The sequence below is a fragment of the Balaenoptera borealis genome (genome assembly GCF_965194805.1).
Source record: "Balaenoptera borealis genome assembly, chromosome: 10".
Taxonomy (NCBI): Eukaryota; Metazoa; Chordata; class Mammalia; order Artiodactyla; family Balaenopteridae; genus Balaenoptera; species Balaenoptera borealis.
The window spans coordinates 71,704,176-71,838,710 of record NC_138874.1 but is presented as its reverse complement, the minus strand read 5'-3'; the positions used below and the strand labels follow the sequence as shown (position 1 = coordinate 71,838,710).

Genomic DNA, 134,535 nt, shown 5'->3' with positions numbered 1-134,535 from the left:
ATCTCTGTGCCAGAGGTGTTGTGTGTGCTGCTTTATTTAATTCTCACTCAATCCTGGTTCAGTGTAGGTGCTACTTCCCCTGTCTTATTGATGAGGAAGTTGGGCATGGAGAAGCTGGGTCACTTGCCTGAGATTTCAGCAGTAGAGCCTAAATTTAAACCCAGGCCATGGGGACCAGTCTTGTCCTCATGCTGCTTCCCTATTCCTTGTGCCTCATCATGCCCCTGCTGCTCTTTGTGCAAGGTGACCACACCCTCCCTGGCAGTGCCAAGGAGAGGGGCAGATGAAGATCCATGGAAGGAAAAGAGACCAGGATGGACTGATGCCTCCCTCCAAAGCAGCAGCCCTCCACACAAAACTCCCCCAGGACATCCCCCCCAACACACACACACACACACACACACACACACACACACACACACACACACACCAGACTTCACCCAGGCAAGGCAGGCAGGCAGGCAAGAAGGAAGGAAGGAAGGAAGGAAGGAAGGAAGATGGTCCAGGACCAGCTCCTTAAGGAAGCTCCAGGGACACTAAACTCTTTCACCCTCCAACTTCCAGCTTAGAAGGCAACCTCCTACCCGTGCATCAGCAGCCCCAAGGACTAGGGTGGAGGAGTTGGCAGCAGGCCAGGACGCCTCGCCTCAGCAAAAAGCTGAGCCTTGGCAGGAGGGGAACAACCTCTATTCTGGCCCTGGCCTGCGGGGAGCTGTCCAGGGTGCTGGTACCGGCTTTGCAACTTGCCAACCAGCCTCCCTCAAGGGCCCGGACCCTCCATCTTCCTGCACCTGTGGCTTCCTCTTCAACAGAACTCTTGGTAAATTCCTTCCCAGAGACTCCTCTATTTGAGCATAACTTGCAGGCAAAAGGGAACTTCCCATCCAATTCTGTTGGAGAAAATGAAAGCAATTTTTTCCCTCTTTTCTCAACCAGATGTAGTAACTATTACTAGAGAGTACATATCTAGTAAGTGGAATGAGTAAAGCAAGGAACTTATTTATAAGGCACATAGATGTGTTTATAAAGTGTCAGGCACTGTTCTAAGCACTTTATAAACATTAATTCATTTAATCTTTTATCAACCTTCATACTACCTTTTTGCAGGTAAGGACACCAAGGTATAGTAATTCATCCACAGTCAGAGAGCTCACAAGTGGTGGGGACAGACTTCATATGCAGGCTAGCTCCACCCTCCGGCTCTCAGCCACCATGCTGTCCTGCTCCAGGATGAATGAAGATTATGAGATGACTTACTTGAAACTATCTAACTCAATGCCTGACACTTAGTGGGAGCTTAATTATTATTGCTTTGTATGGATAGAGACAGGTTGATGATTTCTGGCTGACAATCTTCCTTCTCATTTTATCCATTGCCTACAGTTGTGACCTCAGTCTGCTAGGAAAAGAAATTTTTTTCTACACCAGACTAGTGCCATAGTGGAGCTTGCTGGGGACTCGGGGAGTCCTGGTATGTTGCAGCTTGGGGAGGGGGTGGAAGGATAGCCATCTTGCACCTGTGCCTGGGTGAGGTCTGGTGTGTGTGTGTGTGTGTGTGTATTTAGGGGGGTCCTGGAGGAGTTGTGTATGGAGGGGTGCTGTTTTGGAGGGAGGCCTCAGTCCATCGTGGCCTCTTTTCTGAGAAGGTCATGGACCGGGTCAATTCCAGGGCCTTGCCATTTGTTGCTTCACTGAGGCATCTGGTCCCAGAGACGGAAAATGGCCATGTTTCTGTGGAGAAGCAGGTTGATGTTGGTGGTGGCAGCGTGTGGGCAGGGCACCTGCTCTTGATTTATTATTTCTTTGTCTCCCAGAAAGCACGTGAGTGCCGGCTTCATTCCAATGAGGCTCATGAGCCTCTCTGGATTCCAATACTGGGGGTGGGGGCGGTGCAGTTTACCCTGCCCTCGTCACCCCCTCCCTTGTGTGCTTCCTCCGGGGGGACCTCAGGGCCTCAGCATCACTTAATTAATTTAGGTTTCCCCAGCCACATATTTTCAGATTCAAAGGAACAGAGAGGCCCTGTCAGCCTTTCCCGGAAGCCTGTGAGCCTGGTGGCTGGAAGCCAGAAGGACTACGTGCCTGCCTGCCTGCCCTTGGCCAGCCTGTCCTTAGGGGCCAGACTTGCCTTATGCACAGCATAGCTGGGCTCCAATGGGAAAAGAAGGGGACTGCAGCTCCTGCACTGTGTGTGGGACTTGTAGCTCCTCTGTATAGCTCCCAGAGAAGGGGCTGCCTCTGCCCGCTTTCCTGTAAATCACTGAGTGGAAGCAGAGCCTCAAAATCCCCTTTGTCTCTGCTCCCTCCACTGACTTCCCACCCCAATCGAATGAGTGTCTCAGGTTCATCTCCCTCCTCCATCAAGACCACCCCTGCCCCTGGCACAGACTGCACATCTTCCTTTGCACTGGGGCAGTCAATTACCTTCCAACTTGTCCCTTGCCTCCTGACCTGGCCAACCCACTCCTGCACAGATGCCAAACTTCTTTTCTCTGTAAAGTTTCAGGCACGTTCTCAGGGACCAACATACCTTGCAGGGACCCCTGACGCCTGGGACTAGGGTCCGTCTTCTTCTCCCAGCCTCGTGGCTTTCCACAACCTGCCCCCCACCTCCCGTTCTCCCTGTCTTCCCTAATGGCCACAGGAACTCCCACCTCTGCACTTTTTTAAAAAAATTAATTTGATTTTTTATACAGCAGGTTCTTATTAGTTATCTATTTTATACATATTAGTGTATGTATGTCAATCCCAATCTCCCAATTCATCCCACCACCACCCCCCCCACCCCGCTTCCCCCCTTGGTGTCCATACATTTGTTCTCTACATCTGTGTCTCTATTTCTGCCTTGCAAACTGGTTCATCTGTACCATTTTTCTAGATTCCACATATATGTGATAATATACAATATTTGTTTTTCTCTTTCTGACTTACTGCACTCTGTATGACAGTCTCCAGGTCCATCCACGTCTCTACAAATGACCCAATTTCATTCCTTTTTAAGGCTAATATTCCATTGTACATATGTACCACATCTTCCTTATCCATTCGTCTGTTGATGAGCATTTAGGTTGCTTCCATGACCTGGCTATTGTAAATAGTGCTGCAATGAACATTGGGGTGCATGTGTCTTTTTGAATTGTGGTTTTCTCTGGGTATATGCCCAGTAGTGGGATTGCTGGGTCCCACTTTGAACGGGAAGTTCTCTTGGCCCATGCCCAGCTTTGCCTCTCCTTGGTTGCCATACTTTCCTGATTCCTGAAATAATGTGAATAACCTCCCTTTCCTCCCAGCATGAATCCCCTTGCATTATCTACTCCTCATCAGGAATTAATCCCACATGGTGGTGGACCCGTTCCCCCACACCAGCCTGAGAGCTCCTTGAAGGCAGGATCTGCGTCTGGGTGTCTAATAACAAGATTTTGCTTGTTATGCATTCTGCAGATCACTGGCCATAAAACTGCATAGGAACTGATGTGTCAGTGGTTTTTAAATCCATCTCTACATTTATTAAAATGAAAATTAATCACATAAGTAGTACAGAAATAGAAATTGCTCACAGAGATTGCTCATAGAAATTAGGGCATTATAAATGCTTCTTTCTGGGGGCTTCCCTGGTGGCACAGTGGTTGAGAATCTGCCTGCTAATGCAGGGGACACGGGTTCGAGCCCTGGTCTGGGAGGATCCCACATGCCGCGGAGCAACTAGACCCGTGAGCCACAACTACTGAGCCTGCGCGTCTGGAGCCTGTGCTCCGCAACAAGAGAGGCCACGATAGTGAGAGGCCCGCGCACCGCGATGAAGAGTGGCCCCCGCTTGTCGCAACTAGAGGAAGCCCTCGCACAGAAATGAAGACCCAACGTAGCAATCAATCAATCAATCAATCTTTTAAAAAAAAAAAGTCATTAAAAAAAATAAATGTTTCTTTCTGGCCCCCAACCCTGGTCCCTTCTGTTACCTCTCAGACTACCACTGTTACTGTTTTTAACATGTATTTTCCAAGCCCTTTCTAAACCCTCTCCATACATATCTATGAACCCATATAAAATGTAACATAAGCAGCCTCTGTGTTTAAATAAGTATATTTCTACATAAATGTTGTTATATATGTATCATTGCGCAGTTCTCTCCTTTTCCACTCAACAATGTATCCACTTTAGTCTATACAGAAACAGCATGATTTTCTTAGCTGTTGCACATTATTTTTTGTTATGAGCATACCCCAGTGTTTACAGCTATTTCCTTAGGTGGACTTTTGGGTTATGTTTAATTTTTAGGTGTGACAATGTTGCAATGAATCTCCTTGTGCTTGTATGGAGGTGCTTCACCCAGAGATACACCAACAACTTGGTAGATCCCAGCAATCTGTGTGCTTTTTAAATTTGAAAAGAAATTTCTAAATTGCCCTCCAAAGTGGCTGCATAAGTGTATACCCTCACAAAGCAGAGGACACAGTCCTAAATACCCTTGCTAACACTTGCTCTTTTCTTTTTCCCTTTTGTCAATCTGATGGGAGAAAAATGGTATTCATTATTGTTTTAATTACATTATTGTTTTAATTGGCTGACTACCTTTTCATATGTGTATTAGCCATTTGCATTTTCTTTTTTGTAAATTGCTGTTACTTTCTTTCCCCATTTTTCTATTAGAGTCTTTGTCGTTTTTCTTCCTGAGTTGTAGTAATTCTCATTAAATAGAATATCATCATTTAATAGAATAACATCATTAAATAAAATATCTTTGCCCTGGACATGTCCATTGTGGCTAAAACTGGTGTTCCTTCTTCACTGCTAGAATTTATCAGTTATACTTATTGGGCAGGATAAATTAGAGTGGATGTGGTGAAGTTGCCACACCAATTAAAACCCTTCAGAGCCTCTTCATCAGCAATGGGAAAGAGTCCAAATTCTTTAGCTTGACATAAAAGGTCCTCTATAATTCATCTACCTCTATGGTCTCAATATGATGACTGGGTTTGATTCCTATTCCATCACCTGTCTAACCTTAAGCAAATTTTCTTAAATTCTCTGGATCTAGTTTCCATCATTTAAAAAACTGTACAGAGTTGTCTCTCCTCTGCAAGTTTCTAACTCTCTGACCTTGTGAAAAATTACTTAACCTCTCCAAACCTTACTTACACATTTGTAAAATGGGTGCATTGACAATGCCTCACAGGGTTTGGTACTGTTGGAATGAGATTCCTTGCGAAGTAAGTTGATGCTGTTGTTAATTATACCTCTCCCTAGCCACCTAGGTGACTCCTACTCATCTTTTACGATAAAATCAAGCCTCTTTGTCCCACCTTCCAAATAAAACTGATTTCTCTTTCCCTTGGGTCAGTTCCATGTGTCTATCACTGTACTTGTCATACTGTATCATGAGGATGTGTTCATGTGTCTGTTTCCTCTACCAGGGTGTGTGTCCTTGCAGGAAGGGTCTGAGGTGGCTGGACTGCGCTCAGCACCTGGTACACAACACACCCAATAGATGACTGTGCAATGGAAGAACAGAACTGTTTATCACTTTTGAAAAGGGTAGACTTTCTCACTGTGCCAAAATTCTGTTGAGCCTGGAATGGATAGAGGGACACTTAGAGAAAAGCTTAAGTGTTCCTGAAAAATACCCCAGATATACCCTGGGGATAGCCAGGAAACAGGTTTGCTTTAAGGCAAATTGACAATGCAGCCTCGCTGGAAAGCTTCCCTGGTTGGCCAGTCCAGTAGGCAAAAGATAGTTAAGGGAAACTCTTTATTTTACATTCGGAGTTGGTTCTGTTGGGAAAACCAAGAAGATCGATGAAGGCTGCCAGCCAGCTCTCCTGGTTTTGGAGGCTTGTCTTGAACCAAAAAGTCAGCACTGATCAGTCAGAGTCACTTCCATTGTCAGACCCGAAAAGTGTAGGTTTGAGGCAGGGAAATCTTGGGGGCCAGCAGGAGGGAGGGCAGAGGATTACCCCGGAAGGATGTTCCTTGCAGATGCGTGCTGCACAGGGCTGCTTCCCCAGCACCCAGCACACTCTCTGCACACAGAAGGGCTCAGTGAAAAATCCAAGGGAGATGCTTGCTTTGGAGTGAATTGTTCTGAATGTGTATGTAGTGACCATCTTCACTGAGGATCAGGGAAACCCTCTGTGCTTGGGTAACGTCACACGTTCAAGATCATCTGTCTTGAAGCCTTTGAAAACCGATTGCCTCTCAGGGGGGCCCAGGTGTGGGTGATGAAGATGCAAGGAGCCCTCATGGGGTGAGAGGGCTGGCCCTGCAGGGCCTGCATACTACATACGCCCCCTGCCCCACCCCGAGGCTCCAAGTCTTTGGGGAGGGATGGGTCTGAGTTGTGAACGTGGGTCTGGAGAGGGCAGCGGTGCTGCAAACTCAGCCCCATTTCCCTGACTTGTGTGTAAGTGGCTAGAAGTTGGTCCTTTCTCAGGCTGCCTGCCAACACCTTCTCTAGGCATGTCTGTGATGTAAGAGAGGTCAGCAAGGAGTCCTAGTGTGACCCCTGGCCCTGTGCCAGACACAGTGAAAGGCTTTTACCATTATTAGCTTTCAATCATAACACCCCTGTGAGCTAAGTGTTCTTCTGGGCTGGCCCCATTTTATAAATTGGCAATGCAGGGGCTTGAGTAATGTGCCATGGTCACAGGGCTGTCTGACTCATGCCCATGGGTTTATCCATTTGGCCATGTGACTTCTGTGCATTTGGGGGCTGTGGAATTCCTCTGTGACCTCCAAAGCCCTGCTCTTTCCCCCTGACCTGTGTGCAGGGTCATAGTTGCCATCCTCCCCTGGATGTTGGGGACCTCACAGACCCAGATACAGAGGCTGTACCTGACTCCTCCTTCTCCAGACATTCTGACCTCTGTCCTTATTATCTCATGCTAGGACTATTGCAGTAGCCTCGTGGCAGATCCCCCGCCTTCAGTATTGCCACTAGCTCCTGACCCCCCAAGCTGCTCTCACAGTCAACTTTTTACAACATAAATCTTCCCCATAGTAGGCACTCAATAGATATTTGTTAAATCGGTCATCCTGCTTTAAATTCCCATTGCCTAGGGTCAAATTCAAAAGGTAACCTTGGCTTTCAAGGCCCTCGGTATGTGACTCCAGCTCCTCCCCGTGCTGCTTCTCTTGGCATTGCTTGCCACACATGCACAGCTACCTGTCCAGGACACCAGAGTCCTGCCATGCCGTGTCGCACTGTCATCCGTGTTTTCTTTCCCAGCAGAATAAGTTACTCACCACTGTGAGCTTCCTGGCCCACGTGCACACACCTCAAACCTAGCACTTGCAGGATGGCTTCCAGGCTTGGACTGCATGTCTTCCCCCCACCTTGACTTGTATTTAATCCATCTAACATCTCCAAAGCCCACAATGGTGCCTCACAGGCAGAAAAACATCTGGGGATGGTTTGTGCCATATGCACATACAGATGTGTGTATCGATACCTCCGAAGTGAGACATGCTCTTGTTTCCACTATATTTATGTTAAATGCTGGTCATAACCCACTAACCTGGATTTATAACCAGAAAATTGTTGGTGACTTGCAACTTGTAAAGCTTGGCTGGCTCACTTCTTCCTGACAACAGCCTTATCATGTTGATACTATGATTCTCTCCCATGTATATCTGATGACTCTGAGATACAGAGAGATGAAATAACTCACTCGCGGTCACACAGCCAGGGAGAAACTGAGCCAGGGTTTGAACCCAGGTAGGCGGCCCCAGAGCCCATGCTCCCAACGCCCACAAATGTGGCTTTGATGACTGATCGGGGCTCGAGGTTCTGGTAGGACAAGAGGCCACAGTGAGCCTGCTGCAGAGGTGGCTTCCAGCTCCCTACACACCCTTCGGAAGTGGCCAGAAGGAAAAAAAGAGCTGGAGTGCTCCCCTTCCCTCCGAGGTCAAGCTATGGCTGTACCTCCAGGGGTGAGGGGGCAGTTAGCTTGTGCTGAAGTGCGGGTATCGGGATCTGGGACCAGGGAGAGCAGGGTGTGAGGGAGGGCTGGTGCACATGTGAACAGGGCTGCGAAGCATACAGCCAACTGCAGGACAGCGACGCCCCCGGTCCTGCCCGTGACGGTGCACCGACAACAGCCAATGCTTCTCATGCACGAGCCGTGACACTCTCAGATCTGTCACCACTGTGTCCCCAGCACCTGGCACTGTGGTTGTGGAGCAAACAAATAAAAAGTGGCTTTTTTTGGGAGGCATTTGCGGCGAGGAAAGTGAGCGGAGCTCTGACTCTTTCTTGTTGAGGCACAAAGATATTAAAGTACAACTGAAGAACTTTGGGGGCCTGCGCTGTGGACATGTGACAAGATGGGGCCCTGAGACGAAGAAAGTCTAGGTTACTAAGCTGGGGATTCCAACCCCCAAACTTCTGGTGATGTCGTGGGAGGTTCTGGAGAAAAACCTTATATCTTGATGAAAAGAACTGGCCCCCTGGGGCACAGGAAGGTGGCCCCCTGGGGCACAGGAAGGTGGCCCAGAACACCTCTGACTGACACTAACTCTGGCCATCCCGACCACCTGAGTCAAGTTCCATAGTGAGTCCTGACTCAGGGTTGTCCGAGTGCGGGAGGGGAATCCCCTGCGTAGCCCTGGAGCTCCAGATGGTGACACGGACAGGGACACAGAGACTTCATAGCCAGAGACATGAATGCAGGTGTGTGGGGACCTCTCCCCATGTGGGTGTGGAGACCGGGCCCCCGACTGTGGGGAAGATCGTCTGACTCAGTTGAAAGCATGATCAGCTTTGTATCAAGAAACTAACCAGAGCACTGTTTTCCCAGGTAATTAAGATGCTATTAATTGAACTCCATTTAAAGCTAGTTTCAAAACGAATTCTTGATGACACATGTGTGCACCCCTCATAAGGAATGTGCCTGTCTCCTCTGGGCTGTGAGGCCTCAGCCGGGGGCTGGACCATTGGCAGGCTCCATGACTGTCCAGGCTGGTACAGGATGGACTGTCCGTGGGTTTGTAAATGAATAAGTGACAGGTGGACGGGCACCATTTCTTCCCGTGAACTTCTCAGATGCCATCTGGTAGCAGACAGCATGACCTGGAACGTTCGTCTCGTCTGACTCCAGATATTGAGAAAATTCCAGCCTCCCTTGTGGAGTGTTTAGTCTGCACAGTTGATGGGCTCAGAAAGCCCCTGTCCTTCCTCTAGTGACGGAAAGGAGGGGGTGGGGTAGGCACACCCTGACCCATGCGGTGCGGGGGAAGGAGACCAACGTCACACTCTGAGGCAAGGGTTCCAGGTGGGAAGCCAGGTCAGGGCGCCGTGGGTAGGGGTGGGGTGTGCTGGGGTGCAGAGCCCTGGGACTGGGTGGGGCAGTGTGCCAGGGCCCCAGGGAGCCAACTGGCTTTTCATGGCTAATTGAAGGGAGCAATATAAAGATCCCCATGTTTGGGATTTTTCTCAAGGATACAGTCGCGGATGTGGAATGACTGGTCCAAATGGTAGGACCATTTTTATGTCTCAACTCATACAGCCAAATGGCTTTCTAAAAGCATGATGTGGCCTCCATTCCCACTGTGAGGGTGCCTCTTTTCACCCTGACAACACCCAGGTTTATTACCTTAAACAACTAACAAGCTAACCTGGGAACTATGTCATCTTGTTTAATTACTGTCCTTTGATGATTAGATGTTGGCCTCCTGCCCTCCTGGTGGCCTCCAGGCACTCTGGTCTAGACCCCCCTCTCGCCAAAGCTGGCAGGTCCTCTGTGTGCCTGCTCTACCCACCTCAGGTCCTTTGCACCTGCTCTCCCCTCTGCCTGGCAAGTAATTCATCTGCAGGTCTCATTCCCTCCTCTTTCTCCCATCCGCACCTATTAATGAAGCCTTCCCAGGCCACCTTGCTCAAAATCGCACCCCAATACTTCTTATCCCTCCCTAGCTGCTTTATTTTTTCCGATGTACCTGTCCCCATATGCACAGTTTATAGATTATGTTTACTGTCTGTCTCCCTTCCTTGGAATGGATGCCCAGGAGGGCACACGGAAAGGGAAACAAGGCCAGGGTGCAGAGTTGAATGTTAACTAGAAAGAGAGAAGCCAGCCACACTTTCCCCTACCAGCACCTAACCGCCCCCGCTGCCCCCGCCTGGGGCCCAGCCCTGGCTGCTCAGCTGGAGTGGAGGGAGGAGCTGAGGATGGGGAAGCATGGGGGTGCGTCCTGGTGTCTGACCCCTCTGCTGCTCTTTGGGGAGGGCTGGGAGTGGAGGGAGAATCTTTCCACTGCCCCCCCGCAGGGTGTTAACGCATGGGAGACCTCCCGGCCATTCTCTGCCTCAGCTGCAGTTCGGGTGACAATGCACAGCCCGTAGCAAGGGCTGAGTACATGGTCCCTCTGATAAGGAGCCCTGAAGTGTCCTGGGAGGTGAGGGTGGGGGCGATGGAGGTGGCAGGCACTGGCACTCCAAGGCTCTTGAGTGGCTGTTGAATTAATCCAGAGGGAGGGTGGGAAAGAGATGGTGTCCCTGGAGAAAAGCCAGGCTTCAGGAAAGCCCAGAGGTGGAGGGCGTGTTTGAGGAAAGTGTAACTTGGAGGAGTCGTCCGTAGAGCCAGGTGGTGAAGGAAGGGCTACGGTGAGCTGATGACGTGTGACTTTGAGAAGAGAAGCAGGAGGGGAGAGGGTTAATGGCATCCACCCGCTGCTGGGACTCTTAATGTGCCGAGACACAGCCCAAGTGTCCTGAGCCGTGAGCTTAGCCCAGGGAAACTGCCCTCTGTCCCCATAGTCACTGGTGGTCCAGACTTCCCTTCAGCTTATCCAGGGACAAGTCTTCATTGAGATTGTCCCCAGGGTCTCTCGGCCTGGGAGATCTGTGTCCTTCTGTCTTAGAGCCTGTGGCTCTCACTCCTTGATTCCTGAGCACCTCCTGCCCTGCTCAAGACCACTGGAGCTGGAAGCCTGCATCAGCAGAGAGCTGGCCGCCGGCCCTTAGAAGGGAGCTGGTCAGGACCAGGCCCGAGCAGAACTGAAAGCTGCCAGGGTGAAGCCTGGGTGGGCTCTGTCTTGGTGAAAATCAGAGATCGCACCTCATGGGTGGAGACTACCACCCACGGCAGCCAGCCCCAGGAGATGTGCATCCCAGCTTCACTCACTGGGCGAGGCTGTGTCCTCCAGCTGCCAGATCAGAGTGGAGGAGCCCAGCGGGTCTATGAATGGCTCATTCAGGAGGCCTGGAAACCCCAGGAGACACAGGAGCTGCTGAGAAGTCTCCATGCCTCCCAGGGTTCTGAGTAACGCAGGCATCAGGTCCTGCGGAACTGGACAAGCAGGTTCTGCCCTTGACTGATGGAGTGACACAGTGAATCCTTTGGGAGGCCTTCCCTTTTAATCGGTTCTTCAGCAAGAGAAGTGGAGTGCGGCAATCAGCTGGGAGTGGGGGGGAGGGGAGAAAGCTGCTGAGCAGGGTTGCTTTGGCCTTGCTCTGAATCTGGAAGGCCTGGCTGAAGGCTTGAGGTGAGATGAAGGATGGGCTCTGGGGGCATCTTGGTGGACAGGAGGGCCATACCTCGTCTGTCCTGGGAAGGGGGGCTCACCCCATGAGGACAGCCTCAGAATTGGCAATGCCTAGAGGAGGTATCGAGGCTGGGGAGAGGGCAAAGTGCCCAGGGGCCCTGAGGAAGGAGGTGAGACCTGGGGAAGGGAAGTGGAGGGGCGGGGGAGGAGGGTGTCACCAGCATGCAGCCGCAATCCTCATGGCTGCATCACCGAGTACTTGCCGTGTGCTCTACACAGAGCAACTTTCCACCCGGCTCCACATTTACTCCCCCAGCCGCCCTGTGAGCTGGCTACTAAAGATCTGCAAATCCTTTTCTGAAACCCTGAGGCCTTAGGGTTTTTGGAATTGAAAATCTTTCCTCTTTTAGCAAAAGAAGATAATGCATATACTGTATCTTTTCTAACTTTCCAGCAGGGTCTGGGGGAGCACCCTATAATCCAATGTATCAGTATTTTCTGCAGAGATGTGTATGAATATTCACATGTTGCAGCATCAATAGAGACCATAAGAAACAGAAAAAGGCTCATGTCAGTTCAGACAGGTTTTGCCACCCAAAGAGTTAGGTAAGGACAGATTTTGCAGCCACATGAGTTCTAAACCATGTTTTGGCATTTAGTGCTTTTTAGATTTTGAAATGGCAGATTAGGGATTATGGGTCTGTATTTGTCCCCAAACTGAGGTTCTGATGAATGTAGTGGTGGCAGAACTAAGAAGTGGCAAAGCTGGGGCTCAAGGGCAGGCTCTCTGGTTCCAGTAACAGGCTCTGAACTTGCGCAGCGCTGGAGGGGCACCTACTATTGTTATTACACCACGTCAGGGACGTCGGGGATGTGGTGCTGAGAAACCAGCTCTCTCAAATTGCAGATGGCCACACACTTGGCTGTTTGGAATCATGAGCAAGAATGGGACATCCTAGTCCTCACAGAAGGACCCACGCCAGGGGGTTGCTGTGGCTCAGAGAACCAGTCTGCATCTCCAACCCAGGTGCAGAGCCCCAGGTGAGGGTTATCAGACACATCATCCCATATGATCTTATCTTTGTAGTTTCTAAGGAAACAGGACCCCAGGTCCACCTCTTGGAGAAGACCCCTTTACACACAGCCTTGCTCTGTCTTAGCTGTGTCTAAAACACTGCTTCATCTAGATGTGTTCCTATGCTCTGCCCTTCCCCCAAACTCTCCAGTAGCCCTGCCACTCCTCTGATTGGACACCCACAGTTCCCTACCCATGGCAGGCAGTCTCCTTATTTGCAGCAAGTTAACTAAGAATTTTGTTGGGCTATGGTGGTGCATCCCTAGCAGTCTTTATCACATGGGCTTTTTTTGTTTTAAGCTTTTTATGTGGACCATTTTTAAAGTCTTTATTGAATTTGTTACAATATTACTTCTGTTTTATGTTTTGGTTTTTTGGCCTGGAGGCATGTGGGATCTTAGCTCTCGACCAGGGATCGAACCTGCACCCCCTGCATTGGAAGGCGAAGTCTTAACCACTGGACCTCCAGGGAAGTCCCCACATGGGCTTTGTTATCACTGATTAACAGTGAGGTCTCAAAGCCCTTTCCCACATGCAGTTTCACTCAACCCCCACTAAAGACTGGCAGGGTAGATGTTATTACCTGCCCCATTTAACAGATGGAGAAGAAGAGGCTCATGTTGGTTACCATAGGGTGCAAGATCTCATGGTGCCAAGATGCAAAGCCAGGTCTGCTGACTAGGGACCAGGCCCTCCCTCCGGGAAGGCCTCCGAGGGTGATGGTTTCAGCTTGGCACAGCTGTGAGTGCCCCAGGGCATGAAGCCCCTTTGCTGTAGCCCTCAAGTGTGAAGGCCATAGCCTGGGCTTCATGTATACATCTGTATTTCCAATTTCTCTCAAAAAACCAGAAAGTCTGATGACTCAGCGCCCTCTTTTCCACGGGCAGCAGCCCACTGAGCCAAGTAGCAGCGTTCCCGTACAGACAGGCCATGCGGTCCCCAGCCTCTCACAGGCCCCATCTGGCTACTCTACAAACTTCTATTAGTCTCCGGCATCCTGTAAGCATTTGAGCTTGTCGTCTTTGCTCCTAACAAATGTCTCTGACAAAATGGGCATCGATCTTTGTTTACATACCTCCCGGCACAGGAAGCTCATTACTTCCTGTGGGAAAGGAAGACTATCTCCATATGCAGAGAGCCTAGTAGGTATTACATACCATACTAGGCACTGCTTGATAGTACAGTGAACCTGTGAGGAATGCAATTTTAGCTCCATTTCACAGATTAGAAATTGAGGCTCGGCAAGACTTGGTGATCTGTGCAGACCCTGCAGAAAGCGGGGGTGCCGAGCCTGGAACGGGTCTGTCTTCTTCCGGAGTCCCTGCTCTTTCAGCTGCTGCACCCAGACCTTGTTCCAAGGCTCTGTGGGCAATATCATCTCCATCTCATCACCTCCCTCCACTCATTGCTCGTGCAATACCCTCATGGGGTGTGACTGTGAGTGCTGCCCAGGCTTTCATAGGAGAAACCAGGGCTGACCTGGTGAAAGAAGAGGGCCAGGTCTGGGTGTTCCCTCTAATTTACCGACTGGGAAACTACGGAAAGAGGGAGTTCCAGGAGGTACAACATCTGAACTCCAGCACTTGGGCCGGGGGTGGGGGGGAGGGTGGGACCCAGGAATGCAGATCCTGCTTCCTGGGGTTGATCACAGGGTTCTTTTCCAAGAGAAGAACCAAGACAAACGGGGAAGATGCTACCTGCAGGTAATCAGTGTGAGAAGCATTGAGGCAGGAGACGGAGGTTAAGCTGGGCAGCCGCAGTGCCCAGGCCAGGAGGACAAGGGGATGAGAGTGGCCGGCCTGGGAGCTATTCTTGTAGACACAGGGCTGTGACCCACCCATCCGTGTGCCAGAGCTGGAGACAAGGTTTAAAGCGGCAGGCTTCCAAGTCTGACATAGAGTCAGACACATTTTATTTCTTTCAAAAATAAGCCGTTTATTGGCTAGGCAGAAGCTGTTTGGTGAAATAAAGAAACATGTAATCAATTCCTACAGTAGTGCCTGCTAATTTCAGAGAAAACTGACCGGGGCTTGGCTGCGGGGTGTCCTGAGCAGGTACAAGAATCATCTGGAAGGCTTGGTAAAATGCAGAGTCCTGGACCCCATCACCAGCAATTTCTGATTCAGTGGGTTTGGGATTTGTATTTCTAACAAGATCTCAGCAGGGCTTTGCTCTGGCCTGAAATTATCTTATATGTTTGCTAAACAGGTTGCTGGTCGAGAGACTGCACTGGCCTGGATGATTCCATTACTGGTCTTTGCTGCCACTGTCTGGTCACTTTTGAGAATGACATGTTCTCCCTCTGACGGCATCAACATTCAGTTTTGGGCAACAAAAGGTTTCAACAGAAGATGGGAACGTTCTGACCTCTATCACCTTCTCTGGGGCAACATTGTGTGTCTACTGTGACAGGTATAAAACACTTCCTTAGTCCTATTTGGGGTATAAAGAGACAAATTCCACCCCTCCCCCCAATTTATTTATTAAGGCATATATCAAAAGATTAAGCAGGCAGGATTTTAAAAAATGACTTATGCGTGTCTTTATTATATATAATTGACTCAACCTGGTCCATAAACAAAACAAGCAGGATTTTTTAAAGAAAAAGGATTTCATTATATGTGGAATCTTAAAAACATGATACAAATGAATTTATATACAAAACAGAAATAGACCCACAGACATAGAAAACGAACTTATGGTTACCAAAGGGGAAAGCGGGGGATAAATTAGGAGTTTTATATATATATATAGGTAACCAACAAGGACATACTGTATAGCAGAGGGAACTATATTCAATATTTTGTAATAACCTATAAGGAAAAAGAATATATATATTATATATATGTATGTATGCATAACTGAATCATTTTGCTGTACATCTGAAATATACACAACATTGTAAATCAACTATACTTCAATTAAAAAAAGAAAGAGGCTTTCAAACACCTGCTTGAGACAGAAGATAGATGTCCTCCTCTCTCAGAGCAGATTCCTAGACCACTTTTCTTTTGGAAGACACATAGAGGTCTCGGTGTACTTGCTGAGGGACAAGGAGACAGTTCCTCTGTCCCCAGGAGAGGGATAATAACTTCCCAACTATGTTCAGCAGTACCGGCCACATCCAAGGCATTTCCCTGGGATCTCTCATAGCAAGAAGGATCGTTCTTTCATTCGGGCTTGGGGAAATGCTGACGTCCAATACCAAACTATTTAGTGATTGAAATTTGACCTTGGTTTGCCTAACTTCTAATTCCCCCAAGCTCTTTGATTTCTGGCAGTGGGCACATCATTTTCTGCAGGTATTTCAGATTGAGGACAAAGGGCAGCATCCTGGGCTACATTAAACAAAGTAAAACAGGTTTGGCTTTGGGGGGTTTTGTTATTATTACTGTAATAATAGTTTTGTATTTTACTGCAGAACTTCTTGGAAATTTTCATGAGCTTATCCAATGTCTTCCAAACTTTTATCACTCAGCCTTTTTACTCCTCCTGAGGATCATTTTAAGGGATTAAAGTTGAAGAAGTGCTGGTGTGTTTAAAAAATGGCTTGGGATCAAAGCAGCCAGCAAGCCAACCATCTCAGTGAGGATTTGGTCTGGGACACTTCTGTGCTCCGAGGTTTCTGGAACCTGACCTTTTCCTCTTTGACCCATGACCATGTATAGATCATTCCCTGCCCAGGCTTCAGGTCCCTGGGAAAATTGTGACCCTGTGGGAGGTCAGAGGTTGGGCCTCAATGGACAAATTACTTGATGGATGTATTAGTCAGGGTTCTTCAGAAAGATAGAACCAGTAGGATGTGTATATATACAGAGAGGGAACGAGAGATTAATTTTAAGGAATTGGCTCATGTGATTGTGGTGGTGTGGCTTAGAGTCTCCTGCCCCTGCCTTCTGCCTTGAGAAGGTCAACTGGCATGTCCAAAATCTACAGGGCAGGCTGGCAGACTGGAGACCAAGTGGAGAGTTGATGTTGCAGCTTGAGTCCAAAGACTGGAGGCAGAATTCCTTCTTCCCTGGGGGACCTTGATCTTTTTCTCTGAAGACCTTCAATCCGCTGATGAGACCCACCCACGGAATGGAGGGTAATCTTCTTTACTCAAAAGTCTACTGATCTGGATGCTAAGCTCATCTGAAAAATACCTTCAAAGCAACATCTAGACAGTGGTTTGACCACACATCTGGGCACCACAGTGTAGCCAAGTTGACACATAAAATTAACCATCACAAGGGGCCGTGGGGAAGTGAGTCTCCCAAATGTGGCGGTCAGATTGGGGCAAGGAAACAGGGCTTTTTTGTCTTTGCCTGAAAGTATCTTTTACCTTCACTAACACACTGTGAGCCAGGCACTGAGCCACGTGCTTGTATCAACACAAGTGTGATACACTGTCTCGTCACACAGTCCTGCCAGTTAGTGGGATCGACAAGATGGATGGTACTGTTGACGCACCATCTTCCCTCCGTCTGTTCTTGCCATGGTTCGCCATGGGCAGAGTGAACCTCTCTGCCCCGCTGGAGTGGGGTTTGGCCGTGTGACTTGCTTTGGCCGGTGGAACTGTGATCAGAGGCTCTGGTGTACTTGTGTGATGCGATTTAGAATCTTGTGCTTCTGCCCTATGCCTCGAGAAAGTCGTGCCCCAGTCGTGCTGGTCCCAGCCTGGAGCCACCCTCCGCCAATCCCAGCTGAGTTGCTCACCGTGCAGAGAGAGAAATAAATACTTTTTGCTGTAAGCTACTGAGCTGGGGTTGTTCGTATGCAGAAGGGCTGTGATGGGAGGTGATAGTGCAAACCCTACTCTCCACTGGTCCTTGGAGATATGACAGGAAGCACTGTCATTACTGACCGACAGCCTGTCCCTCTAGGACTACCCCTGCTGCTTCTCCCAGGTCTCACCCAGGAGGCAGGCATAGCTTGCTTCTTCTCGTAGATCCCACAGACTCATCTGGATTCGGATGCGTACTTCAGGATCAGCCTGGGGACAACCTGCATGACCAGTCTCTTTGAGACCCACCCAAATTTACACTCTCATTGTCCCTCCAACCCCCCACCCCCAAATCCCCTCTCCTGATAGCCTAGGGAATGGTTTTCCAGTTGGTGGGAGACAGGTGGCAGAGCAAGGTGGGTGGTATCCCTATTCTCATTCATCATGTTTTTCTCCCAAATCCATGGTCTATGCCACCGAAGGGCCTTCTTAGCTTTGAAATTCAAAGCCAGGAGAGGGTCCCTTTTTATAATCTGTCTGTGGCCGTCCCTCCTTCTGTGAGGCTACAGCACACAGTGAGAAAGGGCTGGGCAAGGGGAGGCAGGAATAGTCAGGGAAGAATGTAATCCTCCTTACGGCCTCACAACACCTGACTTCCTAGGCCCCAGGGGCTCCCACCTACACCAGCTGGTGGTGCTCAAACTCACGGCTGTTGCTATGAGCTCTCTCGAACTGGTGCTATCCCACTATAACCCCCGCTCCCACTCTCTGACCAGGAACTCCAGTTACTTGGGCTCACCTTTTCCCTTCTTGTTTCATCTGCTTTTCATTCACTTAGACCGGTACCCTTCCCTTTTCTTCCAATTGCTCCCTTAGTTTGAAGCCCTTCCCATGGTGGCTGAGGTGGGTCAGATAGGCTGAACTACAAGGGTGCTGGAAAGTGTGAGGGAGCACACAGATAATCTGTGAATACTCAATATTTACGCCATTAGGATAAATGGTAGGGGCTGAGCGAGAGTGTAGGCAGGGATTTTAATTAGGGGGCTACTGCAGAAGTCCAGAGAAGATATGGTGACTTGTACCAGGGCAGTAGTGGTGGAGACAGAGAGGAGATTAGATTCAATATATGTTTTGAAAGTAGAGAGTACTTGTTGTTGGATTGGAATTAAAGATGATTCCTTGGGTTTTAGCCCAAGACATTGGAAGAAGTGTCGTTGCATTTGTTTTGAACTTTTAAATTTGAAATGCAGATAGGATATTATCGTGGTGCTGTTGAGTAGAAAGTGAATATACATGTTTGGGGCTCAGGGGACAGGTCAGCCTGGAGGAAAAAATCAGGGAGTCATCAGCATTTAGATGGTGTTTAAAGAGACAGGATTAGATGAGATCATATTGAATATGAAAGTAGACTGAAAAGAGAAGATTGCCAAGATGGGACTCTTGTGCGCTCCAACATTTAGAAGTCAAAAGAGGGTAGGAGACAGCAAAAATGCAACCAAAATTTGTCTAGAATTTGTCAATTTCACCTAAGTTGTGAATTTATTGGCATAAAGTTGTTCATAATATTCTCTTATTGTCCTTTTAATATGTGTAGAATTTTTAGTGGTATCACCTGTCTAATTTCTGACATTGGCAATTTGTGTCTTTATTTTTTTTCTGATCAGTTTGGCTAGAAGATTATCAAGTTTGTTGGTCTTCTCAGGGAACCAGATTTTGATTTCATTGATTTTCTTTTTTTTTTTTTCAGTCATTGATTTCTTCATTGATCTTATTTCCTTTTTTCTGCTTTGGCTTTAATATGATCTTCTTTTTCTAGTTTCTTAAGGTGGAAACTGAGGTCATTGATTTGAGACCTTTGTTCTTTTCTAATGTTTAGTGCTATAATGTTCCCCCCTCAGTACTGCTTTAGTGGCATCCCACAAATCTGGATATGTATATATATTTAAATAATGATTCCTTCATTTTTATTTTATTTTTAAAATTTATTTAATTAATTTATTTATTTTTGGCTGCGTTGGGTCTTCATTGTTGCACATGGGCTTTCTCTAGCTGCGCCGAGCGGGGGCTACTCTTGGTTGCAGTGCGCGGGCTTCTCATTGCGGTGGCTTCTCTTGTTGCAGAACGCGGGCTCTAGGCACGTGGGCTTCAGTAGTTGTGGTGTGTGGGCTCAGTAGTTGTGGCTCACGGGCTCTAGAGCGCAGGCTCAGTAGCTGTGGCGCAGAGGTTTAGTTGCTCCGCAGCATGTGGGATCTTCCCGGACCAGGGCTCGAACCCATGTCCCCTGCATTGGCAGGCGGATTCTTAACCACTGTGCCACCAGGGAAGCCCTATATTGTGTTTTAATTTTTATTCAAGTCAAGATAATTTGACTTCTTTTTGGATTTGTTCTTTGACCCATGGATCATTTAGAAGTATATTATTTAATTTCCAAATATTTGGGTATTTTCCAGATATCTTTCTGTTATTGACTCCTAATTTAATTCCATTGTGTCACAGAACATACTTTGTATGACTGGAATATTTTTTAATTTATTGAGACTTATTTTATAGCCTGGAGTATCTTGGTAAATGTTCTATGTGCACTTGGGAAGAATGAGTACTTTTCTGTGGAGCATTCTATAGATGGCAAACAGGTCAAGTTGGTTGAGAATGTTCATATCTGCTATATCTTTGCTGATTTTCTGTGCTCTTGTTTTATCAATTATCGAGAGAGGAGTATTGAAATTTCTGCATATGGTGGATTTGTCTATTTTTCATTACAGTTATGTCAGTTTTACTTCATATATTATTAAGTTCTCTTATTGAGGGTCACAAATGTTTATGACTGTTATGTCCTCTTGATAGATTGACCCCTTTATCTTTATGAAATGACCTTTTTCATCCCTGATATTACTTTTTGCTCTGAAATCTTCTTTGTCTGATGTTGATATAGCCACTGCAGCTTTCTTTTGACTAGTGTTAGCGTGGCATATGTTTTTTTTCCACTCTGATGTTTAATCTATTTCTGTCTTTATATGTAAGGTGGATTTCTTTTAGGCAGCATGTAGTTTTGGTATTGCTTTTTAAATCCAGTCTGACAATCCCTGCCTTTTATTGGATGTTTAAATCATGTACATTTAATATGATTTTTTGATATGGTTAAGTTCAAGTCTATCATCCTATTTGTTTTCTACGTATCCCGTCTGTTCTTTGTTCCCTTTTAACTCTTTTCATGCCTTCTTTGGATTGAATGTTTTCTAATATTCAATTTTATCCCCTCTGTTGGCCTATTAGCTCTTTGTTTTGTTATTTTAGTAGTTGCTCTAGGGTTTAAGGTATATATGTTTAACTTATCACAGTCTACCTTCAAGTGATATTAAAACCTTTTCACATACAGAAGTGGTTTTCAACTGGGGGCAATTTTGTCCTTCAGAAGACAGTTGGCATGATCTAGAGACTAGGGGCTTCTAATCAATAAAGGACAGGGAGGCTGCTAAAAATCCTACAATGCACAGAATAGTCCCTCACAATGAAAAATTATCCAGTCCAAAATGGTAATAGTGGTTGAGAAACACTGACATATGGTATAAGAACCTTATAATAGTATACTTTCTCTCCTAACCTTTATGCGACTGTTGCCAAACATTTTATCTTTACATATGTTATAAATATTATAACATATTATCATCATTCTTGTTTAAACTGTTATCTTTTAAATTAACTTAAATAATAAAAAATCTTATACACTTACCCATAGAGTTACCATTTCTGGTAGTCTTTGTTTCTTTGGATAGATCCAGATTTCTATATGGTATTATTTTACTTCTCGATGAAGGATTTCCTGTAACATTTCTTGTATTGCTGGTCTGCTCATGATAAATTGTTTCAGCTTTCATATGTCAGAAAAAGTATTTATTTCACCTTTGTTTTTGAAAGATGTTTTTGTTGGGTATAGAAATCTAGATAGATTTTTTTCTATCTGTACTTTAAAGATGTGGCTCCACTGTGTTCCTTGTTGCACTGTTTCCAAAGAGAAATCTACAGTCATCCTTATCTTTGTTTCTCTGTATATAACATGCCTTTTTCCTCTGGCTGCTTTTTAGATCTTCTCTTTATCACTGGTTTTGAGCAATTTGATAATGATATGCTTTGGTGTACTTTTCTTCATGTTTCTTGTGCTTTGGGTTTACTAAGTTTCATAGATCTGTGGGTTCATAGCTTCCATCAAGTTGGGAAAAATTTTAGCCATTATTTCTCAAATATTCTCTCCTGCTCCTTCAGGGACTCCAATCACACATATATTAGGCTGCTTAAAGTTGTTCTGCACCTCACTGATGCTCTTTTCTTTTTAAAATTTATTTTTCTCTCTGTGTTTCATTTTGTATAATTTTTATTACAATGTTTACAAATTCATTAATCTTTTACACAATGTCTATTCCTCCATTAATCCCATCCAGGGTAGATTTCATTTCATATGTGGTAGTTTTCACCTCAGAAATTTAACTTGGGTCTTTTTAAAAATAACTGCCTTATCCTCATTGTAGACCATGTTTTCCTGCCTCTTTGAATGCCTGGTAAACTTTGATTGGATGTCAGACATTGTGAGTTTACCTTGTTAGATGCTAAATATTTTTTATTATTATAAATCTTGAGTTTTGTTCTGGGATGAAGTTAATTTACTAGGAGACAGTTTGATCCTTTAAGTTTTGATTTATGATTTGTATGGTGAGTTTGGAGCAGTGCCCAGTCTCGGGTTAATTATTTTGCATTATTGAGACAAGATTTTCCTGAGTATTTCTATTGTGAATTATGAGGTATTCCAGTCTGCCTGGTAGGAGCAGGCACTATTCCAATCACTGTGTGAGCACTGGGCATTGTTCCCCCTAATAGTCTTGGATGGCTCCTTTCCCAGACCTGGGTAATCTCCTTACACAAACGTGCTGGTCAGTACTCTGCTAAATACTCAAGAGGGACTTGCTGTAAGTCTCTGTAGTTCTCTCTCCTCTCTGGTACTCTGTCCTTAGAACTCTAGCTGTCTGGTTGCCCCAGACTCTCAGCTCCATGTTCTCAAATCAGAGAGTCTTCTGGTTCAGTTTGGGTTCTCTGTGTACTGTGTACTGAGCAATTGTAGGCCTCATCCCATTTTTTTTTTTTTTTTTTCTATTTCTCAGGAATCCCTGTATTTCCTTGCCTGGTATCCAATGTGTTGAAATTCATTATTTCATATATTTTGACTGCATTTTTGATTGTTCCATGTGGGAGGGTATTTATGGTCCTTATTATTCCCTCTCAAAATCTGGTTTTGTTTTATTCTGAATTTCTCATTATTTCTGACTTATTAGCATCAAGCGCAGAACCTGGAATAGAGCAAGTGATCAATGAATGCTTACTGGATGGGCAGGTGGGTGGATGAATGGCGTATTTTATATAGGCTCGTGAATAATTGGATGACTAAAGGCAGAACATAGTCCAACTGAGGTGCCAGGATCAGCTATCATCAAAAAGAACATAAATAACAAATGTTGGTAAGGATGGGAGAAAATGGAACCCTTGTACATGGTTGGTGCAGCCACTGTGGAAAACAGACAGCATGGGGGTTTCTCAAAACACTAAAAATAGAATTACCGTATAACCCAGCAATTCCACTCCTGGGTGTACATAAAAAAACCAAAATCACTAACTTGAAAAGACACATGCACCCCCAATGTTCAAAGCAGCATTATTTACAATTGCAAAGATATGGAAGCAACTTAAGTGTCTATCAACAGGTTAAGAAGCTGTTGTATATATATACAGTGGAATACTGCTCAGCCATTAAAAAAATTGAAATTTTGCCATTTGCAGCAACATGGATGGACTTGGAGGGCATTATGCTAAATGAAATAAGTCAGACAGAGAAAGACAAATACTGTATGATATCACTTATATGTAGAATCTAAAACATAGAACAAACTAGTAATATAACAAAAAAGAAGCAGACTCACAGATATAGAGAACAAACTAGTGGTTACCAGTGGGGAGAGGGAAGAGGGGAGGGGCAAGATAGGGGTAAGGGATTAAGAAGTACAAATTATTAGGTAAAAAATAAGCTACAAGGATATATTGTACAACACGGGGAGTATAGCCAATATTTTATAATAACTATAAATGATGTATATAACCTTTAAAAATTGTGACTCACTATGTCATACACCTGTAATATATAATATTTTACATCAACTATACTTCAATAAAATTGAAAAAAAACCACAGCAGACTACTCCCTGCTTCTTGAAGTAGTCTCCTCTCTTGGCTTTCATGATGTTCTCTCTTTCCCAATTTTGCTCCCACCTCATTTTCTCAGTCTCCTTCACTGATTTCTCATGCTTGACTTCTAAAGGTTGGGGTCTCCAGAGCTTGGTCCATCTTTCCCACTTACACATTGCCTTGAGGTGCTCTCATCTGATCTCACGACTTCACATTCCATCCAGGTACTACTCCGGACCTCTCTCCTCAACTCGAGGCTCATATAACCAACTGCATACTTGGAATTTCCACTCACATGTCTAAGAGGTCTCTCAAACGTACCCCAGCCAAAACATTCCTCCCCACCTGCATATACTGTATCTGCTTCTCTCCCAGATGTCCCCATCTCAGCAAGTGGCACCACCAGCCAACTAGTGGCTCCAGCAAAAATTCTTAGACTCATCCTGAATTTCCTCAACCCTCATATCAAATCCAGTGGCAAGATCTATCGGGTTTTTTCCAAGGCATATTCCAAATCTGTCCCAGCTCTACTCCACTATTTCCATCCTAATCTTTCTTGGACAGTAATAGTCACCTGCTTCTTTTCCACCCACCCCCACCCCACTACCGCCATCTATTCATCGCATGCAGGCAGACAGTAAAGTTCTGAAAACTGAAATTTTGTATCCTCCTCTTGTGGAAAATCATCCAGTGGTTTTCTGTTACAATTAGAATAAAAATCAAACAGAGAGGACCCTGTAGCTCCCAAGACCCTACATGATCCAGCCACGTCTTGGACTCACATCACCCGTGCTCCCCTTCACTCTCTCCATTCACTGCCCTTCTGCTCCTTGAATATGTGGAATTCACTCTGACCTCAGCCACCTTTCTTCTCTCCTTTCACCTTGCTCTAGATCTTCCCACAGCTGGCTTCCACTGGGTCATCAGGCCTCATCTCAAAGATCATCTCCTCAGAGTGGTCCTCGCTGACCGCACTATCCAAGTCCCTTCCCATCTGTCCAGCCACAGTCCCTCTGTCACATGGATTTCCTGCATGGCATTTACCACTGGCTGATGTTACTGCATTTATTTATTTGGTTACTCATTTATTGTTTGTCTTTCTTTTTCCACTGAAGTGTCAGCTCCAGGACAGCAGAGATTATATCTTTGCTATTTGCTGCTGTATCCTCAGTGCCTAGAACAGTGCAGGCACAGAGCAGGCACAGTAAATAATCATTGAGTGAGTGATAGATGAGGAAACCGAGGCTCCAAGACATTAACTCACGTGCCAGGATGCACATCAGTGACTGAGCCAGGACACCAGGCCAGGCAGGTTGCCACATTGCTCCAAAGCTTGTGCCCTCTTGTGCACTCAATGGCTACCATGAGCAAGAGTCCCAGAAACCTTTCCTCTAGTTGCATGCATAGACAGGGAGCGTGCCCATGGCTCAAGAAAGAGGGCCAGGTCTGATGCCCTTGCTGAGGACTTCCGGGATCAGCTGCTCAGGGGAGGAGGGGGGTTGTGTGCCCAGGATGCCGGATGCTGCAGCTGAGCCTTGTGGAATAAGCCAGGTAGCAGGGCTGGTGGTGCATGCAATGGGCTAGGGTGGGTCGGGTGCCAGCACCAGTGTGCTGTGCTGCTGTCTCTGCAGGGAGGACGCTGCTCCCACAGAACCTGGCTGTGGGCGTGTGGAGGGGCCTGGCTATTCGTTCAGGAGGCTCTAAGCACAGAGGAACTCTCTAGGGCCCTTTGGGGCATGCTGTCCACCATCTAAATGGAATTGGTCAACAGAAGGAAGGTGGGGTTCAACTTTTCGGGTGTTTAAAGAAATCCCTCAAAGCTGGGGCGTATCTGGGGAGTGGCAGGGTCTGGCTTGCCAGGTGACCATGCTTCCCTGAGGAAGAGGTTTGGCATTTTGACAGCTAAGGGTAACAAGGGTGGGGACATCTGAGACACGGATGTCCCCACTTTCTAAAAGGGACTGTGACTTATGAGGACAGCAGGTCCTCAGCCTGTCCTTGATTGAGTCTGAGGATAATCAGGGCTGGGAAGAGAGGGACATGAAGAAGTTTTCAGGCTCGAAGAAAGTAAAGGCTGTGTGTGAGCAGGTGTTGATGTATAGCAGAAAGAGGGGCTAATTCTAGGTGAGGGCTGGACCGCAGGAGCTGGTGACAAATGGGGGCAGAGAATTGGCAGCACGGGTGGACACAAGCCCACTCCAAACTCTGTTCACCAGGCCTGGAAACTTCTGGAGGTTCTGCCCCATGGACGTCCTGACCTGGCCATTCTCTGTGCCCCCCATTTCCCAATCTCTCAGAAGCTTTTGCTGCACCTCAGGAAATCCTGGTGGATTGTTTGTTTGGCTGGAAACACAGCCTCCCTGGGAGCTTCATTTGACAAGAAGGATGGGGGTTCCTGAGGGGAGAAGGTGCACGAGCCCCCCAAACCTTCATTTTTCTCCACCCCAGCATCCCACCCCAAGTCTCTACAGAACCAGTCCCATGGTAGGTCAATAAACCCCACTGCAGCCATTTTTCTATCACTTTCTCTCTGCTGGGCCTAACGTGCAGAAGAGCCGCTCACACTGTGCACTTGGGCAGCCCCGTTTCACTTCTTGTGAGAATGCACAGATCTGACAGGACACAACCTTGTAGTTCTCAAGTTTTATGCTGTCAAAGATGACTCATTAGGTTGACGCTAGCTTCACTGATTAATCTTACTTATGCACATGTCTTATTTCTCCCTGAAGGCTTGCTGGGAGCATTTATTTCTGTTACACTAGGAACAAAATCGCAGGCAGGTCTCCGGAGCATTGCATAATGCAGACTCCATCTCTTTGGCCCTCCACATTAATTTCCTTCAAATGACACCAGGGGGCCAATATGTTGCGCACACACACCTTTGCTTTGATGAAATTTTTCTTTCTAATCATTTGTGTAAAAAGCTCTGGTTTGGGTTTGTTCAGACCTTTTGGGCAGGGAATTGATCTCCTCCAAACCTTTTTTCAAATTGCTTCCACTTTGGAATCTTGCTGAGCCTGACATTTTCTCTCCTGGACCAAAGGCCTCAACTGTTATCAGTCAGAAAACAACACACACCACACTGGCTACGATTCCCAACCCTCATCCCCAATATGGATTTTAAAATTTTTAAATTAAAGCTGTGATCCCAAGCCATTAATTGTTTGAGAGGGTTTTGCATACTTTTCTTGAATATTGTTTTGTTAAATTAGGATTTTTCCTGGGACCTTTGCTGATTTTTTCCCTCAGTCCCTTCCTGTATCACTTCTGTATTGACTTAGGCTAGAACAGCCAACTACAAATAAAGTACCACATTTCTTTTTAAAAAAAATTTATTTTATTGAAGTATAATTGATTTACAGTGTTGTGTTAATTTCTGCTGTACAGCAAAGTGATTCAGTTATACATATATATACACATTCTTTTTCATATTCTTTTCCATTACGGTTTATCACAGAATATTGAATATATTTCCCTGTGCTATACAGTAGGACCTTGTTGTTTATCCATTCTATATATAATAGTTTGCATATGCTAACCCCAAACTCTCAATCCATCCCTTCCCCACCGCCCCTTCCCCTTGGCAAAGGCAAGTCTGTTCTCTATGTCTGTGAGTTTGTTTCTGTTTTGTAGGTAAGCTCATTTGTGTCATATTTTAGATTCCACATATAAGTGATATCATATGATATCTGTCATTCTCTTTCTGACTTACTTTGCTTAGGTGATAATCTCTAGGTCCATCCATGTTGCTGCAAAGGGCATGATTTCATTCTTTTTTATGGCTGAGTAGTATTCCATTGTATAGATGTAACACATCTTCTTTATCCATGCATTTGTCGATGGACATTTAGATTGTTTCCATGTCTTGGCTACTGTGCATAGTGCTGCTATAAACATAGGGGTGCCTGAGATACATTTTTTGAGTGGGAAATATGAAAGTGTAACTTTATGGAAAATATTCCCACTGGACTCCACAAGTTACTCTGGTGTGCAAAATAGGCCAAGCTGACAGAGGGAGATAACAGGAGGTGGAGGTAAATGTAAGGAAAGGAAATGTTGGCTAAACCTGGGGGTGGGGTGGGTGCATGTGGATGAGGACGGAGGAGGAGAGGAGGTCCCCTGAGGGGGAGGAGTCAGAAGTGCCTCCCCTGGTCTGGAAGTCCTGGAGGCCTCTTCTCACCACGTGTCAGGTCCCATGGAGCTGGGGAGACAGTCCTGTTCCCAGCCTACTCCTGGGGATTCCAATTCTGTGGTCTGAAGGGGGCCTGGGAATCTCTGTTTAATAAGCACCTGATGCTGATGTAGGTATGCCTCGGACCATACTTGGAGAAGCACTGTTCCAAGCTAAGAAGAGGGTGCTAGACCCAGGAAGGCAGAAGGAAACTCCCCAGCAGACCATTCCAGGACCTCACGAGCCAGCCTCCCACCCGTTTCATAAACACAAACAGAATCACGTCTGAGGCACCCATTTCTGTAATAAATATTTCTTAACACTCCCTGCACACATGCACACAGTTTTCTGAAATCAGTATAATGCCCTAGCTGACTAAAATAAAAGGGAAGCAATTCATAATAAAGTAATATTCATTTCAACATGTAAATGCTTGGGCAGGCCTCCACTCAGGGACAAAATGAATCATAAGATGCCTGTATCTGTGTGTAGAATCACCTTGAAAGTGACAAGCTACAGTGCAGGCTGATGCAGGTCTTATACCAGAGAGGTGGACACTGGGAGGAGGGCTGCATTGGGGATGTGACTTTTAAAATGCTTCTCTCACTTGCATGGTCGTTGCATATCTGGAAAATGCCTTAGTAAAACTGTGCAAAAAGGATTTTATGATTAAGTGGCATTCAGGCCTAAGCCCAAACGATCATGGGCAGGTTTTTACCTACATGAACTTCTGGGAAAGCATTTGAAAGGCAAGTGGGATATAGAACACTTCTCCCTTTTGTATCCTCCACATTGAGAAAGTCAGAATTCCAGACTCCTGCCCACTAACTGCCTACAGTATGGCCCTACCATTGTGTCCACTGCTCCCTTCCATGAGGACCAGGACATTAAAGCACGCCAAGGCTACACAGAGAATGGACTTCCTGTGTGCTACTCTTTTTTTCTTTTTGGAAGGGCCAGAAAACTGGAACAGTTCCTGTGGAATTAGTTAATAAGATACACCAAAATGGGGATTCCACCTACTTCCAAATTGCATCCCGGTGGAGGAGCTCTCTGTGGCCTTGTTTCTGCTGGCCCTTCACTTCTGCTAAAACACATCACTTGCTGTGTGACATTTTCATTATTTACTGCTCTGAGGCTCAGAGAGCAAAGTGGCCAGGCTGGTCTCCACTCACTCATTCATTAGTTTTAATTAAACCCTCTAATTCTATTTATGCTGCCACAAACTGATTAACAATTTGCCAGCAAAGAGCAGGAAGTCTTAAAAAGCATCTTGAGGAATCTGTGAGTCTCTAAGCACAGCCCTCGCAGAAATGAGGTGGGTTGTGGGTAGATGCTCATGCCAGGCTGGAGGAGGCAAGGTTTTAAAGCTTCACCACTTGGTACAACCTTGGAACTGCTGATGGTTCTGAGATCTGCGGTCCCCAAGGGGCTGATGCTTTGAGAGGCAGTGGCTGGACCTCTTTATCTGAAGTGCTTGACAGTCCTTGTAGCTCTGGGAGAGGGGACAGGGCTAGGGGTGGCATTCTGTGTCTGTGGAGGGAGAGGGTAAGGTGGTGGGGCAGCAGAGGTCCCAGTTCCCCATCAGTGGGGGAAATGGACGCTGACCCAGCCAATTGCAAAATAGTCTGGGGAGTGCTGTGCTGGACTCAGAGAGCAAAGAGGACTTCCTGCAGCCTGAAGGTGGTGGTGGGAAAGCTTTATGAAAGGACTGGAATTTGAGGTAAATAATGGGGGACTCACACAGTATCACTGTATTGACAACCCAGAGAGAAGAAGGACATGAACAAAGACTCAGATATTTATTCCTCCACTTTCCAAGGGTCAGACGCATTGCTAGCTCCAAATATGAGGGAGAGAAAAATGAAGGAGGCTGTTAACAGGCTGAAGTGGGAGGTTAATCTCGCAATGTGTGTGTATGATTTTTCCCCCTCTAAAACCACTACTGTCAACATCGCTGTTTTAGGTCCTTCTTCTGTTCCTTAACATGGGGAGGAAAGAAAACTGGGTCTCTTGCCAGACAATATTACCCAGGTCACATCTGATAAGTTTAGCCAATATTTTTTTGAGAAATGTTTATTCAAGTACTTTGCTTATTTTAATTGTTTTTTTCTTCTTTTTGTTGTTGAGTCAGCAGAGTTCTTTATCCATTCTGGATACTAGACACTTCTCAGATACATGACTCGCAAGTATTTCCTCCCATTCTGTGGGTTGTCTTTTCTCTTTCTAGAGAGTGTCCTTTGATGCACAAAAGTTTCTAATTTTGATAAAGTACAATTGATCTATTTTTTTCTTTTATTCCTGTGCTTTTGGTGTCATATCTAAGAATCCATTGCCAAATCCAAGGTTATGAAGATTTACCTCTAAGTATTCCTCTAAGAGCTTTAGTTTTAGCACTTACATTTAGGTCTACGATCCATTTTGAGTTGATTTTTATATGTGGTAAGAAGTAGATTCCAACTTTATTCTTTTACATGTGAATATCCAGTTTCCCAGCACCATTTGTTGAAGAGACTATTTTTTTCCCCATTGAATGATCTTGGCACTAGTGTTGAAAATCAATTGACCACTGGGATTCCCTGGTGGTCCAGTCGTTAAGAATCCGCCTTCCAATGCAGGGGATGCAGGTTCGACCCCGGTTGGGGAACTAAGATCCCACATGCCGCGGGGCAACTAAGCCCATGTGCCACAACTACTGAGCCACAACTACTGAGCCCATGTGCCACAACTGGAGTCTGCATGTCGCAGTGAAAGATCCTGTGTGCCGCAACTAAGACCCAATGCAGCCAAAGATAAATAAATAAATAAATATTTAAAAAAATAAAAAAGAAAATCAATTGACCATAGATATGTGGGTTTATTTCTGGACTCTCAATTTTATTTCGTTCACCTATGACTATCCTTATGCAAAAATATTTTTAAAATATAAATTTATCATGTAACTTCCTTACTTTAAACCATCTGATGGATTCGATTTGCATTTGGAATAAAATCTAAATTCCATACCTAGTTTACAGAGCTCTAGGTAACTGGCCCCTGCCTACCTTGGCTTTAGCCACAGTGGCCCAATTTCTAGTGTTTAAATTTGCCAAGTTTGCATTGCCTTGCTGTTGGGCTGCACCCTGCAGACCTACAAGGCTTGTACTTGCCCAGCTTCAAGACAAAAGAGCGAGCCTGGAATCAGCAACAGGGACATCAATGGTTTAATGGATAGGGGGAGTGTACAGGTCTGAAGCAAGGTCCTGGAGCAACATCCCACTGTGTAGGACGTGGCAGCAGTTTTCGCTCCGGGAAGGGGAGATTGGCAGTTACAGGGGGAACTGACATCAGGTTGGCTCATTGGTTACCGGGGAAACTAGCATGCCCCTCACTGCCCCTTTGATAAGAACTATCACCAGCTTGGGCCTGGGGCAAGTAGGTAGGAAGGTCAGTCAGTGAGTAGGGTATAGGTGAAGCAGGCACTGGTCAAGCAGGGGATGTAGAGAGACCAAGAGAAGAGCCATCTTGAGTAGCCTGACCATATACTTGTCCTCTCTGCACTACTGTTTCTCATCAAGAATCCTCTTCTGCCTAATCCCCACATGGTGATCTTCTTCCTATCATTCAGATTGCAGCTGAAATGTCTCCTATTCAGATACTACTTCACACTCACTAGAGGGGCGCCCCAGTCAGTTTCTAAGATGTTACCCTATTTTACTTTCCTTAATAGCATCTGTTACTTCACATTTTTGTTTAAAGCGTTTGTGGTTTCTCTCCCTGATATAAGTCCCATGAGAGCAGGGACTCTGCCTTGTTCCCCTCTGTGTCCCCCACATTCAGTGGAGCACCTGACTCCTAGTGAAACGGAGCAGGACCCTATGGTCCTTCCCCTCCCATGTCCTGTGCCTGCCTTTTGCCTGCGGAAAAACTTTAGCCAAAGACTACGCTTAATCAGAGAAGTGAGAAAATGCAGAAGCAAGGAAAAGCAGTCAACCGGGACAAGACAGTAATAGTTTAGTCAGTAAGCAAAGTCAAGGACCTTCAGTTCCTTCTCAAGGGCTACAGATAATATTCTGAGCCGTATCCTGTGAGCTGTCCTGTAGATGCTGAAACCTCCACCAGGTGGAAGAAGTTAACTACATGAGGACCAGACTGTAACCATGACATAAGCTGCCACAATTCTGAGAACTGGCCTCAAAGAAACGGGAACAAACCGACCCTGGAACTGAAGATTAACTGAACTTAAAACAATCAAAATGATGCTGATCAGACCACCGCATGACCAATTTCAAGGTGACTGTCAGAGCTGACTGTGCTGTTTCTGCACGTAGCCCCCTTCCTCTGTCTATAAAAGCTCTTGGCCACTGATTGTCATTGGAGGGGGGAGAGTCGGCCTTTGGCCAGGAGTCCGCCCTTGGCGTGCCTCACCCCCCGGCCCCAGGTTGCCGGCATCCAAAATAAAGCAAACTTTCCTTTCCACCAACCTTGGCTGTTTAATAGCTTTTGAGTAGGGGGCAGCCGCACCTCCACTATTGGTTACAATAGTAGCCACTCAATCAAAGGCATCTGTTGAAATTACTCAAACCCACTGGTTGATGCTCTGCTTCCTCTAGTGGCCATTGGTGTAATAGCATTCTCTGAGAGTTGGCTGCTCAAAGGGAGCTGCACTGACAATGAACAAACAAGTGAAATTGCCCCACAGCGTACAGCACACTAAGATCATGTGAATCTACTTTCTTTCTACGAATTTAAGCTGCAATTAGATATCCTGTAAACACGTCCATGTCCTCAGGTTATTCTTACAATTGCTAAATTCTTCTTTATAGTCATACTCTTAATCAGTTTCCATTGATATGAATAGATCCATGATAACTTTTCTTCTCATGTGTTCAGAATCATCACAAGTCCCTTAGAAGTCTCCTTAATGTATAACTGCAGAGATTAGTTATAATGCTGGTTACTAACAATAAAATTACACTGAAATAGTGGAACCTGCTAAAATCAGGGCACACTGAGATTAACTGGTACCTTCTAAAGTTTGCGTAGGAGATTTGCTTATACATATTTGCTCTCTTCTTTCTATACCAGCTTTGGAGAGCAAGGAGTTTGCTGAAGATTACCAAAATGCCCCTAAAAGATTAGGAAAAAAGCAAGCAACGCCCAAAATTAATCAGGGAGGGATTTGTGAAAAATCAGGGCAACAACAATGTTGGACAGAATATATGAAACAATGAGATTAAGAGAGATAGAGGCACAGAATGCTGTTACAGAGGTGTGCCCAAAAAGTAAGGAGACTGTTCCTCATTCCTACATTATACTCCCCCACTGTACACACCCGTGTACATGCACACATATATACATATAGCTACATTTTTCAGTGGAATCATATGGTTTTATATGGCCATTGCTCTTAAAATTATTTGCTCATTTATTCAACATATATTTAACATTCATTTTTCCAGTGGTTGCCAAGATAGTTCTAAACAATATGCTTTTCCCTTTATTTTTTGATTTATCAAATCTGCACAGTTTTCAATGCACTTCCAATATACATTTCCCCCTCATTTTTACGGGGAATGGAGAACCAAACTGATGCATTGTCGTTACCCAGAAGTTTTTAAAAGTGAGAGTCAACATAGTCCTTCTGCTTTGTAAGGGGGGGGGGAGAGTTTCTTACACTGAACGCTAAATAGAACGTCAAGGTACGAGGACAATTCTGGTCATATTTAAATGAGTTAATATTTGTAAAGCACTTAGGACAAAACCTGGCCCACAGTCAGGGCTATATAAGTGCTTGTTAAGTAAAATGCATTAAAATCGAAAACAGTAAGTGCTTATACTAGGGATTTTTGAAATACTGGTTTTGGGGTGTAGAGGAGATGCAAGGGCCTAATTCTGCTGAGAGGGTCAAGGAAAGCTTCAGAAGACGAAAGTTTAGGCTGAGCTTGGAATAGGTGAGAGAATTCCAGGTGAGAGACCCATGTGCAAAGTCACATGGGCCTGAAAATAAGAAGTGGAGGTATGCTAGGGAAAGATTAACTGCTCCCCTCCCACCAAAAGCCCTGGCTCATAGAGTTTATCCATTTCTGCAGTGTAAATACTCCTACACGACCAATTTCAAGCTACCAATGCGAAGTCACTGAACGCAGAGTGGGTTATGGACTGAATTGTGTCTCCCGTGACCACCCTCACATGTTGAAGTCCTAACCCCTCACTGTGAATGTATGTGAATGTATGTAGGGCCTTTGGGACGTATTGATACTTAAGGTTAAATGAGGCCTTAAGAGTGGTGGGTCCTAATCTGATGGGCCTGATGCCCTTATAAGAAAAGGAAGAGATACCAGAACTCTCTCTCCACTAAGAAGGTGGCTGTCTGCAAACCAGGAAGAGTCCTCATCAGCACTGAATCAGCTGGCACCTTAATCTTGGACTTCCCAGCCTCCAGAACTGTGAGAAAATAAGTATGTTGTTTAAGCCATTCATGTTTTGTTATGGCAGCCCAAGAAGTCTAAAACAATTGAGAATAGATGCACACATTAGACTTGCTAGCCAGTAGGAGCCAACAGCAGCACACTACAAATAGAGTAGTATGTAGTTCCTTAAATTTTGAGCATACCCCGGGAGAGAAGGAGAGAAATGATGCAGAAAAATCTGATTGGGCAGGATAATAAAATGGCTTGGATAACATGTTAAAGAGCTTGGATTTTATCGTACAAGAGTGGGTCTGAGGCAGAGGAGAACATGATCAGAGCAGCGTCTTAAATCCCTCTGGCAAATGCATGCAAATGCATGGGTAGGGAACAAGACTGGAGTGAGAAGACTGGTTCCAACAGAGGGGATGGAGAAGGTTGGGTAGGTGTGTAAGCTACTGAGGCAGAACCAATGGGGACTGAGTGAGTAGGGAGGAAAGGAGAGGTCTTGGCTGATATCTAGATGTCTCAGTTTATAAATGAGCATTACAAATAAGTTACTGAAAATCCCACTATTATATTCTATGTCCACTTAGGCTGCTAACAAAAATATAGACTGGGTGGCTTATAAACAACAGAAATTTCTCACTGTTCTGGAGGCTGGGAAGTTCGAGATTAAGATGCCAGCAGGTTCGGTGTCCGGTGAGAGCCCACTTCCAGGGCCACCATTTTGTTGTTGTGTCCTCACACGGTGGAAGGGCTAAGGGAATCTCCCTTTTATAGTGTATTAGTTTCATTTGTAAGGGCATGGGGGAAAAGAAGGGTCCTGAATATTCAGGTGGGCACAGGAATCTTCAAATTCTGCTGCTAACATGACCTTATTACTACTTTCAGTCTAGAGAGGTCAGAGGAAAGTTGGCTTAGGGAAAGTATATATAGATCCTTTAGTTAAATACAAATTCATGTGAAAAGCTTTCCTGAATTAATAGTGACTCTAAATCATTATGCATTTTCTAAATTAAAGGGATATGAAAAGGATAATTACAATTGTGTGGGGTTTGATGCATATCTTGTTTGATGTTCCAGATCCACTCCCCATCTCTCTCTACCCTTCCCTGTGCTCTAAGATACTGATCTATATAGATGGGCATCAACAGGCTCCCTTGCCCTCTGGCTTCAGTGATTTTGTCCAATGGGATGCACCAGCAGATGAAATAATGGAGGATAGTGAGGTCCGGGTATTTATCTCCTTAGTTCCCTCCTGCTGAGTGACCACAGGTTTATGCATTTCTCTGGTCAAGTGGTCTTCTCCACTCAGCTACTCTCTTCTGAACCTGTATCCTCCCATTATCCCTTCAGGCCCAGGGATGGTGTATTAGCTTGGCAGGGCTGCTATACAAAGTACTACAGACTAGGTGGCTTAAACTACAGAAGTTAATTTTCTCACAGTTCTGGAGGCCAGAAGTCTGAGACCAAGGTGTCTGCAGGGTTTTCTTCTGAGTTCTCTCTTCTTGGCCTGTAGATGGCTATCTTCTCCCTGTGTCTTCACATGGTCTTTCCTCGGTGTCTGTCCTAACTTCCTCTTCTTATAAGGACACCAGTTATATTGGATTAGGGCCCACCCTAATGACCTCATCTTAACTTAAATGTTTTTAGGGTCTTTAAAGACCAGATCTCCAAATACACATTCTGAGGTACTGGGGGTTAGAATTTCAAATGAATTTGGGGGGATGCAATCTAGCCCATAACAGATGGGAACAGAGGCTCCTGGCCTCTTGCTAGCCCCAGGGTTACTTTGCCATCCTGAGTTGTTTTCCTAAACCCTGCCCACACCTCTGTAAACACTGTTATTAATTCTTCTCAACTACCTAGTCTGAGTGTACCATCTGCTTCCTGTCCAAATTCTGAATGATACATAGGGGCTCACCAAAATAATACACATTAAAAAGCGGACCTCATTCTCAGAATGGCTGGTAACCACTATATATCTGGGAGAAACTGCTCTCACATTCAAGCATTAAAACTAATATCTTATCAATATTTTATTCAAGAGATGACTAGAATTCTTTATTCCTTTTTAAAAAAACAAGTTATACTTTGATGTGGGATGGCTCTAGGCATACGTAGATTGGCACTGCCAACAGGAGAGATACAGTGGTATTACTGAGCGTTATCAAGTACACTTCCCACCCCCTTTTCCTACCTTCCAACTTCAGGCTTCAAAATGAGTAAGGCACTTCTCTACCTAGGCCCCAAAGATCCTTCCCACAGTCACTGCCGCTCCCAGAGGGCTTTCTGGCTCTGGCCCCTGGAAAATCCACCCTCTCCCAGAGCAGGAATCCCTGGGCTAAGAAGCTGCTGTATGGTACAGCTGCCACCCATCATGGGCTACTCCTTCCTCAGGTGTAGCTCAATTTCCTTCCTTTGTTCTGAACCCGTGTATGAACATTTCGTTTCTGCAAATGTTCCTAGCTAAATTCTCACCTGGCTCAAAATTCTCCTTACCTCTTTGATCTGAGGACAAATATTAAATGACTGGCTCACTAATGCAATCAAGGCATTGACGTAGGCCCACTATGCACACACACACACCCCTGCTTGGGGGGTGGGGTGTGCGTGTGTGTGTGTGTGTGCGTGTGTGTAGAGCGAAGGGGGGAACAGCGAAGGGGGGAACAGAGATAAATAAGCCCTATTACGTGCTAACAGCCGTGCCGTTTGACCAAGAGAGGTCACTACGCCTACTGCGCGCGGCTACTGAAATGTGCAGTGCTCAAGCCAGCTCCCTTCCCCAAGCTCAATTTCTTTTTGGAGTTCATGGTTAATTGTAAGCACTTACATTCGCACGGCACACTAGTATACGTACCTCTCTCTCTTCTTCTGGAAACATGTCTTTTAATTCTTATAACCGCCTTAACTACAGAGGCATTTTTCACCACGAGTGAAGCGCTGGTCACAAGCCACAGGTCAGCAGCCTACGCCACTTTCGCACCCGGTTCACAGGTAGAAAGGCGGGGCTGCATTCTTCGCTCAAACCACGTGGTCTCGCCCGCAGTTCAAAATAAACTCTAGAGTCGGCGCATGCGCCGTAGGCCCCACACGCGCAAGCCCGTCAGGTCATTGTTGGGGGCGGCGCTTACGGCGGGCAGAGGACGCACGCGCCGCGGCCGGTCCCAGTCACGGTTGCAAGGCTGTTGGTGAAGGCGTCTGCGTCTACGTTTCCGTACGGCTGGCCGCGCGGCCCTGGGGTGAGTGTTATGGCGGCTGGGTTGAACGTCGGGCGGGAGATGTCTGGGGCCCGCTCGGGCTGTCCAGGCGGCCGCGGCCCCGCCTGGACCCCTGGCAGCCGGGAACGAGCCCATCCGCGCGGGCGGCCGGGAGCCGGCCCTCGGGCCAGGCGCTAGCCTAACGCGCCAGCCCACCTGCGGCCGGAAGTGACGCTGCGGGGCGCTCACCTGGGGGGGCCGCGGGGTGTCCCAGCTTCTGGTTGCGCCGCGGGCAGGCGGGCCGTCATGTAAGCATCAACTTTTCGGCTTTGTGTTCGGCCCCCCCGCGCAGGGGCAGCCCGGCCCTGTTTGATCTCGATTAAAACACTGGAGTTGTTATTTGAAAGAGGGAATCGGGGTAAGTACAAGTCAGGCACTTTAGGCATTGATACAGTAAAAGTGGGAGTATGTGAAGGAGGATTGAGCAGTCCGCATATAAGTTCCGTAACAGGAAGATTTCCCACGTAGCATCCATCTTCAGTGCTGTCTCCCTGTTCCAGGCTTCTGTCACTTGTCACCCGTACGTGTCCCAACATGTCCATGTTGCAGTGTTTCCTCCAATCCATTATCCGTACAGTAGTCCAACTGGTCTTTTACAGACATAAATTGGGTCATACCATCGTCACCCTGTTTAAAACTCTTCGAAGTCACTCCATTACACTTGGAGAAAAATCCAAGTTCATGTTTCCTCAGGCCCTTTTTGTTTCCTCAGGGCCCTTGCCTGCCCCTTAGTCTTCACTTATGCCCATTCCCCTCCCCAGCTCTGCATGCATTCAACCAAACCTCCCAACTAGAATCCAGCTCATCCCACAGAAGCCCCAGTGCTTAAAAAAAGACAATGAAGATATTGTTTTCTCAGATGATTAAGCCTTGCAGAGTGTTAGAAGATGTTTTGTAGAATTTACACAATAAATGGAGTCATTATCAGCTCCTTTAACTCTGTTATTCATGTAAAATAAAATAAAGATTTCTCACAACGCTCCAGCCTTCTTCCATTTTTCCAACCGCACCAGCTCTTTCCAGCCTTGGGAATTACACATGCTGTTTCTTTGCAAAATGTTCACTTTTGGCCTGTTAACTCCCATTCATCCTTCAGATGCTGGTTCAAATATCACTTTATCAGAGAGACCTCCCTGACCTCACACCTACCTCTGCAATGTCAATTAGGCTCCTCTGTTGTTTTGTCATAAAGAATCCTGTACTTCTTACAGCAGTTACCACAGTTACATTTGTGTGTGTGTGTGTAATTTATGTATAAATACATACTTATACGTAAATATGTATATGTATATATAAAATTCTTAAAATGTGTGTCATCCGCAAGAGCCTCTAAGCTCTATGGGGACGGAAACTAGTTAACCTAGTACATTGCCTGGTGTAATTGACTTTCAATAATTTTTTTTTTTTTAATTATTAAAAAAATATATATTTATTTATTTGTCTGCTCCAGCACACGGGCTCTTAGTTGCGGCGTGCAGGATCTAGTTCCCTGACCAGGGATCGAACCCCGGCCCGTTGCATTGGGAGCATGGAGTCTTAACCACTGGACCACCAGGGAAGTCCCTCCATAAATATTTATTGAATGTCATATAATTTATTTCACTTTGGAAACTCTTTACCTTCTGAGGAGAGCTTCCTTGTTTTTATCTCTTATTCCCAGGAGACTTGCCCTTTGGTCCATTCTCCAAGTGGCTTCTTGACTGCCTCCTTATTTCTTTTTTCCCTTTTCCCTTTTCCCTTCCCTTCCCTTTCTCCCTCCTTCCCACCCTCTTCCAGTCCCTTCTGGCTTGTTTTTTTAAAAATCTACCCAGCTTGGACCCCAAGGTCAATTACTCAGCATCTTTACCCCATCCTCTGATTACTTTATTATTCCAGTGATCTCCCTGCCATGGCGTATCCTTAAGGGGATAAGGCCTCTGTTTCCTTCTCTACTCACTTCTTATCCCACTGCAGTCTGGCTTTGTCCCCTTTGCTCCACTAAGGTTTCTTTTACTAAGGTAACTAGTGACCTGCTTTCCAAATCCACTGGACCCTTTCTGGTTTCTGGAACTTGACCTATTATCTTCCATTTTTAACCATTCCTCCTTACTTTTTTTTTTTTTTAAATTAATTAATTAATTAATTTTTGGCTGTGTTGGGTCTTCGTTTCTGTGCGAGGGCTTTCTCTAGTTGCGGCAAGCGGGGGCCACTCTTCATCGCGGTGCGCGGGCCTCTCACTATCACGGCCTCTCGTTGCGGAGCACAGGCTCCAGACGCGCACACTCAGTAGTTGTGGCTCACGGGCCTAGTTGCTCCGCGGCACGTGGGATCTTCCCAGACCAGGGCTTGAACCCGTGTCCGCTGTATTAGCAGGCAGATTCTCAACCACTGCGCCACCAGGGAAGCCCACCCCTCTTACTCTTTTTCTGTTATTGGAAGTTTTCTCCAAACATTATTATTTTAACCTTTTCTTTGTATTACAGTGTTATTACTTAATATTTTGATGGATTTAATGTCTTTTTTTTAACCTGAAAAGGAAATCTTTGTATACATACAAATAAGAACAATGAAAACAGAATTGTTAAATTCCAGCTAGTATGAAGACTCTGAGCCAGAATCCTGCTCTCTCTGTTGAAAATGATAGAGTTCCAATCTTATCCTTTCTCCTGAAAATAATCAGAACGGCCCCAAATGGAGGAACTTTCTTACTCTGCTGTTCTCTTTTAACCTTTTCAATGTTAGCCTCTTCTTACCCTCTAAAAGGATCTTTGGTACCTGTCACAGCCTTGGAATCCCTGGGGCTGTTTACTCTGCCAGTGCATCCGCATCTTGTCCAGATTTTCTCTAGCGCCTAGATTTGCATTTCTGCCTGTGTGCCAGCTGGACACGTTACTGCCAGCTCTCCCTGCTTCCCATCTGCTGCTTTTCTGATTCATATTTTTGTGACTGAATTCACGAGTGACTCAGTTGTCCAGACCAGACTTGTTATTTTAGATTCCTCTCTGAACCTTACTTCCTTTCAGCGTGTATGAACACCTCCTGTATATCAGATCCTGGGTCACATGTTCAAATCTCAGTTTGTATGTGTTTTTTGAACTCCAGACCCAGTGCACTGTCCTTTCCTCTATGCCCACCTGGCCTTTTTTTTCTCTCAGAAAGAGAAAAACAAATATCATATATTAATGTGTATATGTGGAACCTAGAAAAATGGTACAGATGAACCGGTTTGCAGGGCAGAAATTAAGACACAGGTGTAGAGAACAAATGTATGGACACCAAGGGGGGAAAATGGCGGGGGGTGGTGGTGGTGTGATGAATTGGGAGATTGGGATTGACATATATACACTAATATGTACAAAAGGGATAACTAATAAGAACCTGCTGTATAAAAAATAAATAAAATTCAAAAATTCAAAAAAAAAAAGAATTTACAGAAAAAAATCATATATGCCCTTGGTCACAGGGAAACAGAAGGAAAAAAGGGAAATAGATTCTGTATCTTTACTGTTAGAAAAATATCTCAGTGTATATTCCAAAGTGACTTGCTCCAAATACTGTAGGTAATGTTAATTTTGAAGACTACGTTGATCAGAGATTTTCATTTGAATTAAAGAATTTATTGAGTTGCTAAGATAACTTTCAAAAATTAATTATTTTTTTGGCTGCGTTGGGTCTTGCTGCGTGTGGGCTTTGTCTAGTTGCGGCGAGCGGGGGCTACTCTTCGTTGCGGTGCGCAGGTTTCTCATTGCTGTGGCTTCTCTTGTTGTGGAGCGTGGGCTCTAGGCACGTGGGCTTCAGTAGTTGTGGCGTGCGGGCTCACTAGTTGTGGCTCGCCGGCTCTAGAGTGCAGGCTCAGTAGTTGTGGCGCATGGGCTTAGTTGCTCCGCAGCATGTGGGATCTTCCCGGACCAGGGCTTGAACCCATGTCCCCAGCATTGGCAGGCGGATTCTTAACCACTGTCACCAGGGAAGTCCCCCACCTGGGCTCTTGCCTGTGTCTCTTTTACAGACCTGCCCCTCTGTGTTGTTACTGGCATGCTTCTCCTCCAGTAGAGAGTGAGCTGCTCAGGGCAAGATGACACTTAAGTTCCTGGCATCTTTGTATCCTAGTGCTTGGCCACTGGGATCATTTTATTTAATGAGGAATGAGTGGGGCTTGTTGGGGAATTTGTCGTCATTTCATAGAAATAAAGTTTCAGTGCTTAAAGAAACCTTAGTTTATTCACAGTTAAATAAAAAGAAAAGCTGTCACTTTTTTTTTAATGTATATAAAAGTATTTATTCGATGGAGTTATACAGGCAATATAGCGAACACATTTTCATTCAAGGAGTTCTTGATTTCTTGGAGTAAAATGTGAGAGTTCCCCTTTATTCCTACCTGTTCTTTCTGCTTCCCCCTCCCAATTGTCGCAGGTTTAGTTTGTATCTCCAGATCATTTTGAATGCATTCCATACACACAGATGTGGATACACATTGTTTTCCAATATAAATGTCTTCATACGATGTGACTTTTTTCGTCTTACTTGGCTTTTATATCACTACCATTGAAAATACTTAATGCCTTTTAAAAACTATTTAAAAACATGCTACAATAAATATCCTTATATATATATGAGTATTTATCTGGAATAAGTGCCTAGTAATGTGAATTTTAAACCTTGATAGATATTGCTAAATTGCCTTCCAAAAGAATTTTACTAACTTATGTTCCCACCAGCATTATGTGAAAGTGGATTTTTCTTGCCTATCCTGGATTATCAGTCATCATGTTTTTGCCAGCCTGATGGTGAGAAATTATATCATGCATTGAAATGGAGTTATTTTTGAGAATATTTTAATTAATCTTCCTCAGATTCTGATTTGAGTGGTGCTATTTATTACCTCTTGTTCAGAGTTTCTGTTTTTTGGAGTTCAACCTAAAAGTTTTTAGTGTTAGATTTGTAGAGAATCTCTCTCAAGTCACTAAATCTGTACTTTACAGTTGATCTTGCCACTATGATGTAGGTCACTTGTGCCATAATGCAGTGAAGAGGCTAACTTGGAAAGCAGCAGTGAAATGACTTCAGTTGATTTGGAGAAGACTCTGTGGGCATCATTCAGGATTCTGGTTGCCAGCTTTCTTAGCTGGCTACCCCAGTGTCGTTTGTTGGTGATACTGCATTTTTTCTGCTTTTTTCTGCTTTTTTTTTTTTTTTGGTTAATTTTTCTCAATTATCAGAACTCAAGAAGATCCATAGCTTGTGCCCTTTTAAGAAAAATACTTGGGAACTTAAATTTATGTATAATTGGAGGATTATTTCTTGATTTTTTGAGAAATTGATCTGCTTTAATTATAAGATATTTAAGAAACTATATAAATATCAATTCTATATAACTGAAGGGCTTACTGAAAAATTGTTTTCCTTTTAGATAGTCTGTAGAGGATGCCAAATGAGAGAATCCCCCACTCAAGTCAAACTCAGGAGCAAGACTGTTCACAGAGTCAGGATATCAGTGAGAGTGCAGAGGGGACAATCAAGCAGGAAAACGATGGCTACGTGGAGCTGGGGGAGAGCCTCCCCTCTTGTTTCCCTGCTAATGGACCCTCCACTTCCGCCAAGGGGTATCCCTCGGAACTTCCGAGGAGAGGGCCAGCCCTGCTGCACATCGACAGACATCAGATCCAGGCGGTGGAGCCCAGTGCACAGGCCCTGGAGCTGCAGGGTTTGGGTGTGGACGTCTATGACCAGGACGTGCTGGAGCAGGGGGTGCTTCAGCAGGTGGACAGCGCCATCCACGAGGCCAGCTGCGTGGCCCAGCTTGCCGACGTGGAGAAGGAGTATCGGTCAGTGCTGGACGACCTCACGTGAGTGGACCACTTTCTCTCTGATTATAGAGTTTGTATTTACATATGACGGAGAAATTAAGACAATAGCTGTGATAGTCCAGAAATTTAGGAGATTTATAGAACCTTTAATTGGAGGATGGGGTCAGTAAAGGTGGTCCTTGACCTTGTGTCTAAACCCCAGCCCTTTCGCTCAGAAGCGTTGTACACAGTAGTTAGGGGCTCAGTTCAGTTCACAGCAGATTGTTTACGCATGATGTCCTGGAGAGAAGCACTGTTCAAAGTGCCCCATATTTTGCAAGCTTGTGCACAGAATGGTTCTCAGGAGAAGTGTTCCTAAAGTTCTGATATGTCCTACTCCAGATACAAGGAACATATCCGCCCCCACCCCCAAAACTGGAAATTTCTTTCCAGTTTCCTGTCCCTAAACTTAGGGCCAGTCTTTTGGTACCTTTTCAGATTTGCATTTCTAGAAACAGTGAGAAACAACTCCCTGCTTTTCCTTTCTTCTGTTGTACTTTTGACTCTATAAAGAAAGGTGAAGTCCCATGGAGACCTCACTTGTGCTTTAGAGGAGAAACAGACCTGGGCCGTGTTGAGCACAGCACACTGGTGGGGAAGGGGGTGCCCTGGACCTGGGTTGGAAGACGGGGAGGAGGATTGAGTTGAGCTCGCTCTCCGTTGCCAGTCTGCCCTTCCTTGGCCAGTGTTCTCGGCTGTGTCAGGGAAACAGGAAGGGGAAGGGGAGGACTGGGTGGAGGGATGGTGTGGTCTCAGGTGGGAGCGGCTGGGGGAGGGCGAGGGAGGCATGTAGAGCTTTTGGCTACCCCGGGGGGGCGCTGTGGTACAGGCAGCTGTTGGCACTTTAAGGGCATGTTTTCTGCTAACAGTTTTCTGGTGTGTTCTTTGGGCCTCTTGAGCAGCAGGTATTCTCCAGTAGTTGTAGTCTGACCTTCAGGTGTGAGGACCTCGATGCCATGTAATGAACACACCTTTTACATTTGACCTGGGAAATGTGTCCACTGCTTGCAGAGGTGACAGAGCAGGGTGCTGCAGAGTCACCTAACACTAGAGGCCGCCTAACACTAGACAGATGGTGACACATACTGAGACTGCCAGTAACTTGCATTGATAACATCTTTTCTCCTGAAATCCACAAAGGGTACAAACAGCAAATTACACAAGTGTCAAGATTGAATTTGTGTTTTGAAAATTGGGAGTTACAATTCTATGATGTCTGTTTTAGGAGGAATGTATTATAAATTGATTTTTTTTCTTTGCACTACAAAGTGTAAAACGACAGCAAATAAGTCTTCTAGTCATGCAAAAGAAAAATATTGTCACAGTTGTCTGACCTATATAAGAAGATGTTTAAATATTTTTAGTACTTTTCCAAGCTTTGGGAGACTTCCATAATGGCCTTTAAACACCCATGTATGAGTTGTTGGTAATGGGGTAGGCTGTGTGTATTTGAGGCAGGGAGTATATGCGAAATCTTTACCTTCCTCTCAGTTTTGCCGTGAACCTAAAACTGCTCTAAAAAATTAACTCTCAAAAAAAAAGTGTATGCAGTTTTTCATATAAAGGGACTACTTATTGCCTATTATTTTTGCACAGTCTCTTGAATAGAGTGGACCCTTAAAATGCTTGTAGAATGAATGAATCTGCTTGCAAATGGGAATGAACTGATTAAAATTGGCCAGATTAAAGAAAAACATGAGCAGTCATCTTAGACTTCTAATAACCCTTCAAGTTCTATTAGTGGCCAAAAAGAATATGTATTCTGGTTTAGTTTCTTTTGTCTTTTAGTTAATAAGAGGTAACAGGGATATGTTTTTAGCATTTCTCTCTTCATGTTATTCTATAAAAGATGTTACCAGAGTGGAAAATGGACATTTTATCTTCTTTTTCAGGTCATGTACGACATCCCTAAGGCAAATCAATAAAATTATTGAACAACTTAGCCCTCAAGCTGCCACCAACAAAGACATCAACAGGAAACTAGATTCTGTAAAACGACAGAAGTACAACAAGGTGACTCCAAATAACACACCAAGTCTTGCATTTTTGCAAAAGTCATTATTTAGGCTTATTTAATATTTAGGAAATAGCTATTCTGAAAAGTACTGGTAAGATGTGAAGCAAATTTATAACAGAAACTTTTGAGTTCCTTTTATACATTTAATTTTTTGGCTGTTTCCCTTTAACATCCTCTGCTTAAAGGGTGTTTCTAAAAATACACATATGTACGCATACATACGTAACTGAGAAAAAGTTCCTCTTGGCTTTGCGTGCCTCCTCACTCGGGTACTTTCATAGTCTCCCTGCGGCACCACTTTCTGTCCCCAGCTTAGGTTCTTGTTTGGCATGCTGGCTTCTCATGCAGTCTCCTTGTCTTCTTGTGTGGACTTGCTCTTTTTCCTGCTCAGCTCCTGCTTGCACTGATTGTCTGCAGATGTTTCCCATCGACCCAGCCCTTGCCCCTCACACACTCGTGATCACTGTTCTGAGAGGCTGGCCTTCGGTGTTCAGTCATCACCCAGCCACACTGACCGGGTCTGCACTTAGGGTTGGAGGACTTAAGGGTAGGGAATGTCTGTTACTTATGACATTGTTTTTATGAGGTTTGAAACATTTTTTAGAATTTATGTACACTTCATGACAATATATTGCAGGAGGTAGAAGTGACTAGTTTTGATCACTTCATTGCTGCCATCCGAAGTGACTAGCAGATGGCCTTGTACTTGCAGTTGATTCAGTGCACTGAGTAGAGTCCTCACAGCTCTTATTCAGGCTCTACTTGTGGGGTGTGGCTAACCTTGGTTCCTCCTTTTGCTCTCCACTCAGCGGTTCTTGATCTTCCCCACACTGTCTCTCTCACTTAACTCTACAGCAGCAGCCCAAAGGTCAGAGCTCACAGTGGCTTGAGGCACCCGGGGTCTCCCCAAAGCAGAGAGGAGACCGCCTGGCTTCTCGTGGAGCATGTGAATAGTGGGCTTCTGGTGGGCTGGCATTTCGAAGAGCAGAGAGGACCAGTCTTAGGCCCCTTTAGGTACTGGTCTAACTTGGTTATACGTTCCTATCTTTCTTTAGCAGCTTTTTGCTGTTTAGAGAGAGACTATTCAGAGAGAGAGGCTGTTTTGCATGAGAGTTTGCTGAGAGAAAAACGGTGAGATACAGTAAAAGGAATTACAAGTTATTACAACATGGTGTTATAATCAGGATGTCCCCTTGCCCCACACTCATGTCTGGCGTTCAAGCATTCTTGACCTTGGGAAGAAGAACCACCTACCACAGGCCTAGTTAATTAGGGAGTCCCTAGGAATGGCCGCATATCCAAGCTCTGGTGATGTAGAGGGAGACAAGACAAAGAGGGGCCCGGGGAGGACAGAATAAAAGGGTATATCAAAATAGATTTTCCCTTTAAAATTTTGCGATTGGGTAGGATACTATAAAGGACAGTCATAAATATGGTAGATTATCAGAGGCGACTGACTTTTTCAACTGTTTGAACATTTGTGTTTGTTTCTTATCCCTACAGCCTATTGACCTCATAGCCCATTGGCTGCTAAGGTCAGAAACAGAGAAATTCAGTGATTTACCCAGTGTGTAATGGGGAAACCATGTAGAGCAGTTGCACCTCCCAAGTCAGTGGAGAGTCAGTGCACGTGAACTTAGCTGCTCAGGCAGGTAGAGAGCTGTGCCACCCAGTCAGGAGGGTGGGTGGGGTCAGGGATGCTGCCCGACGGACGTGCTTTGAGGGCTCCTTCCTGCTAGGAAAGTGGCAGTTACTCAAGTAAGGTTTCCTGTAGTAATAGTAATATGTGATAGTTCTGTTTTATTTTTATTTTGCTCTTGATTAAAGTTTTTAAAATTTTGTAATGCTGTCTTCTGTATTTAACATTTAATCACTTCATTGCTGTTTTTTGTATTCAATATCTACCAATTAAGGAACAACAGCTGAAGAAGATCACAGCAAAACAAAAACGTCTCCAGGCTATCCTTGGGGGAACAGAGGTGAAAGTTGAACTAGATCATGCCAGTCTGGAGGAGGAGGATGCAGGTGAGGATACTGGGGACAGTGTCTCTGTTCTCGGATTGATGCCTGATGCCTCTCGTCAGTGGAGGGTGTCTCTTCAGTTCTGGCCTGGGTGTTGGGAAAAATACATTTGTTTACTTAGTGACAAAAGAGATACAGGAAAATTTTATTCTCCACACCTGTAGAACTAAATCTATTTTAAGTCTTATGGGGTTTCAGAGAAAGAAAGTAAATTTTTAACTCAGTCTAATGAGGCTCCCGGTGCGCATTTAGTATTACGTCTAATAAATTAGAGATCTTAACATGCTTGTATAATTGATTTCATAGACACCTAACATCTTGGTTGAGTTACGTTTTGTTGACCAAGCATCACCCATCAACATTCATAGAATTGCTTTTAAATATCTTTTGGGGACGTATTTGGCAGGCTTTCCAAGCATCAGTTCTGTTGTTCAAGAAAGGGCATCTTAATTCAGGTTATTTAATCCATGGCCATGATTTTGTTTGTATCACTGACCTGGATGGGCATCTTTTGGAAAACGTTTCGGGAAGATGCATAAGCTCTGAAACGAAATATCTTTGTAGTCAGTGTGTGTGAATGTGTGTTTAGAAATTGTTGGTAGCTGTTCAGTTATTTACTAGTTGAAATATAGATTTAAACCCTTCAGGCAAATACTTTCTACTAATTCCAGAAGTCTATTCAGTAAAACAAGAGAATTGTGAGAATTAATTGAGGCATTGGAAAAAAATAAATATTAGATGTGCTATTAACGTCTCGCAGAATCCATTGGGCCTATGAGGAGTGCTTTCTGCTGCCGAAATGCCATATTTCTCATTGGTAAAAAAAACTATTGTCCTGGTCTGGCTGACTAGAACTTGCTGCTGTCTTTTGCTACCTATTATTTGGTTGGTAAAACTTGGCCCAGGGTTAATTGTTACTTTCCCCATCCAGAAACTCCACTTGGCCTGTCTGTAGCAGCTGATACTTCCCTGCCTTCCAGGATCCATGTCTCTCTTCTGGTTTTCCTTTTAGCCTTCTGACCATTTCTGTTTAGTTTTTTTTGACCAGCTTTTCTAGGCTTATCTTAAATGTTGATTATTCTCAGAATTTCTTGCTGAGCCCTCTTCTTCATCTTTTTTATAAATTTATTTATTTATTTATTTATTTTTGGCTGCGTCGAGTCTTCGTTGTGGTACGTGGGCTTCTCATTGTGGTGGCTTCTCTTGTTGCAGAGCACGGGCTGTAGGGCGTGCGGGCTTCAGTAGTTGTGGAGCACAGGCTTAGTTGCTCCGCAGCATGTGGGATCTTCCTGGACCACAGACTGAACCCGTGTCCCTTGCATTGGCAGGCAGATTCTTAACCACTGCGCCACCAGGGAAGCCCTGAGCCGCTGCCTTCTCATACTACCTCTCCCCAAATAATCTCATCCATTCCCTATGGCTTTTGTGGCCACCTAGGTTCTAGTATCTTATAAATCTGTAGACCTATGGCCTCTCCCTTTTTCTGAACTCCTGGTCCCTATTATCCCTCTCCAGTGGGGCTCCAGCTAACACTTCAGACTCCTGGTCTCTCTTATAACCATTCCTCCTCCATCCCTTCTGGGATACCTTCCTTCTCCCTGGTGCTCTATGCCCTGTTTGGCGGGGCAGGAGAACAGAGCGTCTAGGCTTTGTATACCCCAGCTCTGTATTGCCCAGGTATAGACCTTGGCTACACTCTTTACCCTTTCCAAGTTTGCTTTGAGATGGGCATAAGCATAGTAGACCTTCATTTCTTTGCTCACATGCTTCCCTGAGGTTTCCTTTCCCCTAGTCTCCACATAGTGATCCGTTTCCTAATTGTTGTGAGGATTATCTGATTAAAGAATCCTTTCCTGGAATTAGGTGGGATAAACTTTGCAACAGTTGGCTTTGCTCCTCTGATTGGGATGAGATGAGGTGCTTGCTATCACCTTTCCTGTTCAGCATTGTACTGGATAGTGTAGTAATGTAAGAAGAGAAATAAAACCATCATTATTTACAGCATATGTGATTGGTCATATCAAAAATCTGAAAGAATCAATGGGCAGTCTATTGGAATTACTATGTGAATTTAGCAGTGTCATTGGATACAAGGTCAATATATAAAAATCAGTCATATTTCTACATACGAGCAAAAGCAAAAAATAAAATTTAATAAAGATGGCAATTACAATCAAAATCAAATACCTGGAAATAACTCTTAGTAAAAAAGGTAGTTTTCTTCAGTGCTCTCTACGTTAAAAACTACAAAATGTCATTGAAAAATTAAAGAAGGCAAATAAATGGGGAGATACACCATGGTCATAGATTGGAAGATACAGTATTGTAATGATGTCAGTTCTATCCACTTACAGTTTCAGTGTAACCCCCATATAAACTTCAGGGAGTTTTTTGAGGGAGAGGGTGTAGAGTAGGAAGAGTAGGCTGAGGGTGGGTGGCACTGACAAACTGATTCTAAAATTTATATAAACTCGCATTGGGTCAAGAATGGCCAAGGCAATCTTGAAGAAGAACAAAATATCCAGACCTATTACTAACCTATAGTAATTAAGACACTGTAGTGGCATAAGGATAGACAAATACACCAATGGGACAGAGTAGAGGGTCCAGCAAACAGACCCACCCATATGTGGTTACTTGATTTATGACAGATGTGGCAGTACAGTGCTGTGGAGAAGAATCGTCTTTTCACTAAGTGTGCTGGGTTAATCCACATGAAGATAAAGTGAATATTGGCCCATTATACAGTGTACAAAAATAAATTCCAAATGGATTGTAGATTTCAACGTTAAGGATAAAACAAAGCTTTTAGAATATAACATAGGAAAACATTTTCATGATCTTGGGGCAAAGATTTAACAAGGCACAAAAATGCTCACTGTAAAGGAAAAGATTTTATAAATGAACTATTTTACAACTAAGGTCTTATGTTTGCTGAAAGATAGCATTTAGGAGAGTGAAAAGGCAAGCTGAGGAATGGGAAAAGATGTTTGCAATATCTGTATCAATCCAGGGACTTGAGTCCAGAACGTATGAAGAACTCCTAGAAATCTTTTTTTTTTTTCTTTTAAAGACAGACCACATATGAGAAAAATGGGCAAAAGATTTGAACATTTTCTTCACAATAGGCTACCCAAAAGATCAACAGATCTTACGTAAAGATTCCCTAGTTCACTAGTCACTAGGGAAATACAAATTACAGCCACAAAGTGGTACTACTACATGCCTACCAGCATAGCTAAAGTGGAATGGCAAGAATGTGGACCAGTTGTAACTCTCAAACACTGTTGGTGGAACTTAAAATTGATAGGACCACTTTGGAAATCTGTTTGGTGGTGCCTGCTAAAGCTTAATATACCCAAAGAATTATATACATACATTACCAAAGAATGTGTACTGGAATACCCATAGCAACATTATTCCTAGTAGCCCAAACCTGGAAACTACCCAAATGTCCAGTAACACTAGAATGGAAAAATTGTAGTAGAGTTATATAATAGAATACTAACAGCAATGAGAATCAACAGACTGCAATTATATTCAGTAGTAAGTGTGACTCACACAAGCATAATGTTGAACAAAAGAAACCAGATACAAGTACAGACATTCCCATTTCCATTAAGTTGAAAGCCAGGTACAACTTGTCTACAGTGTTAATAGGTCAGTCAGTATCTTGTGGGGTAGAAACTGGGAGGCACCATGAAGGGCATATCTGGGGGTCCTAGTAATTTATGCTTCCTGATCTGGATGCTGGTGTTATGGGTTTGTTTTTTTTCTGAAAATTCACTGAGCTGTACGCTTAGGATTTGTGCACTTTCTGATGTATGTTTTTCTTCAGTGCACATTTAATGAAAAACTGCACTGTGCTATTATGGCCTACAAGAAATACAGATTTTAGAATATGGATTCCTTCCTATTAAGCCTTTGCTTCTTTTGGTATTTTGGCTATGGGTCAAGTAATTTTGCTGGAGATTAATTTCAACTAATGAAAGAGGGATGATTTCTGGGTGGCTTTCTATTATTATGGCATAACTTCCAACTTTAGTTCATCCCTTCAGTCAGTTAACTTCACACATCTAACAGTGCTGTTTAGTGGACCTTTTTGCAGTAGCGGAAATACTGTCTGTGTTGTCCATTATGGTAGCCTTTAGCCACATGTGGCTACTGAGCGCTTGAAATGTGGCCAGTACCACTGAGAGAATGAATTTTCAATGTAAATTTAAGTAGCCATATGGTGACTCTCCTATTGGACAGTGCGGAGGCAGCATTTATGTTTTACCTATTTAGGTACATGCTGATTCTTTAGATGTCTATTTTCAGTTCTGCTGTCTCTTGTATTTAAGTCCATCTGAATGCTGGTATTAGCAGTGACGTGGAAACTTGGGAGATTGCTTCCTCAAGGGCAGTTGATAAGGAAACATGGTAAAATTTCTCCCTCTGTATGTTACATACGACTGGGTCTGTCTTTGGATGCACAGAAAGTATATTGATAATGCAGTGTTTTGGGAAAAGTTATTGAGAAGTTACCTTTTTGAACAGGAGTATACTAAATGCGGCATGAATGCTATAGTAAATTTCACTCTGTTCTTCATACACACTATACTTTAGTGCGTCATCTACTTTAGTACGTCAGTGATTTTTTTTTTTTTTTTTAATTTATGTATTGAGTAGTGCACATATCCACTGTTCTCCTGGAAAGTTTTGTGCTAGTGCCCAACGTGTTGTCATCCCTCTTTCAGAAGCAGGGCCGTCCTGCCTCGGCAGCATGCTCATGCCTGCTCAGGAGACTGCTTGGGAAGAGCTCGTCCGCACTGGTCAGATGACACCTTTTGGTACCCAGATCCCTCAGAAGCAGGAGAAAAAGCCCAGAAAACTAATGCTCAACGAAACATCAGATTTTGAAAAGTATTTGGCAGATCAAGCAAAACTGTCCTTTGAAAGAAAGAAGCAAGCTTGTAATAAAAGAGCAACTAAAAAAGCCCCGGCCTCGGTCACTTCTGAGCTGAGCTCAACACTCAATGAAAACAAACCAGACAAGAGAGGCAGAGTTCTCTCGAAAACAGATAAGCGCTTGAAAAAACACATCAAGAAACTCCAGAAGAGGGCTCTTCAGTTCCAGGGGCAGGTGGGATTGCTAAAGGGAAAGAAACCCTTGGAGTGTGATGTGAGGCCAAAGGCAGAGGGAGACTCTGAGGGTGAAGAGTCCGAGTACCTGCCCACGGAGGAGGAGCTGGAGGAGGCGGCAGGGGCTGACCTGTCTGGGGAAGGCACCGACTGTGATCGGAGACTGGTGCTCCGTCGCCAGAAACGGCAGAAGAAAGTCACAGTGCAGGAGACTGATGATGACTTTTTTCCAAGTTCTGGGGAAGAAGCTGAAGCCGCAGGAGGAGGAGGAGGAGGTCGGAAAGTAGTGAGATGCCGAGATGATGGAGATGAAGATTATTATAAGCAGCGGTTAAGGTCAGTCTCCAGGGATTGTACTGCTTGCTTTATCGTAGGTGGTAGGTTTATTAATGAGTTCTAGTCTAGCGTAATATATTAGACCTCCATTCATCCAAAGGTTGGACTTCCTGCAACCTTAGCCTGCTAGAACCATCAGAGCCCCTGAGTCCTCGATGGAGCTGACCCAAGATGCTTCTACTTCGGGGTCTTCATTGAGATTTGAGGGCAAGTCTAAGAAGAAAAGCTTAGGGGAGGGCTGGGGCGAGAGTCATGCCTAGGACTAAAGCAGGAGCTGTGTGGCTTCACATGGAGAGTGGGTTCCCTGCCACAAGGGGCAGGAGCAGGAGGAGGTTGGCTTGTGTAGTGTGTGTTGGGGGAAAGTAATTTTAGGAGACTTTCCTTCAAAAAAGAGCTGAAATTTAAGTTTTAGTGTATGAAAGAATAACCTTGCTTTCCTAAATCCCTCCTTCCTTGTCTTGAAAAAGTAGTTCTCTACAGAATTTCAACAATACCGTGCTTCCTATACCCAGCATACCCTTCCTGTGCCCTTTGTTTTTTTATGCTAGACACTAACTTTGGCTTCTTATTTCCGTGAATTTTTCAGTATCTGATGTAAGTAAGTAAAAGGAAGGTGAACACGTTTGTTTGTGGGGTCCGCACTGCATGTTGCCACACGTTTTCTGAGTCAAGAAAACCAGTGTGTATGCTGCAGTCTCCACCATGTCCCACGGAGCATGACGTTGTGCGACTCAGGTCTCACGCCTTAGCTTATTAAGAGTGCCGCGAGACTCAAAGGGATGTGGGAATCTGCTTAACAGATTACTTTTTTAATACCTGCGCCCAGGGTGGCTTTTTTCCCCAGTCCTCAACAGTTTTTTCTTGTTTCTCAGTGTAGGGAGACCTAGTTTATTATAATTCTTGTAGCTTTCCACGGGCCTTTGCGAATGAAGATTGACCTGATATTCTTTTCTTCTGTTATTTAGAGCTGCTGATGCCCTACATCCAGACTGCCACATACATCCTTTTAGAAGCAGATGAGCATAGTTCTTTTCACCAGTGATTTGAGTACCTGCAGCCTAAGTCCAGGTCTTTAAGAGAGCTGTTACACTCTCACTGTGGTAGTACCTTATGCAGCAAGACAGAGTTGAGGAGTGGCTTAATGTTTGTCATTTCTCATTGTAACTTGCACATTCGATATCTGTAAAGTTGTCTGAACAGTGAGTGGCATCAGTCTTTTTCTTAACTATTGTAGAGAATTAATAAAAGTGTTAATCTCAACATATTGATTATAAGTGGAGTGAATATTCTTCCCATTAAATTGAGTCAATATTAAATATACTTTAAGTATATCAGTATTTTGATCAAGAGCAATTATTTTGATTGAATTTTAAATACGGGTTTAGTTTAAATTCACGGCAATAAGTTTTTCTTAATAACATTAAGATTGTAAAACTGTTATTTCCAAAGCCATATTAGAAGCCAGTTTTTTGCTCAAGTTATAGTAAAATCTCAAATGAATTTCAGAAATATCAATAACTCTTAATTGCCACCAAAATACTATAGCTCTTAAAATTTTATAGCTACAGTTATTAAGGTAGATAATTGTTAAACTGCAGATATCCACATTTAAATGTTTATACTGCATCTCCTTTGGTACCCTTTGGATTGGGGGATGTTAAAAGAAAAGAAAATGCTCAGGATTGAGAAGCATATTAAGAATATTTTAAAACTGCCAGTCACTCTATACTTTGTTATTTCTTGTTGTTGATCTTTGTAGACAGAATGAAATTGTAATGGTATCCCCTTGAGTGAAGAAAAAGACTTTAGGATTTCTTATCTTAGCAGTGGTTTGTTGATGGGTAAGAAGACTAAAGCCCCATATAGTTTACAACATAGAAAATGAGTTTCTCCTAATGGTTAGAATTTAGGAGTATGTACCCAAGGTAGGTACCTTTTGGACTTAAATATGTGTTGGTTATAGCCCTGTTAATTATAATGCTGTTTTGAACCCTTAGAAGTGAAAGTGGGTGACTCCTAGACATCTCACCCCCTTTATTCTCTCAACTTGGAGAGTCTTAGATCTTTCATTAGCTCTAGATTAGTCCTAACTAGGTGTCTTTAGTTTTAGCTGGCGCTCAGTGGGAATTTCCTGTCAGGCCTTTTCTACAGCTTAACCTTTTCTGGATCTGGATAGTAGATGATCCTGCTTTCTCTGACTTAGCCAAGACCTCAGCTCAGTCTTGGGAGTTTTAACCATCTTATAAAATGCCTGTGTATTTTGCCTTTCCAACATTTTTATCCTGCTTTCTTCTCTGTTCTGTTGCATTTGGAGGCTGTCTCCTCAATGGTGTTCCCTGATTTTCATACCTTTGATAATGTACCGTGATGGATGGGCCACTTCTTAGAAGCAAATATTCTGTCGTTTCTTATTCATGTCAATGCTAACAGATCTTACGAAGCATCCATTATTTTTTATTTTAATTTTGGGGTACTCACGTTTCCATTAGGGTATGGCTCTCAGTTGTGAGGTCTTCCTTAAAATCTATTGCTGCTTTAGAAAGCTAGGGTCTGGGAGCTCCAGGTGCCAAACACTTAACAGAAATAACACACATTCAGTGTTGGGTGATATGTGTCCCTGGTGAGCCCAGAGTGGCCTAGAAGACCAAACATTTCATACGTGCACCTTTCCCCACCAGGTGATCAGAGATCTGCAATCCTGGTTCCCTCAGTGTAGTTGGTTCATTTTCCAGTTGAGCTGTGAGGTCAACTCCATTGCTTCATCTTTGCTCTCACTGCATGAATGCACATCTCCATTCTAGGACTGGCGTGTAGGGGTTCCTGTGAGGAATCTGCAGTCTTTTAGGGGACGTGGGCACAGACGGGACCTAACCAGTGTGCAGGGCATAATGAAATCGGACTGAGGTATTTGGGGAAGATTTTGTGGAGGAGGTTCATCCCAGCACTGGGCCTGGTCTGTTGGGTCATTCAAATATGTTGATATGGACCTGAGGATGCAGGTTAAAAACTTGCCACATTTACCCCCGAACTTCAGGTGCATCACTGGACAGAAAAATACTTGCATTGCTTTGGGGGCACGTTGTTTCCTCAAGGGTCTCGTTTGGATTGCTTTGGGTATTGGCGTGGTGGCCGTGGTCTGCAGAGAAGTCCAGTTGCTAAGCTGCCACTTCAGGACAGGGAAGGCACAAGCCCTTGCCTTTGCCCGCCAGCTCCCACCTTTGGCAGTGGTAATCTGTTCGGGGGAGACTGAGGCCTGTTTGGCTTCCCTGGGAAAGAGTGCCGCAATCCGTTGGTGATGTCTACCTTGGCACGGGGACAACAGGGGGAAGCAAGCAACATGCCAGCTGTTTGCCAACAGTGAGATATAACAAACAAAAAATGTCACCAACTCTTGCCTCTTTTCCCAGCAGTGGACGTACTGCTTGGGTCAAACTTGGAGTGTAGGTCCGTTGACACCCCGAGTGAGAGGATGCACTTCCAGATAAGGTCTGTCTCCTGCTGGCACGACTAGGGAGAACATTTATAATTTGACTTAAACCTATACTCTGAATCTCTCCTTTCTATATCCATTTGCCAGCCATTGTTTAAGTTGCTAACCTAACAGCTGTATTTCCTTGGCAACGAGCATAGACTAAGGCAAAGATTCCCAGCCCGTGGGCTGATCCTGCAGAATCACTGGGAGCTCCACCACTGGAGGTGCTGATTCAAGAAGTGTACGTGGGACTACCAGGTGGTAATTTAAAAAGGCTTTCCCAGGTGATTCTGATGCACTGGCAAGTTTGGGAACTACTTTGATATATATAAGTGGACTTTATATATTCTTTTCCTTTCTGAGGCTGTGACTTTTGGCAGATTGAGTTTGTATGTCATTTTCTGTAAACTTCTCTTTTATGTACCCTGCACAATTGTGTTTACATAGGAGAGGGCCTGGGGAGGAGCTTTGGGGTCACTTTATTCAGCTCAGTGCTGTATATAACAGTTCATCGGGTTCTTATCAGGGTGTGTGCTTGAGAATCACGTGGGGAGCACCTTTAGGGCTTAGCCTGGAGCAGCAGGAGCTGGGCACTGTGCTTGGGCTTTGAGCTCCCACTAATTCTGAGGTGAGGTTGGTAGCATTCCTCATCATCAGAGGCCCTTACGATGTTCCCATTTAGGAAACCTTTGAGGAGGTTGGAAAGAATAGTTGGTAAGGATGTTGGGGTTTGAGGATGTAATGCTCAACTCTAGCCCGGTTAGCTTGGTATTGCTGCTGGGGTAAATCACCGCCCCGCCCCATCCTCAGTCAGGGGAACAGTAGAATTTAGAAACAGACTCTGCAGTAGGTGGTGCCTGAGTCTCCTCGGATTACCTGGTACTTTGGGCCAAGCTGCTGAGATCACAGCCTGAAATGGATTTGAATTGGTACTTCCAGATAGTTTGAAGGCTTCCCGTACCCTGCCCCTGACCTTTCACTTTTGATAATTCCTTGTTTTTTTATAGTGAAATTGTGGTAATATTAAGATAGAAAAAACTACCTACACCTCTATTTTTTATTTTTCTATATTTCATTCCAGCCTTTGATCCTATGCATATATATCTTTCAGTTGTTCTAATTATAGTAGGCTGCACAAACACTTTAGCTTGGCCCTTTCAGGGTGATCAGTTTGCCCATGATCTCACTGGTTAAGAGCTGGGATTTGAAGCCAGGACCGGGTTGTGTAAACGGCGGTTTCCTTTCATTTGTGGAATGGGGTGGAATGGGCAGTACCTATGTTTGGCCACATGGTGGTGCCAAGAATCAGGACATAGCTGCCCCTGCCTCCCTGGGCTGGAGACCAAACCCCAGACCCAAGTCAGCTGGGTGAAGATTTGGGGAGATTGCTAGGGACTTTAGAAAACTTGACAGGTCTGGTGTGGATGGGCATAGCATTTGCCTCATGGTGTGGTGTAACCCGCGTCTGTAGTCATGACACCGGTTGATGTAACTGGCTTCTAATACAATTTTGTCGTTAGAGGTTTTTCTTTTCTTTTGCCCCATTTTGAACTTTATTTACCGTGAATAACTTTGAGTTAAAAAAGGTCAGATGGCTCCATTCATTGTGTAAATCTTACAGAGTATCTTCTAAGCCTCCGTAAGGCTTAATCATCTGGGAAAATGGTATCTTCATCACCCTCTCCCTTGAGCACTGTGGCTTCTGTGGCCAGGGGCGAGTTGGATCCTGGTTTGGAGGGTTTAGCTGTATACATGCATAGTTCTAGGAGGGGAAGGCTGTCGGTATTTTCAGATGCCGAGATGAGTAAAGCTGAGGAGGATAAATGTTGAAAAAAGTCTCTTGGATTTGAAATTTGGAGGCCTGAGCAAGGGTGGTATCCGTGGGGGAGGGAGGAGGTTGTTATGAGGACTAAGATAGCTGACATTAGTGAACGCTTACCACTTGGCAGTGCTTCACTTTATGTGGATCTGTTGGCTTAGTCCTCACAGCGCCCTAGGAGATAGGAACCTGAGCCGAGAAAGCTGAAGTCATTAGCCCAGGATAGCAGCAAGTGGAGAAGCCGGTGGTTTGGGTCAGGAGGGAGTGGTCTGTCAGTGTGGACTGGTGCACTGGGCTCAGAAAGCATGGCCTCAGTGATCACTTTCTCCCGTTGCTTGATGAGGACCAAGCCCACACTTTTGCAGGCCCCATTCCTTTGCTTGAAACGGCACTAAAGGCCATGCCTCCTAGAACCACAGTCTCAGCTGCTCTGTCTCCATTTTATTGTCTTCACCGAGCCTCTTCCTCTTCTTTTGCCTAGAGCCAATCCCTTTGCACTGCGATTGTCCCATGTTTATCCTTCAGTTGCATCTTTCTTTGTGCTGCACACAGATTCAGGTCACACTTAGGCAAAGGCCAAATTATTGATACAGTGTAGAGCTTGATTTGCTTGTACCTTAAAAAAAAAAAAAAAACGCAGATCATTTGATCTCTAAAAATCTGAATTTGGTAAAAATTTAATCTAGATTTGATCCAGAAACTAAGTATAAATATTTGAAGATTGTTCTTGTCATCAGTTTCTGGGAGTTGATTTCTTTCTCAAGAAATAAACTTGTGTTCTTTTTTTCTTCTAGGACTCTATATTTTAAAGAGAGAAGAAAAAGTTAACTCCCTTAAGGACTTTTCTTAGAGAGCATCCTGGCTTCTTTTAAATGACGAAGCTAAGACACAAATGAAGACTAATTCTGCTCCGTGCTCTGCACACACCTCTCATCCTCAGCTCCAGTGCATAATTGTCTACATCAGTCTTAATTTACTCTGTGAGATCTGGACTCCTAACTGAGAGTATTTCATCTGCTCAGATGTGCCAATTAAGTCCACCAGATAGACCATAAAAAGGCAGATAAGAAAAGTAAAACACTGAGTATCTCAATTTAGCAAATTAGACTAATCTGTAAGGAATTCTTATCTGTCTGAAATAGAAAACCTATTGCACTACAGAAATGCAAACTATATTAAATACCCAGCTAGGTGCCTTGAGTATATTTTTAAAAAATCAAATTGTACTCACTGTGCTTCTGTTGTAGAATTTTTTCATGGATATTGCAATAAGTGGAGAATGATCCTGAGATTGACATTTCACCCTATATTAGAAATGATTTAACTGTATGATGTGTGACTTTTCCCTCACAATCACTACAGATCTTGGTGGCTCTTGCAACGTAAAAATGAAAACAGAGCAATAAGGTCAGTTGTAAATTTCAAGCAGCAAAATACGTGACTTCCTTGAAATTTTGGAGAGGGCGTGTTCATTTTATTAATATATAATCTCGGGCTACTAATATTTGATAATTCCCATTAATAGGTATATTTTGCCTTTTTTGTAGGTTGGTGTAGGCATTTGAGTATAGGCGATACCTCCTTTTGTTGCCTTTCGTTTTATCGTGCTTACAGATAACTGCGCTTTCTACAAATCGAAGGTGTGTGACACCCTGCCTTAAGCAAGTCTATCGTTGCCATTTTTCCAATAGCGTTTGCTCACTTCATATCTCTGTGTCACATTTGTAATTCTCACAGTAGTTCAGACTTTTTCATTATTATATTTGTTATGGTGATCTGTGATCAGTGATCTTTGACGTTACTGCTGTGACTCACTGAAGGCTCAGATGGTGGTTAGCGTTTTTTTGGCTAACCATCTTTTAATTAAGGTCTGTACATTGTTCTTTTAGACATAATGCTGTCGCACACTTAATAGACTACAGTATAGTGTAAACACAACTTTTATATGTACTGAGAAACCACAAAATTCATGTGACTAGCTTTATTGCAATATTTGCTTTGTTGCGGTGGTCTGGAACTGAACCTGTGATATCTCCAAGGTATGCCTGTATATCGGTTTGTCTGGTATTAAGTGTATCTTAACGTGTTTGTTCAGCCCAGATTACCTGTAGTCAAAAGAATTACTAAGCTGATTTTAACTGTTACTTGGAAAAGTTGGCAGGTGTCAACCCTGACCAGTTTTGACCCACTCTGCACAGTAGCGAGGTGGGGAAGGAATCATGTTATCGTACAAAAACGAAGGCCGTCTTTCCTCTCCTCAAACTTATAGCACTGATGTTTTTTGAGACAAATTTGAATTGAAGTTTTAGAATTTGATTTGCTCTTGTACAGTTGTTTTCATTGTGTAGCATTTAAAGAGGTGATTATTGACCTTTTGGCTGGTGCTATGAGAAAAGGGGTGAATTTCGGAAGTTTGAAAATACTTTTTGAGAGGCAAGATTATGCAAGAGTTAGGAGCACAGACTCCGGGTTAGAATCTTCACATTGGTGATCTTGAGCAGGCTGCTTTACCTGTCCCTGCCTACCTTTCTTTAATTGTGAAAAAGGGATTAAGAATAGTACCTGTCTCATAGGGTTGTAAGGATTAACTTATTGAATATGTATAAATACTTAAAACAGTGCCCAGCACACAGTGAGCATCGGTAGCTATTAGTTGTTATTATTACTTAGAGTTTGTTTTCTGCCTCTAAATTTAAAAAATGTTTACATAATATGTATGTATATATAATTTCAAAACACAGCTTGTCCAGAGCTAGCCAGTGTTACTTAAGGAGGTAATATATGGCATAAGGGGTAGAAATCACAGGCCATGGCGTCAGAATGCCACAGTCGCCCCTAATAACTATGAGGTCTTGTATATTTCCCCATTTGTATATGGGGATCTTAGCAGTACCTTCTTCAAGGGTGATATGAGGATTACAAAAGGTAATACATCTAAGATATTTGGCAAATGTCAGACACTCAACAAATATTAGCTACTCTTGTTATTTGCATGCCCACTAGGTAAAACATTTACTATAAAGATTCCATCAAGCCAGTAAGAGGGTCTGTGAGAATCATGAGGAAGAGCTTATATAAATATTGATATGTATGAAGACGTGACGTTCTTCCAAGGTAAAAAGCACTTTAACAATTGTATGTAATATGCATAGGCAACTCATTAGCTGTTATAAACTTAGTTTTGTTTGATGCTAGGCTTTTCTTACCTCTCATACATTTTTTATTAGTATGATTAAGGTCCACTTAGTGATAAAATATCTGTATGACTATAAGTACGTTATCAGTAATTGTTTGGGGAGAAATAAAAAATTATTTCTCCTTTGAACATACTAGGGGTCACTAGACATCTGCCCAGGGGGCATTCTTCCAACCTCACAGCCTGCTTATTGGTTCTGAGTGTGGATAGGTCAAGATTACACTTTGGTTCCTCACAGTTTTCTCTGTTCTGAGGTCAGTGTTCCAGATGCTTCTCTTGTGCCTTTTAAGGCTTAGTTTCCACATTCCTTGCTGTACTAGGTGTGTAGGACATTGTGCCTAGAGTGACCGTGATAATCTTGATCTTGGCTGATAGTACAGGTGCAGTAGCATGATGGCCTTCTAGACTTGGGGGCTGCACTTAACTCCTGCCTGCCCAAGATTGCGATTCCAAGTGTCTTGACATTTGTTACTATTTATTCACATTTAACCTACAATTAACTAAAATTTCTCAGTTACTTTTTTGTGTGATCTGCCAATAATTATAGTATCTAACATGTATGTAGTATTAAAAAATAGTTTCCAAAGGGTATAGTATACATATTATCTCATTTAGTCCTATAAGGACCTATTATTTGGCTCTCCTCGACTGTGTGGTCGAGGGGACAAATGCAGTGGTTAAATGATGTTTCTAAAGTTAAATGATGTTTCTAAAGTTCGGACCTCCCCTTACTAGTTATGGACCTGCATCTGGTTTTCCCTTCTCAGTGGGTATCTGAAATCTGTGTTTTTTGCTGGGTTCTGCTCTAATGGCTGCCCCTGGAGTCTGAGGGACTATAGGAGTTAGAAAACCTCCCAGTGAATAACACACTCACCTCGTTTTATTTGGTTGCAGCTGTGCTGTTATATGTATGGATTAAAGAAAAAGATGAAAGTGGGAACACTAGAAACATTATTTCCTTTCTAGTAATGTAAATATAAGGCTAGTTAAACTTCTTTTTTCCTCTGCTAGAAGATGAAGTCTTTCATAAAAAGTTGAACCTTTTGCTCAGCCTTTCCCACCTGGTCCTAGGGAGGCTTGGACCCAAACTGAGGACTCCTGATTTCTTCCAGTCAGCTGGTGTGCAAAAACCAGTCTTGTTGCAAAGTGAATCCCCTGGGAAACCCCCAAAAACAGACATCAGGGCTTGAAAATAACTTACAAAATTTTTGTCATTCAACGTAATGAGCTTACCCTCCTCTCCTTTTTTTTCCTCCTTATAAAATTCTAAATTAAACACCTGGCTTTGCAGTCACCCTTTGCCAGGCCTCATTCTTTGCAGTGGGCCCAGCCACGTTTAGGCAGTGGCTACAGCTCGGAGAAGTACTTTAAAGTCACGTATGTAGAAGGGGTAGGAAATGCAGCAGGAGGCAGGCCATAAAGGAGGTAGAACGGGACGTTTCTTGAATCCATTTCTGAGGTACCCACATTGACCGTTTTCAAGCCATGCTTCTCTACCCCTGGTGTCTTCCTCATCCCTAGCCCAATTCAGAACCTCGTTCATTCATTCCCTCGGCATTTATTGAGCGTCTTGTGAGGTGGGCATTATACTAGTCTCTAAAGATACGAAAATGACTGAGACAGTCTCTGACCTCAAGTGGCTCCCAGCCTAATGGGGGAGACAGATACGGATTTCAAAAGATGCTAACACTCTGGTAGATGCTAGCGTTCTAGTGGAGACGTCAGGTGTGCCCAGGTACCGTGGTGTTGGGAAGGCACCTACCTGGAGGATGGGACGCCTAACTGGCCGGTCAGGGACGACTTCTTCCAGAGGTGCTACTCGGGCGGAGCTCTGAAGGGTCCCCAGGTGTGTGGGGGAGGGAGGTTGGGGGCAGTACGGGGCATGCACGTGCGCAGAGAGGAGGCTCTGAAGTTCAGCCCAGGGGCAGCTAGCTGTGTTTTTCTGCCCCGGCATTTTGAACATCCTTGAAATGCTGGAAATTCTCCTTCGAAAATAAATTAACTTCTCAGGTGTATCCTAAGGGTTCCATCGACAAGGCGTGCCAGTAGGTTACAACTGAAGGGCGTATGTTTCTGGTGCAGTTCAGCTGACTGTGCGGCGTTGCTAGCAATCTGGCCCTGGGTCCGAGTTGCTTCTGACAGATCATTATTGCCGTATCAGCCCCAGGTCCCACAGCCTGGGCTGATTTCTCATTCCTGCGTGAGTGTGGCGAAGCCAAGGAGCATTTGCCCTGCCTGCATCTGATTGGAGTTGTAAGTTTATGTTTATTACTGGGTTCTCTTCTGAGTAGCTGCCAGTGGAGTCGGCAGCGGGCTGACTACGGCAGTCGTGTGGGGAGTTGGAAACCCTGCCAGAGAACACCAGGCCCGCTTGGTTTTATGCGGCTGCAGCTGTGACTCTTACATGTGTGGCTCTTTTAAAACGAGAGGAAAGAAAACATGAAAAAGTTATTTCTTTTCCAAAAATGTAAATATTGGACTACTTACCCTCCCCCCCCACTTTAAAAATCTGTTATCTAGCTTATTTGTCGAAACAACAGGATTTAGACATTTTGAGGCCATTTCAGATTTTTAAGATTTCAGATCACTGGGGTCCAGATCTTAATTTTGACCTGCCCCCAACCAGTTTTAGGTCATTCTGTAGTTATCTTTTTGTTACTGTTGTATTAAACGTGGCCATACTTCATGACAATTAACTGTTTACAAATCTGTTCTAGAACTTTCAAATTGAGATATTCCAGCAGGTACCTTCTGATGACTAGGTGTCTTTACTCATGGTGATCATGCTATTCACAGTCATTTACTGAACATCCATTTGACAGACTGTCATAGTTTTTGTGCAAATATACACGTTCAGGAGTTCTGTCAAGCATTTGTGGTGCGTTGCGTTATCACATGCAGATTGTATTGGACTATACATTGCCTCTGTTTCTTCCTCTGTAAGTGAACATTATAGTTCACTCAGGGTTGTGTGGGGATTTCATTAAGTAGATATGATTATATATAATAACATAGTAATTCATTAAGCACCTATTATATTCTAGGCTCGTACTAAGTGCTTTATATGTGGCACCTCATTTAATTCTCCCCTAAATCCAGTGAAGTAGATGCCGCTGTTCCCCCATCTCAGGGTCGAGGAAACTTAGATGCTAAAGAGGTTAAGTTGCTTGCTGAGGGCTGAAGTGCTAATACATGGCAGTAGAATTTGATTCTAGACTGTCTGAGTCTGAGGGTTTGGGCCCATGCTCATTGCATATGTCAGACCCGCTTTATTCATCCCCCTTTACACCTGCTGGCTGGACAGGTCACTTGGCCTGCCAGGCTGTAGGACCAGCAAGTTAAGCACACTAAAGAGGGCAGTTTTAGACCCTGGTAGCATCTGGGATGGGAAAGGCATCTGTTTCTCTCAGAGTTCAGGTGAATCTGGCCCTCCTCCACCCGCCTAGTGTGCCACGTGGTACTTCTTGTCTACCAGCGCTTGGTGCTGCCCTGCTTCAGCGTGCGCGGGTTAGACGGTCAGGTCTCATGGCTGTAAACCACATGAGGAATTACTGCTTTATATACCAGGAGAATCTCTTAGCCTGAGCCACACATGCATGTGGTTTTATAACCCTGGTACTCTCTGTCTTTAATATGTGTATATGATTCTACTGGGGCGATTTGTCTTTATAATGATACAAATACTTGTAGGCAATAATGATTTTTCCCCACCACCTTTAGTCATCTGTTAGCCAAACTGAATAAACATTTGTCTCTTTTCATCTTTCTTTACAAAGCGGAAGGCACTGGAATGCAGTCATTTCTGTAGTGGCTTATGTGGTTTCCTAGGTGCTGTGTGTTCTGTGGCGACATGATGCCTGTATGTTTTAGAAGGGAGGGAGGAGGAGGAAGCTGAAAATCTGTTGAAACAGAGTGATGCGGTGGGAAGTTTAACAGCCACAAAGACTAACTGGCTAAGTCTAAGGCAATAGCTATCATTTATCAATGAAGGATAATGTGTGGTACTCTTGTATGCAAGATATTTCACGACCTCGTTGTGTCAAACTTGCTAAGCCAGGATCTTCTGTTTTTCTTTTTCGTCCTGTAAAATTATTTTTGAGTAGTTGCACAATGAAGTATTCTTAAGTGGCTGTGATAGGTTTTGTGATTTTTTCCACAAAATTTGTATTATCCACAAATTCGCTGAAAACAATTATCTTTTAATATGCAGGTGTTTGGTTCTGAGCTCTGATAGTAAGAATTTGGGTACTGAGGACTGTCTCATTATCTGAAATTGCCTGCTTGCTAAATTTCAGATAGTGAGAAACAGGAATTCAGATATATACATTAGGAAAATGTTTATACATCATTTTGGTTTCTAAGTTCCAATGGTAAGGGTTACCTTTATACCAGGGTTTCTCAACTTTGACACTCTTGATGTTTGAGACCAGATAGCATTTTCTTGTGGAGGACTGTCTTGGATGTTGTAGGATGTTTAGCAGCATCCTGGCCTCTACCTGCTAGATGCTAGTAGTGTTTCTCCCCTCCCCCCAGCAGTTGTAACAACCAGTTATGTCTCCAGACATTGTCAAGTTACCCTGGGGTGGGGGTGAGGGGGTTGCCCTTGGAGGATGGCCAGATTGCCCCCTGTTGAGAACCACTATGGTATACCACTGCACTTACCTAAATTTGTAGATAATGTGAAACTCAGAAGAGTAGCAGAGACTATTATAGCCACTTAGAGGTACTTCATTTCATCAATTGCATGGTGATTTTAAGGAAGAAAAATACAAATAAAAGGGAGAAAGAGATCACCTTTAGAAGTTAAGCACAAAAAGGCCATTAAATTTTTCCCGTAAAAAGACTGTCACATATTAAATCTTATGGTTATGTGATAGCTGTTTCCTTAGACTTGGCCATATACTGTCTCTTTCGTTGGCTGTTCTCTGGAAGTCACCAGCACTGCTTATTTATAGGTTCTCTTAGTGCCCTGCGAAGCAGTTTCAAATCACCAACCAATTCTTCCTTACTAATCCTCAGCTAGCCCTTCCTTTCCTTACTCTGAAGAGCTGAAATTTTCAACAAGACCAGAATTTATTGGAGGACGTGCTTTAAAGGTCCTCCAGCATCTAGTGCACGGGGTTGTGTTTGGCCTCTGTGCTGATTTGGTAGTTGGTGCTGGCAAACATACCATTCCTCCAACTGGGCAGCGTGTGCAGTATTATCCTTCCATGTTCTCCTTTACCTTCCCTCACACTTTCTCTATTACTCCTGCGTAGTCAGTGGCAGAGAAATGCCTTCTTATTGTGTTGCTGTTCTCATTCCCTTCCTGTGAGCTTTCTACTTGGAAGGCATTTATCTGTGTTATTGTTTTATTTCATTTCCACCATTTTGTGAAATTCAAAGTGTCAGTTGCATGCATACTGAAAAAAGCCATCCTTTCATTATGGAAGTGACTAGAATATGAGGCTGTTGACTTTTTTTTTTTCCACTTGTGACCCCAGTGTCCATTATAGTTATATAGGTGCAAAATTAATCTGGCTAAATGGCTGCACCTTCCCAACAGCCTTGCTGTATTGCTAATACTTTCACATCTTTAGACTTTTCTTTTGTTATGCATACATGCTGTCACCCTTCTGAAATATAAATGTTCATCTTATTTCATATCTGAAAAGCAGCATATAACTAAATTTATAACTCAGGTTTTATTTAGTGGACACATTTTTTTCTCAGTGGTATAATTATCAGTACTTTATATTGTTGATGCCTCCCCCTAATTAAGTAATCAATATGTGAATCTGATATATAGTAATTTTGACCAAAAATTTGCTTTATGTTCAAGATGTTGTGCTGTTTTATGCTATGAGCATCATATCTTTAGCACAGAAATAGTAATTATAAATAAAATTTATTTTTTCTTACATTGTCATTTTGGAGCTATGACGTTTAGTATCTATAAATTTAGTTACATTGAAAATTTCACTGACTCTTTTCTAGAATTAAGTTCATATATCTTAGGAACTAGCAGAGAAATTTTCCCTTTAGGGTATGCCAGGAGAGGAGCAAGTAGTTTTGATAATGAAATGAGACCTTACAGGAATATTTCTAGAGCAGCTGTAATAATTCAAATGAGAATTGAATTGAGGAGGAAGGAAAAGAGAATCAGTTGGTTTTTTTTTTTTTTTCCTTTGAATATCAGTGTTTTGGGTAATGATGGCAGCAGAAAGCTAAAAGACTTTTATTTTGTCTGTTTTTTCCTATGTATTACTTAGAACTATCTATTTTAACCTGGTTTGGAACCAAAATAATGGAAATATGATTTTTGTTTTCACGGTAGGAGATGGAATAAACTGAGACTGCAGGACAAAGAGAAGAGTTTGAGGCTTGAAGATGATTCTGAGGAAAGTGATGCCGAATTTGACGAAGGTTTTAAAGTGCCGGGTTTTCTGTTCAAAAAGCTTTTTAAGTATGTGCCATGTGTTCCTTCCTTTACATCTGTCATCAAGCCATTGTGTACAAATTAATATTTTAGGAACTACATAGTACTTACCTGTGGGCCCTTAAGGTACTTGCAACAATTTATTGCAAACACAGATACTGTCAAATGAAATTTTAGCCACATGCTGTTCATTAAAATTAGATGGTAATAAATTGACTAAAGTGCGCATTGGGTATGTTTATAAAGTGATGAATCTATGTGGACCTGTCTCAGCAGACTAAAAGCTACACATTTAAAAGCTATCTACATCGAGTTCTTTTTTTGTTGCTGTTCTTAGCAATTTTAAGGGGCCAAACCTCTAACTCTAAATCAGATTAATTAAGAAGAGTTGCTTATTAAAATCAATATTGGGGAGGTTTTTACTTCTATATTGAAATAAAAAACTGTGTAGAGATTATTTTTCTGAGTGTCCTATACTGTACCTAAGGGCATAATACTTTTGAGCTGACCAAATGTGTATCTAAATATTTCCTGTAGATGTTATTCTGATATCAAAAGAGAAGATGTAGGCAAACACCTTCAGGGTTGAGTTGCTATTTGAAACTGACTATGTTTCATATGTGAAGTGGCCCAGGGTTGCAGATAACTGGATGCCCTGTGATAGATGCGTGCCTATAGCCTATAAGGTCCAGGCGAGTCTCCGTGATGAATGTAAATACTGAGCCACGTTTTCAATCTCAGTCCTCCTGGGATTTACTAAACAAGGTGTCCTGGGATTTACTAAACAAGGTGCTTTAGGAAGGCTTCCTCGATGCATATAGGAAGTTAAAACATTAAATAGCTTCTTTCTGTCTCTTGTATCATCACTTGGTAGTTGGGTGCAGGATGTAAACTTCTTTCTTTGAGACGGTTATGTTTAATCTCCTTCATAGATTCAGCTGTCAGCCATGCCCTAACCTTGTGCAAGATGTCTCCTTAAAAAGAGCATGCTTTTTATATTTCCTCTCGAAGAGCTTTTATTATAGTTTTAATTTTTCTCCTGGGTTGGAGGGGACAAAGGGAGTGGTTATTTTATCCCGCTAAACATAATAGGATGGCTGAATCCTAAATATGTGAACTATCTTGGTTGGGTTACCATACTGGACAGAAGAACTGTAAAGAAGTTCAAACCTGAATCTCTAGTAATTTTTGTAGATGTTTTATAGCCTGGGGAGGTGGCTACTGTGTTTATTGCTTCTCCCAAATGAAAATTTAACTATGGAAAGGTAAATAAAGATAATGTTTATTGGCAACTCTTTTCATCTTCTCTAAAGTGATTGCTTATTAAGAAACACTCCAAATAGTATCACTGTTATATTAGCAAAAGGAATACCCAGATTATAGATTAAATTGGTTTAACAAAGACAGGATACTTCTACATGAGTATTAAGTGATTTGGCAAATATCCTCAAGAATCAAGTTGAATGTGCATTTTTGTATAAATGTGGTATTTTCTAGCAAAGGAATTTCACAGTTAATAGAACCAAACTTGGCTTAGTAGGAGTATATAGGATTTAGTGTATTGACTATTAACCCTATTGTAGTTAACGTAAATGCACGTTTTTTAAAAAAAATTTGTCTTAATTGCACATTCCTGGAAAGTATTTTGTTGTTTTCATTTTTCATCTCTCAAAAACAGGATTTTAAATACTTCATAAATGTTATGAAACTTCTGTTTCTTTTATTCTGCTACATGAAATAAAAGTAATAGGATTGGTAGAGTCTCCATTTTTCTTTTATGATTAGGTTTTAGCCAGGCCAATTTAATTTTAAGCTGTAGATCTATTTTTACTGTACTTACCGCACTCTGTGGAATTAAATTAACAGGGTATATTTGTACGCAAGGGAGTCAGCAGGTACAGTTATCTATTTAACTGTTTGCTGTTTTCTGCAAGATCATGGTTAACTTTTAAAATTCTGTTTTGAAAGTTTGCCCGGAAAATGTATTTGACTCTGTGATTTAGCAATCAGATGACAAAATTCAATCTTTCAACTTTACTTTTAGCCACACTAGTAAATGCAATCTTGGGTTAATGTGACAATGCCAAGATATACCACTTATCTGTGGTTATTTTGTGATGCTTCAGTCTCATGGGGGAAGCAGAGTACAGTAATTTCTTTACTCTTATACAGTAGTTTGTAAAAATCTTTTAACTTTTCCTAAAGAGTAATTTTTATGTCTTCAAAGGTTCTGAAAACTGAATTCCGTAGCCTGCTTTCATTTAAAGTATGTAATTGTTTTACAGTGTTTATTATTAGGAAATTAAAGCAACAAAACCTGAGTCAGTTAGTGACACTGCTAGAACCAGAACCCAGACCCCCTAACTCCTCATCCAGTGATACATGCCTACCAATCAGTGTGCTTGTGCAGCCTGAGGGCCTTCATGGAAAGAGAGAGCCGCTCTTCACCATCTTTGTACAACGTCCCCAGCTGTGGTTGGGGATTTCCATGTAGTGATGTGACTTACAGGGCTGCCTGGTAGATATTTTTCCTGAAGTCATTTCTTTAGTGTTGTTCATCATCTTATATGCACAATCATACACTGTTTGAACGCCCTTGGAAATTACATCTGTAGATGAGGAAACATCTAGCACAGTGTCTCTGCTTCTCGTGGGTCACCTAGAATCCAGATGTCCTAACTCCCTCTGGGATACCATGCTGGTCACCATTTTTTATCCTTTGATGATTTCTCGATTGTCCCTCTCTTGATTCCTTAAGTTAATTGGCCCCAAAGAGAGAGAGGGGTTGGACCTGTGTTGGGTGGAGGCAGTGTTGTATAATGGGAAAACACTGGAATGGCAACTGGGAGATTTTGGCCCCTACTCTGTCCGGAGGAGCTGGTCCCATAATTGTTCTGTACCTCAGTAAAAGGAGGCTGATTGACTGGAATTTAGTGATTCTGAACGTACATCAGTTTTTTGGGGAGCTTTTTGGACTACATCTTTTTCCATAGCTGAGATTAGTCCAATGTAAGTAGTTCACGACCAACTTTTATTTTTAGATGAGGATTTTTCATTCTCAACACAACTGACATTTTGGGCTGAATAATTCTTTGTTGTAGGGACTGTTCTGTGCATTGTAGGATGTTTAGCAGCATCTCTGGCCTCTACCCACTAGATTACATTTGCACTTTCCCAGTTGTAACAACCAAAAATGTCTCTAGGTATTGTCCAGTGTCCCCTAGGGAGCAAAATACCCTCTTTACCCCCCATTTACCCCATTCCTGGTTGAGAACTGCTGGTCAAGATTATCTCCAAAGTGGAATCGCTTTGGAATCAGAGGTTCTGGATTTCAGTTCTGACTTGCTCATTTTTTTCCTAGCAGTGTGACCTTTAGCAAGTTACTTAACCTCTCTGTGCCTTCATTTCCTAACTATAAAATGGGCTGATCCTCTTTGTGTGGGCTGGTTGTGAGGTTGTATCCAAACCTCACCTGGCCAGGTGCCTCCCCAGCAGCAGGCCCCGTAAATGGTTGGCAGCCTTTATTTTCTGATTATATACCACGTGTTAAATAGAATTTGTCCTTCATCCCAAATTAAATGATCTTTTATCCATAGTAGACTTCACTGTGTTTGGATTTTAAATCCTCTCTTCCAGGGTACCTACTGTGTGTGTATATTATAACTAGCAAACTTAAGCAGCAAAATTCTCATTCAAAATTTTCCTTATATGATAGATAATAATGGCAACAGCTAGAGTCAAACTTTTGGAATTGATTTGCAGAATACTGGGGGAAAGTTAATTATGACATACTTTCTAAGAGAAGAGTAGATACAACTAGTTTAACAGGGACTGAAATCCACAATGAGATTTTAGGTAGACATATCACATACCAAAGAGTAAAAAAATTTGGGCAGTAAAACAACAACAAAACCACCTTCTTTTAAGATGGGCAGCTCACTAGCCTTGGTATTTTCTTTCAAAAAAAAAATTCTTTAGCTTTCATTGTCTTTTAAGTGATTTTTGCTTTAGATTTTTTTTACTTGGCATATGATCTTCATACCATTCCATAGTGTTAAATCTTTCACTCTCAAAAATGCTTTTTGCATTATTCCTTTTTTAACTTCATTTTTAGATTATTGAATTAGACATACCATTGATGGAGAAGGGGAAATACCAACTCTTTTTTTGTTTTTAGAGGGGAATATATTATTGCTCTTTGACCTGTACTCCTTATTTAAGATTTTAATAGCTCTGACCTTTTTGTGTCTATGATAAAGTCCCTGAATCAAGTTCTACTTTAAAATATTAAAAGACCTTTTGTATTGTTGAGTCTTTAAACTGTTTTTTTTTTGCATCTGCTAGTAATATGACAGAATCATATGTTATGTACTAATTTTGTGAGCAGCCCTATTATTCAGACTTGTTTATGGCCTTAAAATTTAATTTAATTTTTCCTGTAAAAAGATAATATGATTACCAAGTGACTTTTCAACAGTGTATACTGTAAATTGTAGTGTTCTCTGTCCTGCTTTTTGAAGCTGTTCAGATGGAAAAAGTAAATGTTAATGCATCTTTTCATAGAAAAATTATTGGAACTTTGTATAACTAAAAATATTTGCAGTTTTTTCCAGAAGGATATTGAATAAAAGATAATAAGTTTATACTGGTTTACCAAGCTATTTCTAATGTTGAAAAAGAAATGAAATAGTCCCTAATTACCCTATCTATCAGTTTAATTAGAAATGTGTTAATGTTCTGTAAAGAAAAATTTGTGATTTTTATGCCTAGGTAATCAAAAATGTATGACCTTATAAATATAATACTCATGTAAAACACACATCCGGCATGTTTCTCTGACTGGTACTAGAACCTCGCTAAATGATTAATTCATGAGTACTTTCTGTTATGATCTGTATTATCCACCATTTGCCATTTTCTTTTTCTTGTTGGTGTTTGTTGTTGTAGGTACCAGCAGACAGGTGTTAGGTGGCTGTGGGAATTGCACTGCCAGCAGGCAGGAGGAATTCTGGGAGACGAAATGGGATTGGGCAAGACCATCCAGATAATTGCCTTCTTGGCAGGTCTGAGCTACAGCAAGATCAGGACTCGTGGTTCAAATTACAGGCAAGTGCTCCTCTGCAGACTGTCAGTCTGTGGAGCTCAATTAATATTTCATCAGATGTATTGCTGTGGAGGAGGGTCTTGTGAATTATTGATGACATTTCAATTACAATATTCCTTTAATTCTTTTAGTGGGGGACATCAAAGGAAAATTTTTACGAGACAATGGAGCTGTAGGGCAGGAGAAATTAAACATGTAACACTTTTAATGAATTCCAGGCATTGATGCTTCATTTTGCAGATGAGCCCCACTAGATATTTTGGGTCAATACAGTGTCTAAGGTTAGCTTCTACAAATGGATTGTTTACAAACTCAATTATGTTAATATCAGTAGTTTACACAATATGGAATTTTAAATTAGACATAATACCTTTAGTTCCACTTATTAAATTTTACATTAAAATATTTGTTCTGGCAGGAGACCGGGGGAGCATTACAGTAAGTACAAAGTCTATTCATGGGGAAAGTTGAAGCTTTGGAGAATTTCCTTTATAATCATTACGCGTGATAGCTTTTATAGATAGTGCTTTTTTTTTCTAATGAAGCTACATATTTGCTCACTATGCTTTCTACTTCCTCTCCTAGTCTTTAATAATTTTATATAAATTCTAAAGCCAAAGCCTAAGTGACTGTAAAATGGTACAAAAATATTTTTAGGTTGTAATCTTTATTCTCTTTAGGAATTTAAATAAACTATTAAAACTTTAATATTCTGAAAGAATAAGCATTTAAACTGCGTTTGTTCTGTGTGGTAGGACTGAAATAGTTTATCTTGAAATCCAGTGAGCTTTTCCGTATTTAAGCTGTAAATTGACTTTTTATGTCAATCAGTATTGGTAAAAATAATGCTAGGTAAATTATGTGGGATCTTTAATCTTGAGCCCAGGTGATCCAAGATCTCCTTGGATTCCAACAGGCTGACCTAATGAGTACCAGCAAGATACTTACCAGGTGCTTGTGTCCTGGAAACCTCAGGCACTCACAAGATGTGATTTGGCGATCCCTTTAAAAGAGTGTCAGTGTGCCTGCAGGCAGCAACAGCAGAGAGTTACTGCCCCACACGCTGGTTCATCGTCAGAGAAATGTTTACAGGAGAGCCAGATACGAACCGTAAACTATTGAGTAAAGAACTTTTTTTTAAATCTTCAAAGTCTATTGCTTTGCTTTTATTCTGTACTCTTTTCATTAATTTAGCAGATCAACACTTACCGGGAGCAGTACTTGAAGTTTTAGAATATTTTAGAAATACTTATATAGCTGTAGGAAGGGAAAAATGTATTTGGAGATTTTTAAATACTAAATGTTCCATTGTTATTACACGGAAGTTGTGTTGAAGCAGAGTTTTTTCTTCAGATATTGGAATTCTATTACATTTCATGTGAAAACATTCCATCCCAGTGGAAAAGTCAGAGTTGAAAATGGGCATTTATTAATGTTTATTAATGTTTTCTTATCTATGTATGTCATTAGTTCACCATTTAAAAAATGCTTTCTCTGTTCTAAATAAGCTTTTTGGTCGGCTTGGCTCTGCACCTCTTGTTTTTTTTTGTTTTGTTTTGTTTTTGTTTTTGTTAACTAGAATGCCCTAAGCTGCCCTGGATAGTTTCTAAGACTGTCTTTCTTTCCTTAAATGATTTCTGGGATTTTCTTATCTCCCATCTCTTTTCTTCCCTTCCTATTACCATGAAACTTGTGTGGAGTCTAATATGCTGGGCCTAGGAAACCTAAAGTCATCCCTGCAGTGTAGTTTTGGTCAAAAAATTAAAACGTGCTCTCTCGAGTGATGACAATCCTACTAGGAGTGAAGTGAGGGCTAATAATGAGCAGCAGCTGTAATCAATTAACTATCAATGCTCATCTCCTCTTTTCCATAATGAAATAGTGTGGCATGTTGGATTATAGCCCAGATCGTCTTTATTAAAATAGTATTGGTAGAAGTGGCTTTCCAGAATGCAGTTATATATCAGCCAAACAACTGAGCTCTTTATGAATAGAGGTGTACGGAGGAGCTTGGTCCCTTCCACATGCACGTGCCAGAGCAAATTGTATGACAGTTTTCTCACAATTTCGTAATATGTCCTCCTCTGAAACTAGATGAACTCGGAGTCCTCCTCTGTGTTTATGTCCGAAAGAAAAATAGCCAGATGAATAGTCAAACGAAGTTCTGCATGAGCCAGCATTGCTTCATGGGCTATGTACATTTCCTCTGAACTCTTGCAAGCTGTAGATTTTGGGGCCCTAATTTGAGATGGTCTTAGTGTTGTAATTTTAAGGTCAACGATCCCTGAAACCATGGAAGTCTCTGGGATACCAGGAAGGAATTTGCTGGTAAAAGAAGTTTTTAATTTTTGTTTCTTTAATGTGTTTCATATGTGTGTTTTTTAAAAAGAGGGAAAAGCATATTTACATTTACATGTGGTTAATAAACATCTATACTAGTTGTGTTCCCAGTTCATATTGTATACACTACCTTCTTTTCACTTTGCCATTCATATTATAATGATAGGCCCCCTGAATTTTGTGATGGAGAGGAAATAAATTATTTACCTTTCAAACTTCAGTTAATACTTTGAAGTCTTGGATATCATTTAGGAAATTCCTAGTTACAAATAAATGGCCTGAAAAAGTTAATAAACTTTCAAAGGTAAATGTTTTTACTTTGTAATTCCTGGTAAGTTCAAGGCTGTGAATGGCAGATTTCCATCCTGCAGGTTGAAATATTTGACCATGGAGCCATTGGCTTGTTGTAAACTCATTAGGTAATCAGTGATAATCAGAGATGAAAAGAATTGTAGCCAGTTTGGTAATTGATGCTAATCACTCTAGTACATTTAGCCTTTTCTTACACTCATCTCACGGGATTGAGGGTTGGGGAAGGGTGGTGCAGTTGAAGTGACTGTTAATGGGTTTGATTGCCCCTTCTGTGGTTCAGGGATGATCTAGGTCTGCTCCTAGATTCCCACTCTGTGTGAAAACCTCTGTAATCTTCTAATAGACAGAGTGGCAGAAATTAAAGGGCATAATAATGCCAGATGGATGTTCAGCCAAAATAAAATATTGGCCTTAAATGACATTGTAGCAGTTGGCAGAGAGCGTGTTATAAAAAGAGCAAAAATACTTTATAACTTACAAAAGCATATGTACGTATTTATGTTTATTTGAAAGTGAATTTGTTTTTAAATATTTTAGATAGGTTTTGATTGGTTGTTTCCTAATCCCTGCTAAGTGCATATTGATGATAACTCTCTTTAATTCCCCTCGGAGGATATAAAGAAGTTGGTGCGTTTAATCCTTTTAGAAAGGAATATTGTCAAGGAAGGGGCCAGGGCAGAGTCATGCTCTCCCCAGGGAGCTTGAGGGGGCTCTTGCATGGACCCTGCCCTTGGGGAGGGGCAGAGCATGGCTTGGGAATTCTTCAGGAAGTGTCAGCACCTGGCTTCTTGCAATCTGAGCCCATGCTGGGGGGCAGGGGCAGTGACTGTAGCTGGACGTTGGGAGGATTTAGAGTAGGTGGAGGCATTTTGTTACATTGGAGTATTATAAGGGTAAGCCTCATTTAGGCTGTGGCTTGTTTTTCTACTAGAACTACAAGGTATTTTTCAGTTGTGCAGATTATTTTTAATATTTCAAGTACTGTGTGATTTACTCTAGTTTACAAAAAATTTTAAGTTCAGGAATCATTTATTGAACTGTAACAAGAAAATAAAAATCACCCAGGATCCCCTAACTCAGAAATAATCTCTTTTAACGTTTCAATACAACTTCTTCCAACCTTTAAAAAAAAGTTTTCATTTAATAAAGCCAGTATTTGTTCATTACCTCCTGTGGTCTAGACATTGAGATCATTTGAAGAAGAGGCTGTCCCTGTACCCTGAAGGACCTTAGGAAGGATCTAGCAAACAATTACAATAAGGGTGATATGCGTTATGACAGGGTTAATGTGGGATCCTAACTAGTGTGGACGCACCAAGGAAGGGTCCTTGACCTACCTGGAGAGAAAGGGACGGGAAGGGAAGAAGCTGCGGGCTGATGGACAGGTGGCTAGGAGAAGAGGGCAAGAAGGGACAAGGTGAAGGCTAAGAGGTCAGAGGAGGATGCACTTTGTAGGAACTGAAGACGGTGCTGGTGGGGGAGTGCTGAACCACCGGGCCAGTGTCGGGGTAGGGGCCCTGAGAGAGGAGAGGCTGAAGAGGTGGGCCGAGGTCAGATCCTCCTGCTCTCATATGCCAGGGTGAGGTGTTTGGACTGGTTCGAGAGCAGGGGACAAACATGAAAAGGCTCTTAAGCAAAGGGATGAGGTGTTCAGAGTTTGCTTTCTTGAAATGATCGTCCTAGAAAGTGCAGTAACCCAGGTAAGAGATGACAGTGGCCAGAAGTGGAGTGTTAACCGTGTAGATGGAGAGACAGGGTAACTTTGAGAGGGATTTAGGAGGTAGATGTGACATGAACTCAGTACAGGCTGGATACAGTGGAGAACAGGAGAGGGACAGAGGCCCGGATTTCCAATTGGGGTACCTGGAGAATGGGTGACAGTTCTTTCCATTGGATTAGGAAGCATGGTAGGAGGGCCAGGTGGGGAGAGGATGACGTGTGGTGCCGTGGGAACATCTGAGTGGAGAGATCAGCCGGCAGTTGGACATCCAGGCATATGGTACTTTGGAGTTCAGGAAGGAGATTGGGGCTGGAGACCTAGATGTGCATCATCAGTGCAGAGACAGTAATTGAAACTGGGAGTTAATGAGATAGCATGGGGAAAGTGTGTGCAGTGGATCTAGCTTCAGATATTCAGTATCCTCGTTGGGCAGAAAAAGGTAGGGGGCGGAGAATGACAGTTTAAAAGGTGCCAGTGACTCTGCTCCAGGATGAGTGAGAGGTAGGCCATGTGGGGCTCCAGTGTCCTCTGTCAGTCTTGGCTCCCAGTTGCCTCTGGTGGCATGAGCTGAGTGTGAGTCTAGTGTTGAAGAGATTCCCATAGTTAGTTTGACTTTTGCTTAGTTTTCATTTCATTGATACCCATCTCCTTAGCAGGACTGAGGATGAAGCAGCTCCAGTAGTAGGAGCATTGATGTAGCGGGGATATGGGCTCAGACAAGAAAAGGGACACCTGTTCCGTGGTAACAGGAGGGAAGGAAGGCTGGATGGTACTGATTCAGTCAGGTGCCTACGGTATACAGTGGATCAGGATATTTTGACTTCAGGTAAAAAAAATCCTGGCCTCAAATTGGGTTAAATGTTCACATACCTACAGAGGGGGTAGGTTGTAGACACAGCATGATCAGAAGCAGCCCAATGATGTCATCAGGGGCCCGGGTTCTCCTGATGCCAATTCTTCTTGTGGTCATAAGATCTCCTTGCACTGTATTTCCTTGTTCACATGCAGCAGGAGAGACCAAGAGAGGAAACTCTCCCGGACCTAGAGTGTAAGTCCTTCCTGAACCGTGAGCAAGCCAGTCTTCCCACGCCCCTCAGTGGACTGGCGATTGTCGCCAGGGGAACACTGTGTGCTGACAGGCGCAGACAAACTATGATTCCGGCTTGTCCCCTCTTCGCCCTAGCCAGACGGTGGTCAGAGTCCCATCGAGTACATGTCTGGGAAGGAAGAGGGGATACCTGCACAAAACTGTGGTTCTGTTCGGAAGGAGAGCGGGGAGGTGTGGATGTTGAGAGAGGGGGCCATGACCAGTTTACTGGCTCCCTATATGTAAGTGAATTGGGGTGATTCCATAAGTAATTTGGTTTTTTAAAAGACTTACGGGCATCTTCCAGATTTTAAATATTCTTCAAAGACGATTTTAATGGTTATATTATATTCCATCTTATTTAACAAACCCTAATAGTATTTACTGTATTCTGTTCTAAGCACTTTATAGATGTTGATTTCATCTTCATATAAATGGTATGATCACTACTGTTATTATTCTTATTTTAAGATGAAAAGCTGAGGTTCTGTTAGTGTGTGCAGAGCTGGGATTCAGACCCAGGCAGTGCTCCTAACCACCAGCCTGTGCTGTAGTAAAGATGGTTTATTCAGCCCTTCTCTTACTTACAGACGTTCAGGCAGCGCCCACGTTTTCCACAGTATAAATAATGCTGCAGTATGTATCGCGGTACACAGATGTTTGTCTTGGGATCGCGTGGTCAACATGCGACTCTTGTTAAAGCTCTTGCTACGTAGTGCTCAGCTGCTCTACACAAGGACTGAGCAGCTTGCCTTCCGTTGGCCTGGGCTTTCCGGGAGAAACGGTCACTGGGATGCTCACCCACTTGTTTTTTATCACGCGGAGAAGAGAGCAGCACCACGTAGTGGAAGAGCAGGCTGCAGCAGTCAGAAGACCGACGTGAGGCGTTGCTCCATCTCCTGGTAACCATGGGGCCTCGGGCACACCAGCCTTCAGCGGCCCTGAACACTGCGGGATTTCTGTCCTGCTTGCTTCCCGAGGCTGTGAGATTGGTTGAAATCTTGTGGGTGAAAACTCTTGGTAGACTATAAAGCTTCACACCAATTGAAGAAACTCTTATGTTCACTTAGGTTAAGATATACTGTATAATGCCTTCACTAATCTGGAAGAAGAGAGAAAAGTATTTTTGTTAGGTAATTTTTGTTTGATTTTTTTTTTTTTTACTTTACTATAGACATTATCTTTTGATGTATAGTAGCTGGTGTTTCCTCTTAATACCTGCACTCACTAACTGATGAATGGGGTTGTAGGGATTTCACTTGGTGGGTTTCATCCTCAATAGCTTTTTCTTTAAAGAAAATATCAGTAAATTTCCAAAGCTAGGATTTTCTTTTTTGAGCTGTTAAGTTTTTGTTTGTTCTTTTTTGTTTTTTTGGCAGTTGATCATCCATATGCTGTCCTTCATGGTTGTCTTTTCTTCTTGGACATTTTGGGTGCAGGTTCGAGGGGTTGGGTCCGACTATAATTGTCTGTCCGACGACAGTGATGCATCAGTGGGTGAAGGAATTTCACACGTGGTGGCCTCCATTCAGAGTGGCAGTTCTGCACGAAACCGGGTCCTTTACCCACAAAAAGGTAACATTACAGTACTTCAGAATCTTTTTGCTTGTTTTAAAGCCCTCTATTTTACATAATTGTTTTTGCTTTGATCCATTTATTTATTAAGTGTATGTTCCTGTGTTTCTTTCTTGCATTTAAACTTACTGTTATTGATTTAATTTAGAGCTCTGTATTTTTAAAACAATTATGAATGCAGGCTTTATCATTCTAACAGTCCATGGTGGTGACATGTTCTTGTCCAGTGAAACACAGCCTGATATGCTGAGTGGGACCAGAAATCAGGGGGCTTATGCAGCAGTTAACTGGCTGGATTTGGGGCATTAGTGGCTTTAAACGGTTTTAGGAAAGTAGGTACAAAATGTAATGAAATAACTCTTAATTGATAAATGAATTTGTTAACATGCTTTTAAAATGTGTTTTAAATGAGCAAAAGAACAGCCTGCCATTTTGTAATTTGTACTGTTGCCTTTTAGTTTAGTTGTTTTTTGTTCTCTGAATCGTTGATTACCATTTAAGTCTGATCACTGTTCTTTGAAAGTTGCATTTTCTCACTTACTTGTAGTTTTACCCACATTATCAAAAAGGAGGTTTATCATCTGTTCTCCTCTGGGTAGCATAGATAGGTTGTATTATGCTTTTTTAATTCTCATGTCTGTCTACCATCTAGACTGTAAGCTCTGCAGGGTGGAGACTATGTCTTCATCATTTTTGTATCCCAAGGGCCCTATAGACAATAGATAATAATTACACATTTTCACTGTGGGTTTGCAGGTTTTACTCTGTAGACAAGAAGTGGCAGTTTGTTATGAGTTCTTTCTGTTCTGAGTTTCACAGGTCTTGAGTGAGGTCTCTGTGCCCCCATGAAAGCAGTGCCAGCTGAGAGAGCTGTTGAATGTTTGCCTCGCTCAGTTAAATATGTGTGAGCCACTAAACTCCAGTGTCTTTATTATTCTGCCAGTACCCCCTTTCCTCCAAATTCCCATTTTGTTCATGGTCATGAGTAAGCAGAACTTTTGATAAAATTGAATCAGGAGTATCTATAATTTGGTGGCTCAACTTTGGTGAGATGGAATCTTGCTTTTACTAGCTATTGTTAAAAACAGCATACTTTGCCCTGAATTTTAAATGATAAATAGAAAACAAATGAGTTGAAATAATTAATGAAGTGGGATAAACGCCGCAATCAAAACAAAAAAAAGTGATTTTTTTTTCAGCAGCATGAAAATAACAGATTGTTTTTCTAGTCAAATTAAATTGTTGTAACTATCCTGTCATCATTCTTGTAAAACATTTTTGATTCCTTTTTTCACTTCCATTGTCTATTGACATTTCTTAATATTTTGTATTGCAAAGTCTTGTACTAGGATTCATTAGTTGATGAATGTCTTCAAAAGGCAAATTTTTCACATGTTCCTTCTTATCCTTTTATTTTCTTTTGTGCTTTTTCTTTTACACCTTTACCATATCATGGCTCACTTGAGTTTCTTCTGTTATTATAGCCTGAAGAACAACCTTCATGTAAATGAAATACATTGACTCATGAATGAAAATAGAATTGACATTGGTCAGTGTCTCTGTTGGTGAGATTTGCTTCCTTAACTTGCTTAGAGGGCAACCAATTATTTCACTTTTGTTTACAGTGATTTGCACCTTTTGAGGTGTCTGGTTATGCACAGACACATGCATATATATGATTGTTCATAATTTTTTTAGTACTTAATGGTTTACCAAGAACTTTAACTTGAAGTTTCTTACTTAACTTTTGAGGAAAAGCAGTAGACTTGTGTTTTTACTCTGACTCTTAACTCTTTGGACGGTTCCTTTTTCATTATAAAGTATCTCAGATCTCTAAAGATGTAAGCTGTTATGCAAAAGATCAAAAAGATGTTCTTTCGCATCTTTCAAACCATACTCTTCACTTAGAGACACAATCAGTTTATTATTAATATTAATATCAGTTTATTATTTGTGATGATGACATATTGAAAACGTGTTAGTTCCTCTGCACAGGCCTTGTTATAACACTTCCAAGATCAGAACTCTGGCTTCTGGATTAAAAGACTGAGTGGCATTTGATCCCTTTGCTCCTTCCTTTTATATTTGTGTGTACAGATCTTTTTTACCACTCCATGCACACCTGTTGGCTTATAGGTGTGTGTTAGATTGCAATAGAGTTTACATTTCTTAATCACATTTCAAATATTCTGTCAGTGCTGGTCTGTCCTTTAAGCCAGCATCTAATGTCTAACTTCCTTTCCATCCTTATAGGCTGAAATTTCTTTTTTCCATGGGGGGACTTTCTGTGCCCACCAGCTGTCCTGTCTAAATGTACTGATAGTAGCAGCACTCTGGTATAGGGTTATTCAGTGCTGGAGAAAATAGGGGAGAGAAGAGAATTTCTCTTTGGAAAACTTAAAAAAGTAATAACGCCAGAATTATTCTGCTTATCATTCAAATAGATTATTTTTATTTTTCTAATGATTTGTTGAAGCTGGTAAGATGTAAAACTTTGAAATTTTGGAAGTTTTTCATTTAGAGAAGAGCTATCAAATGATCAAACAATTTCTAAATGGAGATCATCTATCATTTTTCTTCCCTAAGTTGCCTTTTAGCTTCCCACCTCTCTCACCAGGTGACCCTATATTATCTTTGTTAATATTCTCTTTGGTTGACAGCATAATTTTGAATTATCAAATGCACACCCAGCAACCTTGCAAAAAAATATGTGGCTAATATTTTCAACCAAATGATCAAATCAGATAAAGACATTTTCAGGCTCTGAATCTCCTTTAATGGTCAGTCGAAATCTCATTTACTGGGAATCTAAGATTATCCTTTTCTCATGTTTTATGATCTCTTTTTTCTAATGGAGAGAAACTTGATATGTAAGTTGATTAATATTTATTTGTTGAATAACTATAAACATAACATTGCAGGATTAGGATTCCAAATCCTATTAGGATTCCAAAAAATGGATATGATGTTTTTAACTGATCTTGAAAAGCTAATCATTTTGTTGGGGAAAGAAAATATATGAAAAGATAATAAAAGAAGGCAGTTTTGTAATTCTTATCCCATAACTCACAGCAGGGGGTGGCAACTTTAGCACTGTGTTGTAAAGTTTATTTAATTATTAAGGACCCTTTTTTCAATTTGTTGGAAGATGTGTAATGAGAAATTTCTTGCTCATGTTCTGAAACAGTTGTCACTTTATAGCTCTCCCACCTTTCCCTGCCTTGTAGGGTATAGTAATTCTGTGGAATAGTTTTGGTAATTCAAAGAGATTATCATTTTGATCCATTCATGGTATTTAGAGGCATAGGATTAGGAAATGCGACAATGGCATAAAGGCATAGATTTTATAATTACCAAACCAGGGTTGGAATCTTGGATCTGCCATCTTATAGCTTTGTGACCTGGCACAAGTCACTTAGCTTTTCTGAGCCTAGTTTGATCTCCTGAAAATGGGTTATTTTTGGTAATTTTTTGAGGATTTGTTGGGTTAATATGTGTGCACAATAAACTTAGTATGGTCCCCAGCATACAATGTTTACTCAGGTAATTCCTACAATTAGAAACGAAGAATATGGTGGACATCTTCATCTCAGTACTTGAGAAAAGATGCTCTGACATTTCTGATTGATTCAATATAAATATATTGGAGATAGAAGGTTCACACCTGCTTTATCAAAAATATTCATAGTCATTCACGTCTAGACCTTTCTCCTTCGTGTCTAGATTCATTGGCCCCAAAATGATACAGTGAAATACAATTTTAAAATTCTTTTTGGGAATGCAAGGTGTGACTAAAGAACAGACCACAGGAAAACATGGCCATCTGATGCAACTACCATCATATGTTCTTTAAAAAGGCCCGTTTTCTGAAACACTAGCATAAAAAGACTTGGCTTTTTAAAAAGCTGGAAGGGAGGCAAGTAAAAACATAACAAAAGTAGAAAAGGGCCACATGGTCCCTCAAGCATCCTAAATATTTCAGACCCACTCCAGGTACACAAATTACAACACAATGTGATGTAGTTCCCATTAACTTTCGAGATGGTGTATACACCTGATACAAGAAATGATAGATGCTATGCTTGGCCTTTGAGGGATATTGTAAAATTATGTTGCTGGAGCCCTTTTTTCTTCATTGTCAGCACAAATCCTTGTTTATTAAAGATTTAGCTTGAAGGAAATTTTAATTAATTACAGGTGCAGTAAATCCTGCCTGGGAAGCTGCCGAGCTGTGTTTACCGTGAATGGCCTTCATGTGCCTGTGCTCCACTCTGCTCTGCCTGCTGCCTGACAGTGTGATTTATGGCTGTTGTTTTCTACCAGTCCACTGTTTGCCCTCTAGGAGGGATTGGTCTCCTGAGCCTCCATAATAACAGCAGCACTTTCACAGACATCTTTTAATGACAACAGCACTGCATTCAGTAAGGCAGGCTAATTGCAGATGTACCCTATTAATTGCAAAAACTAGGAGAGGTTACATATTTTACAAGCTTTTAATTTGAAACCGCCCGAGATGATTTGTCTTAAGTGTTTGGATAGAGACGTCCATAATATTCAACAATTCACCACTATTGAAACTCCGGTCTAGGCAGTTATAGAATTCTGCGATAGAATCAGGTAAAAACAAATAGATGTGTTTTTACCCAGTGGCTGTTAAGTGGAGGTTATGTTTTCAACGTGGACATTAAAAAAATTTCTTACTCTTTTTATAAAAACATCTTTGATTCTTATCATCATACATCTTTTTGAATATGGTAGAAATTTTGTATTTCTATAGTTAACATTACAGAATTTTCCAAATAAACTTCAATTCTTAGACATGTCAAAGAAGCTAAACATCACTCTGGTGGTATGTATTTGAGAGGCATGGCATCTCGTTTGTTTAACTGTTGTAAAGTGATGTCCAAAATCCAGGGTGGCGTTCCTTGGAGGGTAGTGGAATGGCTGTGGTGAGTCACTGCATCTAGCAGTTAGGAGTTCCAGGGTCATGAGCAAGTAGATCCACATGGGCAGGGTTTGGCTGTGATCCAGCAGACATTTTATAAATGTGAGTGGTAATTTCACTTCTGCTGTATTTCAGGCCCCAAACAGTTGTCGTTGTTTTACTCCCATTTCTCTCTGGGCACATAGCTCTGTGCCTGGAGTAGCACAGGGCACGGGGCATTCCTGTGTGTCAGTTTGCTGTCGTTCCACTCCCTACCTGCTTCATGACTTCTGGCAGCCACTGCTGTCCCAGGAGGAGGAAGAGATGGGGATAGAGTTGGGATAGCTGCCTGCCCAGAATCTCAGTGGAAAATTCAGATGTGCAGGAGCTGTTGAAATCAGCTCTGGCTTCTAAAAGTCTCAGGACTGGTGGGATGCGTTCGAGGTGGAGCAGTGCGTCTCTGGACAGCCTGCTTTTCTTCACTGGACACTGGACACTAGCCACCGTGGCAGAGCCGGTGGCAGTGGAATAGCAGTGTAGTCAGGGAGAAGTGGGTAAGGTGAGGCACGGGAGAGTCTATACGTGTGTTTGTAAGGCTGTGAGCCTTGAGGTATTTAGTGCTGCATTCATCATAAGGTAAAAAAAAAAAAAAAAAAAAAGTCAGGAAATGGTTAAATCAGGTGTGGCCCTCGATGTAGTATTGCGTAGGCATGGAAGATCATGAATAGGAAGATGGCAAAACAATATTATGACATGAGAAAAGTTCCTCTTTTCCTCTTTCAAAATTTTCTTGGCCATTGTTACACCCTTTTATATTCTATTGAATTAAAAAATATTTTAACCCTTGTTTATTAAGATAATATTTTTTAAGATGTTGAATTTTATGAAATTTGTATGACTATGATTACATGAATTATTGTATTCGTTTTCCTAATATTTAGCTATTCTTCTATTTCTGTGATGCCTTGTTAGCTTCATATAGTGCTAGATTTTATTTATAAAGTAATGAATCTCTAGTTGGGGAGTACACACACTGTGTGAGTATGTTGCTTCTGTCAGTTTTGAAAAACAGGGTTTTGCTAGCCTTCTATCTTTTTCTGTATTTTGGAACCGTTTAAATAACAGGATTGATTCCTACTTCACTCGTAAAACCCTTTGGGTCTAGTAGACTTCTGGTGGGAAAACCATAACATCCTTTTCAAGTCCTTCAGTATTGGTCTGATTGGTTTGTCTCATTTTTCTTGGGTCCATTTTGGTAATGTTCAGATTCTCTGTCAAAGTTCAGATTCTTTGGCATTGGATTGCACGTGGCATTGGCTAACATTTTGTGTTCTCTGCCTCTGTGGTGACTCCTTTAATGTCTTTCATGCTGCCCATCTGAGTCTTTTCTTTGGGCTGACTTTCCAGAGGTCTGTCTGTTTTTTGGTCTTTTCAAAGAGTTACTTAGTTTTTTTTTTTTTTACCAATTCTACCAGGTTTTGTCCTTAAGCTTCACTAATTTTTGTTTTTATCTTACTGTCTCACTGTCTTTATTTAGCCAATTGTATTGGCTGCTTGGTTTGATTTCAGCCTCAGTAGGGTGTGGGGAATGAGTATCTTTGTGTGGGTTAAGACTCTGCTGAGAGCTATTAAAAGGAGCTCACTGATGGAGAGACTCAGATCCTTTGGATCCTAACTATAAACTTTTAGTTGCCTTTAGTCTTCCTCTGTCTCTTCTGACTGTCAAACTCTGAGAAGCTGTGGCCGTGTCCCCTGCCGGCTGTGGATGTGCCACTTTGCCAGCACAACTCTAAGGGCTGTGCCTTGGGTTCTGGTGCAGTGCTCCGGGCAGGCAGGTAAAGGCCTGGCTCTTCTCTCTAGTGTGTCGTCTCCTTAAAATACAAAAGAAGCACTCCTTTTCCTGTTCACTTCTTGTTGTCGGATGTTTGTATTTCTGATCCTGCCCTGTTTTTGTTTGCATTTCCTTGGGATAATATCTTTAATAGTTCCCATACTCTTAACTCTCAGCACCAGTCTAGTTTGGGTCGCATCTCTTAAACACAAGGCCAGGTTTTGGCTGTACTTTACTAGTGGAAAGGGTCACTGCTGACAGCCCACAGTCACGTGGAGACCCTGACATAAATGTTAGGTCTGAAACCAGCTATCTTATTTTCTGTTTATTGTATTTTCTGCTTTTTCTATTTTCTTAATTCTTTTTCTATTTCCTATTAGAAAATTTTCTATTCCTATATCTGTTTTTTTCCTGATAGTTCTACAGTCTATCACTTTTCTGGTATTTATGCTGAAGTAGCAACTATTAATCAATAAATGGGCTTAAATTTTTTATGAATGTATTTCAATCTGTTTTTCTGTCCTGATAAAGAATTGAACAGTATTCATCACCTGTGCCCCATTCTACGATTGATAAGGTGGGATTTTTAGTACACTCTTAATTTCCCCTGTTCTCACTCTAGGTTTTGTTAAATTAAACTGGAATTATAATCATGTAAAAACACATCCCTTTTTATATTTTAGATAATTTCATAACAGTTTCATTAGTACTTAAAACAATGTTTTAATATTAATTATTGTTTTAATAATTTAAGAATGGTAGGTATATTACACGTAATCTTCCCTTAAAAATATTTTCTTTTATAGTAAAGTAAGAGGCAGTGTTGCCTAATATTTAGTTAATATTAGCTTTGGAGTTGGCTGCTTTTCTATGCTCAAATCCTAGCACCACTTTACCAGCTATGTGACCTGATAACATTATTTACTGTCTCTACGCCACAGTTTTCCCCTCTGTAAACTGGGGGTAAGGACCTCTGTCCTCTCTCACAGTTGCTGTGAGCACTCAGTCTGTGATGAGCACGGGGCGGGGAGCTCTGCTGCCTGCTCTTGTGCAGAGTGCGGGGTCCTGAGCACCTTTCTTCTCCCGCCAGGGAAAGGAGCTGCATTCTTTTAGTGACCGCACCCCTGCGCCGGCTGGAGGTAGCATGCTGTTCTTAGGCCATCTCTTGCTGGTTTATTTTCTGTCCTTGCCGAGCTAAAGGTGGAATTTGTTATTTTTTTCTGTCAAGCATGACTGCTAATTTGGATCAATGCAGAATTCCAGGGTCTTTGCTTTCCCCCTAGAATTATGGAAAGATTTGCCCTTCGTTTTCTGGCATATTTAGTGTTACAGAAAAGATATCCAATGCAGGTAGTCTTTTTCCTTGGCAGGGAATCTTTTTACAGTCTGTTTTGTTCTGGCTAGAAGCTACAGCATTTTCTCATTTTCCCTTGTTTTTGGGATTCAGACATCTAACAGGTTTGTACGCAGGTGTATGGCCGTTTCGGTGTTTTGTTCTATACACTCTAGTCTCTCCTCAGAAGTTTTTTCTATCATTTTTAAAATCACTTCTTTTATATCCTTTGTACTCTGTCCTTCTTGAATTCATGTTATACATCATTAGAGCTCCTGGATTTGTCTTTCTTGTCTCCTTGGCTTTTCTCTCATTTTCTTTCGTTTTATAAAAAAAACGTTTTCCATCTACCGTGTTGTTTTCAGTTTAACAAGGATTGACACAAAGGATGTTTTGGAAAAATAAAAATTGGGTAAGTGTTTACATGTTATACGTTTTTCTGGTCTTCTTATGAGCCCTCCTCCCCCACAGTAGTGGACATACTAGTCAGTGTTTACGACTTACAGATTAATGAAACATAAACTTCACTGCTGATAATGTATAATTCTGTTGTATGTATTATGTTTGTGTACATATTTATAAAGTGCCTTAGATTGCATCATGATTGAAAGGTTGATTTTTTTTAAAATTTTTAAACATTTTATTATATTTATTTTTGCTTCCAGTTTTATTGAGATATAATTGACATACAGCACTGTAGAAGTTTGAGGTGTACAGCATAATGATTTGAGATACATACACATGAAATAATTATCACAGTAAACTTAGCGAACATTCATCCTCTCATATAGATACAAAATTAAAGGAATAGAAAAAAATTTCCTTGTGATGAAAACTCTAGAGTTTACTCTCTTAACTTTCATACCTAACATACAGGAGTGTTAATTATATTTATCACGTTGTACATTACATCCCTAGTACTTAGCTTATAACTGGAAGTTTGTACCTTTTGATTGCCTTCATCCAATTCCTCCTCCCCCCCATCTTCCACCTCTGGTAACCGCAACTATGATCTCTTTTTCTATGAGTTTGTTTTTGAAGTATAATTGACCTATAACACTATGTTAATTACTGTTACACAACATAGTAATTCAATATTTCTATAGGTTTCAAAATGATCTTCATGATAAGTCTAATTATTATATGTTACCATACAAAGATATTGCATAGTTATTGACTACATTCCCCCGCACTGTACATTTCACCCTTGACTCATTTATTTTGCAACTGGAAGTTTGTACCGCTTAATCTCCCTCACCTATTTCTTCCCTGCCCATCCCCTGTTTGTTCCTGGTATCTATGGCTACTTCATTCTTTTCTTTTTTTTTTTTTTAACATCTTTATTGGAGTATAATTGCTTTACAATGGTGTGTTAGTTTCTGCTGTATAACAGAGTGAATCAGCTATACATATACATATATCCCCATATCTCATCCCTCTTGCGTCTCCCTCCCACCTTCCCTATCCCACCCCTCTAGGTGGTCACAAAGCACCGAGCAGATCTCCCTGTGCTATGTGGCTGCTTCCCACTAGCTCTCTATTTTACATTTGGTAGTGTGTATATGTCCATGCCACTCTCTCACTTTGTCCCAGCTTACCCTTACCACTCCCCGTGTCCTCAAGTCCATTCTCTACGTCTGCGTGTTTATCCCTGTCCTGCCCCGAGGTTCTTCAGAACCATTTTTTTTTAGATTCCATATATATGTGTTAGCATATGGTATTTGTTTTTCTCTTTCTGACTGACTTCACTCTGTATGACAGACTCTTGGTCCATCCACCTCACTACAAATAACTCAATTTTGTTTCTTTTTATGGTTGAGTAATATTCCATTGTATATATGTGCCACAGCTTCTTTATCCATTCATCTGTCGATGAACACTTAGGTCACTTCCATGTCCTGGCTATCGTAAACAGAGCTGCAATGAACATTGTGGTACATGACTCTTTTTGAATTATGGTTTTCTCAGGGTGTATGCCCAGTAGTGGGATTGCTGGGTCATATGGTAGTTCTATTTTTCGTTTTTTAAGGAACCTCCATACTGTTCTCCATGGTGGCTGTATCAATTTACATTCCCACCAACAGTGCAGGAGGGTTCCCTTTTCTCCACATGAAAGGTTGATTTTATTTATTTATTTTTTTGGCCATGCCACGTGGCATGTGGGATTTTAGTTTCCCGACCAGGGATTATACCCGTGCTCCTTGCATTGGAAGCGGGGAGTCTTAACCACTGGACCGCCAGGGAAGTCCTTAAAAGGTTGATTTTAAGAGTCATACTCATTTAACTTCTTATTTAAAACTGGCTTTACCATTTTGTCATCATTTTAGGAGAAACTAATTCAAGATATTGCTCATTGTCATGGGATTTTGATCACTTCTTACTCCTACGTTCGACTGATGCAAGATGATATTAGCAGGCATGACTGGCACTATGTGATCTTGGATGAAGGACACAAAATTCGGAATCCAAATGCTGCCATCACTCTTGCTTGCAAACAGGTGTGACCTCTTATAACAAGGAGGGTTTCCAGGTGGATAATATTTAATTGAGAATAAACTCTGCTTTTAGTAACAGACTTATTGAGTCTTTCCTTGTGCTTTTGCATAAGGAATTTGAAATACACATTTTGCCTTAATGCAGAACACTTTTCATTCTTGCACTTAATCATGTTTTCTAAAATTCTAATTGTTCACATTACTTAATGTCTCTTGTAGGGATCAGTTGTTAGAATGTAACCAAATCCAACTCTAGTCCATAGTCTTCAGCTTGAACAGTAAAAAAATTCTCCCCTATATATATATTTTTTAATCTATGTGTAATTGAAGAATTAAAGTTGCATAAAATGTCTACGTTTTAGAGGAGACTAAAATAATACGTAATTGTGTTAAATAATAAGATTGCGTGGGAGTGTTTTGGGGTAGGGTTGGTGATCATCTGCTACAAGGTGAATTTAACAGAAAAGTCCTTGCTTTCCCCGAACAGTTCCGCACCCCTCATCGCATCATCCTGTCTGGCTCACCGATGCAGAATAACCTCCGTGAGCTGTGGTCACTCTTTGATTTCATCTTCCCGGGAAAGTTGGGCACGTTGCCTGTGTTTATGGAGCAGTTCTCAGTCCCCATCACCATGGGGGGGTATTCAAATGCCTCCCCAGTACAGGTAATGTATCAGGCAGGTGACACTTCTGGTATTTTAATATTTAAAACGTTCCTACTAAATACTATACTTTGTAGCCAAGTCATTCAGAATGTAAGGGAAATGACCAAGCTTATAAATTGGTATCTGATAAAAACCACAAAATTATTTTTGCTTGATAGCGCATAATTTTCCAGATGAGTTTTTAAAAAATCATGTAAAATATTCAAGAGCAGTCAGAAATTATGAGATAAGAGTGAGTCACTTCTGGACAGCATATAATAGTGCAAATTGGGTAGTCCATCTTATAAAGTACTTTACAAGCTTAGAAAAGGGGACACCAGGGAAGACTTAACAAGACCTATACCCTTTAACCTGATGCTGGGAAAACAGGCTGGGAAAAGTGGGACATTCTAGGTTAGAGCAACAGTATGAACACAGCCACTCTGTGTGACCACGAGCAGTGAAGAGACACACTTGACTGGACTGGAGATGCTTTTGGGGGAGTTGCAGGAAAGCTGTGGATGCCGGCAGTGGGGGCCTTGAAGGGAGGCAGGAGCGCTTAGGCAGGGAAGAGCCATTGAAGGTTTTTGAGCAGGAGGCTGGGAGCAGGCTGTTCTTGGAGGGTTACTTAGGCTGCAGGTAGTTGTGGGAGGGAGGTTGGCATTGAGGGACCTGCAGGAATCGTTGGGGGTGAGGGTGATGAGAGCCTGGACCTAGATATGGGTGATGGTCCTGAGAAAGCAGGTCCAGAGCAAGACTTCCAAGTGGCGTTTTCTAGGCAGAACAAACAAGATGTGGAGGTTGATAAGATAAAGGAAATTGGTGGGGGGGGTGGTGAGCTTGCTGCAGCAGACCCTTGAGGTTTCAGGCCTGGTGACTGGTAGAGTGTGGTTGTCACAGACAGGAACGTTAGGAGGTGAGGCCAACTGGAGGGTGGTTCATGGCATTTGGGGGCAGGCTCCAGCCTCCATGAGAGGCTGGGTCTCTGCACAGCTCTCAGGTGGGGGCCTGTACCTGCCAGGTTATGACTGAGCCAGAAATAAAATACGTAACTAGAAAAAGAATTTTAGACCTTTAAGATTAGAGGACTGTCAGAAACCATTTTAATACCTTTAAAATTTTGAGATTGAATGATTTTTGATTTTTAATTAACTTTTACGAGAGCTCTCTTCCTCCACTGAATCCCCGTTATCCTTCATGTATCCTGTTCTTTTTTTTTTTTTTAACTCTTTATTTTGGAATAATTTCAAACTTAACAGAAAGTTGCAAGAATTGTAAAAAGAATGCCTAGATTCCCTAATTGTTAGCATTTTGCTAACATTTTGCCATATTTGCTTTATCTTTCCTTCCCTCCCTCCCTCTCTCTCTCTCCCCCCCATATATATATACACACACACACACACACACACACACACACACAAATTTATACTTTTTTTTTTCTGAATCATCTGAGTAAGTTGTAGACGATGCCCCTTTTCTCCAAATCCTTTAGTGTATATTTCCTAAGAACAGGGATGTTGTCTTACATAACCATAGTATAAACATCAAAATTAGGAGGAAATGTAACATTGATGTAATTCTGTTATCTAATCTATTCGTCATTCACATTGTGCAAGTTGTTCCAGTAATTTCCATGTCTCTTTAGTCTCCTTTAATCTGAAGCTGTTCCTCTGATCTTTCTTTTGCCTTCATGACTTGACATTTTTGAAGACTACAGGCCTATTATTTCATAGAATGTGCCTCACCTTGGGTTTGTTTTCCATTCTTTGTGATTGGAATCAGGTTATACCTTTTTGGCAGGAGTAGCACAGAAGTGACCTGTCTTTCTCAGTGCTTTACTCGTATCTGGAGGCACATGCTGTTGCTTTGTCCCTTCATCGGTGGTGGCCTGATTACTGGGCAAGGTGTTGTGTGTCAGATTTCTAAACTCTTTGAAGCTACCACTTCTCCTTTATAATTAATAAGTCATTTATGGGGGGATACTTTGAGGCGGTGCAAATATGGTCTGTTTCTTCCTTGAAGTCCTTGTTTCAGAAGTTTGTGCACTTATCTTTTTTCCCTTTTTAGACTGTAAAGTCCTTGGGAGCAGAGGTACTGCTTTTATTCGCTCCTTTTTGTTTTAAGTCCATAGTTGCCATGAAATAGAGAATCCCAAGAAGATAGTCTGTCAGCAGATATTTTGTGTGTCAGGCTGGGGCTAAAATGATGAGAAACGGCTGACAATCAGAACCTTCCCTTGAATAGCATTCCTGGTCCAGTGGAGAGTGTGCAGGGGGGAAAGTGGTAAATAAACAGATGATCACAGTATAGGGTAATGAAGACTGTGCTCAGGGGAGATAGCCAATAGCAGAGCTTGTGGGAGTCAAGGCAGGCTTCCTGGGTGAGGGATGATTAGGACCTAAAAGGGTGAGGGGGAAGAACATTAACTACCCAAAACATGGACTGCCTCTTGGATTTGTACATTAAGCCTGTGCAGGGGATTTTAGAACTGAAAAGAACCCAAGGAGTCATCTAGTTGAGCCTCCTCATTTCATGCTCAAGGTTATTGAGACTGAGCATTTTGGTGACTTGCCTGAGGTCACTGGGCTCTGGAAGAGGCAGAACTGGGGAGGAGTTATCCCTCTGCCTCCTCAGGAATAGGAAGGAAGCGTGAGTGGGCTCAGCAAGGTGTCCACTTTCCATAGCAGTGGGGAGGTGGAGTGACGGAGGAACGCAGTTAGATCCCCACTGTGCGTTTTTACTCACAGAGAGACAGACACAAGAAGCAGAAGGGAATTCAATATAGAATTGGCTCAAAAGTTGGACTGGAGAATGTGGCATGACGTCAAAGCTAAAATAGGGTTTCTTGGTCTTCCCTGCTGTCACATCCCCACCCCAGTTTAGAGCTTAAGATCTTCCTCTGGGGAGAGTGGGGTGTGAGAAACAGACCCGTCCCCAGCCACTCTGAGCTCCAACCCTTGCAAGTTCAGCACAAGTGGGCTGGGGGCGGGCGGACTTTCCAGAAGGGTAGACGGGCAGGAGAGAGCGAGCTGCCAGGCCACTCGCCAGCCCAGCCCTGGGTTTCCAGCGCCATCAGCATCTCACTCATTCTTCGAGAGGAGAGAAATGGAGATAGACGCGAGCATGTGGGCAGAGTTTCCTTCACATGCTGTATATATTTTTAGGAAGATTTTAAATAATGTACTTGCTTCCTTGGTAGGACTGCAGTGTCTTGTTAAATTTTGAAATTTATCTCAGCATTACAAACCATAAAATGTACCTGATTATCATCTTCAGGTAATTTTTATCAATGTCTTAATGATACATTTACAGGGTTACCTGTAACCAAAAGTCGTTGATGAATGGAGTTTCTTTGTTACTGTTTGCTGGTCCAAGTAAAACTGTTTTTATGTTTAGACATACAAGATATACACACATACATGACATACATGTATACAGACTTGAGTGAGGTGTTCTTAGGGTCTTTTAAGGTATTTTCTTTTTTACCATGTTAATTTTTTAACGTGAATTTTTCTGTGTTTATTCAGGCTCTTTTTATTATTCATTTTGCTGAATAACTTTCTTAAATTTAAGCTTTGGTTGGAAATTTTCTTGTTCCATTAAATAGTGTTTACTAGGTTGTTAAGCCTATTTAGATTTTTTTCAAAGTATCAATAATTTATTGAATTCTGTGTTTGCCTTTAAGTGAATTGCAGAGAGAGTGGTTTCCTGCACTGTGGGTCTTTGTTTTTCTCTGGACAGTTAATACCCATCTCATGTGGCTGTGCTCCATTACAGAGCCATATGCTCCATTTTAGGCTGGAGTGACCTTTCATTTCTGGGATCATAGGGCTTTTCTTGAACTTACTCTCTGAGTCTCCTGTGGGCAGTAATCTCTGCTTATTATCTGCTGTTCCCCTTGCTGCAGCGTTTCCCTGAGTTAGTGTTTGATCTTCAGTCTTGCGGAGTAGCAGTTCCTTTGTGGCTATTGGAGAGTACAAGATTATAAACTGAGATTTGTTTGAAAGCAGTTTTTTTCCCTAGAGGGGGTCAAGCACTGAATAAATCTCCACTTTAGGGTTTAACTATATAATAATAATTAAATAGAGGTAGAACAGGGCACAGAATTACCAGTTGTTCTTTCGTACATTTTGGTTAATGAGAAGTTTCATTTTGTTTTGTTTTTTTACTGATGATATTATTATGAAAGCTACTGCGTCCTGGAGTATATGGAACTTAAATTTTTACATACCATTTTCCTACTGTTTCCAACAATTTTGTACGACCATTGGTCATTGTTTTAAAAAAATTTTTTTAAGCATTGGAATCAATTGAGAGGTAAGAACAAATGCATTCCTTAGATATACAGTAATTGTTTCCCCTTTTCTCTTATTAAAGGTTAAAACTGCTTATAAGTGTGCATGTGTTCTACGAGATACCATAAATCCATACCTACTGCGGAGAATGAAGTCGGATGTCAAAATGAGCCTTTCTTTGCCAGATAAAAACGAACAGGTCTGTAAATACAGGAATTATCAAAACATTCCTAAAGCACAGGTATACCTGTCATTCACCCTGCTTTTCACACACAGAACAGGTGAGGCTAACAGGTGTGGTCTCTGGTGCTGTGGGGCAGGCTAGTCTACAGCTGTATATACCTGCCTACGATAGGTGAGCCTGCTGGGCTCAGGAGTGACTGGAGGGCGGGGAAGTGGAGGTGGTCATTGTGCACATCCTTTCAGGGAGTTTTCCCCCTCAGTTTTTTTTTTTTTTTAATTTATTTATTTAATTTATTATTTTTGGCTGCATTGGGTCTTTGTTGCTGTGCGCGGGCTTTCTCTAGCTGCGGCGAGCAGGGGCTACTCTTGGTTGCGGTGCGAGGGCTTCTCATCGCGGTGGCTTCTCTTGTTGCGGAGCACGGGCTCTAGGCGCACGGACTTCAGTAGTTGTGGCTCGCGGGCTCTAGAGTGCAGGCTCAGTAGTTGTGGCGCACGGTCTTAGTTGCTCCGCGGCATGTGGGATCTTCCCGGGCCAGGGCTCGAACCCGTGTCCCCTGCATTGGCAGGCGGATTCTTAACCGCTGCACCACCAGGGAAGCATCCCCCTCAGCTTTTGGAGCATCTAAGGTGTGGAGCACTGATCTGAGGAAGATGAGTGGGTTTTCAGATCTGGTGCAAAGATGAAAGGGTTGTCCTGGGTCCCATGTAGGGACCTACTGGTCTGAGAATAAAGGAAAACAACCAGGTGTGGCAGATGAAGAAGTAGATACATTTTACAGAGTGAACGTTAGGAAATCAGGCCTGATAGCTTCAGTTTCTATTTCTGTTTTTTTGTTTTTGATGTTTTTAAGTAGAGGTTGAGACACAGGTGGCGGGTGGGTGGCTTGGGGAGAGTGAGGAGTGTTGTCACGGCCATCTGGGTGTGAGCAGGTGCTGAGCGGGGGTCCTCTCTAGGACGCCTCCCTGGTGGGGCTGTCTCCAGCGGCACTCAGCACTTACCAGAAAGGAGTGGAGAAGGCAGGCAGTGGAGTTCTTCTTTTGGACGTTTGCTGGGCAGATGCAGTGGGTGGCAGAGGGGTAGCTGAAGGAAAATACCGTGGGTTTGTGACTAGCCGAGGAGCATAGGCCGTGAAATGGTGGTGGTGGTCTTGGAGAAGGAGAGGAGGGTTGAGAGGCAGAACGTTGGGGGGTGAGGGGAACGTGGGGGCATGGATTAGTAGGTGCCGTTGGGCTGGCAGGGTAAGGGGTTGTCAGAAGTGAGTCTGGTAAACTTGGGGATGGCTTAGAACTCCAGGAAAGGGAGGGGGTGTGCCAGGCAAGGTTAAGGCCCCTGGTCAGGTTTGCTGAAGTGAAGTGTGGGTTGAGGGGCTTGCGAGCTGAGATGGTCTGAGCACTCGGAGGCTGGGATGGAGGAAGTGCTGTGCACCTGGTCCTGAACTTCCCCATGAGCCGGAAGCCAGGCTTCAGGGACTCCCGGGATAGTGGGGTGGGGACCAAATGGCATGGGGACCAAAAAGTGGATGGAAGACAGAAACGGAGGGGGCTGTTGAGAGGAGGGAGCTCTTCTTTGCTCAGCTCTGAGATGTGGCTTTTTTTTGTTTTGTTTTTAATAAGAGGTACACTGTGAAAATTACATACATTGTGCTCTTTTGATGAGTACATTTTGTTAATATTTTAGTTATTTTGTTCTGTTAAGTTTGTTTTTTCAGCTCTGTTTTTATTCTCCCCCTAGGTCTTATTTTGCCGTCTTACAGATGAGCAACATAAAGTCTACCAAAATTTCATTGATTCCAAAGAAGTTTACAGAATTCTCAATGGAGAGATGCAGGTCAGCCAAATAATAGAAGCTGGAGAAAGAATTGTGGACCAAGGAAAGTGGGGGAGGAAAGGAAACTAGTACTAGTCAAGGATTCACTATTATTACCCTCTTGAAAATATCTGGGTGTGAACCTTCACTTCATTTGAAGCCCTTCCAGAAGTAAGAGAACACACAGTTTGAGCATGCTCCCTTTTTATCTGTACTGCAGCACTGTTACACTTGAACCCAGCACTGCATGGTCTAGTGGAAGAATGCACTAGACAACAGGGTCTGTAATGGTGGGTCCTACAGGGATTGCTGTTCCTATGTAGCATGTCGGGAGCAGCCCCGGACTGCTGGGGTGCACAGAGGAAGAATTATTATTATACATTTTGTATAAGTAATAACATTTTAGTTATTGGCCACATTCAGCAATATATGTGGGTAAACGTCTCTTCATTAAGCACATGTAGTAAGTTTATCATCAGCTTTAGTCAAAAGCTTCTGTAAACTCTTCAACTTCTTTGTGCTTCAGTATCTTGAAGTGTGAATTGTATTTTTATTTGACATGTAAGACTTCCTTAGTCCTTGGTCCATCCTCATTGGAGGTACAGCTGAGTAGCATGGGATGCACTTTCCTGCCTCCTGCATGGAGCCAGATAGAGATGAGTGTGGGTGACAAGGCTGCCTGTGTTCCGTAGTATCTACATGTTTCTTCCTCCAGATTAAGGCATTTTTGTTCTTTTACCCAGCTCTTACTATTTATTTCATCTGTCATTGGCATCTCTAGGAGGTTTTTAAATCATTCACATTTATTCATCTCTCCTGTATCTCCCCTTAACTTATCTTCACGTGTCTCCAAGTTGTGAAGCCGTAGGTGGTCTAGATCAGCACTGTCCAGTAGATAGAGAACGCAAGCCGCATGTGTGATTTTAAATTTTCCAGTACTCACATTAAAAGAGATTAAAAAGCAAAACAGGTGAAATCAACTTTGATAATATATTTTATTTAGCCTGATGTATCTAAAATATTTTAATATGTAATCAAAAATTTTAAACTGAGATATTTTACTCTTTTTTGTACTAAGTCTTCAAAATTGGATATTTTACATTGGTAAACACATCTCAATTTGGACTAGCCACACTTCACGTGCTCAGTGGCCACACATGGCTCGTGACTGCTGTATTGGACAGCAGAGATCTCTGGGAAGAAAGACAAGTTACAGATGACTCTGGGGAGTGGTGATGGGGTTCCTGCTTTGTTCAGATCGTTTATTGTTTATTTGTTTAACTGTTTACTAGTTAAAACTACCATACTCTATGATTTTTGGCTTAATTTATGATTTATCTTTTTCCACTTGAGCTTTTATACTGGTGAGTGTGACTTGAGTCAGGGGTGAAACCTGTGAAAGATTCCCTCTTGTTGGGGCGGGCGGGTGGGCTCTCTCACTTGGGGTCTCCAAGCCCTTCTGCTGCGTGAAAAGTCCTGCCCGTCATACCCATCCGTGGATTTTCCACGTGGGTATGTTTTCTGATAAACTAATGTAAAGGTAAAGGGAATTTCAACCTCTGACTCACATGTTAAAATATAGAACTTCTAGTGAGGTACTTAGGAGTATAATATTTAAATGCATTTGTTTGTAAAATAGATAGCTAGTGGGAAGAAGTCGCATAGCACAGGGAGATCAGCTCGGTGCTTCGTGGCCAGCCAGAGGGGTCGGATAGGGAGGGTGGGAGGGAGGGAGACGCAAGAGGGAAGAGATATGGGGATATATGTATATGTATAACTGATTCACTTTGTTATACAGCAGAAACTTAACACACCACTGTAAAGCAATTATACTCCAATAAAAATGTTAAAAAAAATAATAAAATAAATGCATTTGTTAAGTTACATGATAGATTTCCCTAAGTTTTAGATGGGCATGATGTTTCTTATTTATATTTAAAACGTGCGTCAGTTTTTTACATACTGTGAGCTGCATACTTTTTTTTCTAGAGGGAAAATAAATCATCAGCAGTTGAATGTGACCCTGGTAGATATGTTTGGTCCAAAAGGATTTTTTTTGTTTTTAGAGAACTTGCCCTATCAGGAAAAGAAGATGTGTAAAGGTTGATTTCTTCCAGCTCCTAATACGCTGTGATTAGGGAGGAAACTAAGAAACTGGTGAAGAATTACTTTTTAATCTGTGTTACATATCAAACAGCCTCCTTCCTTTCCTTCCGGAATGAATAGTATTTTACGTGGGGTAATCTGAGTGCATGTAATTCTTTTGTACCATAGATTTTCTCTGGACTTGTAGCCCTAAGAAAAATCTGCAACCACCCTGATCTCTTTTCTGGAGGCCCCAAGAATCTTAAAGGTTTTCCAGATGATGAACTAGGGGAAGATCAGTTTGGACACTGGAAACGTTCCGGGAAAATGATAGTTGTTGAGTCCTTGTTGAAAATATGGCACAAGCAGGGCCAACGAGTATTGCTGTTTTCTCAGTCCAGACAGGTGAGTATACAAACCTCATACAAGAAACAAGTTGGTTCTTTATGACTCACAACCATTATTCAAAAAATGAGATATTGTCTAAAATACTGATTCCAAAGGCAAATCCACCCATTGACACTGAAGTGGCAGCCTGCAAAGCTCTTTGGGAGATGGGATCTTTCTCTAGAGTTGGTGCCCAGAAGTTGGCTTTTTAAAAAAGGCTTATTACCACGTGATTCTGGGGTGCAGGTGAGTTTGGGTCTGAACTCAAATAAATGCCGTGCTGATTACAAAACTTGTAAGAATTAACAGTTTGGAAATACCAAAAATATTCTTGCAGTAGTTACATTATCTTCCTCGAATCAGGAAACCGCTTTTAATATAAGCCTTTTGGGGAGGATGTGACTCTTTACACAAATGTGGAGTACTCACTGGAGGTGTACATTTGATTTTTAAACTCTTAACATCCTCCACCCCTTCTCCCAAACAGATGTTGGACATATTTGAAGTATTCCTTAGGGCCCAAAAGTATTCCTATCTCAAGATGGATGGTACCACTGCGATAGCTTCAAGACAACCACTGATTACAAGATACAATGAGGTAACAAGTGAACAGAACGATGTAGTTACATGGTGCTACTTTATGCAGAGGGGAAAGAAGGAGAGGTCTGCACCCACAGTGCCTACATCTGGGATTGGGCAGTGGGTGCTTTTAACTCAGTGCATTTCTGGATTATTGGGGTGTGTGTGTGTTTAAACAGAGAATGTGTATTCCTTCTTGAAAACCCAGGTTTAAATATTGCTAATATAATTGATATTAAAAGTAGAAGCTGTGAGATGGGATCTTGACTGACCAAAGGTTTCTGGGGCATAACCCATTGCTTGTATTGGGAACAGGCTTCCGTGTGGAGAATATGTAAAGGCAGAGGTGAAGAGCTGTAACTGGTCTTCCATGTGCATACTGAGTGTTGTGTGTCTTACCTCTAGGACACATCCATATTTGTGTTTCTTCTGACCACTCGGGTGGGTGGCCTAGGAGTCAACCTGACAGGGGCAAACCGAGTCATCATCTATGACCCTGACTGGAACCCAAGCACAGACGTGCAGGTCCGTTTATTTTGTTTAAAGGAGCGTGTTGGTGACATACTATCTGATGGCTTGCACTCGGGAGCGTCCTTCGGTGCCACGTTACCCTCAGCATATAGCTCACATCTTGGTTGTAGCTTGTCTTCAGCTTGGAGTAAGGGTCTTCACAGTTTTCCCGTAGCAGGCACACTAGACATGGGTAAAAAGAGAACATGGGAGGGGACAGACACACATTGTTTTCCAGGTAGAGTTGGCTAGGTCTGTTTTGTCACCTGCCTGTTTATCTTCCTTAATAGGCCTTGGGTGTACTTAGCCTCATTAGCCAAAATTCTAATTTCGGGAGTGGAAGGAAGCGACCGGCTATTAGTCAGTGCTTATCGCTGAGAAGGGCCCTTGTTGAGCTGTATCTCTCTGCCGTAGGCCCGGGAGCGAGCGTGGCGGATAGGCCAGAAGAAACAGGTGACGGTGTACAGGCTTCTGACCGCAGGCACCATCGAAGAGAAGATTTACCACCGGTCAGTACACATGGCTGTGCTCCTTGACCGGAGGCTGCTCTCCTGGTTGCGGGTGTGCAGGAGGGAGAGGAACGCTGCCAGGGTTTGGAGCAGGGAATTTTTAAAAAATAGTACTTTAAGAAGTCTTGGGACTTCCTTGGTGGTGCAGTGGTTAAGAATCTGCCTGCCAATGCAGGGAACATGGGTTCGAGCCCTGGTCTGGGAAGATCCCACATGCTGCAGAGCAACTAAGCCTGCGAGCCACAACTACTGAGCCCGCACTCCGCAACAAGAGAAGCCCCCGCTCGCGGCAACTAGAGAAAGCCTGCGCGCAGCAACGAAGACCCAACACGGCAAATAAATTAATTAATTAATTAAAAAAAAGAAAAAAGGAAGTCTTTCCATCTTAGAGCAATAGTTGCTGTAACTGAGCGATATGTGTTTTGGTTTTTTTATCTTGTTTTGCTTTTGTATTTTTCTTTCTCATTAAAATAAGCTTAGATGTCTTATTGTGTGTTTTTTAAAAATGTCTTTGAACCTGATTGTTTTTCTACCTTATTAATAAACAATTACTGTATGTTTAGAATTCTGAGGTACAGCTAAACATTGTTTCATACCAGCTTAATTTCTATCTTTTTAGACAAATCTTCAAGCAGTTTTTGACAAATAGAGTGCTAAAAGATCCAAAGCAAAGGCGATTTTTCAAATCCAATGATCTTTATGAGCTGTTTACTCTGACTAGTCCTGATACATCCCAGAGCACTGAAACAAGTGCTATTTTTGCAGGTATTTCATAAAATAATTTAACTTAAAGTAACGAAATACGTAAGAATTATGCAGTATAACACTAGCATATTTTTCCCTTTCACAGGAACTGGTTCAGATGTTCAGACACCCAAACGCCATTTAAAAAGAAAACTGCAACTGGCTTTTGGAACAGACCAGAACATTCCAGTAGGTAAAAAGTTCCCTGGTTCTAACACATCTGCAAATGTTGCCACATCATCTGAAGAGAAATCTACAGCTATAGGACCTGAAGTGAATGCAGTAACTTCTAATCTAGGTGATCCTTTGAAAGATGCCCCTCAAACATCTTGTAGTCTAACTAACAGTGAGAGGCTTGGAGAAGAGACAGATGCAGTGTCCAGACTGCAGGATTCCTCAGTGATTCATGGAAATGGGGAAGGTTCAGATTCTCCAAGAATCAGCAAAATGTACAGGATGTCTGGTGAGGAAAGCATCGATGAAAAGGAGGGTCTTTCTGATAAAAGAGAAAGCTTCCGGGTTCAAACAGAACCTCTTTGGGAGAATGAGCAAACAGAAAATAATTTTTATAAGCACAAGTCGAAAATGAAACATCATGTGGCAGAAGAAAAGACCCTGGAGAAACATCTGAGGCCGAAGCAAAAGCTTAAGAGCTCTAAGCACCGCAGAGACGCCAAGTTTGAGGGAACTCGAATTCCACACCTGGTGAAGAAGAAGCAGTACCGGAGGCAAGACAATGAAAATGAGAGCGAGCCCAAGGAACGCAGCCATGACGACTACGTCCTGGAAAAGCTTTTCAGAAAATCAGGTACTCCTTTTGCTGACCTTGCCACAGGTGTGCTAGGAATAGAAATGAGGGGGCCACTTCTAGCGGAAGCAGCCTTTCCTGACGGTGCAGAGTGTGTGCTCAACTGGAAGTATTCTTCCTTCTAAAACTCAGATTTGAAATGTATTGACATTTTTGAAAATCATTTTCACCTCTCTTTCCTAGGAGAATTTGAACCTTGGGAGAACAATAGGACTCGACTTCTAACCACATACAGGAGGGGTACAATGCTTAAAATAGATTTGTAATACCTGAACATTCATAGATGATTTCTCTGCATGCTATATTTATCTGATTTAACAACCACAGGAGAGTAAAGTGACAGATCATGGGGGAGAGAGACAGGGGCATGGCCAGAGGCAGGCACTCTGGAAGTAGGAAAGCTGGTAGCTAATAACAAGGGAGAAAAATTAGGAAAGCAGACTCAACAATTGCTCAGGACCCTGGAGGGACTGGCCAGCCTGTACAAATTAGTCATCCCTGGGACTGTCTTACTCAGGTCTCACCAGTCATTGTGTTCCCAAGGTGACAGCCTTGAGTTTCCAAAGATTGCTGAATGGGTTTCTGTTCAGGAAAGCAGGCTTACGTATGGCATCTCAGAAGGAAACCATCTGGGCCTGATGCTTTCTTGTAAGGTAGTTCATTGGTAACTTGCTCTGTTTTTTTCTACAGTTCCTGGTCTATTTTCCTAAGAAAAATTATCTATCTTGTCTGGTTTTCCAGTTTATTTGTATGGAGGCATAGAAAATACTCTTGTAATAATTTTTTTTTAATTGGCTTCTGTTTCAAGATAATTTCCCCCTTGTCATTTCTAATTTTGTATATTTTTCCCCCCTTTTCCTTTGTCAGGTTAAGCTAGTAGATTGTCTGTTTTGTGATTTTTTTTTTTCCCCCAATAAACCAAGTTTTTGATTTATTAATTAGATCCATGGTTGTTCTCTACCTCATTAATTTATGCTTTTATCTTCAGTATTTTCTTCCTGTTGCTTTTGTTTTTGTTGTTGTTTTGATGAGTTTTTTTGGTCCTAATTTTTATAAAACTGTTTGACTTGGAATTCAGTTCATTTATTTTTGTTCTTTCATTTTTATTGATAGAAATATTTAGGGCTATGCATTTTCCACTGATGACTGCATTGGATTCTTCTGATATGTAGTGTTTCCATCATCATTACTTTTTAGAAATTCTGTAGTTTTATTTTATATTTGTATATTTTCCCCCTTCAATAGAGAATATATTAGTAGAAGATTTTAAAGTTTTCCAGGTAACAGGGAAGAGTTTATGTTGAAGTTTGGTTATTAAAGCATTATGCTTTGATTATACAAAGCAGTGACAGTTGATAGTCCCTCCCTCATCGGGTAGAGATGCAGGTGAAGAGCAGCAGCATTTGTAAAAGTTCCTGGGTCCTGGTGGTCACGGGTGAATAGCAGCTAAAAACGTTCATGATGTTTCCTCTACCCACAACACACTAGCCTATACAGAAGAAAACGTGTGATTGTGTATGAGCTGAAATAACATGTTCACTGTTTCCTTTGCTCTTGCCAGTGGGTGTGCACAGCATCATGAAGCATGATGCCATCATGGACGGAGCCAGTCCAGACTACGTGCTGGTGGAGGCGGAGGCCAACCGTGTGGCCCAGGATGCCCTCAAAGCACTGAGACTCTCTCGGCAGCGGTGTCTGGGAGCAGCATCTGGTGTTCCCACCTGGACCGGCCACAGGGGTGTGGCTGGTGCACCAGCAGGAAGAAGGTAAGAGGTTGCCGCCCTGCCATGCTTGTGAGGAGGCCAAACCTGCTGGGCTGGAAATAAAGTCAGGGCAGGCGGGGATACCTCATCCTGTTTATCTGCAGCAGTAGAAAATCTCTCAGGGAGGGATTGGGTCAGCCAGATGTATGTGACTTGGGGAAAGACTTTTGTCATCTTAACTTCTTCTTTGATTTCATTCCCTCCTTTCCAAAGCTGATTTTTCAGGGAAAGGAGAAATCTGTTTTGCTTAAGAGGTGATGTCGTAAAAAATAGTAAGAGGTACAGAATAACGATTAAACTTTAATAAGATGATTAGCTAGGTTTCAGCAATCAGTAATTACTATGGTATTCAGTGTGCTCTTTTAGAATAGTTTCCCTACCTAGAATTCAAGGGGTAGTAAGTTGAGCAAGGATATTGAGTGGTTTTTACTTGAGATGCAGTAATAATTTCTACTACTTTACTAGGAGGGTAAAGTACAATCTCAGGGGATAGAGCAGAAGCATCATGGCTGATGGAGCAGAAGCGTCATGGCTGTGAAAGAATAACCGTGCAGAAGCAAACTGCTCCAAGAGGAGTTTAGTTGTTGGAAGGGCATTCTCATCTGTAAGTCACAAAGTTACATTTTATCAACTATGACTCCCTTCCGTATTTAGGAGCAGATTTGGTCAGAAAAGGAACTCCAGCTTCTCTGTGCAGCATCCCTCTTCAGCGTCTCCAAAGGAGAAATGCCAGGTAATCTGATAGCCTATCAACTTTTCATTTGTGAGATCTACTTAATTGAATTGCCATGAAAATTTCACTCGATTCCGCATGTGAAGAGCATCACTAGCATGATGGCATCTGATACTTGTATTGTACGCACTTTCATGCATTTATGAAGTACTTTTGTGTGAGTTTAAAAGGGCCAGCTAACTTCCTAGAAAAGACAAAGTCTTTAACCCAAGATCCATAGTAGAATCTCTGTTTTGTCTTCCAAAAGTTCGTATAAGGATGGGTGGTGTGTGAGTTGCTGCCCATACCGCCTGCCCCATCCGGAGGTGAAGTACTAGCTCCAAGGACCACTGCCCAGGATGCCCTCAGATTGTGCCAGGGCACAATGCTCTGGCAGCTAGTAAATTACAAACAACATTCAGTAAAGGCCCTCTAGACCTTTAGTCTGTCCTACAACCCCGAAGGCCTTGAGTGCTTCACTGAGAGTAAATAGTCGGCCATACTCTTATCATTTAATACTTTGTTTTTTTCTGCTTAAGGGTCATGTTACTTATAAAATTTGAAAACTCCCAGGTTCAGATTCCTGTTTTAGATTAATATGAACACATTTAGGAATAGAGAACCTTTTTTTTTTTTGACTTCCTGTGTTATGTTCTTTTAGCAGTAGGAATGTGAAGAAAAACTAGATTTATGTAGCTGTTCTAAGGAAACTCACGTGAGGTGTAAAGTAGTAAAAAGATTTAAAAGTGAAGGAAGTACAGCTCTGATATTGTTCCTTATCCCACGGTGCTCAGATCAGGGAAGATTTGGGAGGAAGAACAGGAAATGCCCACAGTGCTCGTACCTCCTGGAGACAGTTTCCCTAGAAGCCTTCTTTGGAAGCCTGGCCCCACCCTCTCTGCCCTCCCTCCACTCTCGTCCCTCAGGATGGTGATGAAGCAAATAGTGTAGTTTTGGGTTTTTTAGGAAATGTTTTCTAAGAGTGGGTGCATTTAGACACTTGACTCTCCTCCTTTCCCTTTGCATTAGACGGTGTATCATCCATTCTCCATCAACCTCAGTGCCCTGGGCACGTGTGTTATCTTATGGCCCCTCAGAGCCTTTGGAGAAATAAGTAGTGGGAGCATAAACTGGAGATTAAATATATCGATGCACTGGTCTTCTTTCTCCAGGACAGCACTATGAAAAAGGATGGAAAAGATAATGTTTCGGAGCATTTTAGTGGAAAAGTTGCAGATGCAGAGCCTTCATCCGGGGCCCTCACTTCGTCCTCACTGTTGGCTAAAATGAGAGCTAGAAACCACCTAATTTTGCCAGAGCGCTTAGAAAGTGAAAGTGGGTGCCTTCCAGAGGCTTCTGCTCCTCCGCCTTCCAGCATGGAACACGACGACCTTCTGGTGGAGATGAGAAACTTCATTGCCTTTCAGGCCCAAGTTGATGGCCAGGCCAGCACTCGGGAGATACTGCAGGAGTTTGAATCCAAGTTATCAGCATCACAGTCTTGTGTCTTTCGAGAACTACTGAGAAATCTGTGCACTTTTCATAGAACTTCAGGTGGTGAAGGAATTTGGAAACTCAAGCCAGAATACTGCTGATCAAGATTACCTTCTGAACTTTAAATTGACTTTTTCTAGTGGAAATTTCTGATTATTAATCTTATGATTAATAATCGTATGTTTTGTCGATGGAAGTTGGCTGCATTTGATGTTTACTTTGAATGATAGCTACCTCATAATTAAAACTTTAAGGAGGAAGAAATTCTTCTCTGAAACTTAAAAGTTTTAAAAATACCTGTATTTCTTTTTTTTTTTCCCCAAAATTAATTATGAAATCAGGGACCTGTGAATCCTTGGAACACATTTGTTCTTTTACCCAGAAGATGCTGTCAGGGAATACATTACTACTCATTTAGAAGTTTATAGACCAGAACTCTCAAGAATTCTTTTTATTGGTGCTAAAAACATGTCTTATATTCAGTTAGACCTGTTCAGTAAATCAGTTCATCAGTATCTGATAACAGAATTGTTTTTGGTACCTAGCTTTTAAATGTTTAAATCGATACTTGCCACTCAAAAAAGAGATCGGACTTGTTACCTTTTGAGTCCTATTAGTTGCCTTTAAATGATCTTCTGTTAAGGTACTGTTAAATTGACAGGTATTTTTATTAGTAAAGCATGGAATAGCTTGATAATAAATGATGAGACATGTATTTGCAGAAACTTGTAGTTTTCTCAGTTTACAGTGGCTTTATTTTAAGCAAAGGGCACCTTTCCCCCCCGCATAGTGAATAGCGGTTTTAGGAAAATATATGTTATCTTAAGAAAAAAAAAATCAAGCAGAACCAAAAGTAGTTACAAATAAAACCACCAACGCACACACACACGGACATCGCTCCAGACCACACCCGGATATACCATCATCACCACATAGTGAGCACCATTCCAGCCCTCTCTCTGCTTACGTCCTGGGAGGGAACTTTGAACATTTTTTACCTTATTCATTGTCTGTCTTTCTAAGGATGCTGGTAACTTTATATCAGACATCATTGTTCTCCTTCTTCTGTCCAGTCATTTTCATCTCTCTTTTCCCTTTCCGTTCACTGTGACTCTCCTGTTTTAGAGGTTTGGTTCTCAGCTGCATCTGTTTCTGGCTGTTGTTTATGTGTTTAGAGTTTTGTGATGATGTTGTTTTGATCCTTAGTTTGTTTTCTTAGCCTTGTTTTTCTTTCCTTGTCATTGTTTTATCATCACAGCTCTGAAGTCCTGTTTTCTGAAGTTCACTGGATTCCTTAAATGTCTTCTAGAGCTGTCACGGTGCAGTTTGTTTCTTAGAGTTGTTTCCTCTGGCCTGCTGTTTTCACTCTTGCTGATTTTTCTGTATGGTGCTCTCCTTCCTTCCATGCTGTTTCTTTACATCTTGCTCATGCTAACATCAGGCAGCTGGGTCCAGATCTCCTGTATGCTCTTCCCTGCGCCGCAGAGAGAAGGGGTGTGGGTTTGGAGGTCGGGGAGAGCCTCTGCTGGGCAGCATGCAGCTTTTGGTTGGTGGACTTGGGTTTTACTTTTCTGTTCTGAGATTTTGTTAAATAGCTTGGGCCATGAATCCTTCCCCTTAGATTAGGAGATGTCATTGTCAGAGTCATAATTCCCACCAGGATTTTCTGCTTCTTTTTTTGGATTCTGGCTTTTTTATTTTATTCTGTTTTTAAAGTGGTTCGGTATTAGAGGAAGAAGATTCTATTATTTTCTTCATTCTGCCATCATTATCTAGAAGTAATAGAAGAGACTTTTAAACAGGTCAGTACATCCTAAACTTGACTACTTGGCTCAGAAGGGAGTCAAAATTCATGACTTTTTTTTCTGGGAGGTTCTTTTTTTATTTTTATTTTTGTAATCATTAACCGATAAGAAAATTGCAGCCCGTTTGTTCTCGGATTCAAGTACCGATGCAGTTCACGAGTGTGAAGTGCTTTGGCATCCTAGCTCTATTGTGTGAAATCTAAACTCTACCTAGCTAGGGAAGTTGTAGCCTTCTCATCAAGTAGAAAATGCCAGCAAAAGTTATGATGCAGTCACAGCAAGGTGGCCTTCACTCCAAGCCTTGTCTCAGCTCTGCCACCAGCTGAGACCTTGGGTAGTCACTGCCTTGCCTGTGTCTCTGGATATCTGTGAACATTGTCATTGTGCCTCTGGGTGGAGAGGCTTAGAGGAAGATGCTCTAAATCATGGTTTTAACAACATAGAGTAACTTATTCATTTAGATAAAATCTAACTTTTGGAACTTTAAAAGCTTTGTACAATATAGATAGATTTAATGTATTTAAAATGTTATATTGGTATTAAGCTACAATAAAGGATTTTAAAATTTTGTGAAATTTAAAAAATTCCTTAGTTAATACATGAATATACTATCATTCTTTAAAAATTTTCAAGCAGTACTCTGCCTCCCCACCCCCTCTTGTTCGTGTTCCAGAGATAAGTACTGTATTTGGTGTGTATTCTTCCAGGCTATTTTCCATGCCTTTACAGATGCATGCAGCAGAGACTGCTGCTGTAATGTGTTTTCCCCTTCTCCTTTACTGATAAGATTCCTGCTTTTTACCTGGACACGTGGCTGCTCAGGTCACGACTCTACTTGCCAGCCTCCCTCATGGTTAATTGTGGCCACATGACCAGGCAATGGGCTACAAAGAGAACATCCAGACTGGGCCCTTAAATAAGGAATTGGGTGTCCACTCCATTCGACATACCCCTTTGTGCTGGCTGAGACGCCTGTGGGAGCTTAAGCAGTGACATGAGGTGGGGAGAAGTCGTGTGCTGAGGGTGGAGACGTTGGCCTGCCAATCCTGAACTGCTTCCCTTTCACCCGTTAACTTAAGAGCAAAATAAATTCCTGACTTGTTTAAACCACTGTCTTTGGAGTCTTTTTGTTACAGCAGCTGGTTTTGTTTTATATGTGATTTACAAAAATGGGATTATCATCTTTATTATTTTGCAACTATTAACTTTTCATTTAACGTTATATATGACACATCCTTTCGTTCCTGTAAGTATAGCTCAATCTTCATGGAATTGCTGGAATTAAAATTAGGTGGATTCTTAATTTTAACGGTTGTAGTGAAAGTGCTTCCTTCAATTCATACTCCATAAAAGGACCATTTCTCCACACCCTTGCCAACAGTAGGCCGTATCAATCTCGGGAGTTTGTTGTTTGTTTTCCTAAACAATATTGTGGTTGAAAATACCTTGTTTTAACTTGAATTTCCCTGATTACTTATAAAACTAAACGTTTCCATGTTTTTTGGCCATTTGTAGATCCTCCATTACAAATTGCTTGTTCATGTTATGTTGGCCTACTTTTACTATAGATCATTTTCTCTCTTAAGGGTTACCCCCTTTCCCAAACAAAAATGAAAAGGCAATTGTTCCTACTATTATTGAACAGTCCAATCTTTTCTCCATCCATTTGAAATGCCTAGTTTATCATATGCTAAATTGTCTGTTTCTGGACAGTGGATCTAGATTCTATTCTACTGACCACACACTTCCCTGTCCGACTTTGTACATTGTTTTGCTATCTATAGGCATGTTTCCCTTCCTTTTTCCCCCTTCTTCATTGTCTTATTCTTGTGCATTTTCTGTTTCAGGTGAATCTTAGAATCGGTTTATTAAGTTCCACTAAAATTGTGTTGCTCTTTTGATTGGGATTGTATTAGTTTATACATTAATTTGAGGATAATAGACTTCTTTTAATTAATGTCGTTTTTCCCATTAGCATCATGATAGGCCTCATTTTATTAGAGTTATGTTATATTCTTGGATAAAATTTTAATAACTTTCTTCATGAAGGTCTTGCACGTTTCATATTAGGTTTATTCCTAGCTATTTTATAGATTTTTAGTTTTGTGAGGGATCTTTTTACTTTTGCATGAAAATATGGAGAACTAGAACTTTTTCTGATATTGTTTATCATACAGAGTATTTAAATATAGTCAAATTCAGGCTTTTCATGTTTCATTTTGTTTCCTTATTTAAGAACCCCTTTCCTAACCTAAAGTCATGATTACATTCTCGTAAATTCTCTTGTAAACACCATATGGATAGTTGCTTTTTCTAGCACCTTTTAAAAAAATAGTTCATCCTTTCCCTCCTGACTTGTAAGCCTTCCTCTATCACTATATCTAATTTCCATGTAATTATGGGAATGTTTCTGGGCTCTGTACTCTGTTAAATTGGTCCACTTACTTAACTTTGCCAATAAACCCTGTTTTAATAATTGTAGCTTTATAATTGGCAATCATATATGGTAGAATGATTCCCCTCATCTTCCAAAAAATTTCTTAGTTCCTGGACCTTTGTCTGGGATCAGCTTGTCACATTTGGATTTTGTTGTTGTTTTTGAAATTGTAATGACTGTACAGATTACTTAGGATTGTTTACTGAGTTTCTCATCTATGCATAGGGCATATCACTCTGTTTATAATACATATTATAAAGGCATAATTCCATTATGTCTTTCACTTTTATAAGGTCATGCACATCTTACATTAACTCCTAATTATCGTACAGTTTTTGTTGCTATAGTAAGTAACATTTTTAAAATCACATTTTCTAGTTTATAAGAGTATTGTTGGATTTTACATATTGGTCTTGTATTTAGCAACCTTGCTTGAACTCTTATTAATTCCAGTAAGTCTGTAAATTGTCCTGTGTGTTACAATCATGTCAGTTGCAAATAATGACAATTGTATTTCTTCCATTTCAATACTTACACCATGTATTTCCAATATGATAATGAATATAATTGACAACGGTTGACATCCTTGCCTTATTCCTGACTTCTAAAGTTTTACCATTAAATATGCAGTTGCTGTTGCTTTCTGGCAGATGATCTCTATCAGGTTAAGGAAATGCTCTTTCTGGGCTTCCCTGGTGGCACAGTGGTTAAGAATCCGCCTGCCAATGTAGGGGACACAGGTTCGAGCCCTGGTCCGGGAAGATCCCACATACCGCGGAGCAACTAAGCCCGTGCGCCACAGCTACTGAGCATGCACTCTAGAGTCCGCGAGCCATGACTACTGAGCCCACGTGCCACAACTAGTGAAGCCCGTGCGCTTAGAGCCCGTGCTCCTCAACAAGAGAAGCCACCGCAATGAGAAGCCCGCGCACCACAACAAAGAGTAGCCCCCGCTCGCTGCAACTAGAGAAAGCCCACGCACAGCAACGAAGACCCAATGCAGCCAAAAATAAAGTAAATAAATTAAAAAAAAAAAAAAGGAAATGCTCTTTCCGATCCTGAATCCAGTGCTGAATTTTATTAAATGCTTTTTCTGCACTATTGATTTAATTGTGCAGTTTTCCTCCTTTAAATCTCTCTCAGTGTTGTAAAGTACACAGTAATTTTCCAAAATTAAAACATCTTTTAGACGTCTACTTCCAGAACGGCAGTGTGAAGGACCCTGCAGAAGTGCAATCCAGAAAACGACTATAACTGGACAAAATTCCAGAAGACAAACACCCCCTCCCTCCCCCAGAAAATTTAATATTTCTGGAAATAATCCTAAGGGTATATTGTAAATGAAGAGACAGTCAAGAAAATCTACTAAACCTTGGTAAGAACAGCAAAAGTCTGTGACTCTTGAGCCACGACCTATTCTTTCCCTGCTTCCTGCCCATCTCAGTGTGATGACAGAGTCTGTGATCCAGGTAGGTTTAGCCAAGAAAATGCGGCTCCTTCCTGCAATTCCCAATCCAGGGATACAGTATCTCACTGGGAGAGGCATGCTGGCAGCATTTCTCATCCCCTCCAGCTCCAAGTTGCAGGGGCTAAATTCATGGAGTTAAAAAGCATAATAAGTCAAAAATTCATTAGACTTGAACTGGCTGAAGAAAGATTCAGGCAATTTGCAGATAGATGGATAGAGATTATACTATCCAAAGAACAGAAAAAAGAATGAAGAAAAATGTACAGACTCAAAGGGAAACGTGATACACCATTAAGTGCACCAATATGTGCATAATGGGAGTACTGGAAGGAGAGAGAGAAAAGAGAAGAAAAAATATTTTAAGAAATAATGCCTGAAAATATCCCAAATTTATTTTTTTAAAAATCCATGAAACTCAGTGAACTAAATGCAAAGGCTCTCACTGACACATCAGTAAAATTGCTGAAATCAAAGAAAAAATCTTGAAAGTGGCAGATGAAAAATGATGCATCATTTACAAGGGAACTTCAATATGATTAACAGTTAACTTCTCAGAAAACAATAGAGGCCAGAAGGCAGGGATAACACTCAAAGTCCTCAGAGAAAAAAACTATCAACCTAGAATCATTTTACCAGCAAAGTTATCATTAAAAAATGAAGGCAAAATAAAAACTTGCCCAAATAAACAAAAACAAAATTTGTTGCTACCTAATAAGAAATACTAAAGGGGAAGGGGAGTGAGGAGTGAGGCCAGGCTCCCTGGTTTTGGGGCACTGAACACCCCCCCGAGACCTATCACTTCTCTTCCACTGACCCAGCCACCCTCTGCCTTATCCTTCTCATTACCCAACCCCACCCAAGGGAGAGAACGAAGGGCAGTGACTCCTGCCCCACCCCCCCTTCCCAATCTTCTGCAGCACCTGTAGTCCAGTCCACTTTTTCTTCAACATCTACTCAGAAGGCAAACCCCAGAAGTTCTGAGTGCCATGCTCTAAACTCCATCATCCACACGGGACTCCTGCCCATGACAAGGCCCACCATGACCCCAGGGCGAGCTGGGCCTGCCAGGGGAGCAGATGACCCACAAGGAGAGTGTCTGGGAAGGGGTAACCGGCTTAGGCCCGTCTAGATGCATTTCCCCTGAGCTCTGTTTGCCCACAGCCAGTGGGAGCAGAGGCAGCAGGACCTAGGTGTCTGGTCTCAAGCCTGGCTCAGGTAATGCTCTGGCTCTCAAGTTAATTGCGGAGAGCACGGGGAGAGGGATGCCATGGCGGGCAGCTCCTCAGGCCTTCTTCTGAAGGAGACAGGGCGGGCATCCTCAGCAGGGGGCATCAAGGTGGCACAGTGTGCACTGAGGGCAGGTGCTGTGTGTTTCTGGGGTGAATTTATCAAGTTCCCCAATGCACCTTCCTTCCCTTATTCCCCCTTCCTCCTCCTCTCCCTCTCTCAATCAGTTGGTCATGTTTATTATGCGTCAACAGTATGCACCATTAATCTGTTCTCTAAGGGTAAATAAAGAAGGTAGGGACTTCCCTGTGGTCCAGTGGTTAGGACTCCGTGCTTCCAAGGGTTCGATCCCTGGTCAGGGAACTAAAATCCCTCATGCCACGAGGCGTGGCCAAAATAATAATAATAAAGAAGGTAATGGCTGTATTCTCAAAGAGACCCAATCCTGGGGGAGACAGGCTCTCGATGAACTATCAAGAGGCAGGATGAATCCATGCCCTGGTAGGGGTCTCAGGAGACAGGGATTCCTGGAGTTCCCTGGTGGCCTAGTGGTTAGGATTCTGGGCTTTCACTGCTGTGGCCTGGGTTCAATCCCTGGTCAGGGAACTGAGATCCCACAAGCTGTCTGCATGGCCACAAAAAAAAAAAGAAAAGAAAAGAAAAGAGAAGCAGGGATTCCAAGGAAGGCTGGTATCGAAGGCGGCATTGCACTGATTCATACCACAGTCCTCTATTGGGCACACTGTAGGCCAGGCAGCATCCCCAGAAAAGTACCTGCTGTCTAGGCTGCCCTGGCAGATGCATGGACCTTGCTAGGCAGAGAAGGGAAGACGTTCCAGGAGGGGAAACACGAATGTCCAGTTCGTGCTGGGACATGGGTGGTGGGTGGTTAGAGGTCATCCTAGAAGGCCTGGGATAACAGGGTGGAGCTGGATTTTATTTCATAGGGTAATAAGGACACATGCTCACTGGAGGAAATCTGGAAATTACATAAAGTATAAAGAAGAATTAATAAAATATCCATAATCATATGACTCACGGGCAATGATAATTAACTTCTAGATATATTTCCTTCCAGTCTTTTTTTCTTCTGAATACTTTTAATAACAGATTATATTACATATATTTTTTCATTTGGTTTCTTCATTTAATTACTTTCCCATGTTAAGAATTCTTTTGAAAAAAAAAAAAAAAGAATTCTTTTGGTCACATAATATTGTCATATGCAGATATATCATAATTTATTTAATTTATTAAATAAATAAGCCTATGAGGTTTATACCATTTTTATTAACTTAATATATCATAATTTAACATCAGTTTCCCATTTTCTCCTGTTATAAATCATACTGGTGGACATTTCCATGCATGACGGTTTTCTCTCCCTTCTCATTCTGAATCAGTTTCCTGGAAGGATTCCCAGGTCAGGGACCTTCACTTTCCCCGGAAAGGAAGAGGCCAGTTCCCTGGCTGGCGTGGCGTTTCTAGGCATCTGGGTCTAATTTCATACTGGTGCTATGTGGAGCTTTTCTCCTCCTCTTTTGGGAATGTGGGCTCAGCTCATGGCAGGGTTGCTGTGTCCCAGGTGGAAATCCCTCAGGTCCTGGGATCCCCCCATAGTTGGAGGGAGGTCTCCTCCTTTCAGCCAGGGACCTGCCCGTGACCTCCCCTGGCTGGCTGCTATTTGGTGTCACCTGGATGTAAGTGGTGGAGGGGGCCTCAACCCTCTGGGCTGGAGGGGCTGGGGGCCCACGGAAGCAGCGTGGAGTGGCTACTATGCGCCAGGCACTGCTGCTGCCACTTCACATGCATTGTCTCAGATGAACCTCCTCCAACACCACCCCACCAACCTGAAGCCCAGGCTGCTCTGGCTCCAATTCCCAGGTGTCAAGATTAGGCTCTGGGGTCCCTGGACACCACACACGGGTGCTGGGCTGAAGGGCGGCAGTCAGCCACATTCTCTTGTCACTCTTTTGATGATGCCCAAGGCAGAGGATCTGGGTCAGCACACGGTTAAATATCCTTAATTTAAAACTCTTTCTGTTTTGAAATAATTTCAACATTACAGAAAAGTTATGAGAATGTCAGAGAACTCCCTTGACCTAGATTCACCAACTGTTTACATTTTTGCCCCATTTGCTTGCACGCGCGCACAGACACACACACACACATACTTTTTCCTTTGAGTGTAAGTTGTATACATGTCCCTTTACCCCTAAATATTTCAGTGTGCTTTTCCTAAGAACAAGGACAATCTCTTAGATACCCACAGTACAGTTATCAAAGGCAAGAAATTTAACTTTGATGCAATACTATGATCTGATATGAAAGCCATGTTCAGATTTTATCAGCTGCCCCACTCCGTCCTCCGCAGCTCCTGCCACCCGCCTGTCCAAGACCACACTGCCTTTGGTCATCCATTCTTTTAGTCTCCTTTAAGTGGGGTAGTCCCACCTTTCTTTGGCCTTCATGACCCTCACAATTTGGACATTGCAGAATGTCTCTCAGTTTGGGCCTGTGGGGTGCTGCTTACGATGAGGGTTTGGTGAAGCATCTTTAGCAGAGGTGGTGTCTTGTCCCCTCAGGGCATGGCCTTGGCAGGCTTGATGAGCTTCCGTCCCCATATTGGTCATGCTGACCTTGACCACCTGGGGGAGGTGGGTTCCCCCCGGGCTCCTCCCCTCTATGTTACTCTTTACCCCCCTCTTTAAGCTCATTAAGTATTTTGTGGGGAACTGCTTTTGAGATTATACGGCTATGTTGTTCCTCATCAAATTTTTGCCCACTGTTTTTAATCTTCATTGATGAGATTTGCCTGGATCCATGATTACTCTGATGGTTGCCAGAGGATTTTCTAACTTCATCATTCCTTCTATATTTATTATTGGCATTTGTTGGAAAGAAGAGCTGTCCCTTCTTATTTATTTAGAGCAGAATGGACTTATGGAATTTTATTTTGTTCAGTAGATTATAATCCATTAGTATCATCATTTAGTTTGATGCTCAGAGATTCCCAGTCTTGGCCCAGAGCTGCATTAAGTGAGCTCTTGTAGCCTTTTGATGTGTTCCCATAGTTTTTGGCTACTTCCTTCCCTCCTGGCACAGCAAGATACTTCAGGCTCACAGTGTACTGTCTCTTCTTGAGTTGGAATCAGCCATTCCTCTGAGTCGTGTTTCCCCCCACCTCTCTCTCTTTTTATTCTGAAACAATTTCAAACTTACATAGCATTTGTGAGCCTGACTCCTGTTTTAGTGGGCAATGGTACTGAAAAGCCAAACACTGTATATGCTCATTGCTATTGGAATATCATTTGTATTCCATATTTATTTTCAGTCTATCCTCAGGAACACAAAGATACTGGGTTTATAATAGTGCTTTAAAGTGTTTATTTAAAATAAATTTTGGGTTACCAAAGTGATGTGATTTATAGAAAAATATGAAGTCAATATTATGCACTGAATTTGTTGTATCACATTGCGAAGGTGGGAAATAAATGAATGAACTCAGGAAAACCCCAGACCACATTGTACTGGACTTGGTTTTGAACACCAAGGGGCACATTGGCGTCCCCCCAAAACGCTGAATGCTGGGAATACCCAGCTTGTGGGGAAGTTGGCTTGGGCTAAGAAAAATAGCTCATTCATATCAAGTCAAAGGAATTTAATGTTCTCAGCAAGCCTATGAGATTTATACCATTCTTGTTGCCATTGTACAGATGGGGAAACTGAGGCACAAAAGGCCATCTGGTGGGGCAGGGCTCTTTTGTGCTGCAGTAACTCAAGTCTGTGATGGTGACCAGGGATGCTGATCTCTACTTTCTTAATCTGGGGTGTGGGTTGTGGCAGTGAATGAAATTTAAGGTCTCTTCCATTTCTAATATTCAAAGATAAAATGTTTATTGGGATCATCTTTCCATTAAAAACATGCACTGGCTTGGGTCTGCTTAGGCAGAAAACCATGACTTGCTCATCTGGTTTGTCTTAAGGAGAACTGGTGCATATTAAAGAAATTTACTTATCTCAACACATCTTATTTCTAAGTCTCAGATTCTTTATATGTAAAACGGGGATAAATATAGCGCCTACTTCATGAAGCTACTGTGAAGATTGGTTTCAGATAATGCAAAATATCCAGTGCCTAGCACATAGAAAGTTCCCATTAAATGCTAACCATTGGGGGAAAAAAACCATTCAGCTAATAAGACCCAGAGTTTGGACCCAGGTGGTGCGGTCGCAGGGCCATCCTGTTTGATTCCTACCTGTTGGGACCCTGCTGTCTCCGGGTGTCTGTCTGGATCCAGAAGAAGGTCTTGGCCAGGAGTTTTCTGGTCGTGACCACAAAGAACGTGGGTACGCCGCAGAAGGACAGCTATGGCAAGATCGACGGAAAGCGGACAGGAAAGAGAACAGGAATGCCTTGCTTGTCATCTACACCAACAGCAGGGGCAAAGAGCCCCCGGGGGACTAGCCAGCCCTGCCCAATGGTGAGGACAGCTTCACGCTCTGCCTGAGTGGGTGAGGGCTTGGTTGACAGCGCGCCGGGTGTCACGGGCCCCTCTGATGGGCACAGGAGGCATCAGAGAGGAAAGCAGTCAGGTCCCAGCCCTTTGCACGCTGAGAATATAGTCAAAGTCCCAAATGAACAGAACCAAAGCATGGGTGTGCTGGCCACTGGCCCAGAGGGAGTAGAAGCTGCATTCAGAGTCCTTCCCCAGCCCTCCCTGGGCTCGGCCGCTCCCCTCTCTCCTAATCACTTTTCCCCGCAGGGTCCTGCCTGCCCAGCCAGCACGAAGCTGCTCAGGCTCCACTCATGGCATGACTCCTGAGCCCACGGACCCGGGTTCCCGTCCTGGCTGTTTTTTCCATCAGTCCATCGTGATGGAGTTGGCGCAGACTGACACTGCCTCGTCCTGCCCCAGCTCAGTCCCTCCACGGCTCTGTGGTTTCCCCCTCCTCTCATACCTTCTGTGGGGCTGGGGCCTGCAGAGTGGCTTGGCAATCAGAGACCCTGGCCCATGGGTCCCCCAGCTCCCAACCATCAGTTTCCCCATCGCAGACAGGAGCTTATCATTTTATAGGAAAAACCCAACTGCAGAGGCATGCATGAGTCCATGGGAACACTGGCTGTCTGCAGAGCAAAATGGGAACAGATTCTGTAGATCTGCAGAGCCTTCTGCTGCTTTACTGTGGAGGTGCCCTGACAGCAGGACGCCTCTGGGCGTGTCTGGGCCCCTCTAGCCTGGCAACAGTTTGTTGATTGAATAGATGAAAGCACCCCCAATACTCATTTTCTGCAAATAATCCTCTGGCTGTAGTGGGGGACCAGACAAGGCCCCTCGTGCCCCTGTTCCCCTCCAGGTTTTTGTGTGCCAAGGACCAGGGTCAGGCTGAGCCAGGAAATTCCATGCAAGGGGGCAGCTGTGCCTTGTTCCCAGCGCCCCGGCTCTCTGGACGGTCGGGGGCAGCTTGTGGGTGACGGGCTGTGGCTCTGCAGAGCTGAGTGTTGCCTGAGGCCTCGGCTGTTTCCAAGGTCCCCCCACCTTCTCTGCAGCTGACACTGCCTCCCCAAATTCCTCCATCAAACACTCCTTTGAGGGACGGCAGATGCTGAAAGCAGCGCTCACTCTTCCTGCTCCTAGACTGGCCCCTAGTTTAGAAAGCTTTCCGTGAACACGACAAGGAAGACAAGCCGTCATGCAGGGAGCCTTCAGGCTCATCTGTGTGGTTTTCTGGATAGTTCCTTTCCCCTGAATTCTCTCACGGGTGTCCCAGGGCTGTCTTTTCCTTCTCTAGTCCCCTCCTAAGCAGAAACAAAGATTCGATGGATCCAGGATCCTAAATGTAAGACTAGAATAGAGGAAGTTCTGCAAAAACAGGCATGTGGGCGTGCAGGATGGAGGGGAAGTGATGGGGCTGATGTAGGCAAGATTGGGGTCCTCCTGGGGGCTGGGGAGGAGGGGTTTTCCTTTCTGGGAAACCAGACAACCAGCGCCCGACTAAGGAATGAGGGCTCTGCCTCCACCTGACTCATCACGAGGGCAGTGGGGGGACAACCCCGCCTCATCGAGGCGAAAGCCCAGAGGGGGTGGGATTGTCCTGAGTAGACACACAGCCACTGCCACACAATAAACTAAGAAAAACATTTGCAACACAGATGACAAACAGAAGAGTGAACTCTTTTTGCATTTAAAGCTCTTACAAATCATTGATCCTCCAGTAGGAATCATGAACCCTCCAACAGGAAAATAAACAAGCCCCCACCCCCAAAACCCCAAAGAAATACAGTACAGTAGAAGCAATATATGTACAGTAAACTGTTTAACCCCATAAAAATGAAAAAAAAAAAAAGCAAGATGCCTTTTTTGTGTGTGGCTTATCAGACTGTCAGAAATGATTTTAAAAGTTGCCTGCTGGGCTTCCCTGGTGGCGCAGTGGTTAAGAATCCGCCTGCCAATGCAGGGGACACGTGTTCGAGCCCTGGTCCGGGACGATCCCACATGCCGCGGAGCAACTAAGCCCGTGCGCCACAGCTACTGAGCCTGCGCTCTAGAGTCCGCGAGCCACAACTACTGAGCCCAAGTGCCTAGAGCCCATGCTCCGCAACAAGAGAAGCCACCACAATGAGAAGCCCGCGCACCACAACGAAGAGTAGAGTAGCCAGAAGCAGGGAGGGATGAGTGAGTGACGGGTTTCTGGGCACAGAGAGGCAGCCGGCTGACAGCAGATGAGAGCAGGTAAGACTCTCACTCACCAGCAGCTCCGCACTGGTGCCTCCCCTAAATGATCTCCTTTCATGCACCCTCACCATAGTTTCGTTATGGCTCATTAAACAACGATAATTAAAACAAAATATATTAGATTTGTTTATCTTGGACTTCATAAGGGAATGAGGTTTGCAATGGTGGTGGTGCAGATCTAGGACTTCAAGACTTACAATCAGCAGAGTAATTAAGGGGAAGTTGCCTTTGTCGTGCAAAGATGCACTTCTCAGGGGTAATGAACCCTCCCTGGTGGTGGGAGTCCTGGCTGGGGTGGGGGAGGGGACCAGGGGCTGCCAGAAACTGGTCCAGCTAGGGGAGGAGCTGGAGTTTGTTGGGTCAGCAGAATGCTGTGTTCCAGGTGCTGTTCTGGACACTGGGTTGCTCCACTGAGCTTGCATGGTAGCAGGGAGGTGGACCAATAAAACACGCGAGAAGGTGTTGACAGCTAAAAAGGAAATTAAAGCAGGAGAAGAGCAGAGAGTTTGGGGGTGTGGGAAGAGTGGGGCTGTGGTAGCCCTGGGAGTCTTCTCTTGAAGAGATGACTTGGAGGTGGGAATAGATGATGTGAGGGCCAGAGGCTTGAAGGTGTTGACTTGAAAAAAATGCACAGCGTGAGAGTTGCCAGTTAAGTTTTATTTGTGGCAAAATGAGGACTGCAGCCCGGAGACAGCATCCCAGATAGCTCTTAGAAACTGCTCCAAAGAGGCAGGGGGGGAAGGTCAGCATATATGTGATTTTGGTGAAGGGGGAATACATGTAATCAAGCGCATATTTTTTGTGAAATTTTCTGCTAGTCTCGTGAAGGTTACTGCTAGTCACGAGGAGCAGTTGTCACCATGAAGGATTTTAGTGCTTTTCTAGATATGAGGAGATACAAGAATTGGGCTCATAAAAGTGGCTCCTGAAAATATCTAACTATCTGAAGACCTGTTCTGCCAGATTTTCCCAGAGCACAGAGTACCTCATTTCTGCTCTCCACCTGAGCTCCTTTCAGGGGGTGTTGAAAGTCAGCAGCTGCAGCAGCGCATGATTTAATCCTTGTAGAGGTAGATGGCAAGTGTCAGTGGAAAATACCAATTTGTAGTTGACAAAGGCTTCCCAGGCAGAGAGAAGAGCCAGGAAGAGGGTGGTAAGATGGCTGGCCAGGCTGGGGTGGGGACTGGGTACAGGAGGGGCTTCTCTGATCGTCCCAGGTGAGATGCACTATTAGGACACCCCCAGCGACCTCTTGCTCTTCACCCCCTGGCATGGAGGTAGACCACCAGTTTGTATAATAAAGACCCTCTCTCCAGGCTGTGGACCCACATGGATCCAGAGGCAGAGGCAGCTGGGAAGTTCTGTTCTTGAGCTGGAGCTACGTGTGAGGCCCGGGGTGCACCCCCAGCTTCATCTGCAGTGCCCACTTGAAGGAGAAGATGTGTCCAGCTCCTGCAGTGGGAATCAGCTCCATCCATCCACCTGTCCATCCTGAAACCAGAAGACATTCGCATATTCTGAGCCCTCACTCTGTGCCAGGGCCTCGGTGGGAGCAGGCAACATACAGATAAATCAGCCGGGGCTCCAGTTGTGCACGTGAAGCTGTCTGTACAGGATTTTGAGCTGAAGAGGAAGGAGCTACTGTCTTTGCAGTTTGGTGCCACCTGGTGGCAGTTTTTGGCTCCAGCTTAAATCAATGGGGGCGACTCTGGGTTGGGGGGCTCCATGGGACATCAGGATAACAGCAGCAATCTCAGAAGTTGCATAGTCGGTTGGTAACACTTTGCCAGCCCAGTCTGAGGAAATTGGGCTGGGAGAATTGGGGACACACACAGAGCCGTCCCCCATCCCCTTTTCTGCTCCCCAAGATGGGGTTGCCTAGGGTTTTCCCTTCCTGCCTTCCTCCCACTCCCTCTGTTCTCCTCTTAATCTGGGCTTACATTTTCATGGAGTCTGCAGTACTGACCTGTGAACCAGGATGTATGGCCACTCTGTAGGGGTGTAAGCAGAGTGCCCCGTCTGCTGGTGGCAGACCCCGGTGGTGGAGGAGTGGTGAGTGGGTTCAGGGAGTCCTGAGGACCCGCTGCCAGATGTCCCTGCCTTAGGGAGAAATCAGCCAGCGGCCTAGCGTACTGACTCCCCTGGTGTTTGACCTCCTGACCATCTTCCTCCTCAGCCTGGGGAAGAAAGCCCTGATCTCATGCCTGTCCCAGGACCTGCCCCCACCGCCTTCCTGTCCCCACCCCAGTGTCCTCTGGCTTCGGGTTTCCTGATTGTGACCTCTCTCCCCAGCCAGCCTCGCAAGGGTCTGTTTGGGGGATCAGGGGCTTCCATCCAGACCTTTGTCCCATGGTCCGTGGGTTCTCACCGGCAGTATCTGACTTTCTGGACTGTCCCTGAGACCCTGATTGGCTCCAACGTGGCCACCCGCGACTAGAGGGGGCTGACGCTGGCCTGTGGGATTTGCGTTACAGATGTGGTTTTCATTTGGGGGTTATGCCCACTGACGTCTACTACCCGTGCAGGCTGGTCCCCTTGTTAAAGAATGGAGAGCTGAATGTTGTTCAAAGTGGAAGGGAAGCCAAAAAGAAAAATATGCACGTGGGCATGGGCTTTCACAGAATTGGGAAGAAGTACAAATGACTCTCGGGAATCTTCAATATGCTTATTGTTTGATCAATACGAGAATACTGAAAATTTATCTTAAGAGAATAACAACGGCTGTATGAATGTTCCACAAGAGTCCCCCAAATGAAACAGCACTGTGACAGATACTGACAGTTGTCTCCCAATATCCACTCTCCTTTCTCCAGTGATAACAGACCCTGCAATATTTATCTGGGCACACGGATGCCTCCCTAACAGCTGGGTGTAGCCACAGTCTTGGCCAAGGGGATGAGAGCAGAGGTAACGTGTGCACCTTCCAGATGCTGGAAGGGCTGTGCCCTCCAGTGAAGGGTGTGCCACCCACCCTCCTTCTCTACTCTCCCTGGTGGCTGTAAGGCAGACGTGGAGAGGGGTCCTCTTGGGCCATGAGGACAGGGCCTCATCGAGGGATGGTGGAGAAAGCAGATTGAAGGGAGCCCTGCCACCTCACGGAGCAGGGCCACCATACCAGAGTGCACATCCTCATGTTCTCTTAGGTTGTGAGATTGTGGATGTTTTTAATTTCATTGCTCTGTGTGCTTTTTAGAAATATCTTAACATTTAATTCATTGATTGATTGATTTTTCCTTTAGACAACTTTTTCTGAGGAGCAGAAAAAAAGGAACGTCAGCCGTAAACCTACCACTTAAAAAAAATCTGTCCAGGGTTTGTAAGTTCAGACGCATTCAGATGTCAGATAGAAATCACCATTGTGTGAAGTGCCCAGTGTTACAAAGGGGCAGGATATGGACCTTGATCAGTTGTGTTCCATACAATCGTTTTCACATTTTAAAGAAAATAAAACAAAGCCAATATCAATTCTGATTGAGCAAAAAAATTTTCACCGCAATAGCCAGGTGGCCACCCCTTCAGAAAGTAAAAAATGAGGGTCTCCTCCTCTTCCCCCATTCTTCACTCATACCTCCCCACATCCAAATACTATTTCTTGGTTAAAAGGGTGAAGGTGGTGAGAGGTCAGAGCCCACGCAGACACTCTTGGGAGAGTTACGGCAGAGAGGGAAGGAGATAGGCATCCCTTGGATAGGACAGAATTTAGCATAGGGAGAGGGACAGAGAGAGAGAGAGAGAGAGAGAGAATGCGAAAGTGGAAGGGCTATTACCCATTCCCCACCCTCACCCCTCTTTAGTTTTATGAAAGGGAGCTCACGCAGGCTAACGTCCACCACCAAATCTGCGGAGCCTTTTACCATTTCATAAGGTACTTCTTCTGAGATGGGAATCATTTCTCTGTTGCAGATGGGGAAGATAATGTTCAAAAAGCTGAGAGGACCCAGGAGCTGGAAAGAAGCACCAGGGATTTCGGACATGAAACACCATGTGCATTCTATATTGCAGGCTGTGGAGTGGGCAGAGAGAAGGCTCTAGAATGGTTTGTGAGTAGAGTCAGGCAAAACAGCCCAGGAGAGTGCTTTCATCCTGTAAGACTGGACAGAGTGTCTGATTTGCTTGTGACCTCTTGGAGGTGACTGCTTGTAACTGTTCGAAGGCCCTCAGCAACATTTAGTAAGAGATACAGGAGAGAGGAGACGGTTGATTGGCCCTTGATTCATGTACTTATTTTTGTCCTGACTTGTCTCAGGGAGCATCGAAGGACACGGCCCAGCACTTGAAGGGAGAGGTGTTGATTGCCAAATGCTCTGTTCATGCCTATGTCCTCTTGGACTTGAGCCCCTAGATCCCATTTTATTCTTATGCGTTCTTTCTTGCATGTCTATTAGGTGCCAGGCTTTGGGCTAAGGGCTTAAGAATATCATGATGAACCCACTCTGACCTGTGCTCTAACTTCGTGGCATTTAGTCTACTTGGGGAGATAATGTTAGTAAAAAAAAAATCACACAAATAAACGATATTAAAAGGTTTAAGCACAGTGAAAGAAAAGACATCTCTTTTCTCTTGCCCACAGTGTAAGGCTGGCACAAACATGGTCCTCTGTGAGCATCTGTTGGAGGAGTGAGAGGTGAAGGAGAAGAGGAATGTTGGAGCTACAGGATGGCATCAGGGAAGCTCTGCTGGGGCCCTCCACATCCCCGGCAAAGCTGAGGCCTCATCCATCCCTGCCTCAGCTGCCCTCCTGCAGCAGCTGGGCTCAGTCTCTCTGGCTGGGATTCTGGGCCACATGGCTGCGGGACTGGGGGGCAGCCTTGGGCAGCAGGGGTCCTCTCCAGGGGTACAGCCTGTCGCTGGAGCCTGGGCTTTAGCAAGCTCTGCTATAATGGTTATGAGAGGTTTTCCTGACACACCTACCTTCTCTATCCCTGGATCTTGTGTATAAGTGCATCCCCTGAATGCAGCTGGCACGAAACTGGTACTCCACAGCTACTTGGGGAATGAATGAAGAAGCGGATGGATAGGCAGGTACATGGAGGATGCCCCCAGTTGTATCAACATGTCAAGCTGAGCCTTGCCCATCACCAGGCTGGCCTGTGGGGCACTGTGGGCTGATTGGTGACTGGACTGAGAGGTGGGAATTGCCTGCACCAGCCTTGCTCAGACACCAGTCAGTGTCATTCAATAAATATTTATGTTGGGATTTAAATGTGCTCTGAGTCTGCCGTTGAGTGAGGCTGAAGCCAGCAGGAGGGAAGGGAGGCAATAGGACTGTACCCTTGGAGTGTGCTGAGAATTTCTGCTGTATATACACACGGTCTCTCCGTGCTGGGCAAGGCCATGGTGAACTGAGTCACAAAGGGAGAACCAGACAATATGAGCAGAGCTGTGGACTGGGTGTGTGGCTGGGGGCAGCATCCTGGAGAAGGAGGGGAGGGTGTAACCATGCACAGGAGTGGGCTGGTCAGAGGGAGCGGGAGGTTCCTAAAAATCCAGGTTGGCAAGGGTGTCACGGAGAAGTCACAGTTTTAAAGTGCCTACTCTGTGTGTGTGTGTGTGTGTGTGTGCACGTGTGTGCGTGTGTGTGTGTGAGAGAGAGGGAGAGAGGGAAAGAGAGAGAGGGAGAGAGGGAGAGAGAGAGAGAGAGAGAATAAGGTACTGATGTTCTGATGTACTGATGGCTGGCCAGATACTGAAAGGCAGGCATTGTCAATCCTGCTTTGCAGACAAGGAAAGGGGGGTTTAAGAAGCCAAAGTTAACCCCAAGTCTGCTTGATTGCAAACCTACCCCCCTCCCACCGTAGATGTTTACAGAATTCAAGTCTATTAAAAATTAGAAGGCTTTCATTGTGCTTACTAATATTCATGTTGTAAACCTATTTCATTTCTTTAATAGTCATTTCAATTAAATTCTGCACATTTATTAAACATTTAGCATGGGCAAACGACTGTGTATTTTGTTTCAGGAGAAACACATCTCATTAAAGAGGGCACAGCCAAGAGCACCGGGCTTGGGGCTGGGGGATGGATTCCAGTCCTGCTTCTGTTGATAACCGGTTCCTCCAGTTGCCATCTCCCCACTCCTCCTCTTAACATTCTGCACCTCTGTTATTTTATTCTTACGGACAACTGTTTTACACCAAAGAGCTGACCTTGAAAGTTATTTGTCCTAAAGGTTTACTGGTGAAATAATTTAGATTTGGAGACAGATCTTTCTTCTATTTTTGGCTGGATCCTATTTGAGATTTCCTTGGATTGACTTCGTTTTCTTATCAGCAACTTATTATGACGTCTTTAATAATAGCGGGCTGGAATTAACAACTAAATGTTCCTAAAATGATTTTGCTCCAAGTCAGTGACTCCAGTAAATCCTGCAGAATAGTCCTGGATGTTGGGATCTTAGAAACTGAATCCTGCAGGTGCACCTGTAGGATATATCCCAGACTGTGGTCCAGCTCCCTGAGATTTTTCACTGTAGCTGAAACTGGGAAGCAGGAGGCTGAAGGCTGTTGTTGAGCCTTGTCAAGACTCTTGGATTCTGGTGTGATGGCCTGAACACTGGGGACTGAGGGGAGACTGGGTCCGTGGGCTCTGGGGAGAGAGGCCGCTTCTCCATTTGAAGCTGCATAAGGATGCAGGAGTATGGGAGCCCCTCCTTCAGCTGGGGGTGGGATGTATTCTGAGAGCTGCCCTTCCAAAAAGCTCTCGAGGGCAGAGGAGGGAAGACCCAGTGAATCCAGTGCCTTTCGGTGTGGTACCAGAGGTGTCAGTTTCCCTTCTCCCTGCTACCCAATCTCATTTCCTAGCCAGAATCTCTAGTGGCTGGCTCCTGAGGCCAAGAAATCAGTTCTGTATCTCCTGTGCCTAGCACAGAGGGGGTGCTAGATAAGTGTTTATAGAAGTGGACTGAACTAGACTCTGAAACTCCAGGGGCTGTGAACTTAGTCTCCCGCAATACACCCCTTTCCCATCCTAACATTTGATAAGAAGGCATTATCAGTTGGGAAATTATGCTAGACTCACACAGAATTTATGTCAGGGGTAGGAAAGTCAGATGTCTGCAGGAACCAAGTGTGTCACACAGATGTGAGAGGTGACCTGGAGGAAAGTAGTGTGGAATAGTGGGGCCTGTGGCTAAGTAGAGTTGACATGCCCAGTCTAAAGGCACTCAATTTGAATTTCTAAAAAACTTCTGTTGGCCAAATAACATACCTCTGATACAGCTTAAAGGCCCTTGGTTTAGGTTTTCTAGTCAAATAGTTGTGTGCTGTGTAAAACTCAACAAACCAAGCAATGAAGCATGAAGGGGAAAATGTAAGGAAATAAGCATGGCAGACTGGCAGACGCCACAGAGGAGCTCTCCCCATGGTGGTACTGCTTTGGCCCAAGGTGGGCTCATCTTGGAGACACCCAGAAGAGGCAGATGCCATCTTGTAAGTACCCAAAGCAGCTCAGGGTAGCATCTCTCCAGGAATGTGGCCCCCTAGTGCGCCATAGTAGTGACAAGACAATAATAACAATAATGGTAGTAGAACAGTTGTAGCTAATGAGTGGTTGTTACGTGCTGGGCATTGTTTTCAGTCCCCCCCCCCCTTAATTAAAAGAAAATAGACTATATTTTTTAGAGCAGTTTTTTTTTTTTTAATTTTTATTTATTTATGTATTTATTTCTGGCTGTGCTGGGTCTTCCTTTCTGTGCGAGGGCTTTCTCCAGTTGCGGCAAGCGGGGGCCACTCTTCATCGCGGTGCGCGGGCCTCTCACTATCGCGGCCTCTCCTGTTGCAGAGCACAGGCTCCAGACGCGCAGGCTCAGTAACTGTGGCTCATGGGCCTAGCTGCTCCGCGGCATGTGGGATCCTCCCAGACCAGGGCTCGAACCCGTGTCCCCTGCACTGGCAGGCAGACTCTCAACCACTGCGCCACCAGGGAAGCCCTTCAGAGCAGTTTTTGATGCACAGTCTTCCCATTACCAACATCCCCCATCAGATGTTACAGTCAATGAATCTACATTGACACATCATAATCAGCCAGAGCCCAGAGTCTACATTAGGGTTTATCCTTGGTGTTGTACCGTCTATGGGTTTTAACAAAAGTATAATGACATGTCTCCACCACTGTAACATACAGAATATTTTCTCTGCCCTAAACCCTCTAGCACTCTTCTTAATCTGCCCACCAGCACTTGATGTAAGCATTTTTATCCCCCCTTCACAGATAAAGTCATGGGGGTCCTGAAGGAGTACATGACCTGCTCAAGCTCACCTTTCTCATAGAGGGCTGGAGCCTGCTTGAGCGAAGACGAGTATGCACAGACTCTTCAGGAAGCGGGCCTGCCTCAGGTGCAATGCTTTCTTACCTCGTGAGGATTAGGCAGACTGGAGCCAGCTGTGAGATTCCCTGAGAGCCACATGAGAATACACTTTGTCCTGTGGCCACTGCAGGTGAGATTATTAGAAGTTGGCTTGTATTTAAGTAGCTGCTATTACTTTTACATGACAGTAAAACTAATGAATGATAGGACATTTCCAAGATAAAATGCATATTTATCCCTTGCTATATATATATGTTTTTTTTTTCTTCCTTTCATAGTCCCCTGTTCATCTGGAATTTCAATTCGCTGCTTTTTTTTTTCTCTCACATATTCCATTGTGTTTAGCAATTGTAAACTTTCTTGGCAATTTCCAAAACTACAAAATGACAATAGATTTGCAGACAAATAGAGGATGTGTGGGGTCCATACTGAACATGCATATGCTGCACCTTCTGTCTTGGGAGAGCTGTGTGGCCACTGAGTATTACACCAGAGAGGCTTTAAAAAATTTAATAATGGGGCTTCCCTGGTGGCGCAGTGGTTGAGAGTCTGCCTGCCAATGCAGGGGACACGGGTTCGAGCCCTGGTCTGGGGAGATCCCACATGCCGCGGAGCAACTGGGCCCGTGAGGCACAATTACTGAGCCTGCACGTCTGGAGCTTGTGCTCCGCAACAAGAGAGGCCGCGATGGTGAGAGGCCCGCGCACCGCGATGAAGAGTGGCCCCCGCTTGCCACAACTAGAGAAAGCCCTCGCACAGAAACGAAGACCCAACACAGCCATAAATATATAAATAAATAAATTAAAAAACCCACACATTAAAAAAAAAATTTAATAATGAAACAATATTACAAAACACCCAGACACTTTAAAAACACATAATTAGGAATTCAGTGTGTTTTTTTTCTCCCTGAAAATGGAAGTATTTTATCTGCTTTAGTCCACTGTTATGGTTTTAAACCGTGTTTACTAAAACTGTTTCTGCTAAAGAAAGTTTTAAAAGGGAGGTTGGAAAAATCTCTTCTGAGCACAGTCGAGATGTCAGTTCCAACATATGTTCATGCATTCAGGCTCAGAAGATGTTGACAGTGGTGTTTCCAAATGTTTCTCCGTTTTCCTAAAACAGAGCAAATGGTAAGAAATAAATACCATGTGTGGTGTTTGAGACACTGACCTGGAGCCTCAGCTCTCTACATTTTCTAAGGATTTGGGTTTCTTTTCAGGAATCAATTAAAAATAACTCATAATTCAACTGAAAGACAATTTAGGGCTTCCAGGTATAGATGCTCCAATTTCCAGCATCTTATTGTTGCTCTCAGTGTTTTTGAGGTGACAGTTCTCCCTTCATAGAACAAGCTTAAAATTAGAAAAATCAAACACCCATTAGAGAAAGCAGATTTACTCTCATTAATTGATACAGAGATGGAAAGCTACCATCACCCAGATGGGAGCCCAGTGCATCCCCTGCAGACATTCGCAGGGGCCAGAGCCTGGGTCAGCAGCAGCCCACTTGGCTCAAGCCGGAGCTGTCTGTCTAAAAGCGGAGGCTTGGGTTTTCAGGGGTAGGGATGAGCTGCACGGGGGAGCCTCTCTGCAACATCCACACACAAATCTTAGGGTGTGTGTTACTCTCTTCCCACTTGGTTTTATTATTCTTTTAAAGTGAACAACCTTGAAAGTTGAACTCCCCACTCTGTTCCGGCTTCTCTCTGCTCTGCTGGACAGGAGGTAACGTAGCATGCCTGTTTAGTAACCAGAAAGTGATTGTTAGAGGGAATGGAGACTGTGACTGCTCTGCATTAAATACGGAGAGAAGGAGCCTTTGAGGACCAACCACAGAATTGTCTCCTTCCAGAGGCTGGAAGCAACCCAGGTGGGGGTAGGGAGGGCAGCGGTGGGTGTGAGAATCTGTTGAAATATGACCCGTGGTTTTAACTTTAAATAAGCATTTCCGTCCTAATAGAAGCCCCCTCTAATGTCTCCTGCAGCTTTGATTTTGGAACACGTCACATTCCTCATTAAAGCAATCACTGTTAAAACATAAAGCAACACAGGATTTATTTCTTCATTAAACTGATGATCCGTATATGAAGCCAATTAACATTATGAGTCTGGTGAACATCAAGTGTAAAGAGGTTAGAGAAAATTAAAAGCAGTCACCTTGGTCTTTAGATAAAGAAAGTACATTTTTAGGTTGTAAATTATCAGAGTGTCCAAGCAGGACAGATCGGTGAATTTGGTTAATTGGAAAATACATTTTACCGCACAAGAATTAAGGAAAAACAACCTTTTCGTTGCCAACACTCTTTTTTAGAGGGGAGGGAGATGGTAGCGAATACATACATGTTAGTCGCCTCTCTCCGGCCCCGAGGGTCAGAGACAATCCGAGGAAAAAAAGGGGCCCGCGTTGTCATCAAAGTTTGCTGTAGCCTTTCCTCTCTGCGATTGCTTGGTTGGTTGTTTATTCGCTGTTTTGCCAACAGGAACGAGCCCGGCCTCGCTGCTGGGGGAGAGGAACTTCGGGGGAGACGAGGCCGAGGGTCCCGCTGGCTCTGAGCCCCGCGCCAGGTGGGTGTTTTGCGGGAGCCTGGCTAAGTGTCCCATCAGGGAGACACCCAGGCTCGCGTCGGGGACGCTGGGAAAGCCGGGACCAGGCGGCGACCGGCAGCGGGAAGTTTCCCGGCCGTAGCCGCGGGGCAGGAGCGGGGCGTGCGTCTGCGGAGCCGAGAGTTTGGTCCTTGCTGCGAGCACTGAGCGCGCGTCCCAAGTAACTTTCTCAGGTTTGGACCAGGAGAGGATTGGGATCGGGCCCCCAACACCCAGAATCCGGCGGGGTGCGTCCGGCCGCGGCGCAGCGCAGGGCCACAGAGCGGCCCTTGTGACTGGTCGCTTCCCTTGCAGCCCAGGAGAAACAGGTGCCGCTGTCCAGGGTCCTGACTGACTGGGAGGCTCTGGGAGCGCGTTGCCCGCAGACCCAGAACAAGCCTGTCCAGCCCCCGGGACATCTCTGGGCCTTGCCAGGAAACTGCTTCGGCGGATGTCAGGGATGGGGAGCTGAAACTGGGGTTTGGACCTCGTTGGTTTCTGGGGCCAACGCGGCGCTGGGCGCCTGGTGCCTTGAGTTCCCGTACAGATACTCAGGTGCTCCTTGGAGCATCTTGGCCGGGCCCGCCCGGATGTCTTCCTCACCCTGCTTCACAGGCACTAGGCTCCGGAGCGCGCGGGGCTCTTGCAGGAGAGGGGATGCAGCCTAGGGCAGGTGGGAGTTTGAGGGGGCTTTTGGCAAACCCAAGCGCGCAAGGGGAGACTCGGGCTCTTGAAAAGAGATCCAGAGAGCAAGGGTGCTCTGAGGGAGACAGGGAGAGAGAGCGCGCCGAGCTTCCTGGCCTGGGTTGAAATAGGGTCGGTTCTCAGGGCTCCATCCCTTTCTGGATGAAGTGGAAATGGCCCGCCGGCCCTGCCTGTTACCGCGCCCGCCGCCCAGACATGCATGCGTGCTCCCCGCCGGCGGGTCACCTGGACTCGCGGAGTCGGTGGCCCTGGCGGAGCTGGCGCAGCGGGCTCTCTCCGCTCTGAACCCAGCCGGCGTTTCCAGCGGTTTCTTCCGCGTGACTGGGTCGACTTTCCGCGCCTGGGCGGGCTGAGCCCAGGAGGGGCCGCTGAAGTGCACCGGCCCCGACTTGCCTCTGCAGGAGCCGTGCTGCATCTTCCTCCTGGCGGTTTTCGGAGGGGCGTCCACGGGCCGGTCAGGGCCTCAGTAATCTGCCCTCCGGCTCTATGCGCCTCGCTCGGGGCGGGTGTCCACGTGTGGCCCCGCCAGGCCTTTTGTTTCCAACTCACTGTATCTTTAAGATCAAGGCTGGATCCCAGGCAGTGCAGGGACCCGACCCACCGCCTCTCCAGGGCTCCTGAACGCAGCATTAGAATGTTTATAAAATATTCAATTTATGCAGTCTGTCCAAGAAGCCATCGTCCCAAAATAAAATCAGCAGTCTAGACGGAACACAGACACCAGAACTTATCAACAGTTGTCTGACTTGCATCTTCTGATGCATCTTGAGTGGGTCATAATACCAACTTTATTTTCAGTGGTGCATAAATTAATTACACGCATTTAATAACCAAAATATCATTATATTCCCCCTTTAATATCATAAAGGCTTTCCGCCAGGGAAGCACTTAATAGTGCAGGGGGCCGTAACGGGCTATTATCCTGGTGTAATGCTATTACAGAACCAATTATGTGCCATTAGACTTGCTTTTTTTGCAGTTTATGTGATTTGATCCAATCCCGCGCCCCTGACTTGAAAATTTCAGCCCGGTACTTCAGAGTTTAATTTTCACCCAGGCAGAGAGAAGGGCGGTCTCTCTCCGCTGAGTGTCTGCCTCGGATGCATTTTAAAAGTAATTGCGAAGGGTCCCACTGCATATCATTTGCATGGAGAAGCGAACATAAATTCTGGGACCCCTTGCTGAGAACAAAATCAAACTTTCCTTTTGTACGGTCGCTTGGAAAGGAAAGCCGTGTGCAAAGGGTCCCCCCAAAACCCATCCGGTGGTGACAATTAGCAGCGCTTTGTCAGTTTGCAGCCCAGGAGTCACCAGGCCTGACAAGGGGAGCTTAAAACCAAGCTCTCCCCGAGAAAGAAGGTTTGAGTCAGAGGGAACTTGGGGTGGGGGTGGGGTGGAGTGTTCAGAAAATAATGCTTTTTGGGGGATGGTGGTGGTGGTGATTGTTTCAACCTTCTTTTAAAAGAAAAGAGGAAAAACATTCCTGATGTTTGCTGAGAAATGACGGCTTTTTTTTTTTTTTTTTTTTTTTTTTACACCACGTGGGCCATTTGTAAGGCCCAGTAGACCTATCCAAGTTACTCGCTGTAGACAGCGCTGGAAATAATCAGATTAAGGCCAATTACGCGTGAGATTATAAAGGCGAGTGCTGAGCGGCGGCGCGCGCTGTAGACAGACAGCAAGACATCTGGCCACTTCCCGAGTCACTTTTCTGGTCCTGCGGGCGCCAGCCGCACGGAGCCCCGCCCGTATCCAGTCGAGCCGGGCGAGCGGACCAGAGGCGGTCACGCTCCGGCCTTCCTCGCCCGCCGCCCGCCGAGGTACGCGCGGCTCCCGACCCACACACCGAGCCCTGCGCGCCTGGCCTTGGGGCTCGGCTGCCTTCCTAGCGGGGGCTGCCTTTCGCGCAGATGGCCTGGCGCGCTCGCCGGACTCGGCTGCGTTGGCTTGGGTGCAGGATTGTGGCAGGGACCCCTGAGAGCCGGGAACCAGACTGCGTGGGCTTGGTGTTGGGGCCGAGGTGGGGGGGACGTCTGTCCGGGTGGTGGACCCGAATGGAAGGGCTGTCCCACGGGGTCTCCGGCTTGCGACGGCGCTGCCACCTCCCCTCCAGTCCCCAGAGTGGGCTGAAGGCGTTGGGAGGGGTCTTTCCAAGAAAGGAGCGCCCGAGGCGCTCCAGGGCCGGGCGGGGGGCGAAGGCAGAGGGAGACTGAGGCTCTGTCGCTGTTTGCTTTGCAGCCAGGCCAGATCTACGCGTGCCTTGTCGGTCCCGCAGTCACCCTCCCGAGTCCTGGCCGTCCGGTCGATCCGGCCGTCGGCGATGTTTTATTTCCACTGTCCGCCACAGCTAGAGGGTGAGTAAGCGCCGAGCCAGGAGCTGCTCCAAAAGGCCGGCGCCGGCCAGAAAGGGCCATAGCAGCAGCTGGGGCTGGTTGGTGGTTTGGTCCCTGCTCAGCGAGGGGCGCAGCCGCCGGAGGTGGGTAGAGGCGCC

The 134,535-nt window shown here is 43.6% G+C and overlaps 2 protein-coding genes across 7 annotated transcripts in view; both read left to right on the top strand.

Moving 5' to 3' along the window:
* The first annotated feature begins 36,769 nt into the window (after nucleotides 1-36,769).
* ERCC6 (ERCC excision repair 6, chromatin remodeling factor) lies at nucleotides 36,770-107,663 on the top strand. Of its 5 annotated transcripts, none has more exons than XM_082407156.1 (22): nucleotides 36,770-37,288; nucleotides 42,696-43,131; nucleotides 45,024-45,144; nucleotides 47,062-47,173; nucleotides 51,910-52,630; nucleotides 59,284-59,328; nucleotides 67,434-67,562; nucleotides 72,483-72,641; nucleotides 79,538-79,673; nucleotides 90,089-90,259; nucleotides 90,744-90,920; nucleotides 95,277-95,393; nucleotides 97,110-97,205; nucleotides 99,459-99,674; nucleotides 100,144-100,254; nucleotides 100,641-100,760; nucleotides 101,160-101,254; nucleotides 101,874-102,019; nucleotides 102,105-102,806; nucleotides 104,368-104,572; nucleotides 105,224-105,302; nucleotides 106,311-106,616. In XM_082407156.1, exons 2-22 carry the CDS (start codon nucleotides 42,710-42,712, stop codon nucleotides 106,464-106,466), a joined length of 4,236 nt encoding a protein of 1,411 aa, XP_082263282.1. In that variant the 5' UTR covers nucleotides 36,770-37,288; nucleotides 42,696-42,709; the 3' UTR covers nucleotides 106,467-106,616. The 5 variants fall into 5 exon arrangements, with proteins under 5 accessions (XP_082263282.1, XP_082263279.1, XP_082263278.1 ...); XM_082407153.1 differs by having other exon boundaries at nucleotides 36,772-37,288; nucleotides 42,700-43,131; nucleotides 106,454-107,663; XM_082407152.1 differs by having other exon boundaries at nucleotides 36,773-37,288; nucleotides 106,454-107,663.
* A 26,622-nt stretch (nucleotides 107,664-134,285) lies between these two features.
* DRGX (dorsal root ganglia homeobox) overlaps nucleotides 134,286-134,535 on the top strand; it is a gene marked incomplete at its 3' end in the record, with an annotated part of 54,394 nt that continues 54,144 nt past the window's right edge. For both annotated transcript variants that reach the window (XM_082408714.1, XM_082408715.1), the window contains exon 1: nucleotides 134,286-134,398. In XM_082408714.1, the coding sequence (XP_082264840.1) occupies nucleotides 134,365-134,398 (34 nt within the window). In that variant the 5' untranslated portion in view covers nucleotides 134,286-134,364. The remainder of the gene's footprint in view (nucleotides 134,399-134,535) is intronic.

Coding starts and splice junctions, on each gene's coding strand:
- ERCC6 (XM_082407153.1), top strand. CDS start 42,710: ATGCCAAATGAGAGAATCCCCCACTCAAGTCAAACTCAGGAGCAAGAC. Junction 99,675..100,143: donor TGTTTTCTCAGTCCAGACAG/GTGAGTATACAA, acceptor TCTCCCAAACAG/ATGTTGGACATATTTGAAGT. Junction 104,573..105,223: donor GGTGCACCAGCAGGAAGAAG/GTAAGAGGTTGC, acceptor TTCCGTATTTAG/GAGCAGATTTGGTCAGAAAA.